The 136350-nt window shown below is 60.8% G+C and overlaps 4 protein-coding genes across 6 annotated transcripts; 2 read left to right on the forward strand and 2 right to left on the reverse strand.

Annotated features, from left to right (window-relative positions):
* The first annotated feature begins 11984 nt into the window (after nucleotides 1-11984).
* TOLLIP (toll interacting protein) lies at nucleotides 11985-27747 on the forward strand. Of its 2 annotated transcripts, none has more exons than XM_061407452.1 (6): nucleotides 11985-12167; nucleotides 20131-20280; nucleotides 21970-22152; nucleotides 22824-22976; nucleotides 23555-23645; nucleotides 25734-27747. In XM_061407452.1, exons 1-6 carry the CDS (start codon nucleotides 12135-12137, stop codon nucleotides 25943-25945), a joined length of 822 nt encoding a protein of 273 aa, XP_061263436.1. In that variant the 5' UTR covers nucleotides 11985-12134; the 3' UTR covers nucleotides 25946-27747. The 2 variants fall into 2 exon arrangements, with proteins under 2 accessions (XP_061263436.1, XP_061263435.1); XM_061407451.1 differs by having other exon boundaries at nucleotides 12017-12167; nucleotides 23488-23645.
* A 624-nt stretch (nucleotides 27748-28371) lies between these two features.
* Nucleotides 28372-32968, forward strand: LOC133241636 (uncharacterized). Its single transcript, XM_061407453.1, has 2 exons — nucleotides 28372-30210; nucleotides 30354-32968. Exon 1 carries the CDS (start codon nucleotides 28527-28529, stop codon nucleotides 29442-29444), a length of 918 nt encoding a protein of 305 aa, XP_061263437.1. The 5' UTR covers nucleotides 28372-28526; the 3' UTR covers nucleotides 29445-30210; nucleotides 30354-32968.
* LOC133241637 (mucin-5B-like) lies at nucleotides 32949-74203 on the reverse strand. The gene is made up of 56 exons (XM_061407454.1): nucleotides 74098-74203; nucleotides 70873-70926; nucleotides 70380-70430; nucleotides 69817-70078; nucleotides 69599-69713; nucleotides 69420-69510; nucleotides 69085-69194; nucleotides 67003-67077; nucleotides 66642-66752; nucleotides 66461-66530; nucleotides 66038-66175; nucleotides 65568-65732; nucleotides 65130-65224; nucleotides 64085-64211; nucleotides 63614-63869; nucleotides 63145-63197; nucleotides 62937-63037; nucleotides 62680-62831; nucleotides 62229-62367; nucleotides 62038-62151; nucleotides 61035-61214; nucleotides 60410-60649; nucleotides 59387-59543; nucleotides 58968-59096; nucleotides 58633-58780; nucleotides 58501-58544; nucleotides 58228-58425; nucleotides 49263-57999; nucleotides 47084-48686; nucleotides 43829-46279; nucleotides 43322-43451; nucleotides 43073-43266; nucleotides 42227-42371; nucleotides 41633-41754; nucleotides 41432-41507; nucleotides 40843-41322; nucleotides 40549-40730; nucleotides 40113-40284; nucleotides 39120-39367; nucleotides 38598-38784; nucleotides 38152-38380; nucleotides 37880-38061; nucleotides 37740-37809; nucleotides 37412-37512; nucleotides 37102-37133; nucleotides 36664-36844; nucleotides 36197-36301; nucleotides 36079-36116; nucleotides 35591-35707; nucleotides 35151-35237; nucleotides 34912-35034; nucleotides 34669-34714; nucleotides 34408-34516; nucleotides 33607-33758; nucleotides 33402-33519; nucleotides 32949-33261 (listed from the first exon to the last, which is right to left on the reverse strand). The coding sequence occupies exons 1-56, from the start codon at nucleotides 74165-74167 to the stop codon at nucleotides 33135-33137; spliced, it is 19989 nt and encodes a 6662-aa protein (XP_061263438.1). The 5' UTR covers nucleotides 74168-74203; the 3' UTR covers nucleotides 32949-33134.
* A 24145-nt stretch (nucleotides 74204-98348) lies between these two features.
* Nucleotides 98349-127071, reverse strand: MUC5AC (mucin 5AC, oligomeric mucus/gel-forming). 2 transcript variants are annotated; one of them, XM_061407457.1, is made up of 48 exons: nucleotides 126969-127071; nucleotides 125870-125944; nucleotides 125337-125396; nucleotides 124899-125160; nucleotides 124513-124627; nucleotides 123930-124020; nucleotides 123123-123232; nucleotides 122804-123017; nucleotides 122587-122712; nucleotides 122289-122406; nucleotides 121884-122022; nucleotides 121642-121746; nucleotides 118781-118850; nucleotides 118564-118701; nucleotides 118319-118483; nucleotides 118062-118156; nucleotides 117409-117535; nucleotides 116995-117250; nucleotides 116874-116926; nucleotides 116659-116759; nucleotides 116430-116581; nucleotides 116182-116320; nucleotides 115979-116092; nucleotides 115666-115839; nucleotides 114702-114941; nucleotides 114361-114517; nucleotides 113865-113993; nucleotides 113485-113647; nucleotides 112985-113028; nucleotides 112708-112896; nucleotides 105825-109296; nucleotides 105667-105776; nucleotides 105236-105417; nucleotides 104559-104733; nucleotides 103952-104202; nucleotides 103652-103835; nucleotides 103004-103205; nucleotides 102376-102554; nucleotides 101978-102065; nucleotides 101771-101871; nucleotides 101156-101257; nucleotides 100983-101020; nucleotides 100529-100651; nucleotides 100351-100449; nucleotides 99949-100068; nucleotides 99732-99789; nucleotides 99528-99642; nucleotides 98349-99010 (listed from the first exon to the last, which is right to left on the reverse strand). In XM_061407457.1, exons 1-48 carry the CDS (start codon nucleotides 127039-127041, stop codon nucleotides 98746-98748), a joined length of 9858 nt encoding a protein of 3285 aa, XP_061263441.1. In that variant the 5' UTR covers nucleotides 127042-127071; the 3' UTR covers nucleotides 98349-98745. The 2 variants fall into 2 exon arrangements, with proteins under 2 accessions (XP_061263441.1, XP_061263440.1); XM_061407456.1 differs by having other exon boundaries at nucleotides 105667-109296.
* Between the last annotated feature and the right edge of the window lie 9279 nt (nucleotides 127072-136350).

Raw genomic sequence — 136350 nt, forward strand, 5'->3', positions numbered from 1 at the left:
GGCTCAGAGAGTAAAGAATCTATCTGTAGCGTGGGAGACCCTGGGTTCGATCCCTGGGTTGGGTAGATCCAGGTTGGGTATGGCAGCCCACTCCAGTATTCTTGCCTGGAGAATCCCATAGACAGACGAGCCTGGCAGCTACAGTCCATGGGGTCGCAGAGAGTTGAACACGACTAGGCAATCGCACCCCACTCCAGTACTCTTGCCTGGAAAATCCCATGGACGGAGGAGCCTGGTAGGCTCCAGTCCATGGGGTTGCTAAGAGTCGGGAACGACTAAGCGACTTCACTTTGACTTTTCACTTTCATGCATTGGAGAAGGAAATGGCAACCTGCTCCCGTGTTCTTGCCTGGAGAATCCCAGGGACGGTGGAGCCTGATGGGCTGCCGTCTATGGGGTCGAACAGAGTCGGACATGACTGAAGCGACTTAGCAGCAAGCAACTAACACATCCACTCCAGTGTTCTTGCCTAGAGAATACCCTGGACAGAGGAGTGAGGTGGACTACAGTCCTTGGGATCGCCAAGAGTCAGACAGGACTGAGCGACTTTCATGAAACATCTCATAACTCAAAGTTAGTTCTAAATCAAAAAACATCATTTAGAATTTGAGTTTGCAAAAAAAAAAAAAAAAAACCAGAAGTATTTTTTTTTTAAATAACACTTGGTCAAATAGGATCATAGGTCACTGTGAAGCAATGCTTAGTTATTCATTTAACCAAAGTAACAAAGACTTCATAGCCAAATAAGAAAAAGGTTATATATGTTGTAAAAATCCTTAGTTACACAATATAAAATCTTTGTTTTTGTAAACATAGTACATTAGAAAGAAGGTAAAGAAAAACTTTACATTATAAAGTTTATAAAGAAAAATTATAAAATTATAAAGAAAATCCCTGTTGACAATTTCTCATTAAGATCAGCCCAATAATCTGCCGCATGTACTGAAGCCTGCACGCCCGAGACACCGCTCAGCCACGAGAGAGGCCCCCACGAAGAGAAACCCACACACCTCAGCGAGGGGCAGCCGCTACTCAGCGAAGCCAGAGAGAAGCCCTGGGGAGAGAGGACCCAGTGCGGCCAGAAGAAATAAACAGACAGTTTAGAAAGCTCCCATTAAAAAAAAAAGGATCAGACCAATAATCTAGGGAAACTTTTCCTTTCAACAGAGAAAGTTTGTTTTTATGATATTAAAGATGACTGACTTAGAAGTGTTGAATTCATTCTGATCTTAGCCAGTTCTGACCACACATAAAGTTCCTTTCTAAAGATTCCTTTTTGGTTTTGTTTTGCTTACAAACCTTCTACAATTTCCTGGGTCCGTACTGTTTGTCCCTTGTTTTATTTCCCATTTAGAGATATTTTCCTTATTAATCTCAGTAGTTTTAATTATATATATTAATTAGAATTTTAACCCTTAAAAACTTTTGTTTCTAGTAAGGAGTAAGAAATTATGGGCTGTCTTTTGCGTTAGCATTCTGTAGACTGCCGGACTGAACACTTTTATAATTTCTAGGAACATGCACTTTCTCACAGATAATTACGCAGGGTAGTATCACATTTATTTACTAATAGTAGTCCTGAATATTTTCAGTTTCTCTGTAAAAGGAAGTCTACGTACAGTAATTGTACTTCTCCCGTAATTGGGCTTCCCTGGCGGCTCAGCTGGTAAAGAACCCGCCTGCAATGCAGGAGACCTGGGTTCGATCCTTGGGCTGGGAAGATCCCCTGGAGAAGGGAAAGGCTGCCCACTCCAGGATTGTGGCCTGGAGGATTCCAGGGACGGTCCACGGGGCCGCAAAGAGTCGGGCGCAACTGAGCGACTTCACTTTCATTTTCATATGCAGTCGTTAAAGTTTCAGCATCTTATTCCCATCTTATATAAGATGGGAATGATCTAGATACTTAATAAACTTCCATCATTTAACAAAACTCCGAAGTTTCCAGTTACCAAAAAGTTTGGAGAAGCTATTTTTAAGTATCATAAAACATAATTATTCTTAAATAATTCACCTAACAACTCTTATTTACATTAAATTCACTTATGAAAATATCATCATGTCAACTATTTTTTGACAAATTTTATAACAAAGATAAAATGAATTTTTTGATTTTAGTAAACTTAGGTACAATAAAAGTAATCATACTTACTGTTGATGACTCTGAAGAAATGTCTGTATTAATTAAACCAACAAACTCGTTTTAATATCAGATATTAATTTAATGTTGAAAATTCCCAGGTCACATGAACTTGAGATTCATACGGGTTTGTTCTTATTCTATTTCTGAAAACCTATATAAGCACTTGGTTTTCTTTAAGCCAGTTACATAGAGCTCTCTTACAAGTTAATTTTGGCAGTACCGTCCAGAGGTAGAAACATGCCGTATCGATGAGTACACTGATAGGGAAACACGCAGTCACCCAGACAGATGGAGACAGAGGCCTCAGTTTCCATTTCCACACTTGCCTCATGAACCATGCGCACTACAAAACTCACTAGGCTGTAAGTAACAGTTGGGATAAGTTAAGCCTGGCACTCAGAGAGCTAAAGTCTTTTTTTTTTTTTTTTTAATATTCCTGCATTCCTAATCCTTGACTCCTTTTTTTTATTTTAAAAATGTTATTTATTTGGCTGTGCTGGGCCCTGGTCTCGGCGTGTGGGATCTAGTTCTCTGACCAGGGATCCAGCCTGGAACCCTGCATTGGAAGAGCAGAGTCTTAGCCACTGGTTCACCAGGGAAGCCCCAGCTCAGCCTTTTATTATTTGTAGAGAAGAGTTTTCAGATTTGTATCTGCCCTGGACAAAATGCTGGCCACTAGGGAACAGTCACACAGTTAGAGGGTCGTCTCTCCCATCCCCCCAGACAGTCCAGGTCAATCACCGGTGGCCAGTGATCTGATCGATCAGGTCACGAAGCCTCCAGAACAGGGTAAGGACTGGCACTGTCAGCTGTGCCCCTGGAGCCGCCAGGAGCGCCCCCGTCTCCACACCCTGCCCCGAGTTTCCTCCACCCGAATTACTCCTTTTGTGATAAACTGGTCATCTAGTGAGTAAGACGTTTCTCTGGGTTCTGAGCGCCACTCTGGGAAATTAATCAAACCCAACGAGGAAGGAAGTCTTAGGAACTGCAACCTACACCCAGTCGGTCAGAGGCACAGGCAACAACCTGGACCTGTGACTGGCATCTTAAGGTGCAGGCAGGGACAGTCCTGGGGTCTGAGCCTGTTACCTGTGGGGCTGACGCTGTCCAGGAAGACAGTGCTGGAACCAGATCAAATGTGTGGGACGCCCAGCTGGTGTCAGAGAACCACTGCGGGGCGTGGGAAAAAACCACACAAGCGAATACCCAAGAGTAATGAAACGCATCCACGTAAAGCTCGCAGCGGTCACAGCGATGTCACAGCAGCAACAAGCGGAAACAGCCCAAAGGCCCAGCGAGTGACGGATCCACAGCAAGACGCTGTATCCACACAATGGACTGCGGTTTGGCCAAAAGGAGGAACGAAGCAGAGATGGAAGCACGGTCTCAGAGAGGAGCCTGCACGCCGGTGCTCACAGAAGCTTCGTTCACCACAGCCACGAGTGGAGACCAGCCAGGTATCCGCCACTAGACGGACAGACAGCAAACGGTGCTCTGTATGTAATACTGCGCTGTGCTTAGTCGCGTCAGTTGCGTCTGACTCTTTGCGACCCCATGGACTTCAGCCCATCAGGCTCCTCTGTCCACGGGATTCTCTAGACAAAATACTGGAGCGGGTTGCCATGCCCTCCTCCAGGGGCTCTTCCTGACCCAGCGGTCAAACCCTCATCTCCTGCATCTCTGGCATTGCAGGCGGATTCTTTACTGCTGAGTCACTGAGGAAAGTGACTCATCCTATGTACTATTATTAATCCTTAATGTAACATTATTCATCCTTAAAAAGGAAGGACATTCTGACACAGGCTATCGTGTGGAGGAACCTTGAGGACATGATGCTCAGTGAAGACAAAGACAAAAGATCACAAACCACATGGTTCCGTTTATGTGAAATATCCAGAATAGACAAATGCACGAGAGGGGCTGGTGGCGGGGGTGGGGGTGATAACTGCCGAGGGTGCAAGGCTTCTCTGGGGGGAGGGGTGTGCTCTGAAATTGATAGTGGCGGGGACTTCCCTGGCGGGCCAGTGATTGAGACTCCACACCTGCAGTGCAGGAGGCACGGGGGCCATCCCTGATCCGGGAACCAAGGTCCCACATGCTGCACAGCCAAAAGGAAATCAATAGCTCTCAAGCACCTCATGCTGGCTCTGAGGCTCTTTAAAAACAAAAGATTTAAAAAAAATAAAATTGATCGTGGTGATGGATGCACCGCTTTGCGGTTACACTGAAAGCCACTGAATAGGTGGATTACACCTCACCAAAGCTGGGGGAGGGAAGGGAAGCAGGGGTCAGAGGGCCTGGGGGGCTGGGGTGGCCCAGTGCAGGTAAGGTGGGCGGAGGCAGGGCACATGGTGGGGGACGGGCTGGGGTCCTGAAGAAGCATTGCTACCTGCCTGCCAGAATCTCTCCTTCCCTCTTCCTTTAATTCACTGACCAGGAAAGACCTTCCCCAGGAGCTCTGTTCTCTGGATAAAGACAGTGGTGATACCTACATACTTATCTCTATATTTTAGTGCAAAAACATTTTATAAACTTTAAAATACAACCTATTTTTATTTTCCTTAAAAATGAAATTCCCTTGTAATGATATGTTCCTAACATAACTCAATGATGTGTAATATTTGTGTATATTGAATTAAAATTCTCGTCATGCTCAAAAAAAAAAAAAAAAACCAGAGAGTGTGTGGTGAGCCAATGAACGAGTAGCTTCCAGCCTGGATAGGATAAGTGTCTGGTGGCTTCTTTTTCCTCCCCAGCCTGGTAGGACTGACCTGGGGGTGAGCAGCCACCCCCCCCCCACACACACTGCTCCACCCTGCGGGGCCCGCACCCTGGGTTGGCAGGGCCACGGGAAGACCCCCAAGTCTGCAGAGACACACAGGCTCCCTGGGTTTGGTGGCGGTTACAGCAGAAAATCTGGATTGTGCGCATCTTAAAGGTCATGTTTGTAATTTCTTACCTGGCCTGAATTTAGGTGACTAATGCCTGAGGCATGCCCTCGCGGAGGCTACAAGCAGGTGTGTGCAAGTGGCTTCTTTTGTGAAACCTCAGCCTGCAGATGCTGCGAGCTGGGTGGCTAGGCCCCCTGGGCATCCATTCAGGACACGGCCCTCCAGGCGCAGCCAGGGGCCCGAGGGCTTCCCGAGGACAGCCGCCCTGTGTCCTGTTCCTGACATGGCCGGGCTCAGTCCTTTTCCGTATAGAAGACGCAGGTGCTGGCACACAGTAGGGGCACAGAGACGAGCCTCGGACCACGAGGGAGGTGAGGGACCCTCTCTGTGCGTCTGGACCCTGGGGAGGTCCCGACATTGGGAGCAGGATGAGACCCTGAAGAGCGGGGTCGTCCTCCCCACAGACCCCGCCCCAGGCAGCCTCGGCTGGGCTGCCAGACAGAGTTTGCGTTGAATTCCACAGGGCCGGAGCGAGGGGGCGAAGTGGGTGATTAAATGGTAAATTCCACTAGAGGACTGTAAATAGAGACAATATAGGAGCCCCTCCAAGTTAATGATCAGTCAAGAAAACAGGTTTGCTTAGCCACAAAACCTGCGACAGAACCGCCCCCCGCCGCCCTGAAACAAGGAAACAGTGGCGGCATGACACTCACAGCTTGCTTAGCGAGCTCGCCAAGTTAACGATCCTGAGGACATACTCTTGGCACACACACACACACACAAAACAGTCATTGTGGGTCTAGCTGGACCATATGTTGTTGTCGTTCAGTCGCTAAGACACGTTGGACTCTTTGCGACCCCATAGACTGCACCAGACCACGACTCCCTGTCCTTCACCATCTCCCGGAGCTTGCTCAAACTCATGTCCATTGAGTCGGTGATGCCATCCAACCATCTCATCCTCTGTCCTCCCCTTCTCCTCCCGCCTTCAGTCTTTCCCAGCATCAGGGTCTTTTCCAATGAGTTGGCTCTTCCCACCAGGTGGCCAAAGTATTGGAGCTTCAGCTTCAGCATCAGTCCCTCCAGTGGCTATTCAGGGTTGATTTCCTTCAGGACTGACTGGTTTCTTAAGTAGGTGTTCTTTTATTTTCCCCAGGTGATGCTGCCAGTGATGCGGAGCCCAGGTCAGAACCTACCTGTCTCTCCCTTTTAGTGAAATGGCAGCCCTGGTGACCAGGGCCAACACCCACTGTAGATCTTTGTATGTCTCGGTCAGAGAATACACTTTGCATGATCTGAGTCATTTCAGACTGTTTTCTGGCCCAGAATGTGGTCTATCTTCGAAACTGTTCAGTGTGAAAGTGAAAGTGTTAGTCACTCAGTCATGTCCAGCTCTCTGCGACCCCATGGACTGTAGTCCGCCAGGCTCCTCTGTCCATGGGATTCTCCAGGCAAGAGTACTGGAGTGGGCTGCCGTGCCCTCATCCAGGGGATCCTCCTGCCCCAGGGGTGGAACCCTGCAGGGGCCGCCAGGGAAGCCCTGTTCAGTGCACACTTATTGATAAAGATTTGTGTTCCGCTGTTCTTGGATGGAGTTTTCTAGAGATGTCAGTCAGATCCAGCTGTCTGGAGCATCCAGCTGTCTGGATGTCGTCTCATCACTCATCCCTTTACCGGGCTTCCCTCTGTCCCACTGGATGTGGAGCAGAGAGTGTTGAAATCCCCTTAGGCGGTTGTGGGTTTGTCTCTGTCCCCACAGGTCTCTCTGGATTTGCTTCAAGATTCTGAAGCTCTACAACTAGGTATATAAACGTCCAGGATTTCTATGTCCTCTTGATAAGTGCATCCCTTTACCTGCTGAAAACAACCCAGATTGTCCCTGGCGATCTCAAGGCAGAACCTTTCGCGTACTCTGCTCAGTGTTCCGTAGGTTATGTGACTTCTTACTCTGACTTGTGGCAACAGGAACCGTGCCTGGCCCTGCGCGGTGAACGGTGCGATTTCTGTAGTTCTTTCAGCAATGCCCTTTTCCTCCTTGGCAGTTCATCCCGTGCCTGCTCTGGTCTGAACTCAGTTGAAGGCTCCGGGGGAGCCTCTGAAGACAGCAGTCCCTTCTCTGCAGGATCTCCGCTCTGCAAATGCCAGCCTGCCCCACTTCCTCGGACCCTGGCCAAGTCCCCTCAACCCAGGGAGACCCTGCCCTGCCCCCTGGTCACCCTCCTGGTGTGGCAGCCTGCGTTGTCTCTCCGGGCAGTGAGCAGAGCCATCCTAGGGTCCTCATCCCACACAGACCACTGACCTAGGTTGCCTGATGTCCTGTATCTTGAAAACTGCTGCTTAATTATTTTGTGTGGATTTTAAACATTCATACGAGCTGTTCTACAGACATCTACCTTATCGTTTATCCCTGTTGTGCTGCACCCAGAGCGTGCGTGCATCAGATTCCCCCAACGACGGGCAATTAGGCTGCCAGCTCCGCTGCACAAACAACTACACAGCAAAGAGCCTTGAGTGCATCCCTTGTGGGTTAGCGTGAGAAGGTTCCAGAACACAAGCTCAGGTGAGCACTCCTGGGCGTGACTAGTTTGTGAAGCCCCAGAGTGCCTCTGCCAGGCTGACTCCTACCTGAGGCCCCGGCTCAGTTTTCAGCAGCCCTTGGTCTCCCTCCCCACTAAAGGCTACTCTTCTGATGGATATAAGGTGGTGTCTCATTACTGGTTTATTTCTCTTACTCGCTGCGAGTCTGAGAGCCCTTTCCCATACCTGTCAAGCCTTTGGGCTTCCCCTCTTTGAATTCACAACATCTGTCTGTTTATCATCTTGTTGTTGTCCAGTCGCTCAGTCGTGTCCAGCTCTTTGCAACCCCATGGACTCAGAGTCCCAGGCTTCTCTGTCCTTCACTATCTCCCAGAGTTTGCTCACACTCACATTCACTGAGTCAGGGATGTCATCCAACCATCTCGTCCTCTGTCACCTTTCTCCTCCTGCCCTCAATCGTTCTCAGCATCAGGGTCTTTTCGAATGAATCAGCTCTTCGCATCAGGTGGCCAAAGTATTGGAGCTTGGGCATCATCATCAGTCCTTCTAATGACTATTCAGGGTTGATTTCCTTTAGGATGATCTGGTTGGATCTCCTTGCAGTCCAAGGGACTCTCAAGAGTCTTCTCTGGCACCAGAGTTTGCAGGCATCATTTCTTTGGTGCCAATGGCAACCCACTCCAGTACTCTTGCCTGGAAAATCCCATGGATGGAGGAGCCTGGTAGGCTGCAGTCCATGGGGTCGCTAAGAGTCGGACACGACTGAGCGACTGCACTTTGACTTTTCACTTTCACGCATTGGAGAAGGAAATGGCAACCCACTCTAGTATTCTTGCTTAGAGAATTGAGAATTGCAGGGATGGGGCAGCCTGGTAGCCTGCCATCTATGGGGTCGCACAGAGTCGGACACGACTGAAGCGACTTAGCAGCAGCCTTCTTCATGGTCCAACTCTCACATCCATGACTACTGGAAAAATCATAGCTCTGACTATAGGGACCTTTGTTGGCAAAGTGATGTCTCTTGCTTCTTAATACGCTGTCTAGGTTTGTCATCTAGTCTCTTTGCCATTTATGGGAGGTGTTTCTATATTGTGGATATTAATTATTTGTTGGTGTTAGACAACGGTAAACATTTTCATCCTTCACTTGCCTGTTATCCTTTGTCAGACAGATAATAAATGCATGTGCCCCATGGGACTGTATTGTAGACTCGATAGATAAAAGATGCTGAGCACTTAGATCAATACCTGGTGCCTATGAAGCATGCAAAGGTGCCATTTACCTTCAGTCTTACTCAAGAATCCACCCAAAGGTGTACGAAGCACCATGTGGGGCTCTTGGTGCATCGGGACGCCCCATGAATACTGGGCCCGTGGGTGCCATTATGAGGTGAAACTGGACACAGAAGCCACGGAGGGCTTGCCTGCCGTGACAAGTGGATGGACTGGGCACAGCGGGGACTCCACAGGCTGATGTCATCACTCGGGTGACAGACAGCGTCTCGGCCCTGGACGTTAAGTGCTGGGTTTCTGAGCAAATGTAGGCAGTTAGGCGGAACAGCTGGTATTTAGAATTCCCTTCACAGTCGACACTTTCTACAGAAATACACTTGGCAGGACCCTGCCCTCCAGCTCTGCCCCCTCTTCAGTTCTCCTGCCAGAGACGTCTTCTCTGCCCAGCTCTACAGCCCGCAACTTCACTCTGTAAAGCTCCATGATGACAACTTACTATTAATAATACCCTGCTTTGGTTCTCATGCCCACTCTAGGGTTGAAACCCCCTTTTCTGGCCCACCTCTCATTTTTTCTGCCCATTAGCTCCCTCTGCCTTTCTCAGGCATATGAGGTCAGTGCCCTGGTGGCCAGGTGGTGCTGGTGTGATGCACACCTCCTCTCCGTGTTTGTCTTACCGAGTGTCCCTCCTTTCATCCTGTGCATTCTCTCCCGATACCCAAATCCTGTTCAAACCTTCCCACGTCTATCAGAGGCAAAGTGGCAGCCTTTTCTGATTTTATCCTTTACAAACATAGCACAGATACTTGAATTCACCCAATATTCACTGCATCAATTTCATCAGAAATTGCTTTTTTGTTCAGCATAAGGTAGGGGTCGAATGTCAAGTTTTTTCCCCAAGTACAGCCAACTGTTTTAGCACATGTACTACAAGATACTGCTCAGCAGGACCAACACCTTCATAAATCAAGTTTTTGTATTTTATCCCATTGGTGAACTTGTCTATCCCCATATCTATGTCATAGGCTCAATTACTATAGTTTTAGAATACATTTGACATCTCCTGGAACAGTCTCCTCCTGTCTCCGGCTTCTCTTCCTTCTCCTAGAATGTTTTGGCTAACATCCAGCCTTTGTTCTTCTATACAGATTCTAGAATCAGCTTGCTAAACAGTCTTTAAAAAAGAAACAAAACCCTTTACGGATTTTAATGACAATTTCTTTCGTAGGGCAATTTGGGGGACGATCGACATATTTCTGACATTAAGCCTTTCTATCCATGGATATGGTATATAGCTTCCCAACTTATTCCGGTCTTAATGTGCTTTAATAAAATTTTATTATTTTTCCTTAACACTCATAAAAGTTGTAGTTTCGTCTCATCCATTCTGTTGTTGCTCTTTTCAATGATGTTTTACAAAACTGTGTCCCCTGATTATTGACAATATTTATTTTTAATTGAAGGGTAATTGCAATATTGTGTTGGTATACCTATTTTCCCTCCTTGAGCCTCCCTCCCACCTCCCACCCCTCTAGGTGATCACATATCCCCAGGTGGAGTTCCTCAATTTGAGTCATACATCAAATTCCCACTGGCTGTCTATTTTGCATATGTTAGTGTACAGTTTTCCAAGCTACTCTCTCCATTCCTCCCACTTCCTCCTTCCCACCCACCATTTAGGATATTTAGACACATGTGTAGATTAGTCTCCTCCGAGATCCTCTCCACCTTTCTCTCTCTTTGTGTGTTTGTCTACAGAATGGATCTCCTGGTTAGCTTGATGGCAGACACTGCACAGATCAGAGATGCAAGGGCAGAGGTCAGGGGTTCACGTCCCCAGGCCCCTCCCACAGCCCTGTGGTTGGCAGTGACTTCACCGTCCGCTGAGGAAGCCTCTTCCCCTGACCTCTGCTCCCTCCCTCTCTTCCAGGCCAGGAGTAGTGGTAGCTCCATGAGACTAAAAGTCCCTCACGCTTTGCTTTTTCACTTCGCTCTGCCCTTTCTTGGTAAACAGGACATTTGCTGAAGTCTCTCCAGTGTTCTTCCTGAGAACACTGACTGTTTCTTGCTGGGACCCTGACTGATACGATAATTGCCAGCAGAAGTGACCACACAAAACAGGCTCTAAATGGGACGCTGGCCTTGGTGCACGTCTGTTTGATGGGTGTGTGGATAAAATCCTTGCCCAGGGAAATCGAGTACCAGGAGCCTGTGTCATCCAGGGACATCCCAATTCCTAAAATTATCACCAGCGGTGGCATGGGACGCTGTGCGAGTGGGTATCTAGTCGCTTGGGCAAATGCGGGATTGCAAAGACCTTGCAGTGGGCTGGCTACTTCTGAAGGTTCGGGAAGCTACACACCAGGGAAAGGACGGTTCAAGCCTCGGGTGTGACAGTGCCCTCAAGGCAAGCCACCGGGAACCCCTGCAACTCGACAAGCTGGGATTCGTACTGGTTTGGAGACCAGTAAGACCACACACCCTGGGGACACACAGGGGGACCCCATGTAGGACTGGGGCTTTTGTAGGTGATTCGGGGTAAGGTGTAAGGACGCGGGGTCTCGCTGTGGATTGGGTGCCATCTGGAAGCTTCTTAATACTTCCCATCTGGAAGGAGAGGCGACTGGCGGGCGGCTGAGGCTGTGACGCGAGGGGGGAAGCGGCGTTCCAGCTCGGGTGGGAGAGGGTGGCCACTGGCGGGGGCAGTCCACGCGACTGACTGGAGTGGCCAGCGGCTGTCTCCTGCTGCTGCCTGGAAACCGCCTGTGTCGACAGCAGAACACCAGGCCCGGGGAAGCCGCCTCGGATGGAAAAGCGCAAAGCTGCGTGGAGACTCCAGAGACTGCCCGTCCAGCAGCGTCGGGCAGACCGTGCCGAGGGGCCGGCGGGCAGCAGGGGCATCGGGCGGCCTCACTGCCGGAACACTCGGAAGGCCGCGGCCGAACCGGGTCACGCCGGCCACTCGCTGGGCGCAGCCGGGCCACGAGACCGCCGCATCCGCGGCGGCTCCTATCACAAACCGCACGGGCCAGCCGCGCCCAACTGCCAGCCGCGCCCAACTGCCCGCCGCGCCCCAGGGCGCATGCGCACACTGCCGGCTCGGGAGCCATTTCGCGGGGCCGCGGCGCAGGGGGTGCAACTGCGCAGGCGCCCAGCGGGAGCGCGCGCGCCTGCGCGAGAAGCCGGAAGCGGCGGGGCGCACTGCGCCTGCGTCGGGGCCGGGCGGGGGCGGGGCCGCCGTCAGCTGACTGAGGCGGCTGCGGCCTCGCGGGACCGCCGTCTGGTCGCGTCTCTGTCAGCTGTCGGTGGGCTAGGCGCGGGGCCGGCCGGACCATGGCGACCACCGTCAGCACGCAGCGCGGGCCGGTAGGCTCCGGCGGGGGCGAGCTCCGCGGCCTTCGGGCACAGGGAGGGCCCGACGCCGGGCTCCGTGCGAGCGGAAGGGAGTCCCCGGGAGGGAGAGGCCGCGCACTGTGCGGGTCCCGGGGAGGAGGAGGCCTCACGCTCGCTGGGTCCCCGAGGCGGGGGGTGGTCGGCGCCCGGTGGTTCCCCGGGAGGAGGAGGGTCGGCGCCCGGGTGGGGGAAGGTCGGCACCCGCTGGGTCCCCGGGAGGAGGAGGTCGGCGCCCGTTGCGTCCCCAGGATGGGGGCGGGTCGGCGCCCGCTGGTTCCCCGGGAAGAGGAGGTCCCGTCCCCACCGGCGAGCCCCCGGGATGGGGGCGGGTCGGCGCCCGCTGGGTCCCCGGGGCGGGGGAGCGTCGGCGCCCGTTGCGTCCTCGGGAGGAGGCGGCCCCGCCCCCACCGGCGGGCCCCCCAGGTGGGGGAGGGTCGGCCACCGCTGGGTCCCCGGAAGGAGGCGGCACCCTGTGCCTCGAGTGTTCCTCCGTAGAGGAGCACCGGACAGCGCTTGAATGAAGGAGGGTCCAGGCCCCGCTGTGTCCGTCGGTTTCTTCGGTAACGCATGAGGGGTCCTGAGCTGGGAGTCCTCTTCCGCCCCCGGCCCTGGAGCCCTGTCTCCTGCGCCGCTACTGTGTCCTGGTCCGAGAGCAAGGCTCGGGCTCCTGGGGAGTCGCCTCCAGCCCCCATTCAGACTGGGTTGGGGTGCCTGACCATGAGCAGTGACGTTTGTTTATTTAAATCACAGTCAGAGTCTTGAGTTGGGACAAGGTTGTGGTTGATGCTTTGATGTGGGTTCAGCAGGGAAGTCCCCGCAGCCCTGGCCTCTTCACCCTCCCGTCAGGGTGGACAGATCTTGTCTGTGTCTCTCCCAGCCGAGACGAATCTATCTACACGACATCTTTCTGAGTTTGAGGAAAGCAGGTCTTGGTGGAAGCCTTTTGGGCACAGGTGCTCTTTCTGAGCGTTTGAATGGACTTCGTGACAGACATGGGTGTGGAAAGGTCCCGGAGTCCATCGGGTGGATTCTGGCCCCTGACTCCACGTCTCCATCTTCACTGCACACGGGGGCTTGGAGCAGGCTGAGCGTCGGCGCTTCCTCCATTCTACATGGCGGCTCCTCAGAGAAGCTCGGGGCGCAGATGATCCGCTCCCCTGGGGCAGGGCTGGTGTCCGTTCTGTCCCGGCTCAGACCTGCTGGGAGCTCAGGGCCTTCATCAGGCAGGATCCACAGGCAGACATACGCAGGCCTGCTGGGACCCAGGGGAGGGGAGCGCGTGGTGAAGGCGGGCCTCTTCTCGTCCAGAGGGATGTTGGCCCTGCGCTGACGTAGGGCTGTGACGGGGCCCAGGCGGCAGGGGGTGTCCGGATATGAGGCCTGTGCTGTTGAGGTCCCAGTGACCCAGACGACCTGCATGTTCTCTTGTCAGGGTCGTGGGCCCCACACGTGGACTGGCAGGTGTTTGAGGGGTGCTCCTCAGGAGCCGAGCTCATGCCGTGAGGTTCGGTCTGGGCCAGAGCAGCTGGGGGCTCCGGCCCTTGGGCGCGCTGGCCTCGGTGCAGGGGCTCTCATGTCTTGTGCAGCATGGCTCACTGATGCCGCCGCCAGGCTCACAGAGGAGCCAGGCCTGGGCCTGGAGGTCTGACCTGGAATCGTGGTGAGCAGTGGCCTCCCTGGGCCAGGGCGTGGGGTGAGTAGGGTTGTGGAGGAAGCACGTCTGACCGAGACTTGAGGGAGGGGGAGCATGGAAAGCAGAGCCTGAGAGAGCGGGGAGAGCCGCTGCTTCGAGGCTGGGGGGTCCTGGGCGGGGTGCCTGTGCTGGGGGCGGGGGGGTCACTAGAGTGTGCTTCCTGTTTTTTCTGGAGCTTTTGCCTGGTACCTTCCCTCTGGTTCACGTGTCCCCGCCAGCCTACCCCCCGTGGGTGAACTGCACTTGTAGAGGCTTCCTTTGCTGTCGGCGTTGGGGGCCCTTCCTTGTGCGGTTACTAGAGTCTGGCGGAGACCTCCTCCCTTGCCAGGATATGTGGACTCGGCGTTGCCTGCCCCCCGCCTACTGTCCATACAGACTGTATTTAAGGACAAGTAGACCACACTCATCTATACCAACAGGCCCCCCAAAACCAAGCAATAAAACTCAAACACAACTCTCTGCCACCCCTGGTGAGTCACAGGTTCAGCAACAGTGATCACTTCGTGCAAGGCTGACGAGGACCCGGCCATCACAGGCCAAGTGGCGTCACCCGACAGCTCGCCCTCAGGCCTCACGAGGCAAATGACAGAAAGGGGCTGTGCTGACCAGCCCGCATCTCCAAAAGCTGGACAAGTGGCCCTCATTGCTCCCGTCGGCCTAGAGTCTGTCCTGTGCGTGCCTGGCGCAGTGGGGCCCGCGGACGGCGCGGCGTGTGGCAGAGCTGCGAGACCAGCCGGGGCCTGCAGCAGGGGCTTCCTGTGCCGGGTCCCGGCCGGGTGGCACGCCCAAGGGCCAGCCCTCTGCTGGGGATCCCAGCCCGGCCCACACAGGACAGGCAGCGTTCAGCCTCAGCCCAGGGTCACTGACCAGGGGACCCGGGCCGACTCTGAAGCCTGATGTCTCCTCCTGTGCCTGGGGAAGGACGGATGGGCAGGGCCCCCGGGCACGAGAAGGCAGAAGTGGCCCGCCCACTTGGAGATTCTCTCTGTCCCCTAGTAGGGCGCCTGAGGGCCTGGGGACTGACTGAAACTCCAGAAGATGTGGCATTTGTGTCTTCAGAATAGTTTTCCCTGAGTGGCCACTGAGGGTTGCCCGCCCTGTGCTGTCTGCCCACTTTCAGCGGTGCTGGCATTTCCCTTCTGACTACCTTCTCCACCCTGTGCTTCTGTCTGGTCCACAGAGGGTGAAGAAGCACGACTGGGCACCCACGGGAGCGACTGTGTGGGGGTCGGAGGAGGTTTGTGGCACGTGTCGCTGCAGACCCTGTGCCATGCTGTGTGCCCGCAGACTCTAGGCCGACGGGAGCAATGAGGGCCACTGGTCCAGCTTTTGGAGATGCGGGCTGGTCAGCACAGCCCCTTTCTGTCATTTGCCTCGTGAGGCCTGAGGGCGAGCTGTCGGGTGACGCCACTTGGCCTGTGATGGCCGGGTCCTCATCAGCCTTGCACGAAGTGATCACTGTTGCTGAACCTGTGACTCACCAGGGGTGGCAGAGAGTTGTGTTTGAGTTTTATTGCTTGGTTTTGGGGGGCCTGTTGGTATAGATGAGTGTGGTCTACTTGTCCTTAATTACAGTCTGTATGGAAGGCAAGACGCAGGCTCAGGTCTTGCTCTGTCTTTGCAGTATTCAAAGGAAGGAGCGGTTCATCTCTTCGGGCTGGTGCGTGGCTTTGTCTCTCTCTTGGTTGGAGTCTGGCCCGAGCTCCCTTCTTGCTCAAGTGGCCCGCTCTCGCCAGGTGAGTCCGTCCCTCTGGCCCAAGTCCGGGGCGAGGGGTGGCTTCTCCGCCCAGCTGGCCCATGTCCTGATTCCCCAGGCTCCGTGAGCTCTGCTCTGGATTCTCTGTGGCTGAGCTAGGAGCGCTTCCGGGCTGAGAAGGCCCCGTCTTCCTGTGAGTCAGACCTTGTTGCGTGTGGTGGCCCTGCTGGCCTGTGCAGGCCTTTCTTGTTTGGTTTGTTGCGATGAGGGATGCCAGCTTGCTTTCAGGGAGCGTCTGCCTGGTGGATTTCCGTTCTCAGACTCACTCTTTTGAGTGCGAGTGTCGGGTGGGTCTGCCGTCAGCAGCACGCACTCGACCATCAGGTCTTCACCCTTTGACGGGAATGTGTTATTGTTACGTGCACGGTTACACACACGCTGTTTGTTCCCAGTACTTCCTTTTGTGCTTTTATTTGCCTGCTTTTCTTCTTTTTCTCTCCTGCCTTCTGTTGGAGTCATTGACCCAGGTACGTTCCATTTTCGTTCTCTGCTGGTTTGGAAACACGTCATTCTTCTCTCTTGTTGCAGTCCTCCTGGGGACATCACCGTGTGGCCCAGGGGGCTCTCAGGTCCGTCCCTGTAACGGCCCTCCTGGGCAGCAGGCGGCCTTGGTGACCTCTGCTTTCCTCCCAGAAGTGGTGTTATTTTGATGAGCTTGTGTTTGTTCAGATGGATTGTTCGTCCTGCTTTCTCTGATTCCTGAAAAGTCTGTGTGATATCTGGGACTCTGAGCTCACGGTCCCCTCCTCTCCGGATGTGAAGGTTGCCCGTGTGGCCTCTGCAGCAGACCCCCTCTGCTCAGGCGCCCGCGTCTCCGCGTCCTTCGCCCCGCCCCCGCCGATGCTGCTGCCCCGGCCAGCACGGGAGGGGCCGCTGCCTGTCACAGTGGAAAGGCCCCGGGGCAGAACCTGCCTGCATTCTGTGGGGCGCAGGAGTGAGCAGGTGGGGAGCGGGACTCAGGTGGTGACTTGTCTGGGGTTTGTTCTGGGGCCTCTGAAAATGGCTGCAGCTGTGGACACAGGTGTGATGTCCCTTCCTGCTGGGGGTCTTCATCTTCATGGGGATTTCCTTCATTCCCTGGGACCCTCGCTGAAGTTCCCGTTGCCTCAGGCGGCAGCCCCAGCCCCTTTGCAGCTCCCACCAGAAACTCGCGCACACCCACAGGTTCTCTTGTGGCTCTGCCTTCTGAGCAGACCCAGAGTCCGTTCCTTCTCAGCCTGGGCACCTCCACACCTGCCTCCCCTGCCCAGCTGGTCCCCGCTGTCACCCCTGGGGCCAGGCCCCAGGCAGAGCCCGCTGTGCATGCAGCCCCTCGCCCACCCCCACCCCGGCCCCTCCTCGTCTCCGAGTCAGAGCCCGGCGCTCCTGGAGCCCGTCCGCCTGCCATGCTCCTGCCCTCCCTGGCTTGCCCGGCTCTGGCCACCTCCCCGCCGTCCCTGGAGCAGCCCCCCGGGCTCCTGGCCAGGCCTGTGCCCCACTTCTCCCCAGACCCTGCTTGCCGCCCCTTCCTGCCTTCAGGTCCCTGCGGAGGCGGCGTCTTCTCCCAAGGCCGCCTCAGCCGGCCACGCCGTCTCCCCTCAGGCAGCAGTGGGACCTTGTGCGGTTGCCTGTCTTCTGCTGTGACCCGAGCCCCGCGGGCGCTGCGATTGCCCAGCGTCTGGCTGTGAAGACGCGCACGTGCGGTGAAGCTAAGGCCTTGCCGTGCCGCGCCCGTCCACCCCGCCCTGCTGCCCCACAGCCTGCCGGTGGGGCCGGTATAGTGCAGTGTGGACGGGGCGCTCCCGGTCAGTTGACTGCAGTGTGGACGGGGTTGTTGCGTCTGAGTCAGTTGCGCCAGGCCCTGAGCAGCATGAGAGGCGCAGGCGCTCCTGGCCGGGCCCCCAGGGGCCGCTCACTGTCTGTCCGCGGCGTGGTCTGGTGCGCGTGTGGCTGGTGGTGCCCTCTCTGCTCTTGCCCTCTGGCATCCTTGTGCCCACTTAACGCCTCCTCTTGGCCCCCGTCCGGGGCTCACGTGGACTGTCCGCAGGGCTGGGACAGCCAGACGCTTGGGCTTCAGTGGCCTGTCTGAGTCTGGGCCATTTAGGAAGTTGGGGCAGCCTGCAGGATAGGAACTGGAGGAGAGCTGGTCTCCGGGAAGGACGGGGCTGTTTGCAGTGACACCTGGCAGAGGACAGGGCTGGGGGCTCCATGGAGTCCTTCAGGAGCCGACCCCTCCTCGGCTGGCTTCGGAGGCGCTGGTGGTACCCGCCTTCCCTCTGGTGGCTTCCAGATTTTTCCTTCTCGTTCCTTGAGGCAGGAGGAGGATGGGGTGGGCAGGGAGGGTGACGGCGCAGAGACCCACTCCATGGCTGCAGTGGCCCGCGTGGTGATGGTGGGAGTTGCGGGCCTCAGCGGGCACGTCCTGTGACCTCCCGGGTGTGGGGTGTGTGTGGCTTGCTCCTCCCAACAGGCCACTGAGGCTGCTGTCCGGCTGGTGGGGCTGTTGTCAACCACCCCCGGGCAGGGAGCCCCCAGGGCCTGCTCTGGCCCACTGCTGACTCAGGCCTCCGCCCCCCGCGGCGCCTGCAGGCGGGCAGCTGCCTGGACCGGGAGTCTCTGGGTTCTGTGCTGCTGCACCAGCTCTTGGCTGTGATGACCCCCCGCCCTCCACCCAGGCCTGAGCCTGGCCCACTGTCCAGTGGCTCCCATGTGACCTGTGCTGACCCAGAGCCAGCGTGAGGATGCTGAAGTGGGGGCACAGCCCCGGGAGTCGACTCACGGCAGGGGACACGGACTGTGCAGGAGCGGAGCGGCCGTTCCTGACCGTCCCCGCAGGGTCCTCAGGGCTGGCAGGCGGCCGCTCCGAAGGACAGCGGGCGGGGGTGGGTTGTGCTCGACCCCGGGGGCGTGGTCACCAGGAGTCAGGGTTAAAGCGCCAGGCAGGCTGGGGCGGGGCTGTGGGCACGTGGCAGCAAGCAGCCCGAGGGCTCTGGGCGGGTGCATTGTGGGCACACGGGCTCTGGTCTTGGCACTGGGGACTGGTGTGTCCTGGGTGCCTCAGCCCTTCCTGAGGGGTGCGGCCACAGGGTGTCATGAGCGGCCTGCCTCCCGAGGCCCGTGCTGGGACCCGCTCTGCTGCGCCACCACCCAGGAGACGCGCCCCACAGCGCCTTGGGGAGCGAAGGAAGGTGCTGAGCCTTTCCTGGCAACGCGGGCTCCAGGGTGCCTGGGCCCCGCCCTGCGCTGGGCCTCGAGGCAGCGGAGCTGGGGGACGTGGAGTGGATCCCGGTGTCCCCAGGGAACAGGCCACGGGGGACAGTGGCGAGGGTGCCCGTCGGAAAGGCCTCTCTGCCCCTCCATGGTTCCCGGCTGTCCCGGCGTTGGCATCAGACTCGCGGGGGCCCTCTCCATTGTACCGGTGCTGGTTCTGGGGCGAGAGCCAGCACGCTGCTCGAGCAGCAGGGCACCAGGCTGAGGGTGCAGTGGGGGCAGTTCAGAGCTGGCAGGAGCGCTCTCCCAGGGGCGCCGTGAGCGGGGCAGGCGGCTGCCGTTTGGATGCCCACCGCAAGCCGTCTGGTCAGCCCTGTGGGAGCCTTGGCGTCTGGCAGCGTCTGGTGGTCCCTGGCGGTCACTGTCCATAAACGTGATTGCCAGAGCTCACCGTGACATGCAGGGTCTTCTCTCCCGTGTTCCCTGAAGCCGCCGTGTCCTTCAGGGCCCTGCACAGGGGTCTGTGGGCCCTGCGCTCTGGGCACCAAGGGGGGCTGTGGCCTTGGTTCCCCCCAGTAGCCAGGCCTCTGTCGTGGGTCCTGGGCCCTGGCTGTACTGTGCCGCCCGGTCCTGCACCGCCCCCACCCGGCAGAGCGCAGAGGCGGGTGGTCCAGGTCCCCAAGCACACAGGGCCGCCTGCCCTGGGGGCCATCTCTCCATACTCAGCGCCCCTGCGGAGCCCAGCTGGCCCGAGCTGGGTCTCCTGTGGTCTCCGTGGAGTCGTCACCGTCTTGCCGTCAGACCGCACGTGCTCCACTAGCGGGCATGTGCCCAGGAGCCGGCGCTCTCCCGTCACTTTCCCTGTCCAGGGCCAGGTCCCGGGGCTTCTGCTGGTCAGTCTGTTGGCTTCTTGGTCTCCAGGGTGCTTCTGTGTGTGAGCTGTTCTCCTGAGGCGTCCGCACAGAGGCTGTTCCGAGTCTGCGGGCATCCGGGCCTCAGGCTTCACCCAGTGAACAGCTCGTGGTGGGGAGGCCGTGTTTGCCATGGTCCTGGTCTGCGGCGGGGACCGCCAGCATGTGGACAAGCGCATCTGAGGCCTGAGAGTGGCTCGCAGCCCCGGCAAGGGTGCGAGACCTGCTTTCAGGCAGGGACGTGCTCGGGCCTCCACGGAGCCCCTTGTGCTGGGCGCCCTGCCCCCGGGAGCACAGGCCCTGCAGGCTGGAGCCCCAGACCCGCGTGGTGCAGGCAGGGGGCCGGCCTGGGGCGGGTGTCCCCGCACTGACGCCGCGGTCCTGCAGGTATACATCGGGGAGCTGCCCCAGGACTTCCTGCGCATAACGCCCACGCAGCAACAGCAGCAGATCCAGCTGGACGCACAGGCCGCGCAGCAGCTGCAGTACGGAGGGGCGCTGGGCACCGTGGGCCGCCTCAGCGTCACCGTGGTGCAGGTGGGTGCAGCCCCCAGAGCCCACAGGGCCGAGCGCAGGCGCTGGGGCTGGGGCAGCGGTGGGCGGCCCCGGGCTACTGTGGAGAGCATAGCTCGCACTGGAGTCCCCACCCCTGGGGTCGGGGCAAGGGTGGGGTTTGGGGGGCAGTGAGCAGCGTGGAGCAAGTAAGTGGGAAGCAGGTAGTTCGTCTTGAGCTGGGTCCAGGGCTCCCTTGGGCTCTGTGTCAGGAAGATCGTGGGCAAGGCTGGAAGGCCCCGCATTTGGCCTCCTGGGGGTATCCAGCCCAGTTCGAGAGCCCTCAAGTGGGGGTGGGAGGAGGGTGTGTGACCCCACGGCCTGTTGCCGGCACCGGGGGTGGTGGGCAGTGACCAGAACGGGGAGACTGCAGGAGGAGCAGGCGGGGAGGAGAGCCACGCTTCAATGTTGGGAGACATTCAGTCAAGGGTGCTTAAAAGGAGGTGCCTGAGGCTGAGAGACGAGGACTTGAGGGGGGAGGTCCCGCGGCGACATGAGGCGCGTGTCCAGAGGTGGGCCAGCCGGTCCTCCGTGGAGGGGCGGCTCTGGGGCACGATCGTGGGCAGGTGCGCCAGAGCTCGGGGTGTTGGCCCGAGAGGGGTGCAAGGAGGCTCCCAATGGGCAGGGCTTCCTCCAAGCCTTCAGAGGGAAGAGATGGTGTCACACGGGCAGCAGGCTCTAGGGGTTTTTTAAAAAAATCAGCCTGTTGAATATGATTTGCGTGTCAGGATGCACTGGTTTGAATTTGTTTCTGTGACCTCTTGACACATGTGTCCACCCCTGTGATAAGAGCATTTCTCCAGCACCGTGGAAAGTTCCCTTCCCTCTGCCTGTCGTGGGCTTGCCCTCAGGCCCCAGGACGCTTCCTGGAGTCTGTCCATTGCTCAGCAGGAAGCAGGGTGCCAGCCCTGGTCACCGTGAGGCTTGGGCTCCAGGGGATCAGGCCCCTCAGAGCGGATTCCCAGCCCCCCCGGGCACTGGGCAGGATCAGTCACCGCTAAGAGTCCTGCCCGGTCAGAGAGCCAGCACGGTCGCTGTCTGAGAACGCAGAGAAGGCCTTGGCCAGGCCTCGCCTCTCAGGAGGGTCCCGACCCCTGCTTCTCTGGGGCTCAGACCGTGTCCCAGGACGGCCTGCCCTTTCCACCCTCCTCCCCGGGAGTGGTGGTGGGGCCCAGCCCTGCTCAGCAGCAGGTGTGTCCTGAGACGCTGGGCCCAGCCCAGATTGCCTCCTTGTTCCTGGGCCCCAGAGCACGGTTGTCCTCAGAACGGGCTCTGGGACCCCATGGACAGCAGAGTCTGAGGCCGCTCGAGGCCATTACCTAAAACAGTGCAGGTTTGCACGTGACCACAGATCCCATGTACTCAGAGCCATCCCTGGGTTACTTGTGACACCTAACACGCCGAACATGCCACAGGAGCACAGTTGTCATACGGAACAAGGCTGTAAACGCAGTTGCTGGTGTGGCAGATTCAGGTTTTGCTTTTGGAAGTTTCTGGAACGTTGTTTCCTGGTACAGTGCCTTTCACTTTGGACCTGTGGTTGTGGAGGGCCCACAGCACAGTGGTGGCCGTGTCCAGTGGGTCAGCACCCAGAGCAGCCCGGAAGCTGTGGGTGGTGGGGAGGCCCCCAGGCGGACGGCTGCCGCCCCGCCTCATGCGGCGGCTTTGTTTCAGGCCAAGCTGGCCAAGAACTACGGCATGACCCGCATGGACCCCTACTGCCGCCTGCGCCTGGGCTACGCCGTGTACGAGACGCCCACGGCCCACAACGGCGCCAAGAACCCGCGCTGGAACAAGGTCATCCAGTGCACCGTGCCCCCGGGCGTGGACGCCTTCTACCTGGAGATCTTCGACGAGGTGGGCACGCGGGCCACTGCGGTTCAGGCTCCTGGCTGCTCCAGAACGTCGGGCATGTGTGCATGCGGGGTGCTGTGGTGTGACAGGCGCTCTGTGCCCCCAGAGTCTCTGGAACCTACACTCAGACACGTCACCACCGTGTTCAGAGTGTGGGCATCGCCTGACCAGGCAGGCCAGGCACTGCTGTCCGCACATGGCTCAGGGCTGACGCAGTCAGGCCCTTGGCAGGGTGGGCACTGGCCTCTCTGTGGGTGAGTGGCAGGAGCCTCCTGAGTGTCCCCGGGGTGTCGGGCGCCCCGGGCCCTTCTCAGCCTGGCCCTCCACGTGCCCCAGCCCTCCTAAAGCCGGCTCAGGGTGGGGTGGGCGGCAGGGCTGGGAGAGGCTGCGGCCCTCGGGGCTCGGCCCCCTCCCTTGTGTTTCCTCCCGCCCCGCAGCCTCATCTCTGGGGCCTGGGGTGGAGGGGGAGGGGAAGGCGTGGTTCAGGGGAGCGCGTGTCTGCGGGGGTTTGGCCCCGCGGGTTGGTGCAGGCGATGGTGGTGGCTCCCTGGAGCCCCCTCCCTCCGTGTGGACCCACAGGAGGGGAGCGAGGCGGGTGCTCCGTGCTGGGCACACCCTGCGGGGGGAGGGCCCTGGGAGCTCTGGGGTCACGTGCCTTCTTCCGTCTCCCCCAGCGGGCCTTCTCCATGGACGACCGCATCGCCTGGACGCACGTAACGATCCCTGAGGCGCTGAAGCAGGGCAAGGTCGTGGACGAGTGGTACAGCCTGAGCGGGCGGCAGGGCGACGACAAGGAGGGCATGATCAACCTGGTGCTGTCCTACACGGTGAGGCCGCCGCCCCGCCCTGGTGCCCCCAGCGCGGGGTCAGGCAGGGGGCCCGGGCCGGCTGACCCCCAGCCTCGGGGCTGCCGCGCTGGTACCTGCTCACCCCTTCCTGGCACTGGACCAGGTTACTGCGGGTTCCCATGTCAGCACGTTGACTCCTGGGTACATCCTGCCTGTTGAGCAGATGCTTCCACATGGCTGGGACGCTGCTACTGTACTTAACTAACTGCAGCCAGAGAGAGGCCGTCCCGAGGCGTCAGGAGTCTGAGCCTGAAGTTCACACTTCGGTTTACGTTCTTGAGCAGCGTCCTCTGTTGATGTTCGGCTCAGGGGTCATCTCTTCTCAGTCGGGGTTCCGCAGGTCTGACGACAGACGCTCCACCCAAGTCGTCGTCCTCTGCCCGCAGAGGAGCCTGTGGGGAGTCGGTGTGAACGGGAGTCTGACGGTGCGGACAGGGCGCGTCCCTGCCTCGACCCGTGGGGCTCCAGGCCCGGTGCTGTCCCCGTGCAGGGTGCTCCTGTTGAGGCTGGGTGTGCGTGTTCTGCCGTGACCCTGGGCCATCTTGGGTGTGTTTCAGTCGCTGCCGGCCGCCGTGATGATGCCGCCTCAGCCCGTGGTCCTGATGCCCACCGTGTACCAGCAGGGTGTGGGCTACGTGCCCATCACAGGTGCGTCTGCCCTCCCCGCAGCACGTCTGCTGGGATGGCATCAGAGCAGGAGGGAGGTGCGTGGGGTGTCAGACTAGAGGCTGGGCCTGCTCTGCAAGTGGTGCCTGGAGAGCCTCCCTAACCGGGGGTCTGCTGCTGTGTGTGGGCTTCTGCACGTGTAGGGAATAGTTTTTTTTTCTCTGTCGGTGCAAAGGTGAGTTGAAACGTATGGAGACGGGGAAGCGTGATTTCTGAGTGTTCTGAGTCACCATAGCGCGAGGCACGTCCTGTCGGGTGGGTGGACGGGCTGCGTGCCTGAGCCCTCCTGCGTGCGTTCCCCGTACGCAGCCGTTGACCTCACAGCGTTTACCTTTATGACCCGGTGGTTTGCGTCTTGCAGCAGAGTCAGGTTGGGTTTGGCTTTTCTCTTGGATTTCTGTGCTTTCACGTCAGCCTGTGGTCAGTTCCCACCCTGGCTCTGGTTGGAAGTGACTCAGCTCCCCTGCCTGTGAACGTCTGTAGGACGGGGTGGGATGCAAGCGTGGGAGGCTCAGCGCCCGGGAGATGGGCAAGGACGCGCGGATGCCGTGCACACGGTGGTGGCCACATCCTGAGAAACCTCTGAGCTCTTGAGCAGAGCGCATGGGAGAGTGAGGGCTGGAGTTACAGCCCTGGACCCGGGCAGGGGCCTCAGGAGAGGCGGGGTGTCTGCTAAAGGGTGAGTGTCCCAGAGCCGGAAATGCAGGCCGTAGCAGGGTGGGGGCTGCAGACGGCGGGAGCTGGCGGGTGAAGCCGTCAACACCCCTGTCTCAGGTCCCCTTCCTGCTCCCCGCAGGTTCAGGGTGGCGAGCGGGCGCCTGCCCAGCTCCGGAACGCCTGGGCCCTTGGCCTCATGAGGCTCAAGGGCCCGTGTGGGACCCGGCAACCTCTCGCCTCTCAGGATGGTCAGGACTAAGGGGCGGCGGGCGCAGGCAGCTGGGTGCTCAGCGGGGCCGGGCCAGGAGGAGGCTGGGGGCTGGGGGCTGGGGGGCGGTGGGAGGAAGGGGCCGGGCCCCGCTCCTGCCTCGGGTGCATGTCCGGCCCTGCAGGCGGCTGTGTCCATCACATGCTTGGTCCCACCCCTGCGGCTGGCACCCCTTCGCCTCAGCGCTTGTCGGCTCTTCTGCTGGTTTTGGTTTGGATGGTTTTGAGCTGCCTTTAAGCTGAGCTCAGACAGGAAAGGAGACCATGTGAGCTGTCGGGCCTGGTTGGGTGACTGTGCTTTTGAGTTTCTAAAGACAAATGATTTTAAATCCTTTTCTGCTCTTCAGAGTGGTGTTTGACCAGGTTCTGTCTCTGTTAGCCGTAGGGTCTCAGTAGCACCGTCTTTCCTTGTGCTGGTCTGTTTTCCTCACGAGATGGTCGGAGCTTTGACTTGGGGTCTGGTGGCTCCAGGTCTGAATCTTCAGCAGCTGAGATGCCTTGAGGTTCTCAGTGTCCACAAGGGATTGAGGGGGTGAGGCTGGCGTGGCGAGCTGACACTGGAGCCCCACGTGTTGCCCATGTGGAGTGGGGGGTCTGCTGTTCCCAGGACGCTGGCCCTGGTGGGGTCTCCTTCCTTGTCAGGGTCTGACTGGGACTGGGTGCCCAACTGGGAAGGCCTGTCCTGGAGCGCTGGCAGAGAGGGCGGCGGGGGAGTCTCAGTGCTTGGGGTGGGGAGGGTGGCAGCTGGGGGTGGCCACGGTGGGAGGGGCTGACCCCCATGGTGTAAATGGCCGAGGTCTGCTCACCCCCGTTTCTCCTGAGTGTCTGGCCTATCTGAGAGGTAATGTCGGGGGCCGAGATCTCTGGGGTTATGTTGGGGTGGGGAGACCTCTGGGGTCATGTTGAGAGGGGAGACCCCTGGGGTCATGTTGGAGTGGGGAGATCTCTGGGGTCATGTCGTGGTGGGGAGACCCCTGGGGTCATGTTGGGGTGGGGAGACCCTTGGAGTCGTGTTGGGTGGGGGAGACCCCTGGGGTCATGTCATGGGTTGGGGGAGATCTCTGGGGTCGTGTTGGGGGGGAGACCTCAGGTGAGACCTGGCCCCACGGTGGAAGTGCTGCCCGCTGAGCCCACCTCTGCTTGCAGGAATGCCCACTGTGTGCAGCCCCGGTGTGGTGCCCGTGGCGCTGCCCCCAGCTGTGAGCGCCCAGCCCCGCTGCAGCGAGGAGGACCTGAAGGCCATCCAGGACATGTTCCCCAACATGGACCGAGAGGTGATCCGCTCCGTGCTGGAGGCCCAGCGGGGCAGCAGGGACGCGGCCATCAACTCCCTGCTCCAGATGGGCGAGGAGTCCTAGACACGCCCGCCGTCTTGCCGCCTGCCCGCCCACCCAGCTCCCCCGAGCACTGTCCCCAGCAGATCCCCGTGAACGCGCCCCACGCAGCCCCTTCCTCGGACGTCCGTGTCGCCACCCTCGCCCTCGTCTGGGATGCATGTGGTTTTGGTTCTTGCAGCCGTTCTCCACGTGGTCGGGTTGGGTGGGGTGGCTCTCTTCCCGCTTCCTCTCGGAGGGTAGAGGTGGCAGGTCCCGTGCACACGCCCACTTTCTGCCGGCCGTCCTCCCAGGAGGCTCTCCTGGGAGCAGCTCCCCCCACAGGGCTTCGGTTCTGGGCCCCTTCTGGGTGGACAGGTGGTCTCTGGTGATGCCACCTGACTGGGTAGACACACTAACGTGAGGCACAGAGGATCCACCGACAGCTGCTGTGGGTCTTGTTAGGACTTCAGGACGAGAAACTTCTCTCCTCCCCGTGGTGGTCTTCGTGGGCCTCTCGCTGGGGCCGGGCAGACCTCGTCTCGGGGCCCAGCCTGTGCGCGGAGTCCTGGGCCCAGCCTGGCATCTGCAGCCACGTCCTGAGCCTGCGGCCCCGTAGTCTTTCCTGCTGCCTCGCCCTCCATGCCATGTTGTCCCAAGGGGTCGCCGCCCCCAGACACGCTCTGACCACAGAGCTCAGTGAGGCGGGTGTTGGGGGCAGGCCCAGTCCTTGGCCTTGTCTGTCAGAGGGTCTCTAGGACTCTCAGCTCACCGCCGACCTCGTGTAGGAAGCTGGGCCCCAGGCTGGGTCAGCGTGACCGCCGGCACCAGGAGGTCTTCTCAAGAGGCAAGAGGCGCCCCGCGGCGTGGGTGGCACCCTGCTGCCTCTGGCTGTGTACACTGAGGATGGGGCCAGGCTGGGTGGTGCCCCGTGGAAATGGGAACACAGTGCGCTCTGACGTGGTTGCTGCTGTTGGCGGTCAGCCGTGGTCGCCGCTGTCTGGAGGCCTTACCCAGCCTCTGGACATGGAGACAGACCCCACCCGGTGACGTCGGGCAGTCACCTGAGGCGGCGAGGACTCAGAGCCCAGTCCTGTCCTCCACGTAGGCTTAATGGGATGCCGGCCAGAGGTCAAGCTGACCAGACTCCTCCCGTGGTGACCCGGGGGCGGGGAGGCCTGTGAGGGGGGTTCAGACCACCGGTGCCTTTGCCGCAGGCTCTCTGTAGATGCGTGAGACCGACTGGGCAGCCGCAGCCTGGCTGCAGCATTGTGACCACAGTCGGCGCAGCTCTGACAGGCCGACCCAGCCTGTGCACCCCGCCCAGTGGTCCCCGGCCCAGGCGGCCCCACGCCGCCTCCCCACCGCCGCCTCCCCCTGCCTGGGCCTCCGAAGACAGGAGTCTTGGCTTCAGGGCAGCTGCAGGCCTGCCAGCTTGGGGTCCTTTGTCATGGACGCCTGCTGCTTCACTGGGTCAGAGGAGGGTGCATCTGTGGGGCCTCAAGACGTCCGATAGCCCTGCTGTCCCCGCGCTCTGCTCACGTCCATGCGCGTGTCCCGGATGCCCCTCGGGGGTCCTCAGCGCGGCGCCCGTGGCTGCCAGGCCCAGGACAGGGCGCCTTGCAGGTCGTCGTTGCTTGGTGTCGGAGAGGAGAGGCGTGTACAGCGGGCTCCCCACCCCACTCCCGTTTCAGGAGCCCTGCCGGTGTTTGCAGAAATGGTCCTTGGAGCTTTGAGTTTCAGGTCATTCTGTTGGGGTCCAGGGTCCAGGTTCCTCTTCGATTGTAAGATATGTTTGTACCTTTCAGCCTTCTAACTTAATAAACGGTCTATGGAAAAACAGAGAATCCAGTCCTTCAGAGAGAGTTTACTGTTTTTGTTCCACTTTAATCTGGCTTGTAATAAGCCAGTTGATGAAACGGTTTACCAGCAGACTAGTGAGTAAAAGCACAGGGCAGAGGTTGGACTCTGCCCAGGAGCCTGGAGTGTGAGCGTGGAGCTCAGAGTGTGTGCACGGAGCTCAGAGTGTATCCATTGAGCCTGGCGTGTGAGCATGGAGCCTGGTATGTGAGCATGGAGCCTGGCGTGCGAGCACGGAGCCTGCATGGAGCCTGGCGTGTGAGTGCGGAGCCTGGCGTGCGAGCATGGAGCCTGCGTGGAGCCTGGCGTGTGAGCATGGAGCCTGGCCTGTGAGCGCGGAGCCTGGTGTGAGAGCACGGATCCTGCATGGGCCTGGTGTGCGAGCACAGAGCCTGCATGGAGCCTTCATGGAGCCTGGCGTGCGAGCGCGGAGCCCGCATGGAGCCTGGCGTGCGAGCGCGGAGCCCGCATGGAGCCTGGTGTGCAAGCGTGGAGCCTGCATGGAGCCTGGCGTGTGAGCGCGGAGCCTGCATGGAACCTGGCGTGCGAGCACAGAGCCTGGCGTGCGAGCACAGAGCCTGCATGGAGCCTGGCGTGTGAGCACAGAGCCTGGAGTGCGAGTGCGGAACCTGCATGGAGCCTGGCGTGCGAGCGTGGAGCCTGCATGGAGCCTGGCATGTGAGCACAGAGCCTGGCGTGCAAGCACAGAGCCTGCACGGAGCCTGGCATGTGAGCACAGAGCGTGCGTGGAGCCTGGCGTGTGAGCATGGAGCCTGCATGGAGCCTGGCGTGTGAGCGCGGAGCCTGGCGTGCGAGCACGGAGCCTGCATGGAGCCTGGCGTGTGAGCACAGAGTGTGCATGGAGCCTGGTGTGCGAGCACGGAGCCTGCATGGAGCCTGGCGTGCGAGCGCGGAGCCTGCATGGAGCCTGGCGTGTGAGCGTGGAGCCTGGCGTGCGAGCACGGAGCCTGCATGGAGCCTGGCGTGTGAGCACAGAGCGTGCATGGAGCCTGGTGTGCGAGCGCGGAGCCTGCATGGAGCCTGGCGTGTGAGCGCGGAGCCTGGCGTGCAAGCACGGAGCCTGCATGGAGCCTGGCGTGTGAGCACAGAGTGTGCATGGAGCCTGGCGTGTGAGCACGGAGCCTGTATGGAGCCTGGCGTGAGCACGGAGCCTGCATGGAGCCTGGCGTGCGAGCGCGGAGCCTGTATGGAGCCTGGCGTGCGAGCGCAGAGCCTGCATGGAGCCTGGTGTGCGAGCGCGGAGCCTGCATGGAGCCTGGTGTGCAAGCGTGGAGCCTGCATGGAGCCTGGTGTGCGAGCGCGGAGCCTGGGTCTGTTGTCTGGTTGGGCTTCCAGAGGACAAAGCCCGGGCACTGGCCCCAGCCCACAGGCACTGGCTGCCCGGTCCAGTTGCCCCATGTGTGGCTCTTCTCCAGGGTGCTCTGACCCGGGAGTAGGCCGCGGGATGTCCCCTCAGCTAGCCGAGCCCCACTGGTCTCGGGGGCGTGCCCCCGCCCCTGGAGGCACCTGCCGGTCCAATGCTCTGGGTCTTCATGGGCCCGCGCATCCCCAGGCCCCGCCACGGAAAGCCAAGCCTCACAGATCTCCTTGCCCCGAGGGCCCTTCTGGGCTCGTCACTCACACAGCCTGGGATGGGCTCCCAAATTCCAAAAGCTGGGTCTGACCCGGGCACTGCTCTGGGTCCTCGGCCTGTCCCCTACCCCGCAGCCGGTCCCCTGACAAGGCTCAGGGTTTGTCAGGCCCCCGAGATGCCTCCCCAGCCCTCCGTCACCCATGCCTCAGCCCCTGCAGCCTGCACGCTGACCCCCCTCAGTTACGGGCAGAGGGGCGGGCTGGCCCCGCCACTGTGGCGGCTCCGAGGGTGCCCGTCGCGGTGCCCGGCTCCCCTGCGGAGCTCCCTGGGCTGCAGTGCTGCCGCCCTTATGTTGAGGCTCAGACCCACTGCCTTCGTCTGCAGACCAGCCCTGTCCTGTGGGGACACCTCCATTCCCACCAAGAAAGAGCCCTGGAGACTCGTGGGTGGGCCAGGTGCCCCAGCAGCGGCTCTGGTCCTCCATCTAGGTTTCCCCACGTCCCATCTGACGCTGCAGGAAGACACCGGCATACAGGAGCAGGGTCGCTGGGGCTCGGGAGGCCCGCTCCGGGTGTGCCACCCACTGTGGGCTCCTGACCCCTCCTGGTCCCCACAGCTGCCCAGCCCACCCCAGGGCCCCATGCAGCTGCCCGGCCCCCTCCCAACACCCACCCTCCCCGCACCCAGCCCCTCTCTTGTGGGTCATCTGGATGCACCCTTTTTCTGCTTCCAGCTGGGTTGCTGGACAGGCTGGGGAGGAGGCACAAGCTTTTGCCCGCATGGCAGGACTTTGTCAGCATTTGTGGGACGAACGACAGCAGGAGGGGTTTAGAGCTCAGCTGGGCCCCTGCCCACGGTGGGCCTGAGGGTGGGGCACCTGCCTGAGCGGGCCCTTGGTGCAGGGGGGCTCCCAGAGCACAGAGCTGGGCCTTCAGGGCTGTCTTCCCTGTGCTGATGAGAGTAATTTATCCTCATTAGCACTTCCATTTTTATTTTCAGACGTAATCTTCAAGGACTTCCTGGTGGGCCAGTGGTTAAGTCTCTGCACTTCCCCTGCAGAGGGCGTGGGTTTGATCTTGATCCCTGGTTGAGGATCTAAAATTCCATATGCCACACAGAAGACCTAAAATAAAGTTCTCATGAAAGAAAAAGGTCTATCACGAATCACACGGGAGCCTCCCGAATCTCTCCAGGCTCCTGGCCCTGCCCCGGTGAGCCTGGAGGCAGAGCTGGGTCCACCTGAGCTGCCGAAGTTCACGGCGGTCCAGGGGGGCCCGTGACACCAGGCAGATGATGAGGGTGCCCGGGACCCAGCTGATGGGTCAGGGAGACACAAGGCCTGGGGAGGCGGGGAGTGCCCAACGGGGTCCCAGTCAGGGCCCTGAGTCAGAACTGGACCTGACCGGTCAGCCGTGGGGCTTGCCTGGAGCAAGTGCAGAGTGGCCGCGGGCTGAGGGGCAGCACCTGGCAGTCCCAGGGCCCTGTGGGCAGGACCCAGCGGCGGATGCTGTATCTCAGCACTGTCCCAGTGACTCTGGGTTTACAGTTTCTGAAGAGAGATGGAGCCAGCTTGCCCAGCGACTCTAATCATAGCTGGTTATTTCGCCAGCAAAAGTGAGTTTCTTCAGCGACTGCAGCCCGGGATATACGAGCAGTGGTGGCCCACACGCAAATCCAGAGGTCACGGAAGGGGACTTGCTACTCGAGGGAGAAGGGGGAGCTGGGAGGGGCTGTGATAACCAGAGTCCATTGGAGGAGCCGGGTCCAAAGTAGGGAGGCTTCCGGGGGCTGGGCCTGTGCGGTCTCTGATTGGCTGGGCTGTGGGAAGCAGAGGGAGGCTTCCTTCCTCCTGCGGGATGGGAAGGGGCAAGGCCTTCCTGTTGGGGGTGGAGGGGGTGTGTTCCCACTTGGGGTGACCAACACCGCCCTGAGGGTGGGAGAGCTGAGCCTGGAGGCCCGTCCCAACTCCAGCTTGAGCTGTTTCCTTCACTCTACCCAGGCAGGGAGCAAGCCTACAGAGGACGTCAGCACCCTCGTTTCCAAGGTGAGCTCCGACCTGCGGAGCGTGAAGACAGGTCACACACGTGAGCTCCAGTCTCTGGAGAGAAGACATTTCACACACGTGAGCTCTGGTCTGCGATGAGTGAACACAATTCACACACGTGAGCTCCAGTCTGTGATAAAAACAGTTCACATGCGTGAGCTCTGGTCTGTGGCAAATGACACTCCTCAGGTGCCTCGAAAACATGCTTAGTTCTGGAAGAGGCCCGTGGTGTAAGAAGACGCTGTGCCTTGAGAATGACTGAAGTATAGGAAATGCTGCTGTTTCACACGTGAATTAGGAGACTAAGGCCAGGGCACGGAGAAGGCAATGGCACCCCACTCCAGTACTCTTGCCTGGAAAATCCCATGGACGGACGAGCCTGGTAGGCTGCAGTCCATGGGGTCGCTAGGAGTCGGACACGACTGAGCGACTTCACTTTCACTTTCATGCATTGGAGAAGGAAATGGCAACCCACTCCAGTGTTCTTGCCTGGAGAATCCCAGGGACGGGGAGCCTGGTGGGCTGCCGTCTATGGGGTCACACAGAGTCAGACAGGACTGAAGCAACTTAGCAGCAAGGCCAGGGCAGGACCCGGCCACGGTCGCCCAGGAAATCAGACTGAGATGGGGGAGTGCGCAGACCCCAGTGGCGGCTGGGGGAGGGGCCGCCAGCCCCCCGCAGTCTGTCCGTAAGCTTGTCAGCCCTGCTGGACAGTTTCCAGCCCAGTCCCAGAGGGGTCCTGCCCTGACTAGACCTTGGTGATCTGAGTAGGAAAGGCCACGAAGAGACCCCAGCCCCCACCTTCCCTGGGAGCTGAGGACCGCAGCCCCTGGGGGACAGCATGAGTCACTGGTTCCCAGGTGGGCACCCTGGGTGGGCCCCAGCGCTCAGATAGCGGAGGCGGGCCCTGTGGTGTGCAGGGCCTGGAAGACCCTCCTCTCACCCACCGGGCTTGCTTGGCTGCAGCCAGCGCTGCCTTGCCCTCCGCGGGCAGCCTCCCCTGTCTCACAGGGAGGTGCCCGTGCCATGCGGGTAGGTCAGGCCAGGCCTGCCACCCGCTCCTCGCACCCAGCTCGTCCTGCCCCACCCGGTGCAGACCACTTTCTCCACTCAGGATGAAACAGCGGAAAAGAAAGGCAGCAACCCCTGCCCTCGGTGGAGAGGAGACATGAGGGTCAGAGACGGGGCAGGCTGGCCCGTGACAAGCGCCTGCAGGAGGTGCGGACAGCATGGGGAGGGTTTCCTGCGTGGACACACTGACCCCCCAGAGGCTCATCTGGTCTTTGCGCCTGTGAACAACTTCCTTCTAAACCCTTCATGTTCGCAATCACGGTGATAGTGTTTCCGAGCCCTCGGGCCACCCTGACTCCGCCTGATACTCCCAAAGCCTGAGATGGACCCTGGGGGCCTCCTTGCCACCTGCTCTGCCCGCCCTTCCTGGAGGTTCCAGCAAAAGCCTGAGGCGTGGGGTTCAGGGACAGCCCAGCCCCCCGGATGGCAGGGGAGCCCAGGGATGCAGCTGATGGGAAGAGACACCAGGACCAGGAAGCGTGTGTGATGCTCGGCCTTTATTTGCAAGACTGGGGCTGCGTAAGCACAGGGCGTGCCGTGGGGGCCACCCCGTCCCTGGCCTGCCCCTTGGCCCTTGTAGCCTCAGCCCAGGGTCCAGACACCGGCAGGCAGCCAGCCTGCCTGACGCAGCTCCCTGGAGGCAGCCGGCCTTGCCTGCCCCGGCCTCAGTCTGTGGTTCGCTGCAGGAGGTAGCCAGTGGGGGTCTGTGCCCTGGGGGCTTCGAGGAGCACAGAGGCCGCGGTGGGACCCGAGCGCAGTGGGGTACGGTTTTTTGCACAGCATCGCCGCCTCCTGACACCGGCGAGGGTCGAGCCTGGGTGTGCCCATGTTTCAGATGACGGTCATCTGACCCTGATGGCCAGGGAGGTGGCCAAACAGGCGCGAGGGGCTCTGAGGGCAGGACCTCGGGTCCTCCTCAAGCCGACCCCCACTGTGCTGTCACCCTGTAGGGCCCAGGTTTCACCAGGGCAAGTGCAAAGAGGGCGGGGGCAGTGGTACCCATGGAAGGCATGCCTGGGCACCCGTGGTTTCCATGGTGGGGGGGGGTGCCTGGGGGTGCGGAACGTCATACAGTGGTGAACCCCAAGACTGGGAACGTGGATGAGCTATCCTCGAGAGTCTGGGGCGAGGATGCGCAGGCCGGGACGCAGCTGCACTCGTCCACGTGGGTGTAGGTGTGCTGGAAGGCCGTCCCATCGGGGCACTGCATGGTCACCACCTCCTGGTGGGTCCTGGTCTCCTGGCAGCAGGAGCAGCTGCACTGCCTGGCCTGTGCCTCCATGGAGTACCTGCAGACGCACAGCCTCAGGACCTCCCCTCTTGCCCGGATCACCCGGCTCCTAGTCTCTTGGGGGTCCGGAGACAGTGGCTGGCTCCCTGAGCGCACAGCGCTGCTGGTACTGGCCTGGACAGCGCTCTGGGTCGCTGAGAACCCCAGCTTTCCCCAGCCAGGCCCTGCTCTTTCCCAAACCAGCTCCTCAAACTTGCCGACCGTGGCAGATCTCTCCTCTGGGAACCTGCCCTGGGCCGTCCAGCCAGGTCCAGACCCTTCCTCCTGCCTCTTCTGCCAGGGCTCACAGCTGGCCGTGGCCTGGGTTTCTGGGGGGTGGACTCTGCCACCAGCTCTGCCCTGACAGTCCGGCTCAGGGAAGGTGCTTATTCTGCCTGGCCCCAACAACGGGCAGACCTTCCACTGGTAGCCCTGGTGCTCTGACCCCCGTGGCCCCTCCCAGCTGCCCCAGGCCTGGCTCAGGGGGTTGGGGAGGCTCAGGGTTTCTGCAGCCCTGCTGGGGGGCCCTTCCCTCTTCCCTGTAGCAAGCTGGGCCCTCCGGCCTCAGCCCCAGCGCAGGGGGTCCCTCTAAAGACAGGGTCACGTGGGGCACCGGCTGGTGACCACGCATGTGTCTGGGGCGTGGGTGGAGGGCACGGGCGGCTCACCGGGACACTTTTGGGCAAGAGCCCTCGCAGAAAGAGACCTTGACGGCGGCCTGGGTGACGCAGCCCCGGTGTCGCAGGACCGTCATGTTGGTGTGGACCTGGCAGGCGTCTGCGCAGAGGAAAGGCAGTGGGGGCAGGTCTCCAAGGACCCACGTAACCTCCCGCTCAGGGTGGGGGTTCTGGCTGGGGAGGGCAACTTCGGGAGGAGTCAGTGGGCGGGGCTGACAGCGCTGAGAGGCAGGAAGGGGAGCCTTGACTTACCCGTTTGCACACAATAGTAGCAGCAGCCGATTTTCTTGAGGATGCCCTGCAGGGGGAGGGGCAGAGGCGGGGCTTGAGTGGGCGGGGCTTCGTGGTGGGTGGGCGGGGCCTACTGGGGATGGACTCTGGGAATGAGTGGGTGTGGGCTGTGGTGTGGGCGGGGCTCCTTTGTGGGTAGGCGGGGCCTCTGGTGATGGAATGGGTAGGTGTGATGTGGGCGGGGCTTCTGTGCCAGACACACACCTTGCAGGTGGACACGTCAGGGCAGACCACAGGCATTGGGGTCAGCATAGGGGGTCCGTCCCTGGCCTGGCAGTGGTACTCCGTGCAGTTGTCCACGAGGCTGTTGACCCAGGTCTCGTTGAGCTGGAATGAAAGGGGGAAAATGGTTGGGGGCCGGGCTGGGGATTACCTGGTGGATGAAGAGGAGCTGGTCAGGAGGGTCTCTGCAGGGCAAGGGTCGAGACTGAGTGTCCCCTTACCTGGACCAGCTGACCGTCCGGTGCGAGGCAGGCGGTCTGCACGCACTCCCCGCAGCACTGCCCGGCCACCGTGGAGTACTCAAAGCCCTGGGGCAGAGGGTGGTCACGTCCCACACCTAGCCCTCCTGCTCTCCCACCCACCCTGGGGCCCAGGGCTAGCCTCCTTGGAACCCCCTTTCCTCTGTGAGGCATGCCCCTGCCCAGCCCCCGGGTCCTCTCTTAGCTTCAGCCCTGCTCCCAGCACCTTCTCCACTTCGGCCCTCCAGAACCCTATCCCAGCAGCCTACAGGTCCGCCTCCAGCCCACAGCCCCATACCCCACACTCCTGCTTCACTCCCTCCTTTTGGGACGGAAAAACCTCCATGAAGGCTGAGCTGGAGGCCCTCCCGGGGGCCCAGGGTCCGGTGATGGGCCTCCCCAGGGGCCTAGCCTGGCCTCACCTGGAGGCAGGTGGTATTACAGGCCTCCTCCTCACACCGCACAGTCGGGTCCTCACTGTCCGTGGACAAACAGGTGCACGTGTGGCACGGAGTAACCCCTGGGATGGTTGCACCAACCTGCAGTGGACAGGGTGAGGGGAGGTGACCCTGAGGGGGCACCAGGGCCAGGCCCCCTCCCTGTGCCCGTGAGACCCACAGAGCGGTCTCCTTCCTCTTCACACAGGATCAGAGACATGACCCTGGATGAGTGCAGACTGGGGCAGCCGGGACCCCAGGCCGGTGGGAGGGGCAGTCCTGCCCTGAAACTCTTGCTGGGAGAGCCTGAAGCTAAGCTCCCAGTGGCTCTCAACAGCAGCTGCCTCTGAAGGGCCTGGAGCCTCGACCCATCCGCTGTCGTGGCAAGAGGGGCACAGGGGTCCTCGGAGGACGTGCTGAGTCTGGAGCCCACCCCCTGCCCTTTCCCGACTGCCTGGACACGGAGCCCTTACCCCATAGAATGTGCCATTGAAGGTGCACAGCAGAGGCCCTGGAAGGAAAGGGGTTGCTGAGCGCCTGCCGGAAGGCACCCAGCCCCAGCCCCACCGTCCCCCGAACCCTGAGACTCACGGCAGCTGAAGGTGGGGCAACAGTCATCCTCCACCTGGGTGCGGACCAGCTTCTCTCCCAGCCGACATGCAGGGGGGCTCTGGGGGCACGTGCTTGCATTGCAGACTGCGGGAGAGTCAGGGAGCTGCCTGGGTGCCCCTGCCCCCCTCCTCCCGCTACTGTGGTTCCCAGGGTAACACTGCCCCACGCTGGACCAGAGAAGTCCTTTCCACAGGAGTCAGTGGCTCTCTGTGGCCCTTCTGGGCCATGCTGTGTCACCTCCCTGGTCTTCCCCAAGACCCTGCCTGGCACCAGGGACGCCAGAGGCCACCAGCTTCATTTTAGGTGGAGGAGCGAAGAACTGAGAGGCCCCACCTCGGGTCCAGCCTCAGCCCGGCCACGGGACCCCGAGGCACGCCTGCCCTGCCGGCCAGGTGGCCGGAGCCAGACACCGTGCCACCGACCGCCCACTGGGGTGCAGGCCTCACCACACAGATTCTCCATGCAGCATGGGTTGTCCGCCAGAGGCCTGCTCACGGCCACAAAGCCGGCCCGGCCACACTGCTGTGGCTGGTCTGGGGCCAGGCACTCCACGGGCGTGCACTGCACTGACACAGTGCCGTTGTCACACACGCAGTCCTGGCAGTTGCTGACCCACCGCTCTCCAGGCTGCAACAGACCAGGTCAGGGTCCCCCAGGGCTCCTGGGTGGTGCCCTGGCCTCTGGGGTCGCGTCCAGCAGCAGGTCGGGCCCCGGCCTCCCTGTCCCGGGAGCAGCCTTGAGGCTGACATGGCTCACACCTGGGTGTGCCATACCCACACCCGCCCCACCGCCCGACCCCGGGCAGAGCCGGGGCCCTGGGAGGGGGACCCCTGCCCTCCTTCCGCTCAAGCGAGGAGTCAGGTTGCTGAAGGTGGAGCACTCACGAATTTGGGAAGCCCATCCGGTCCCACACAGGCTGCGAGGCAAGAATGGGGAGAAGGGGGTTAGTGGGAGCACTGGGGTCGGGGCCCAGCCGGCCTGGCCACCCCTCCCCCAATGGAGGCCTCTTCTCCCTGCTTGGGGCAGAAGCCCCTGGAGAGCTTGAGGGGGATCACTTAGGAGGGGACTCAGAAAGGCTCCAGGCCATGCTGCGCTGCTGGCAGGACTGGGCAGGACTGGCCCCAGCTGGGGTCTGCCCGCCCCGGGGCCCCTTCCGCTCTCTGGGGCTGGGTGGGCCTGGCGCAGGGTGCTTACGGCACTCGGGCACACAGATGTCCCTGTGAGAATTGAAGAGGATGTGGCCGTCGGGACAGAAGCAGCCCTCTGCCAGCCCAACGCTCAGCGGGCTCTGGCTCCTGCAAGGCGACAAAGGCAGACCGAGGGGGAGGGCAGTGGGCAGGGTGCAGGCCCGGGGGCAACCTCGGGTCCGGGGTCGGAGGTCGGGTGGGGGAAGGGCACCCCCGAGATTTGGGGTCGGGGTCCTGGAGCCTCGTGGGTCTCCTCCTGGCTCCCCACCAGGTCCTCCAGGCCAGCCTGGGAGGCCCGCTGTCCCCACCATGCTCTCCCTGTCGGCTGGGCTCACCTGGAGTCGCAGGACTCCGGCTGCACAGGGCCACAAGACTTGTACACCTTGGCGGACGGGCAGGTGAGGTCTGGGGGCACACGGACAGGTGTCAGGCAGGCCAAGGAGGCCAGGGCCCCCAGTGGCCACGCCCGACTCACCGCACAGCCCGTGAGTGGCATTGCGCCAGTCAGGGCAGACGCCCCGGGAGCGGCAGAGTTCTGCGTAGGCCTCCAGGCTCTGGCAGAGCACCTTGCGGCCACGGCCGGGCCAGCAGCTGTCACTGACACAGGCGTTGAAGTACGGGCCAGGTGGGATGAGGCTGTGGCACGCGGCGAAGACCCTGCAGGCAGGGCCCATCAGAGGCTGCAGCGGAGGCCCCTCAGGGTGATGGCACCCCACCACCACCACCCAACCCAGGTGGAGAACTCACGAGCTCAGCATCAGCTCGCAGAGGGGCTCTGGGGGGCACGACGGGTGGATGGCGGGCGTGCTGGTTTCCGGCAAGAGGGGGCTGGTGGTTGGGGGCAGGCGGGTGGGCACCCCGCAGCCCTCCACGCTGCTGTTGGAGACCAGCCAGGACCGGGCCATGTCCCGGCAGGTGCGGGCCGTGGTGCCGTCCGGCCGGCGACATTCATCCCGGCGGTTGTTGGTGCAGGTGCCTGGGGAGGGCGGGGTTCAGGGGGACACACTGGACCGTCGTCGCCGTCCCCCTTCGTCTCCCAACCTCCCCAGCAACTGCTCAGCTATCAAAGAGGGCCTCCCGCCTGGGGCAGGTGCAGGGGCCGGCTGTGCGTCTGGGGTCCCCGGGGGGGGTGCGCCCGTTGCGGTGGTGCCGGCCCCTCGCCACCCCTGCAGGCGTCCTGCAGCCCCGCTCACCGCACTGGCCCTCGGTGTTGTGACTGAAACGGCTGTAGGAGAGCCGGGCCTGGAAGACCCGCCCGTTGAAGGTGATGCCGACACCGACGGCGGGAATATCGACGCGCATCCCGGTGGCCCCGGTCAGGGTCACGATCACGCCGTTCTTGCTGAAGCTCTGCCTCACCCGAGTTTGGTCCAGCAGGATCTGGGGGTGTGACCGGGGGACCATGACACCTGGGCTGTGCTCCCAGGTGCTGGGCCCCCTCCTGGGCACCCGTGCCCCAAAGAGCAGACACCCACCTCAGGCTGGGGTCACGGTCAGTGTGTTGGGTCCCAGGGGCTCTTGGCCTCGGGCACCCCCATGCTCCTTCCCTGCCCTCTCTGGAGTCACCACACTCGGGACCCCAGGTCCTGGTGTGCCCTCTGTCTTCCCCAAGGCCCCTGAGGCTCTCTGGCAGGGGGACAACGTGATCTCTGTGCACCAGGGTCCCCCTAAACCAGGCCGGGACCGGCCACCGCTGCTCTGCCGCCCGCGCTCACCAGGCTTTCCTCCTGCCCAGTGGCGCTGCTGGTGGTGGAGAGGACGATGTCCATGGACTGGTAGTGGATGCTTAGGGCACGGGGGCAGTGGGCGGTGGCCTCACAGAAGCGGTTGTGCAGCAGGATGCGGAGGTTGCCATGGCGTGGCTGGATCTCGCGCATGAGGACATAGGTGCAGTTGTCCCAGAAGGAGTAGGAGGTGCCATCAAAGGTTTCGTAGTGGGTGTCCCCCCAGCCGCTGCAGACACCTGCAGGCATGGACAGGTCTTACCCAGTGCCACCCGGAGCTACTACTTTGGGGGTCGCTCAGCCCCGGGGGCCTCCGTCCCTCCTTCGGGACACAAGTGGACCCAGTTGGATGGGGGAGCCCCCCAGATGTGTCCACCCAGAGCCTGTGGATGTGACCTCCTTTGGGGGAAGGAGGGTCTCTGCAGCTGTAAGTGAAGGTTCATGGGGGGAGGTCATCCTGGATGACCAGGGTAGCCCTCAATCCAATGACAAGGGTCCTTCTAAGAGACAGGGAAGAAGCTGCGTAATGACTGGGTAGAGGCGGGGCCACAGCCCAGGTGCACCCGGGGCCCCAAGTCTGGAGGGCCAGGCAGGACCCCCCACTTTCAAAGCTTTGGGGATAGCTCGGTCCCTCTGACTCCTTGATCTCTGTCTTCTGGCCTCCAGGACCATGCTGTTTTAAGATGCCTGGCTGGGGGTCATTTGTTTCGGCCGCCCCAGGAGCCCGAGGCCTGTAAGACCACCCACTTCCTCCTGCATGCCGTTCTGCCATGAAAGCTGCTCAGGACCCTCAGGATGCGACCCCCTCAGAGCTCCTCAGCTTCACCCCTACTCTCCCTGCTCTCAGAAACCCCCAGGTTCCCTTCAGACCGTCAAGCCTGATGGGGATGGGCCCAGTGACCCCAGGCCCAGGGCATGGGGGGCGTGTGCACGTCTCAAACCCCACCAGCCCTCCCCCGACCCGAAACCAAGGGCGGCGCTCACACTCGCACTCGTAGTGGTAGTCACAGCGATGGCTCTGGTTCTGCACCTTCACGGGCAGATGCCCATTCACGCACGTGATGCTGCCAATCGGCCGGGGCCCCAGCAGGGTGACACGGTTGTCACCTTCACAGCGGGCCACCGTACAGTCCTCCAGGAACCAGGACTCGTTCACCTGTGAGACAGCACAGCACCCACAGGGTGGGATGGCAGGACCCCTTCCCACCGCCCCCACCTCAGCCACAGGAACCACCCCCTGCCTGGGGCAGGGCGGCCGCTGCCTCCTGGCTGGGCTTGGACCCTGCGTGCTTTCCTCTAGCCAGAGCAACCCGTGGAGTGGCCACTGAGGGCTGGGGGTGTGCCATCAACCTTGATGGATGCCCCGGGCCCCATGCACACAGAAGGGCCTGGCAGGTCATGGTGGAGGTGGAAGGCACACCTTTCGAGGAGGGATTGTACGATCACAGTCGCTAAGTGGAGTGGTTGGGGGCACAGAGGCTGAGGTCCCTGGGGGTGAGGAGGTGGTGCAGGCGCCCTGGAAGCGGTCAAGGTCACAGCGCTGGTTGCAGATGGCTAAGAAGGGGCAGCCCGCCCCATCTGTCTTGTTGTAGACAATGTCCCCTACAAGGTCAGAGACAACAGGTCAGCCAGGGCAGGGCCAAGGGCATGAGGACACAACCAAGGCAACCAAATGCCAGGGAGGATTCTGCAGGAGGGGTGATACTTCACGTGCCTGGTAGGAAGAACTTCCCAAAGGCGTGGCAAAGGCAGGGTGTGGTGGGGCCAGGCGAGGTTGTGGGAACAATGGAGGGCATCAGGCTGCCGGAGGTCTCTGAGGACCAGGAGGGAGTAGTGGGTGGAGAACCAGGAGTAGTCGATACGGGAGAGGTCAACAGGTGACCTGTGGGTGAGTAACTGGACAAGTCTGGCTTGGTGGTCATGGGTGAGGACCCCGAGAAGGCAGAGGGACTAGAGATGGACACCCTCTCGGTGGTCGCCATGGAGGAGGGTCCAGTCACACTCGTGGGGGTGGAGGTCCTCTCGGTGGTCGCCATGGAGGAGGGTCCAGTCACACTCGTGGGGGTGGAGAACCCCTCTGTGGTCACTGTGGAGGAAGGTCCTGTCACACTGCTGGGGGTGAAGGTCCTCTCAGTGGTCGCTGTGGAAGAGGGTCCAGTCACACTCGTTGGGGTGGAGACCCCCTCTGTAGTCACTGTGGAGGAAGGTCCTGTCACACTGCTGGGGGTGAAGGTCCTCTCAGTGGTCGCTGTGGAAGAGGGTCTAGTCACACTCGTGGGGGTGGAGACCCCCTCTGTAGTCACTGTGGAGGAGAGTCCTGTCACACTGGTGGGGGTGGAGACCTTCTCCATGGTCACTGTGGAAGAGGGTCCAGTCACACTCATGGGGGTGGAGACCCCCTCTGTGGTCACTGTGGAGGAAGGTCCTGTCACACTGCTGGGGGTGAAGGTCCTCTCAGTGGTCGCTGTGGAAGAGGGTCCAGTCACACTCGTGGGGGTGGAGACACCCTCTGTGGTCACTGTGGAGGAAGGTCCTGTCACACTGGTGGGGGTGGAGGTCCTCTCAGTGGTCCCTGTGGAAGAGGGTCCAGTCACACTCGTGGGGGTGGAGACACCCTCTGTGGTCACTGTGGAGGAAGGTCCTGTCACACTGCTGGGGGTGGAGGTCCTCTCAGTGGTCGCTGTGGAAGAGGGTCCAGTCACACTCGTGGGGGTGGAGATACCCTCTGTGGTCACTGTGGAGGAAGGTCCTGTCACACTGCTGGGGGTAGAGGTCCTCTCAGTGGTCGCTGTGGAAGAGGGTCCAGTCACACTCGTGGGGGTGGAGACCCCCTCTGTAGTCACTGTGGAGGAGAGTCCTGTCACACTGGTGGGGGTGGAGACCTTCTCCATGGTCGCTGTGGAGGAGGGTCCAGTCACACTGGTGGGGGTGGAGACCCCCTCTGTGGTCACTGTGGAGGAAGGTCCTGTCACACTGCTGGGGGTGAAGGTCCTCTCAGTGGTCGCTGTGGGAGAGGGTCCAGTCACACTCGTGGGGGTGGAGACACCCTCTGTGGTCACTGTGGAGGAAGGTCCTGTCACACTGGTGGGGGTGGAGACCTTCTCCATGGTCGCTGTGGAGGAGGGACCTGTCACACTGGTGGGGCTGGAGGTCCTCTCCATGGTCACCGGGGAAGAGGGTCCTGTGACACTGGTCTGGGTGGAGGTTCTCTCCGTGGTTGCGGTAGAGGAGGATCCTGGCACACTGGTGGGAGTGGAGACCCTCTCAGTGGTCGCTGTGGAAGAGGGTCCAGTCACACTCGTGGGGGTGGAGACCCCCTCTGTGGTCACTGTGGAGGAAGGTCCTGTCACACTCGTGGGGGTGGAGGTCCTCTCAGTGGTCACCATGGAGGAGGGTCCTGTCACACTGGTGGAAGTGGAGACTGCTGCTGAGGTCACTGTGGAGGAGGATCCTGGCACGCTTGTTGGGGTGGAGACCCTCTCAGTGGTCGCTGTGGAGGAGGGTCCAGTCACACTCGTGGGGGTGGAGGTCCTCTCGGTGGTCGCTGTGGAGGAAGGTCCTGTCACACTGGTGGGGGTGGATGTCCTCTCCGTGGTCACGGTGGAGGAGGGTCCTGTCACACTCGTGGGGGTAGAGACCCTCTCCGTGGTTGCTGTGGAGGACGGACCTGTCACACTGGTGGGGGTGGAGGTCCTCTCAGTGGTCGCTGTGGAAGAGGGTCCAGTCACACTCGTGGGGGTGGAGACCCCCTCTGTGGTCACTGTGGAGGAAGGTCCTGTCACACTCGTGGGGGTGGAGGTCCTCTCAGTGGTCGCTGTGGAAGAGGGTCCAGTCACACTCGTGGGGGTGGAGACCCTCTCAGTGGTCGCTGTGGAGGAAGGTCCTGTCACACTGGTGGGGGTGGAGGTCCTCTCAGTGGTCGCTGTGGAAGAGGGTCCAGTCACACTCGTGGGGGTGGAGACCCCCTCTGTGGTCACTGTGGAGGAAGGTCCTGTCACACTCATGGGGGTTGAGGTCCTCTCAGTGGTCACCATGGAGGAGGGTCCTGTCACACTGGTGGAGGTGGAGACTGCTGCTGAGGTCACTGTGGAGGAGGATCCTGGCACGCTTGTTGGGGTGTAGACCCTCTCGGTGGTCGCTATGGAGGAGGGACTCGTCACACTGGTGGGGGTGGAGACCCTCTCAGTGATCACTGTGGAGGAGGGTCCTGGCACACTCGTGGGGGTGGACACCCTCTCGGTGGTCACCGTGGAGGAGGGTCCTGGCACACTTGTGGGGGTGGAGACCCTCTTGGTGGTCACCGTGGAGGAGGGTCCCATCACACTTGTGGGGGTGGAGACCCTCTCAGTGGTCGCTGTGGAGGAAGGTCCTGTCACACTGGTGGGGGTGGAGGTTCTCTCAGTGGTCGCTGTGGAAGAGGGTCCAGTCACACTCGTGGGGGTGGAGACACCCTCTGTTCTCACTCTGGAGGAAGGTCCTGTCACACTGGTGGGGGTGGAGGTCCTCTCAGTGGTCGCTGTGGAAGAGGGTCCAGTCACACTCGTGGGGGTGGAGACCCCCTCTGTGGTCACTGTGGAGGAAGGTCCTGTCACATTGGTGGGGGTGGAGGTCCTCTCAGTGGTCGCTGTGGAAGAGGGTCCAGTCACACTCGTGGGGGTGGAGACCCCCTCTGAGGTCACCGTGGAGGAAGGTCCTGTCACACTGGTGGGGGTGGAGGTCCTCTCAGTGGTCACCATGGAGGAGGGTCCTGTCACACTGGTGGAGGTGGAGACTACTGCTGAGGTCACTGTGGAGGAGGATCCTGGCACGCTTGTTGGGGTGTAGACCCTCTCGGTGGTCGCTATGGAGGAGGGACCCGTCACACTGGTGGGGGTGGAGACCCTCTCAGTGATCACTGTGGAGGAGGGACCTGGCACACTCGTGGGGGTGGACACCCTCTCAGTGGTCACGGTGGAGGAGGGTCCTGGCACACTCATGGGGGTGGAGACCCTCTCGGTGGTCACCATGGAGGAGGGTCCCATCACACTTGTGGGGGTGGAGACCCTCTCAGTGGTCGCTGTGGAGGAAGGTCCTGTCACACTGGTGGCGGTGGAGGTCCTCTCAGTAATCGCTGTGGAAGAGGGTCCAGTCACACTCGTGGGGGTGGAGACCCCCTCTGTTCTCACTGTGGAGGAAGGTCCTGTCACACTGGTGGGGGTGGAGGTCCTCTCAGTGGTCGCTGTGGAAGAGGGTCCAGTCACACTCGTGGGGGTGGAGACCCTCTCAGTGGTCGCTGTGGAGGAAGGTCCTGTCACACTGGTGGGGGTGGAGGTCCTCTCAGTGGTCGCTGTGGAAGAGGGTCCAGTCACACTCGTGGGGGTGGAGACCTCCTCTGTGGTCACTGTGGAGGAAGGTCCTGTCACACTCGTGGGGATGGAGGTCCTCTCAGTGGTCACCATGGAGGAGGGTCCTGTCACACTGGTGGAAGTGGAGACTGCTGCTGAGGTCACTGTGGAGGAGGATCCTGGCACGCTTGTTGGGGTGGAGACCCTCTCAGTGGTCGCTGTGGAGGAGGGTCCAGTCACACTCGTGGGGGTGGAGGTCCTCTCGGTGGTCGCTGTGGAGGAAGGTCCTGTCACACTGGTGGGGGTGGATGTCCTCTCCGTGGTCACGGTGGAGGAGGGTCCTGTCACACTCGTGGGGGTAGAGACCCTCTCCGTGGTTGCTGTGGAGGACGGACCTGTCACACTGGTGGGGGTGGAGGTCCTCTCAGTGGTCGCTGTGGAAGAGGGTCCAGTCACACTCGTGGGGGTGGAGACCCCCTCTGTGGTCACTGTGGAGGAAGGCCCTGTCACACTCGTGGGGGTGGAGGTCCTCTCAGTGGTCGCTGTGGAAGAGGGTCCAGTCACACTCGTGGGGGTGGAGACCCCCTCAGTGGTCGCTGTGGAGGAAGGTCCTGTCACACTGGTGGGGGTGGAGGTCCTCTCAGTGGTCGCTGTGGAAGAGGGTCCAGTCACACTCGTGGGGGTGGAGACCCCCTCTGTGGTCACTGTGGAGGAAGGTCCTGTCACACTCATGGGGGTTGAGGTCCTCTCAGTGGTCACCATGGAGGAGGGTCCTGTCACACTGGTGGAGGTGGAGACTGCTGCTGAGGTCACTGTGGAGGAGGATCCTGGCACGCTTGTTGGGGTGTAGACCCTCTCGGTGGTCGCTATGGAGGAGGGACTCGTCACACTGGTGGGGGTGGAGACCCTCTCAGTGATCACTGTGGAGGAGGGTCCTGGCACACTCGTGGGGGTGGACACCCTCTCGGTGGTCACCGTGGAGGAGGGTCCTGGCACACTTGTGGGGGTGGAGACCCTCTTGGTGGTCACCGTGGAGGAGGGTCCCATCACACTTGTGGGGGTGGAGACCCTCTCAGTGGTCGCTGTGGAGGAAGGTCCTGTCACACTGGTGGGGGTGGAGGTTCTCTCAGTGGTCGCTGTGGAAGAGGGTCCAGTCACACTCGTGGGGGTGGAGACACCCTCTGTTCTCACTCTGGAGGAAGGTCCTGTCACACTGGTGGGGGTGGAGGTCCTCTCAGTGGTCGCTGTGGAAGAGGGTCCAGTCACACTCGTGGGGGTGGAGACCCCCTCTGTGGTCACTGTGGAGGAAGGTCCTGTCACATTGGTGGGGGTGGAGGTCCTCTCAGTGGTCGCTGTGGAAGAGGGTCCAGTCACACTCGTGGGGGTGGAGACCCCCTCTGAGGTCGCTGTGGAGGAAGGTCCTGTCACACTGGTGGGGGTGGAGGTCCTCTCAGTGGTCACCATGGAGGAGGGTCCTGTCACACTGGTGGAGGTGGAGACTACTGCTGAGGTCACTGTGGAGGAGGATCCTGGCACGCTTGTTGGGGTGTAGACCCTCTCGGTGGTCGCTATGGAGGAGGGACCCATCACACTGGTGGGGGTGGAGACCCTCTCAGTGATCACTGTGGAGGAGGGTCCTGGCACACTCGTGGGGGTGGACACCCTCTCAGTGGTCACGGTGGAGGAGGGTCCTGGCACACTCATGGGGGTGGAGACCCTCTCGGTGGTCACCATGGAGGAGGGTCCCATCACACTTGTGGGGGTGGAGACCCTCTCAGTGGTCGCTGTGGAGGAAGGTCCTGTCACACTGGTGGGGGTGGAGGTCCTCTCAGTGATCGCTGTGGAAGAGGGTCCAGTCACACTCGTGGGGGTGGAGACCCCCTCTGTTCTCACTGTGGAGGAAGGTCCTGTCACACTGGTGGGGGTGGAGGTCCTCTCAGTGGTCGCTGTGGAAGAGGGTCCAGTCACACTCGTGGCGGTGGAGACCCCCTCTGTGGTCACTGTGGAGGAAGGTCCTGTCACACTCGTGGGGGTGGAGGTCCTCTCAGTGGTCGCTGTGGAAGAGGGTCCAGTCACACTCGTGGCGGTGGAGGCCCCCTCTGTGGTCACTGTGGAGGAAGGTCCTGTCACACTCGTGGGGGTGGAGACCTTCTCCGTGGTTGCTGTGGAGGAGGGACCTGTCACACTGGTGGGGGTGGAGGTCCTCTCAGTGGTCGCTGTGGAAGAGGGTCCAGTCACACTCGTGGGGGTGGAGACCCCCTCTGTAGTCACTGTGGAGGAGAGTCCTGTCACACTGGTGGGGGTGGAGACCTTCTCCGTGGTTGCTGTGGAGGAGGGACCTGTCACACTGGTGGGGGTGGAGGTCCTCTCTGTGGTCACCGTGGAAGATGGTCCTGTGACACTGGTGTGGGTGGAGGTTCTCTCCGTGGTCGCGGTAGAGGAGGATCCTGGCACACTGGTGGGGGTGGAGACCCTCTCAGTGGTCGCTGTGGAGGAGGGTCCAATCACACTCGTGGGGGTGGAGGTCCTCTCGGTGGTCGCTGTGGAGGAAGGTGTCACACTGGTGGGGGTGGATGTCCTCTCCGTGGTCACTGTGGAGGAGGGTCCTGTCACACTCATGGGGGTAGAGACCCTCTCCGTGGTTGCTGTGGAGGACGGACCTGTCACACTGGTGGGGGTGGAGGTCCTCTCAGTGGTCGCTGTGGAAGAGGGTCCAGTCACACTCGTGGGGGTGGAGACCCCCTCTGTGGTCACTGTGGAGGAAGGTCCTGTCACACTCGTGGGGGTGGAGGTCCTCTCAGTGGTCGCTGTGGAAGAGGGTCCAGTCACACTCGTGGGGGTGGAGACCCTCTCAGTGGTCGCTGTGGAGGAAGGTCCTGTCACACTGGTGGGGGTGGAGGTCCTCTCAGTGGTCGCTGTGGAAGAGGGTCCAGTCACACTCGTGGGGGTGGAGACCCCCTCTGTGGTCACTGTGGAGGAAGGTCCTGTCACACTCGTGGGGGTGGAGGTCCTCTCAGTGGTCACCATGGAGGAGGGTCCTGTCACACTGGTGGAGGTGGAGACTGCTGCTGAGGTCACTGTGGAGGAGGATCCTGGCACGCTTGTTGGGGTGTAGACCCTCTCGGTGGTCGCTATGGAGGAGGGACTCGTCACACTGGTGGGGGTGGAGACCCTCTCAGTGATCACTGTGGAGGAGGGTCCTGGCACACTCGTGGGGGTGGACACCCTCTCGGTGGTCACCGTGGAGGAGGGTCCTGGCACACTTGTGGGGGTGGAGACCCTCTCGGTGGTCACCGTGGAGGAGGGTCCCATCACACTTGTGGGGGTGGAGACCCTCTCAGTGGTCGCTGTGGAGGAAGGTCCTGTCACACTGGTGGGGGTGGAGGTCCTCTCAGTGGTCGCTGTGGAAGAGGGTCCAGTCACACTCGTGGGGGTGGAGACCCCCTCTGTGGTCACTGTGGAGGAAGGTCCTGTCACACTGGTGGGGGTGGAGGTCCTCTCAGTAGTCGCTGTGGAAGAGGGTCCAGTCACACTCGTGGGGGTGGAGACACCCTCTGTGGTCACTGTGGAGGAAGGTCCTGTCACACTGGTGGGGGTGGAGACCTTCTCCGTGGTCACTGTGGAAGAGGGTCCTGTGACACTGGTGGAGGTGGAGGTCCTCTCCATGGTCACCGTGGAAGAGGGTCCTGTGACACTGGTGTGGGTGGAGGTTCTCTCCGTGGTCGCGGTAGAGGAGGATCCTGGCACACTGGTGGGGGTGGAGACCCTCTCAGTGGTCGCTGTGGAGGAGGGTCCAGTCACACTTGTGGGGGTGGAGGTCCTCTCGGTGGTTGCTGTGGAGGAGGGTCCTGGGACACTCGTGGGGGTGGAGGTCCTCTCAGTGGTCACCATGGAGGAGGGTCCTGTTACACTCGTGGGGGTAGAGACCCTCTCCGTGGTTGCTGTGTAGGAGGGACCTGTCACACTGGTGCGGGTGGAGGTCCTCTCGGTGGTCACCATGGAGGAGGGTCCTGTCACACTGGTGGAGGTGGAGACTGCTGCTGAGGTCACCGTGGAGGAGGGTCCTGGCATGCTTGTTGGGGTGTAGACCCTCTCGGTGGTCGCTATGGAGGAGGGACCCGTCACACTGGTGGGGGTGGAGACCCTCTCAGTGGTCACTGTGGAGGAGGGTCCTGGCACACTCGTTGGGGTGGACACCCTCTCAGTGGTCACGGTGGAGGAGGGTCCTGGCACACTCATGGGGGTGGAGACCCTCTCGGTGGTCACCATGGAGGAGGGTCCCATCACACTTGTGGGGGTGGAGACCCTCTCAGTGGTCGCTGTGGAGGAAGGTCCTGTCACACTGGTGGGGGTGGAGGTCCTCTCAGTGGTCGCTGTGGAAGAGGGTCCAGTCACACTCGTGGCGGTGGAGACCCCCTCTGTGGTCACTGTGGAGGAAGGTCCTGTCACACTCGTGGGGGTGGAGGTCCTCTCAGTGGTCGCTGTGGAAGAGGGTCCAGTCACACTCGTGGCGGTGGAGGCCCCCTCTGTGGTCACTGTGGAGGAAGGTCCTGTCACACTCGTGGGGGTGGAGGTCCTCTCAGTGGTCGCTGTGGAAGAGGGTCCTGTCACACTGGTGGAGGTGGAGACTACTGCTGAGGTCACTGTGGAGGAGGATCCTGGCACGCTTGTTGGGGTGTAGACCCTCTCGGTGGTCGCTATGGAGGAGGGACCCGTCACACTGGTGGGGGTGGAGACCCTCTCAGTGATCACTGTGGAGGAGGGTCCTGGCACGCTCGTGGGGGTGGTCACCGTGGAGGAGGGTCCTGGCACACTTGTTGGGGTGGACACCCTCTCGGTGGTCACTGTGGAGGAGGGTCCTGGCACCCTCGTGGGGGTGGAGACCCTCTCTGTGGTCGCTGTGGAGGAGGGTCCTGTCACACTGGTGGAAGTGGAGGTCCTCTTGGTGGTCACCATGGAGGAGGGCCCAGTCACACTGGTGCGGGTGGAGACCCTCTTCGTGGTCGCCTTGGAGGAGGGTCCCGTCACACTTGTGGTTGTGGAGACCACCCCTGAGGTCACCATGGAGGAGGGTCCTGGCAAACTCATCGGGGTGGAAACCCTCTCAGTGGTCACCGTGGAGGAAGGTCCTGTCACACTCGTGGGGATGGAGACCCTCCCTGTGGTCACTGTGGAGGACAGTCCTGTCTCACTGGTGGGGGTGGAGGTGGTGATGGCCGTGCTGGGGCAGTAGCTCTTGTCACAGCAGAGCAAGCGGATCTGGTAGTTCAAGCACATCTGGCCACTCTGGTCCTGGTTCCGGCACACCAGGCCCACCTCTAGCTGGCACAGTACTACCTGGCCCAGGTCCGGCAGGGGGATGTCCGGCAGCTCCTCAGCCCGACACTCCAGCTTCAGAGGCTGCTCACAGATAGCCCCACCAGCTGCCTGGATGTTAGCATAGGTCTCATAGTCCCCCCCATAAGCCCCTGGCATTGGGTAGCTCTTGTCCATCCAGTCTGTCCAGGCACACCGACGTTCACAGGTGGTGGACTCAGTCCCTGGGGACGTGGGGACCAAGGTGGTCCCAGAGGTGTGGGTCTTTGGGGAGGACAAAGTGGCCATAGAGGTGGTGGTGGTGGTGGGGCCCAGGGTAGTGCCCAGTGAGGAGGTGCTGGGCTCAGGCCCCGGAGGGGATAGGGAGGTTCTGGTGCCCACCCCTGTGTGGGAGGTAGCCTGGCCTGTGCTGAGTGTGGTGACTGGGGGTCTGGTCGTGGTCTCAGAGGGCCTGGTGGGGAGCTCTGTGATTTGTGTCATGCCCTTGGAGGTTGTGGGTGGCAGGAATTGGGTGTGGGTGGTGGCCCTGGTAGTGGGCATCACTGGGCTGGGGGGCAGGTTGGTCACAGAGGTGGACTCAAGAATGTGGGAAGTCACCACAGGGACTGTGGAGGTGGCACCAGTCAAAGTTGGCTTCGGGGTCATGGGCAGGACCTTGGAGGAAGAGAATGGGGGCCAGGTCATGGTGGAGGTTGGGGGCCATGGCCCTGTTGCTGTGGAGCTGCCAGGGGGCAGGGAAGTGGACCGGAGGCCTGGGGTGGCTGTGGTGGGGCAGTGTCGGACATCATCACAGCAGTAAACACGGATGTTGTAGTTGAAGCACATGGTGAAAGGCCCTCTCTGGTCCTCGTTCCTGCACACCAACCCTGTCTCCAGGCTGCAGTTGAGCACCTGCCCGATCTGGTCGATGCTGACTTCAGGGTAGTTCTCTGCCCGGCATTCAATCTTCTCTGGGTCCTGGCACATTTTGCCACCTGCAGCTCGGATATTGTCGTAGGTCTCTATGTCTCCACCCATAACCCCTGAGGTGGGGAAGTCCACGTCGAACCACTCTGTCCATTTGCACTTGGGTTGACAGCTGGTCGTGCCCTGGCTGGTGGTGGCCCCAGTGGTGGCCGTAGCAGGGGCTGGGGTGCTGGTCTCGGGGTGCTGGGTGGATCGGGTGTATGTTGTGCTCAGTGCTATTTCTGTCGGCGGCCGAGCTGTGGAGGTTTGAGTTGTTGCCGACACCGAGGTGGGCCCCTGGGAGGTTTTCTGAGTCGGGAGGACCGACGTGGCTGTCCCCGGGGAGGTGGACCCTGTGGATCCTGGCGGAGATGTGGGGTGTGTGCCTGTGTGGCCTGGACTGGAGGCTGTCACTTGGGTTGTGAGTCGCGTGGAAAGGGCAGGCACTGGTGTGGCACTGCTGGCAGGGGACCCGGTAACCACTGTGCTCCCCGTCTGTGTTCTGGTCTGTGTGGGTGTTGGCACAGCAGTGGAGGTGGTGCTGGAGGCAGCAGAGGCAGTGGGGACTGTGCCAGTGGAGATGGCGGCAGTGGGCACTGTAGCAGTGACAACCGCAGCAGTGGGAGCTGTGGCATTGGAGGTGGCAGCTGTAGAGATGGTGGCAGTAGAGGTGGTGGCCGAGGGCACTGACGCTGTGGTGGCCGTGGGCACTGTAGCAGTGGTGGCTGTGGGCACTGTAGCTGTGCTGGTGGTGGCTGTGGTGGCTGTGGGCACTGTAGCTATGGTGGTGGTGGCTGTGGGCACTGTAGCTATGATGGCAGTGGTTGCTGTGGGCACTGTAGCTGAGGTGCTGGTGGCTGTGGTGGCCGTGGGCACTGTAGCCGTGGTTGCTGTGGGCACTGTAGCTGAGGTGGTGGTGGCCGGGGTGGCCGTGGGCACCGTAGCTGTGGCAGCAGTGGCTGTGGAGGCGGTGGCCGTGGCTGTGGGGGACGTGGTGGCCGTGGGCAGCGTGCAGTGGTTGTACTCACAGCACAGCACACGCATCCTGTAGTTGTAGCACATCTTGAACAGGCCCAGTTGCTCGTCGTTCCTGCAGACCAGGCCGAAGCGGACGTCGCAGTGCACTCGCTGGCCCACCTGCTCCAGTGTCAGGCCAGGGTAGTTCTCAGCCTCACACTCTATCTCCTGGGGCTGCTTGCACACAGCCCCACCTGCACCCCTGATCTTCTCATAGGTCTCTAAGTCCCCGCCGCCCTCCTCGTACTTGGGGTAGTCCACGTCGAACCACTCTGTCCATTTGCACTTGGGTTGACAGCTGGTCGTGCCCTGGCTGGTGGTGGCCCCAGTGGTGGCCGTAGTGGGGGCTGGGGTGCTGATCTCGGGGTGCTGTGTGGATGGGGTGCGTGTTGTGCTCACTGCTGTTTCTGTCGGTGGCCGAGCTGTGGAGGTTTGAGTTGTTGCCGACACCGAGGTGGGCCCTTGGGAGGTTTTCTGAGTTCGGAGGACCGACGTGGCTGTCCCCGGGGAGGTGGGCCCTGTGGATCCTGGCGGAGATGTGGGGTGTGTGCCTGTGTGGCCTGGACTCGAGGCCGTCACTAGGGTCGTGAGTCGCGTGGAAAGGGCAGGCACTGGTGTGGCACTGCTGGCAGGGGACCCGGTAACCACTGTGCTCCCCGTCTGTGTTCTGGTCTGTGTGGGTGTTGGCACAGCAGTGGAGGTGGTGCTGGAGGCAGCAGAGGCAGTGGGGACTGTGCCAGTGGAGATGGCGGCAGTGGGCACTGTAGCAGTGACAACCGCGGCAGTGGGGGCTGTGGCATTGGAGGTGGCAGCTGTAGAGATGGTGGCAGTAGAGGTGGTGGCCGAGGGCACTGTTGCTGTGGTGGCCATGGGCACTGATGCTGTGGTGGCCGTGGGCACTGTAGCAGTGGTGGCTGTGGGCACTGTAGCTGTGCTGGTGGTGGCTGTGGTGGCTGTGGGCACTGTAGCTATGGTGGTGGTGGCTGTGGGCACTGTGGCAGTGGTGGCCATGGGCACTGTGGCAGTGGTGGCCGTGGGCACTATAGCTGTGGTGGTGGTGGCCATGGGCACTTCAGCAGTGGTAGCAGTGGCAGCAGTGGCTGTGGAGGAGGTGGCCGTGGGCACTGTAGCCGTGGTTGCTGTGGGCACTGTAGCTGTGGTGGTGGTGGCTGTGGGCACTGTAGCAGTGGTGGCTGTGGGCACTGTAGCTGTGCTGGTGGCAGCTGTGGGCACTGTGGCAGTGGTGGTGGTAGCCGTGGGCACTGTGGCAGTGGTGGCCGTGGGCACTATAGCTGTGGTGGTGGTGGCCATGGGCACTTCAGCAGTGGTAGCAGTGCCAGCAGTGGCTGTGTAAGTGGTGGCCATGGGAACTGTAGTAGTGGCTGTGGAGGAGGTGGCCGTGGGCACTGTGGCAGTGGTGGCCGTGGGCACTGTAGCTGTGGTGGTGGTGGCTGTGGTGGCCGTGGGCACTGTGGCAGTGGTGGCTGTGGGCACTGTAGCCGTGGTGGCTGTGGGCACTGTAGCAGTGGTGGCTGTGGCCACTGTAGCTGTGGTGGTGGTGACTGTGGTGGCCGTGGGCACTGTGGCAGTGGTGGCTGTGGGCACTGTAGCTGTGGTGGCCGTGGGCACTGTAGTTGTGGTAGCCGTGGGCACTGTAGCTATGGTGGCAGTGGTTGCTGTGGGCACTATAGCTGAGGTGGTGGTGGCTGGGGTGGCTGTGGGCACTGTGGCAGTGGTGGCCGTGGGCACTGTAGCTGAGGTGGTGGTGGCTGTGGTGGCCGTGGGCACTGTAGCTGTGGCAGCAGTGGCTGTGGAGGCGGTGGCCGTGGCCGTGGGGGACGTGGTGGCCGTGGGCAGCGTGCAGTGGTTGTACTCACAGCACAGCACACGCATCCTGTAGTTGTAGCACATCTTGAACAGGCCCAGTTGCTCGTCGTTCCTGCAGACCAGGCCGAAGCGGACGTCGCAGTGCACTCGCTGGCCCACCTGCTCCAGTGTCAGGCCAGGGTAGTTCTCAGCCTCACACTCTATCTCCTGGGGCTGCTTGCACACAGCCCCACCCGCACCCCTGATCTTCTCATAGGTCTCGAAGTCTCCTCCGCCCTCCTCGTACTTGGGGTAGTCCACGTCGAACCACTCTGTCCATTTGCACTTGGGTTGACAGCTGGTCGTGCCCTGGCTGGTGGTGGCCCCAGTGGTGGCCGTAGTGGGGGCTGGGGTGCTGATCTCGGGGTGCTGTGTGGATGGGGTGCGTGTTGTGCTCACTGCTGTTTCTGTCGGTGGCCGAGCTGTGGAGGTTTGAGTTGTTGCCGACACCGAGGTGGGCCCTTGGGAGGTTTTCTGAGTTCGGAGGACCGACGTGGCTGTCCCCGGGGAGGTGGGCCCTGTGGATCCTGGCGGAGATGTGGGGTGTGTGCCTGTGTGGCCTGGACTCGAGGCCGTCACTAGGGTCGTGAGTCGCGTGGAAAGGGCAGGCACTGGTGTGGCACTGCTGGCAGGGGACCCGGTAACCACTGTGCTCCCCGTCTGTGTTCTGGTCTGTGTGGGTGTTGGCACAGCAGTGGAGGTGGTGCTGGAGGCAGCAGAGGCAGTGGGGACTGTGCCAGTGGAGATGGCGGCAGTGGGCACTGTAGCAGTGACAACCGTGGCAGTGGGAGCTGTGGCATTGGAGGTGGCAGCTGTAGAGATGGTGGCAATGGCGGTGGTGGCCATGGGCACTGTGGCAGTGGCTGTAGAGATGGTGGCCATGGGCACTGTAGCTGTGGTGGCAGTGGCCATGGTCACTGTGGCAGTGGTGGGCGTGCGTACTGTGGCTGTGGTGGTGGTGGTGGCCGTGGGCACTGTAGCTGTGGTGGCTGTGGGTACTGTGGCAGTGGTGGCTGTGGGCACTGAAGCAGTGGTGGTGGTGGTGGCCATGGACACTGTAGCTGTGGTGGCCGTGGGTACTGTTGCAGTGGTGGCCGTGGGCATGGTGGCAGTTGTAGCAGTAACAGCAGTGGCTGTGGAGGTGGTTGCTGTGGGCACTGTAGATGTGGGGGCAGTGACAGTGGTGGCAGTGACTATGGAGGTGGTGGTTGTGGGCACTGTAGATGTGGGGGCAGTGACAGTGGTGGCAGTGGCTATGGAGGCGGTGGTTGTGGGCACTGTGGCAGTGGTGGCACTGGGCACTGTAGCACTCGTGGCAGTGGCGGTGGCCACTGTGGCAGTAGTAGCTGTGGGCACTGCGGCAGTGGTGGTGGTTGCCGTGGGCACTGTAGCAGTGGGGGCGGTGGTAGTGGTGCCAGGGGCTGTGGAGGGGGTGGCAATGGACACTGTCACAGTGGTGGCATTCTCAGTGGGCAGTGTGGCAGTGGTCACTGTGGGCACTGTAGCAGTGGTGGTGGTGGCTATGGGCACTGTAGTAGTGGCTGTGGAGGTGGTGGGCACTGTAGCAGTGCTTGTGGAAGTGGTGGCCGTGGGCACTGTAGCCATGGTGGCTGTGGGCATTGTGGCAGTGGAGGTGGTGGCCGTGGGCACTGTAACCATGGTTGCTGTGGGCGCTGTAGCTGTTGTGGTGGTGGCCATGGTGGCCGTGGGCACCGTAGCTGTGGCAGCAGTGGCTGTGGGGGACGTGGTGGCCGTGGGCAGCGTGCAGTGGTTGTACTCACAGCACAGCACACGCATCCTGTAGTTGTAGCACATCTTGAACAGGCCCAGTTGCTCGTCGTTCCTGCAGACCAGGCCGAAGCGGACGTCGCAGTGCACTCGCTGGCCCACCTGCTCTGGTGTCAGGCCAGGGTAGTTCTCAGCCTCACACTCTATCTCCTGGGGCTGCTTGCACACAGCCCCACCCGCACCCCTGATCTTCTCATAGGTCTCGAAGTCTCCTCCGCCCTCCTCGTACTTGGGGTAGTCCACATCAAACCACTCTGTCCATTTGCACTTGGGTTGACAGCTGGTCACACCCTGGCTGGTGGTGGCCCCAGTGGTGGCCGTAGGGGGGGCTGGGGTGCTGGTCTCGGGGTGCTGGGTGGATCGGGTGTATGTTGTGCTCACTGCTGTTTTTGTTGGCGGCCGAGCTGTGGAGGTTTGAGTTGTTGCCGACACCGAGGTGGGCCCCTGGGAGGTTTTCTGAGTCGGGAGGACCGACGTGGCTGTCCCCGGGGAGGTGGACCCTGTGGATCCTGGCGGAGATGTGGGGTGTGTGCCTGTGTGGCCTGGACTCGAGGCCGTCACTTGGGTCGTGAGTCGCGTGGAAAGGGCAGGCACTGGTGTGGCACTGCTGGCAGGGGACCCGGTAACCACTGTGCTCCCCGTCTGTGTTCTGGTCTGTGTGGGTGTTGGCACAGCAGTGGAGGTGGTGCTGGAGGCAGCAGAGGCAGTGGGGACTGTGCCAGTGGAGATGGCGGCAGTGGGCACTGTAGCAGTGACAACCACGGCAGTGGGAGCTGTGGCATTGGAGGTGGCAGCTGTAGAGATGGTGGCGGTGGTGCTGGTGGCCGTGGGCACTGTGGCAGTTGTAGCAGTAACAGCAGTGGCTGTGGAGGTGGTGGCCGTGGGCACTGTAGTTGTGGTGGCAGTGGCCGTAGTGGCTCTGGGCACTATGGCTGTGGTGGTGGCAGCCATGGGCACTGTAGCAGTGGTGGCCGTGGGCACTGTAGCTGTGGTGGCAGTGCCAGTAGTGGTAGCAGTGGCAGCAGTGGCTGTGGAGGCGGTGGCCGTGGACACTGTCTCAGTGGTGGCAGTCAGAGTAGGCACTATCGCAGTGGTTGCTGTGGGCACTGTAGATGTGGGGGCAGTGACAGTGGTGGCAGTGGCTATGGAGGCGGTGGTTGTGGGCACTGCGGCAGTGGTGGCACTGGGCACTGTAGCACTCATGGCAGTGGCAGTGGGCACTGTGGCAGTAGTAGCTGTGGGCACTGTAGCAGTGGTGGCCGTGGGCGCTGTAGCAGTGGTAGCAGTGGTAGCAGTGGCTGTGGAGGTGGTGGCCCTGGGCACTGTAGCTGTGGTGGTGGTGGCCGTGGTGGCTGTGGGCACTGTGGCTGTGGTGGTGGTTTCCGTGGGCACTGTGGCAGTAGTAGCTGTGGGCACTGTAGCAGTGGTGGCCGTGGGCACTGTAGCAGTGGGGGCGGTGGTAGTGGTGCCAGGGGCTGTGGAGGGGGTGGCAATGGACACTGTCACAGTGGTGGCATTCTCAGTGGGCACTGTGGCAGTGGTCACTGTGGGCACTGTAGCAGTGGTGGTGGTGGCTATCGGCACTGTAGTAGTGGCTGTGGAGGTGGTGGCCGTGGGCACTGTAGCTATGATGGCAGTGGTTGCTGTGGGCACTGTAGCTGTTGTGGTGGTGGCCGTGGTGGCCGTGGGCACCGTAGCTGTGGCAGCAGTGGCTGTGGAGGCGGTGGCCGTGGCTGTGGGGGACGTGGTGGCCGTGGGCACTGTAGCTGTGGCAGCAGTGGCTGTGGAGGTGGTGGCCGTGGCCGTGGGGGACGTGGTGGCCGTGGGCAGCGTGCAGTGGTTGTACTCACAGCACAGCACACGCATCCTGTAGTTGTAGCACATCTTGAACAGGCCCAGTTGCTCGTCGTTCCTGCAGACCAGGCCGAAGCGGACGTCGCAGTGCACTCGCTGGCCCACCTGCTCTGGTGTCAGGCCAGGGTAGTTCTCAGCCTCACACTCTATCTCCTGGGGCTGTTTGCACACAGCCCCACCTGCGCCCCTGATCTTCTCATAGGTCTCGAAGTCCCCACCGCCCTCCTCGTACTTGGGGTAGTCCATGTCGAACCACTCTGTCCAGTGACAGTGAGGCTCACAGGTGGTGGTGGCCGGGAACACAGAGCTGCTGCCCTCTGGGGTCGTGTTTGTGGTCAGCTTGGTGGATGGGGACTGCGAGGTGGTCACTGCCGTGGTTGGGTGGGTGGTTCCTGTGGTGGGCGTGGTCTGGGAGGATGGAGGCTGGCTGGTGCCACAGGGCACATAGTCGCAGCAGAGGACCCTCAGCTTGTAGTTGAGACAGAGTGGGGGGCTCTGCTCACTGTTGAAGCAAGTCAAGCCCTTGTCCCGGCTGCACTCCACCTTCTGGCCCAGCTTCTCCAGGGGTATGCCTGGGAGTAGCTGCGCCCGGCACTCAATGTCCACGGGGGCCAGGCAGACCTGGTAGCCCCTCTGCCTCAAGTTCTCGAATGTTTCAAAATCTCCCCCGCTCATGCCTGGCTCTGGATGGCCTCCGTCATACCAGTCGGACCAGTGGCAGACCTTCCACACACACACAGTGGACGGGGTGGGGACCAAGCCTGTGGGCAGAGGGCAGGGGTCCCCATCAGCCTCCTCTGCATCCTTGCCAGCCACACCCAGAGGAGGGGTGACTCATGTCCCCTGGCCCCAGGGTGGCCCGGACCATCCTTTGCACCCAGGACACCTGTGCCAGGGGCTTCCTGGGCCCTCCCTCAGAACCCAGACTGCTGGCAGGGCCCAGGGCCCCAGCGGTAAGGCAGACCCAGTGGTGTGCCCGCCAGGCTCACCCGTGGTGGAGGGCGGAGCTGCGGTGCTGGTGAAGGTGAAGGGCGTTGTAGACAGGGTTCCGGGGCACTCCACGGCCCTCCGGACGATGGTTCCATTGTCTCTGCAGATGGCGATCAGGCAGGCGCCCAGCCCATCGGTCGTGTTGTAGATGACATCCCCATAGGCATAGGTCCTGCCCTCGTAGGTGCACGTACAGGCTAAAGATGGACAAGTACAGGGCTCAGTCTGAGCCCCCAGCTCCTAGGCCCCCAAACCAACCGGGTCCCCCTTACCCTCGGGGCTGTGAGTGCACTGGAGGCCGCTGGAGGTGCAGTCACTGGGGGAGGGAGAGAGAAGAGCTAAGCCAGCAGGGCACAGGCCTCAGTGTGCCCACCTGGCCCCGCCCAGCACCCGCACTGGCTCACCAGCTCTGACAGTTCTCCGTGCTGGGAACCCTCGTGCCAGCATCGTAGTAGTTCCCATCTCTGTCGTAGCAGCCACTGCACTGGGCCACACACTCCATCTGGTCCTCGTTGAAGAATGGCTTGCTGGACGGGCACTTTGGGTAGCAGCCTGGGGTGGACGCAGGGCGGGGAGAAGACTCATGTCTCGAGCCAGGCGTCGTGTGCGGTTGCTGCACCGCCGTCTCTGCCTCCCTGTCCCAGGGGCGGACATGGGGCGGCAGGAGCCCCTGGCCCCCTCGCCTGTGTGCTGTCCTGGGGTGACGAGGTGTGGCCTCCCCATAGAAGCCTGTCCTCACCTTCCAGGCCTGGCAGGTCCATCAGGCAAAGCCCACTGGGGTTCCGGCAGGTCTTCAGACAGGGTGCGCCGCAGGGCTGGTAGTGCCACTCACACTCCCCGTGTGGGTTGTAGTAGTCGCAGAACAGAGCTGAGCGAGGGGGAGAGAGGCTGCAGGTGCCTGCCAGCTCACCCTCCCACAAAGGAGGCACCTCAGGCTGCACCCACTGGGTTCCAGGCTTCCTTCTCATCCCTGCCCTCAAAACTGGCCCCCAGGGAGCCTTCCCCTTTGGGGGCAATGTGTCTGTCTGGTTTTTACACACAAGAGCACGCACACACACATGTAGTACACGCATGTCCTTGTGTGTGCACACATGCCCGCCAGGCCCCCGAGCGGCTGAAGCTGCACCTCCTCTCACCCCCAGGGACAGCCCAACTCACGGCAGACGTCCGGGGTCCGCCAGGACACGCACACGCCCGCTTCGTGGCAGGCCTGGGCGTAGGCGGCCACGGCCGTGCAGAAACACTCGCAGTCGCCCCCCGAGTCGCAGGCGCAGGCGTCGCTCACGCAGGCCTCGTAGTACCTGGTGGGGTCGACCTGGGGCGGGGCGGGGGCTGCTCAGCGAGAGGTGCCAACCGCAGCCCCTGGATGGCCGGTTGCCCACGAGCAAGCCCCACTGCCGTCTCGGGCCTCCTGTTGCCTCTCTGGCCTCACCCCGCCACCCTTCCCTTGCCTCTGCTCGGTGCCTCACTTAGCTGCAGGCCAGCCCCCCCGTGACCCTGCTGTGACCTGTCCTGTCTCCGCAGGGCCAGGGGGTGCCCTGCCCCAGTCTTCCCTCCCAGGCAGCAGAACCCAGGGAGCCCGAGTCTTGCATTTGCCACCATGGACAGTGCCATCTGAGTCACAGCCTGCTGTGTCACTTCACAAAGGCTTTTCTGATCGAATGGGCAGGGCACTGGTGGGGGTGGGGGGGTGCGGGGTGGCTGTGATCCAGGAGGACCTCAGGGCCTCACACAGGCCAGCCAGCCTCAGGGCAGACCAGTCCCACCGGCTGCCTGCTCATCACCGTGCACAGTCCGGGTCCCGACATCCACGTCAGCGACTGTGCCCTGCGGTCCCTAAGTGGCAGGAAGGGCTGTGGGGAAGGGCCTGAGGCCATCACGATTCTCTGCTCTCAGGGGACCGGGCTGGACTGGAGGCGCCCTGAGGTTTGTCCGCGTTGGGGCTGGCAGCTCGGGGAATGTGCAGGAGGACAGGAGATGACCCTTGGGGCCCGGGAAGCCTGCAGCCCCGCTTCCAGGGGGTGAGGCTGAGTGTGGTCAGGGAACGTGGGGCAGGGCTGGGGATGCCGGCAGTGCCCCGGGGGAGGGCCACACAGTGTGCCCTGCACAACGGTCGGGGTCAAGGCCGTCCTCAGAGGGCCAGCTCGGGCCAGACGCAGGTCCCACCCCGACCCTGCTCACCTGAGAACGGCAGGCGCTGAAGGTGGCGCTGTTGATGATGCTGCACTGCTTCTGGGCCCACGACCTGCGGTACGGGTTGGCGGTGCAGGGGTCCCTGGGGGCCAGAGCGTCCGGGCACGACGGGGAGAATTTCCAGCTGTTGCCAAACTCCAGCACGTCGCTCGCCACAGACTGGCTCCGCGTGGTGAAGTCGTTGAGGGCGTTGTCGTCAAAGTTCCCGCACAGCCCGCAGACCCTCCCCTGCAGGGACAGCACAGGGCATGTGGGGCAGCGCCGGGGGAGACACAGAGCCTGGCCCGGCGGTACGGCTACAGGGCACCTGCTCCTCAGGCAGCACTCAGCAACCTTTCGGGAAGGCGGGGGCACTCGGGGTCCTGCAGTGGGCAGGTGCCTGCCTCGCCCACAGAGCCTTAGCCCAGTGGGCATGGAGCCGCTGCGTGCAGGGACCAGGGAGCCAAGAGCACCTTCCCCCCAGGACTGACACAGCCCCTTGGGAACTGGGAGTGTGCCTGGCCCCCGCCCCCAGCCCCCAGCAGTCCGTCAGCTGCCAGACCACACTGCTGGGCCTGCTCTAGGAGGGAGAGCTCTGCGCCCGCCCGGGGGTCCTGCAGACTGCAGCCCCCACCTTGTATTCATGGCGCAGCCGGATGATCACACTAGTCTTCCGGTCCCAGGACACGACCACGCCGCCATGGGTCTCCACGGTCAGGTAGACGCCCATGTACCGGACCCTGTAGGGCAGGTCTCCGCCCGGCCCCCTCTGCAGCACCCTGTGGGTGCCCTCGTGCAGGATCAGCTCATAGCTCTGCAGAGAGGCACGGGGAGGCGCTGCCTGCAGGGAACTGAGGGCCCGGCTCTGGGCCAGAGCCCCCTCCCCAACGTGGCCCAGGCGGGCACCAGGGTGCTTGGGGTCATGAGGCATGGGGCTCGCATTAGGAGTGAGCCAGCCTCCCGGCATTATCCTCAAGCTTGAGGTGAGAGGCTGAGGGGCAGCAGAGGCCGAGGGGGAGCTTAGGGGCCGTCAGTGGTGGGGGGAGCACAGAGCACAGGGGGCAGCAGGAGAGCATGTGGCCCCCTCTCAGCCCCCTCGGACCCCTGCTTCCTCACACCCCTTCCCACCTCGGAGCAGGTGGGAACTGCCCCCAGCCAGCAGCTGCACTCTGTGCTGTGAACCCCGACCTCCCTCTGCTAGAAGGGGTCATCCCCAGGTGTGGTGGGCTGAATGGAGGCCCCCCAAAAGACGCGTCGAGTTCTAAGCCCCGGAATCCACAAGTGTGCCCTGATTTGGGCAAAGGGTCTTAGATGGGATGAAGTGAAGGGTCTGCAGATGAGACCATCCTGGATTTAGGGAGGGCCCAGACCCAGGGACAGGATGGGGGAAGGACACAGAGAACAGGCCACGTGAGCTCAGGGCAGAGACTGGGGGGACACAGCCACAGGCTAGGAGCCCCAGAAACTAGACGAGGCAGGAAGGACCCTCCCCTGGAGCCTCTGGAGGGAGGCCCAGACCCAGGAGAGAGCGACTCTCCTGGGTGTCAGGACCCTGGGCTGTTGTCTGGAGGCCCGAGGCCCCTGCGGGGGCTCGGACAGGACTGCAGAGGGAGGGGGCGGCGCCCAGGCTCCCTCACCCCCAGGAAGATCTTGATGGCCTTGGAGCAGGTGACGCCCGTGGTCCCGCAGGGCACGTTCTCGGTGACGATGCGGAAGGTCCCGTTGGCGGTGTCACTGCCCACACAGTAGTCCTGGGGCGGGGAGAAGAGGGTTGTGGTCACGGCCCCAGCGCCGGCATCACGGCCCTGGGCAGGGAGGGGCTGCGTACCTGGGCCAGCGTGTACTCGCAGCTCCCCTCGAAGCCATAGCGCTCACCGTCGAAGGTGAGGAAGTGACCGTCCCCATAGGCCACACAGGTGCCCAGGCAGGGCCGGTCGCTGCACTCCCACCTGCGGCCCCTGCAGGTGCTGCGGGCAAGGAGAGGCGGTGCCGTGACAAGGACGTGGATCCAGCCCCTCTTCCGTAAAGCGGGAGGCGGTGCTGCACCCCCAGGGCTCCAGGGGTTCACAAAGCAGGGAGTCCCACACCCCACACCCTGGCCCACCCTCAACGCTCAGTGCCGGGGTGCAGGCAGTCATGGGGGCGGCTTTAACTGGCCCTGCCATCTGCTGGGCAGAGGAGGCCAGGCCCTGGGCTTGGTCCAGGGAAGAGCAGACCGCCCGGGGCCAGCTCTCCCTGTGCTGTCGGCCCGCACCGCCCTCCGTGGCCCCTCCACACACCAGGTGTTACAGTCGACCTTGATGACCTCCCCGGGCTTGTAGGCGGCCTCGTTGTGCATACAAGGGCAGTCCTCCTCGGCCACGCAGCCTCCGCTCCCGTCGGACAGCAGCCCCACGGGGCAGACACAGCCCGATACACAGTGAGTGCTGAACTGCAGACAGGCGGGTGTCCGTCAGTGGTTCCTCTGCCCCCGGCTCAGGGACGCCGCCCACCCGGGCCCCCGGGCAGCACAGCCACGCCCTTCCAGCCGACTCACACAGTCCACGTCCAGGGTGTGGCAGCTTCGCACGCACTCGGCCCCCGGCGCGTCCACAGAGGCGTTGCTGCAGTCGAGGAACACCATAGGGGCCACGCACCCTGTGGAGACAGCCACGCTGGGAGGGCCTCCCGGCCAGCCGCAGCCCTCCCCTCGGTCATGGGGGGAGCACGGGGCCCCAGGGGCAGAGGTCCAGGGGAGGCCGCACCTGTGCTCTGCTCCGTGGCCCCCAGACAGCTCAGCCTCCCGCTCACACACGAGCTACGAGAGACGGGGGTGGGGGCAGTCTGGGCTGCTGCCCCACTGCCCCTACCCAGACCCCGGCCGGGCCCCAGGCCTTGTCATGAGGGGGGGCGGGCACCTTCTACGGGGCTGTGATGAGGACCCCACCCCCCACCCGAAGGCACTGGGTGAGCGAGTGGAGGCTCCAGGAAGGGCCCTGGACGCGGGCGAGGGTAGGGGTGGGGTGCGGCAGGGAAGCGGGTAGGCCGGGGCAGGGCTGCACCCAGGCCGGCCCTCCGCGGGCTCCAGACCCGCAGAACACGTCCCCGGGCCAGAGGAGCGGTCCCTCTCAGAAGGGCTGAGGGGCGGGCAGGGTGAAGGCCCCTCCGCGGGGAGCCCCTGTGTTTCCGTGTGAAGCAGGTGGGATAGAGTGGCAGTGGGGAGAGGCCCCTCACCACACCACGCCGTTGTCGTGAACGACCTCCCCTGGAGCCAGCACCGTGCCACGCAAGTAGCAGGGACAGGCCTCGGCAGGGACGCAGTCACCCGCGTCGTCCAGGAAGGTGCCCCGGGGGCAGACGCAGCCGTCCACGGGCACGAAGGCCACGTCGCAGGAGACGTCAGGCTGGCTCAGGGAGCGGCAGGTGGGCTGGCAGCTGTCCACCACGTGGGCGTAGCTCTGGGTCTTCGGGCAGCTGCTCGCGTACTTGGCTGGGGGGTGGGTGAGCAACACGCAGGTCAGCGGCCGGGTGGCCTGTCCCCGCTCACCTTGGGCACGTCCAAACTGGGACTGGAGTGGCCCAAGGCTCGGCTTCCCCTCTGGGGGTAGGGAGGAGCCCTGAGCTCTCGCTGAGGACACGTGGCAGGGGGTGTCCTGGGGTGCCCAGTCCCCCCAATGCCCGTCTAGCCAGCTGGCAGACACTCACTGCACACGCCGTCCCGCCAACCGCTGAGCAGCACGCCCCGGGCAGCGCAGGCCCGGACGTAGGAGGACAGGGCCGCACACATGCAGTCCTCACTCTTCTCACAGTTACAGGTGTCGAACAGGCAGTTCTGGGGGGCGTACCGGGACGTCAGGGACCCCAGCCCACCAGAGAGCCTTCTCTCCCTGTCCATCCTTCCTGGGACCCCCATCTGGGCTAGAGACACGGGGCAGCCCCGAGCTAGGCGTAAGGCCACGGGGTTCGGGGGGAGTGGATGCGCTGCCCTGAGGGACGGGAGAGGCCGGGCTGCACAGGGACAGGGTTGATGGATGGCTCTGCATGGGGCCATGACAGCGTCTAGCTGGGATTCTGGATCCGTCACAGGTTGGGTGCCTATGAGGGGCGTGGGTTGCAGGGGGGAGACTAAAGGCAGAAGCTGGAGGTTGTGGGGGGGAGGGTGCTGGCAGGCCCAAAGCACCCCCAAAGTGGGCCTGGGTCTTCCAGCTGTGGACACGCACGTCTGGGGGCCAGAGCCATGTGCGCGTAAGGGTTTTGGCTTCCAAAACGGTGGCCTGTGAGCCAACTGTCATGGGTGGAGTTGTGTCCCCAAGAAGACTGTGTCCCCGTCAGGCCCCTGTGAACGGCCCTGTTGGAAATGGGCTCCTTGCAGGTGTGTGGAAGCTCAGATGAGGTCATTAGGGTGGGTCTGAACCAACACGCCTGGTGTCCCCACGAGGAGAGCTTTGGGCACAGACACACAGGTCTGGGTCCTCCTGGAGACGAGCAGAGGGTGGTGCCACCTCACGGCCCCCAGAGGTTAGAGAGGCAGGAAGGCCCTGGGGTCCTGCCAGCTTTGTGATCCAGGACTGGGGTGCTGTCACCCCCCACCCCGCACCCAGTCTGCGGTCCTTTGTCACGGCCACCCCAGGCAACAAACACACCAGCCGTGGCCGTGTCCCTCGAGCGGGCCTGACCCATGGCCATGGAGGTGTGGACCGTCCTGCTCCCGACACCCCGCCCCACCCTGGGTGCTGGCCGGGGGTCTCACCGAGTGGAAGGGCCCAGGGCTGATGACGGAGTGGCAGGGCGAGAAGGGCCCGGCAGGGCGGGTCAGCAGGGAACACCAGTGTTGGGCGTAGTTCTCTGGGCGGGCGGGGGGGGGGCGCATGGCGGACGGTCATGGGCACGGCTCAGCGCTCACCAGCCTTCCTCCCACACTGCCTCCCCTGCACCTGTCCACCCGCCCAGCCCCGCTTGGCGCCCCCAGGCTCTGTGGCCAGTGACTCCCCCAGGGACACTGATTACAGGCTCACTGGCTATGCTAAGTGGGCACTGCTTACAGGGCAGCAGGCGCCTTCCCGGGGATGAGCCCCCAGCCTGCCAAGGACCCTGCATCCCCCTACCTGGTCACCCCCAGCCCCAGCCTCACAGCTCCCAGGCCCAGACCCGGGGTAATCCAAGGGCCCCGGGGCTGCTGGACACACACCGTTCTCCACACTGAGTGAGCACGGGTCCTCGAAGCTGTTCTTGACGTTGGGGCAGGCGGCCTGGGTCTTCCAGGTGTTGGCGAAGGCCGCAGCCGTGGCCTCCACCACGCCACTGACGGTCCGGAAGTCGTCGGCCTGGTTCTGGTTGAAGTTCCCACACAGGCCTGGGGGCAGGGGTGGGGGGGTGTGAGCATCAGGGGGCTGCCCAGTCCGGCCCAGGCTCCCCACACCTGCAGGGCCCACCACAAGGTGACTCCACCCAACCAGAGTCCTGGGAGGTAGGCTCCAGAACTATCTGCAGATGACCTCTGGTGGGAGGGGGAGGTCAGCCCCAGCGTGAAGCCTGCCATGAGGGCAGCGTGCCCTGTGCTTCACCCTCCCAGCCACTGTCCCAGGCCAGGGTCCCCGCCTCCCAGGCTGCGTCCCCGCCCTGGCTGCCCATCTGCTTCCAGCACCCCCCCAGCCTCACCGCACATCTGGCCGCGGTAGGCGGGGTCCAGCCGGAGGAAGACCTGCATGAGGGGCACCAGCTGCACCTGCAGCTGCAGCCAGGGGCCCGTCTGCACCAGGATGAAGAAGGACGACGGCCTGAAGACCGTGACGTCCGCTGCAGGGGGTGGGGGGCGGTCAGAGGCCTGCGGTGCTGACCAGCCTGTCTTGGGTCTCATTTCCGCCCCTCAGGGGCCCAGGAGCCGGGCAGGAGCCGCAAGTGCATGCGCCTGCGACCGCCGACCCCCCCCCCCCCCGCCCCGCGAGGCCGGTCCTCAGAGCCGCCGTGAGCCCCGCCCCCCATGCAGGCGAGAACCGCAGAGACCTGCGAGAGGCCGGGCTGGCTCTGCGCCGCCACCTGGAGGCCCCGCCTGGCCTCACAGGGCTCCCCAGGGCCACGTACCTACAGACACGGGCAGCTGGGAGTAGATGGAGTTCACGAACACCCCGCCGTTGGCCTGGATCTGGACGGTCTGGCGAGAGGAGGCGGGGCTGCGGTCAGCGAGGGGAGGGGCCAGCCTGACGCCCCAGCGGGGGACCGCCTGCCCCAACCCCTCCCAGCCCCCGGCCGGGGCCTCACTCACCGTGTCCCCTCCATTCAAGCTCAGTGTCACTGTTTTGAGGCAGTTCTCGTTGTCGGTCAGGCCGCACTTCCGCAGCTCGGCCAGCACAGTGAGCGCGCTGTCTGCACATACCTGATGGGGCAGGACACCCCACGTGCTGGGTGGTCAGCCCCCCACCGGGCAGGGAGCCCCATGCCCTGGAGGCCCCTGCGGGGGTGGGGAACTCGCACGCAGTCACCTCGGGACCGCCGGGCCCCACGAGTGTGAGCTTCTTCTGGGAATGGAACCCCGGGGGCTTCACCGCTCTGATGGCCATCGGGGTACCCTCCCTGGGGCAGAGGCGGGGCCAAGGGCCCCGGGAGGCCCAGCAGGCGGGGCTCACCTTGGTGAGGACGTAACTGCAGTCCCCGTGTACGTCGTAGAGTTTCTCGTCGTAGGTGGAGATGTGGGACCCGCCCTGGACGGAGCAGGTGCCTGGGCACGGGAGGTCCTGGCACTGCCAAAGTCCCCCGGAGCAGGTGCTGGGGGGAGGGGGAGCAGAGGGGATGTGGGGAGGGGTGGTGAGCCCCATCCCGGCAGGGCGGGGCCTGGGGCGGGGCCTGGGGCGGGGCCTGAGGTGGGGCGGGACTGGGCGGGACCAGGGCGAGGTGAGGCGGGGCAGTGGGCGGGGCTGGGGCGGGGCATGGGGTGGGGCGGGGTCTGGGGTGGGGCCTGGGGTGAGGCGGGACCGGGCGGGGCCGGGGCAGGGGGTGGGTCCGGGGCGGGACCGGGGCGGGGGCGGGGCGGAGCAGGGGCGGGACCAGGGCGAGGCGAAGGGTGGGGCGGGGCGGGGCGGGGCGGGGCGGGGCGGGGCGGGGCGGGGCCGGGCCGGGCCAGGACCTACCAGGAGGTGCAGCTGGTGTTGAAGGAGGCCCCGGGGGCGTAGGTGCGGCCGCCGTGGGTGCAGGGGCACTGCCGCAGGGGCAGGCAGCCCGTGTGGGTGACGTCGTCCAGCACCGTGTCTGCGGGGCAGCAGGGGTGGGGCACGAGCTCTCAGGGGGGGCTGGGGGCAGGTGTGGGAGACACTGATGGGAGGCAGACACGAGGAGGGGCAGAGGCCGTCGGGGCGCCATCCCCGAGGGCCCGGAGCACCTGCCTGGGGGGCAGAAGCAGCCGTCCACACAGTGGTCCTCGCACAGCTGGGAGCGCTCGGGGTTGGAGCAGGTGTCCACACAGGGCGAGCCGCACTCCTGGTGCTGAGTGTTCAGGGGGCATGTCTGGGCTGCGGGGGGGAGGCAGCGTTTGGCCCAGGAAGCCACGCCTGCCCCCGCCCGCCATGTGCCACCAAGGGTCCGGGAAATGAGGGCCTCTTGCCCTGTCTAGCTGTCTTCTGGGTGAGGCAGGAGGAGAGGGGACCATGGGTCCCATGCCCCTGAGGACAGCCTCCAGACCCCACCTGGGTTCAGGGGGAACCCTGCTCAATGTGCCAGGACCACCCTCTGGGCCCCCAGATGCCCAGGCCTTGCACCACCCCATGCTCTCCTGCCATCCTCTCACTGTGGGCCCCCAAGGGGCTCTGCCTGCCAGGGGTCCCCAGCCAGGGGCCAGGCGTCATGCTTGGGGCCACCTCCCCCCACTCTCCCCGGGGCACTCACGGCAGAGGTCAGGGCCCCTCCAGTTCTGCGGCTGCCCCCCCGCGTGGGCGCACTGGCGGGAGTACTCAGCGAAGGTGGCACAGGGGCAGGTGGGGCAGCGGCACAGGTCCTGGGTGCAGGCGGCCACGTACACCTCGGTATCCACCAGCCCGTGGCACGGAGCGAAGGCGGGGCCCAGCAGGGTGCGGCGGCAGACGCCCTCCTGGGGGACAGGACGGAGGCTGTGTCCTCCCTGGGGCTCATGCGGGGACCCCACCCTGCAGCCTCTCCCAGGCCAGGGAGCCCCCTCCCCTGTGGCCCCTTCATCCCTCACTGTCCGTCCTCTCATCCGTACCTCCACCCACCTCTCCTTCCACTGCTCTGTCTGTCTATCCATCCAGGCCTCCACCCAGTTGGCCAGCTGTCCACCTACCCCCACCCCCCACATCCTTCTCAACCCCTGACACCTTGCCATGCTCGGTGTGGAGTCGGCTTGGTGACCTATGACCCTGGACCCCCCACTCCCACTGGGCTGCAGGACACACCTGCCTAGGAGGGGCGCAGACCCCACCCTGCAGAGAAGGGGCGGCAGGAGGACCTGCCCCCCGGCCCCCTTGGCAGCCCCAGCGGGGTCAGCGCCGATCTGCTGATGGCTGCCCTCCTTCAGCCCCCACCCCTGACCAGTTCCAGGGCCTCATTTACAGCTGCTGGTTCCGCTGATTTCGGGGATCCTGGAGCCTCTAGATTCCGGAGGTGGGATCTGCCCAGCTCATCAGAAGGGCTTTTCCCTGACTCCCCAAGTGCCCCTCTTGGTGGTTCTATGTCTGGGGCCGCCACAGGCAGGCGCTTACCTCGTCTGTGCAGTTGTCAGCAGCGGGAGAGGGCAGGGGGTCCTGACACTGCTCCGTGGGCCCGTCCAGCTTCTGCAGGTTCCCAAACTGTAGTGGGCTCAGCCTGGCGTCTGCAAAAGCAGGCCCTACTTGCAGACCCTGGGGGGCTCTGGGGGCAGAGCTCCCGCCTGTGCTCAGGACCTCCGAAGCACCCCCTCTGGGGCATCACTGGAACTGTTGACACCCCTGACTTGACCCCTGCCCAGCGCCCCAGTGAGACCCACCCCTGCACCTCCAGCTTCCCAGGGACTGTGCTGGGGTCGGCCACCCACCACGCCTGGCCCCGGGGCACTCACTGTGGGCGTAGAACTCGCTGACAGCCCGGAGCCCGTTGAAGTCGCCACACAGGCCACAGGTCTGGTTGGCGTACTTGGGGTCCAGCTCCAGCTGGGGGCGGGGGAGAGGCAACTTCAGTCTCTGCCGGCCCCCCCCAGCCCCTGGGGCCCCCCCGGTGGGAGGCGTGGGGCACCCTCACCAGGGCGCTGTCTTCTCCGTTCCACATGAAGGTCAGCATCAGCCGGATGTTGATCTTGACGTAGGCGCTGCTCCGCTCCACCAGGAGCCCCGCGCGGCTGTAGGGCAGCTCCTCCCTGGACAAGAGTCCAGTGCTCCCACGCGTCCAGCCCCCTCCCCGCCTGCTCCGACCCCCGCCCACCTTGGAGCCGGGCCCCTCCACGCCCCGGCTGTGCTCACCGCCACCCGTTGATGAGGACCGAGCCGTTGGAGACCTCCAGCACGAGCCCCTGTGATCTGAGGACGATGTGGGTGATGGTAGGCCTGGAGCCCAGCAGGCCGCGGCGGAGCTGCAGGTTGAAGTCCTCGTAGGCGGAGCCGCAGTGCGCGGAGAAGATGTAGTTGCACAGCCCGGGGAAGCGGAAGACGTCGCCGTCGAAGGTCTTGTAGTGGAAGTCGCCCCACGTGCTGCACACCCGCCCGCCGTGGGCCGCGTTCAGGGCTGTGGGGGGCGCGCGGTGGTGGGGTGCGGCCTTCCCTGGGGCCAGGCCCCCGTGTGGGATGGGGACCCGCTGCTCCCTTCCTCTCTCCCCTCTGCCCCAGATTCTCGCCCCTGCCCAACCCTGAGGGCCTCACCCCAGCACCTGGGCCGGCCCCCAAGAGAACCATCCACAGGGCAGGCACCCAAGGCCATCTAGCTGCTCAGCTGCACACACGGTCCCGGCTTTATCCCCAGGTCTGTGACCACCCCAGAGGCTGGCAAACACCCCCAACCCTGTGGGCCATGGGCAGCGTCCACTTACGGCTCATGGTGGGGAAGACAGTGATGGGCGGGATGAAGGTCAGGTGCCGGGCTGTGAAGGGAGCCAGGTCACACACCGAACATGGCCAGACGGGGACCGGCCGCCATCCCCACCCCCAGGACCCCTCACTGGCCACCCTGGGGCAGCAGGGGGCCGCAGGCCAGCCTGACCCAGCCCAGGGAGCCCAGGACAAATGCTGTCCCTGTAGGACGCTCCCCGTCCGCCCACGACACGCTCCTGCCCAGGTCTGAGTGTGTCCCTGCTTGTGTGTGTGTGTGTGTGAGCATGTGAGTGCGGGTGGGCAGTCGTATGCACCACACGTGTGTGAGCGTGTCTGAGCCTCTCTGCTCAGTGTCTGTTTCCTCAGGGCCCTCTGCTGCCCCCTCCTGTGGGCAGACGGGTCCAGGGGCGTCTCTGTGGCAGGAAGCCGATGTGGAAAGGGGACCCCTGCCGGCTCCATGCCGGGCCCTCCCCGCCATGCCCGCCCTCTGACCAGTCATCTCAGGCTGCTGACTTGTCCAGCTCTGCTGCTCGCCGTCCTGGGTGTCTGCAGGGAAGGGGAGCAGGAGTCCATGAGAAGCTGGCCGTCAGGACCCCGCCCCGGGGCGGCGGGGTCTCCGAGGCTGCACGCTGGCGGCCCCGGGAACCGCGCCCTGTGCCCAGAGCTGACCGCCCCCCATCTGCATGGTGTGCACCTCACTGTGGCTGGGGTAGAAGGAATCAGGAAAGGGTGTCGGCTCGCTGACCCCAGGCCACCCCAGGGAGAGCGTCTGGCCCCCTCCACACACCCCTCGGAGAAGGACAAAGCTTGGCTTTGTGGGGAGAAGGACACACAGGTTGGAGAGGCTCCCGGGCGTGACTTAGCAGAAACCCAAGACTGCAGCCAGCTCCGCCTTCGAGCCCCAGCCCTGGGCAGGCGGGAGGCCCTGGGGGCCCAAGGCCACCTTGTGTCCCCCACCACTGGGGGCGCCCCTCCCGGGTCTAGGTGCCCCCGCCACCTCGGTGAGCAAGACTGAGCCCCCTCCAGGCCCCTCTCTGTGAGGCTTGGCCTGGGGCACCCCGCACACATGGCCCCAGAATTCCTTCCTCACGTCGGTAGGGCTCTCCCCGCTCCGCCCAGCCTGTGCCATGTGGGGAGACGGAGGTGAGGCCCGGAGGTCCCTGTGTCCCTGGAGGGGTGCTGCCCGGCAAGGGGTGCTGGGCTGGCTCTGCAGCCGCTGCACCGGGCTCGGCTCCCTACACTACCTTCCGGCCAGGACGCTGGCCCGGAGGCCGTGGGCACTGGCCCGGCGTTTCTCTCTCCTCGTCAGGGCCCTGTTGGCCACGCTTCTCCCTGCCCACCCTGACCCCCGGCCCCGACCCCAGGCCTGCAGCCTCTCCTGCACGTGCCGGTCATTTTATCCACCTCCGCTTTGAGAAACCAGGGGCTTCACATGGACAGGCTCACACGGCACCCCTTCTGGGGCCAGGTGACCACCTGTGAACCTGGCTGGTCCAGAGCTCGGCCAGGGAGATGCCCACCGCCAACCACCCCATCTACTGCCGTCCAGGCACACATCCCCTGACGGGAAGCCCCTCCACTCAGGGCCAGCCTCACCCCCTCACCCCACGGGGGCTCAGCCCAGGGGACACCAGTGTGAGACGGTGGATACACGGGATCCAGGCTGACGTTTCTGTCGGCCTCCTGTCTGCGCTCAGAGATGGATTAACAACAGGAGCAGCTTTGTGTCCTGAGAACACTGCAACGGTCATCGCTGGGACGGAGGGGCCAAGCCCCGTCTGAGCAAGATTAGGGCCACGTATTTCCTACCCTTGGGGCAAGGGAGACACATGTGCAGAAAGGCTCCTTGAGGGTGAAAGAGGAGGGGTGCCCCCACCAGAGGGGCGCCCCCACCAGAGGGGCACCCGCGTCAGAGGGGCGCCCCCACCAGAGGGGCACCCGTGTCAGAGGGGCACCCCCACCAGAGGGGCACCCGCGTCAGAGGGGCACCCCCCGTCAGAGGGGCACCCCCACCAGAGGGGCGGCCCCACCAGAGGGGCACCCGCATCAGAGGGGCTTCCCCACCAGAGGGGCGCCCCCACCAGAGGGGCACCCGCGTCAGAGGAGCACGCCCCACCAGAGAGGCGCCCCCCACCATGGGTGATGCCACGCTCTCCGTAGGCCTCGACTCAAATCTGTCTTGGAGGAAAGTTGTGCACGCGTGTCAGGGAGGGTCCTGGGGCAGTTAAGCGTGTGGAGAAAGAAGTCAGATAACTGGCCAAAGGTGAGCAAAGGCCTGGAAGAACTGACCTCCGTAAATGACTTAGCTGCCTCTTTCCTGGTGGCTCAGACGGTAAAGAACCTGCCTGCAATGCAGGAGACCCGGGTTTGATCCCTGGGTCAGGAAGATGCCCTGGAGAAGGGAGTGGCAACCCACTCTAGCCTTCTTGCCTGGAGAACCCCATGGACAGAGGGGAGCCTGGCGGGCTCCAGTCCACGGGGCCGCAGAGTCGGACATGTGACCGGCATGCCCCACTGTGGGGATGCCCGCGCCCTTTCTGGGGAGGGGGTGGGTTGTGTGGAACTGCTGCATGGTCTCTCAGGACTGAACAAAGCACTTCTCTGTGCAGTTCCCACGTGTGCTGTGGCTCTAAGAACAGGCTCTGCACCTTCATCTACAGCTTTTGCCCCCTTGAGAGATGCACTTTTCACTGGAGGCCGAGGGGAGTTTGCGTCCTGCCTTGAGGCCCCGGTGGGCGCGTGGCCAGGATTCCTACTCCTCATCCAGGCCGCCCGGATCCAGGTCCTCAGGGAACTGAGGTCTCCCTGCGGCCTCTCCCACATCACAGTCACCACGGTGAGCATCTCCTTCTGGCAGGAAGGAGCCCCATTCGAGGGACTTGCCCTCAACAAGAGAAGGGGAGTAGGCTCACTGCAGGCCCGCTGCCCCGGGGCTGAGTAGGGCCACGGCTGGCCAGACAGGCTGGCCGGGCACCTGAACTGCACAGCAGATGCCAGGCGGCATCTGGTACCCTCACCAGGAGTTGCCACGGTTCAGCCCCCACCCCAAGCCTGCCTGCCCTCCAAGAAAGGCGGCCTGGGGCAGAGGCTCTACAGACTGTCTGCCCACCCCTTCACCACCTCCTTTCCATTGGTGGAGAGGGCCTCAGGCGGTGCCCAGCTGCCAAGACTCCTGAGCATGGGGGGCCTGAAGGAGTGACTGTGGGGCCCGGGCCCAGGCCAGCCCCGCTGGGCACCGCTGCCCGCTCGTGCACAGTGAGTGTTAGGGCTCTTGGTGCTTCCCCGGCTGTGGGGCCAGACGGGCGGCTGCAGGTGAGGAGAGCGAGAAAGGCCACAGGGCGGGTGTGGCTCCGGGAACAGCCAAGAGTCTGATGGGGCTGCCTGGAGGCTACTGCCTGGGCCAGCCCTGAGGGCAGAGTGGGAAATGCAGCTCCCCGTGGGCACCTTTTGTGCTGACTCTGCCCGCTTGGCTCCGTGGCAGTGGGGGGTGGCCTCACAGAGACCAGAGAGACCCCCCAGCCCAGGCCCCTCACCCAGCGCCAGCCCCTCCCATCCCCGAAGCCAAGACCCTCAGTTTCCCCTGAGGTTCTAACTTCTCCCAGCTCAGGCTGCCCAGGAGTCCAGGACACGCAGAGCCCCGTGGAAGACACGCTGTCCACTATGGGCCTGCGGGGGCCGCCCCTGCTGTGCGGGGAGAGTGAGGGGCTGCATCCTTACCTGCTGTGCCCGCTGAGAGTAGGGCCACGAGGGCCCACAGCAGCGCCGGGCACCCGCTCAGGGCACCCATCCTGGGGCTGGCGCAGCGGTGGGCGGGCGGCCAGAGGGAGTGGGGCGCGATGCTCACTCCCCTGGGGGCCCTGGGGCTTATGTAGCAGGAGGCCTTGGCCCCGAGCCCAGCTCCCGGGCCACGCAGGGCATGATCCTCCCCCATGACAGCCGCGTGTGTTTGCTCTTGGGGAGGGCTGAGGCACGCAGGAACCCGGAGGAGGAGGGATTTGTGGTTCTGGGCCCCAGAGACGTGGGACCCCCCCCACTTTTCCCCGCCCCACCTCCCAGCAGCGTCTGAGAGTCAGAAGGGAGGAGGCGGGTGGCAGGGCTGGCAGAGCCCCCCTGGAACAGGGTTGCTGTGACCACCCAGGCCCGCTGCTGCCATGCCCGCTCCCAATAGGGTAGCGATGGGCCAGGTGAGGGCAGACCCTGGGCCCGGGCAGCGCCCCCGTGCAGAGGAGGAGGCTGTGGGGGTGCCGTTCCCGAGGAGTGAGGAGGGCCGGACATCTGCTCCCCGCAGGAGTGTGGAGGCTGTGGGCGGGGGAGAGCCTGCCCCCAGGCTCACAGGGGTCCCAGAGACCCCAGCCGTGCCAGCAGGACCCAACCAGGTCTCTGGGCTCCTCTCCGTCACTAAGTTCAAATTCAAGGGAAAACTGGCCTTGGGAGTGAGGTGAGGGTCAAACAGAACGCAGGCCAGGAGCCAATCCCCACGTGCGGGCCGGGGCGTCCATCCTCAAGGCCTTGCCACCCTCTCCCCACTCGGGGTCCCCCACCAACAACAGGCTGAGCAGGGACCCACGTACAAAGGGATGTACTCCTGGCCCCCAGCAGGGCTGACGGGGCACGCTGGGGCTGGGGCTCTCCAGACCCCAGCGCCCGGCCCAAATGAGAACCCTGAAGGCTCAGCTCCCCGGCCGGCGTGGCTGGTGGTGGAAGTTCGATGGTGACCCTCGCCCCACAGTGCCCTTCTTCCAGCCCACAGTTCTCCCCGGAACTCCTCCTCTGGCTCTTCCCGCCACTGGGCTCCTGACCCCAAACCTGACGTGTCTGAGCACAGAAGGCCCTGGGGTGCCTGACCTGCCCCCCGGTGGGGGGCGGTTTCCAGGCTTGCGTGGTGAACACTCAGCACCTGGACCCACTCCCCTCAGCCACCCCGCCTTCATCTCCCTGATGAGTCCATAGACGTGGAATTTCTGGGGCAAAGGGAAAACCCACCTTAAAGCTGTGGGCGTCTTTGACCGCCATCACCCCGCCGCCCTCAGCTTGGCCGAGGGCCCCGCAGGCCCTGTTTCTCCTCCTGGCTCCTGGTGTTTCTGGAGCACCTCCGGCACCAGCGAGAGTTGGGTGGAGCGGCCCTCCTGCCGACCTGGGTCCTGGGTCTCAGCAGGAGCTCAGGCTGCCCTCCCGCCCCACGCTCACTGTCACCCCCTGGGCTGGGGCTGCGTGGCCTCCAAAGTTCTCTCTCAGGGACCCAGGGGTCCCAGTGGCAGAGAGCACAGCTGGAGGGGCTTCTGGGGGAGGGGTCTCCGGGGGAGGGCTGGGCAGGGGCCCCACAGGACCGGCCTGGGGGTGCGCTGGGCCCCTGCCACCCCCGTGCCCTCAGGCTGTGGCTGTGCCTGGCCTCCCTGCAAACACGGGGCTCTGCACCTGGTCCTCGTGTGTGTGGGGGGCACACTGAGACCCCTGGAAGGAAGGAAGGAAGGAAGGAAGCGGGAATCTGGCCCCCGAGCTGTGCCCCTGTGCCCAGCCTTCTCCCGCCTCCCCGAAGCCCCGGCTCTCGGTCTGTGCCCCCAGCCTGACCCCAGTTGGACACCGTCAGAGCTAGCACATCCCTCCAGCCGTCCTGCGTGGCCAGAATCCTGCAGCCACTCGGGGCAGCCCTGGCCCCCACCGCCACCATGTGGGAGCAGCTGGGCACCTGGGCACTTAGGGCAGTCTCTTCAAGCTTTGCGGTTGTCCTCTGCACCCCTCACCTCACCCCCCACCCCCAGAAGGAGTGCTCCATGTAGCCGGGCTCTGGCCCATCTGCTCATGGCCGGCACACAGTAGGCACTCAATAAATGCACCGGAAGAGTGAGCCCTCGCTGCCCTGTGCCCCCGCCCCCCATGCCATCAGCATCCCTGGGCAGGGTCACCGTGGGCGGGGTCGCGGGATTGAGACATCCCGGATGTAGGCCACAGAGCCCAGCCTGTTTGCTCAGCGAGTTTGCCCCTTCACAGTTGAGAGAGCCGAGAACAGAAGAACAAGGAAGCGGCGTGCAGCTCTGCCGGGAAGGGGGCCGGGGCCAGGCCTCCCGGGGCTCGGGGAGGCTGCGGGACGTGCCAGAGTCCTGCCCTGCCTGGGGCACACCCTGCCCCGTGCTCAGCCCGCGGGCCTCAGGCAGCCCAGATCCCACCTGCAGAAGAGACCCCCACAGACAGAGCCCAGAGCCGGGCTGCCCCGGCCAGTCCCCGGCCTTGCCGGAAGCCCCGGGAACGGGTCATCACCAAGGCTGGGGCCCTTCTCCGCTCATCCCTCCCTGCCCACCTGCCTCCCACCACAGCAGCGCCAGGTCAGGGCCGCAGGCGCTGGGAGGCATCAAGCCTCAGGCATTTGCTGAGTGCTGGCGGTTTGCCCTGCTCTGCACTGCACTCCTTGGAGGGTCTCGGACGGTGTGGCACAGCCTGGGGGCTCAAAGGCCTGGCTGACTCTAGGCCTGCCCAGGGCCTGGCTGGCTGTCTGGGGCTACAGACTTCTGCTCCCCAGAGCGCCAGGCATCTGGGGAATGGAAACCCACCCTTCTCAGACCAGACGGGGTCCAGACATCCCAGGTCTATGCTGGGGGAGGCGGGGGAGGGGCCGATCAGTCCCCCTGGGAGACCCAGTCCCCAGAGCGTCCCCCTCCCAAGAAGGGCTGTGCCCACTGCCCTAGCCCTGCCCAGGGCTGCAGGAGATGAGGGTGCCCCCCCAGGGGGCCCCTGCCCATCTTCCGCTTTTCCCATCCTCACTCAAACCCCTCTCCTTGCCCAATTCCTCTCCCCTCCCACCCTCCTTCCCGCCTTCCTTTCTGCCTTCTAGTAAATTCTGATGCACCCCGAGGGATACCTCCCAGGGCCCTGGGGATCTGACGCCACCAAGGAAGAGCAAGTTCCCCTTGGAGCTCACAGCACAGAGCTCTGTGTGGGGTGGGGCAGGGTGCGTTGAGGACGTGGAGGAGCCAGCCTTCCGCTTAGGAAGCGGCAGGTGCAAGGGCCCTGTGGCAGGAATGAACGTGACCCTTGAAGGGTCTGGAGGCACCTGGTATGGCTGGGGCACCTCAAGAGGGGGTGGGACGCGGTGGGCGAGGTTGGAGGAAGGAGGACTCAGGGCTTCCTGTGAATTTGGGGTGCAAGCTACTGGAGCACTTAAAGCGTGGAAGCCATAGGGGATCTGGATTTTGTTTCCCATCTGTCTATGAAATGCCCTTTGTGGTCGCTCAGTCACTAAGTCACGTCCGACTCCTTGCAACTCCTTCCCCTGGAACATGGCAGGGTTCCCTGTCCTTAACTGTCTCCTGGAGTTTACTCAAACTCATACATAACATAAAATTTGCCATTTTAAGTGTACATTAATTGGCATTAAGTACATTCTAGGTGTGTGACTGTCGCCGCTATCATCCCTGGAACACTTTAATCATCCCACAGAGACTCGTACCCGGGAAACAAGTCCCCTCCCCGTCCCCCAGGCCTGGCCTCGCCCTACTTCCTGTCTCTGTGGATTTGACTCTTCTGGGTCCTCTTGGTACTGGATTATTTGCTCTGCACAATGTAAGTTTCATCCACGTGGTAGCTTGTGTCAGAATTTCCCCTTTTAAGGTTGAATAGTACTCTATTGTGTGAATATATGACATTTCACACATTCGTCCCTTGATGGGCATTTGGGTTCTTTTCACCTTTTGCTTGTTGTGAATAAAGCAACTGTCAACAGACAGGCGTAAATATAGGAGCCCCTGCCTTCAATTCCTCTGGGTATGTACCTAGTAATACTAAATCATATTGTCTCTTCTGAGGAATCACCAAACACAGAACCATTTTACATTCCCAGAAACAATGCCCAAAGGTCCCAACTTTTCCACATCCTTGCCAACACTTGCTATTTTTCCTCTTCTTTATTTTTTAAGTGTTTATTTGGCTGCACCAGGCCTGTGTTGCAGCATGGCAGATCTTTTCAGTTGCAAACTCAGTTGCAGCATGTGGGGTCTGTTTCCCTGACCGGGCCCCCTGCATGGGGAGCATAGAGTCTTAGCACCGGGCCACCAGGGAAATCCCTATCCCCTCCTTTTTAATAAACAAGATATACTCACTCGCTGAGTCATGTCTGACTCTTTGCAGCCCTATGGACTATAGTCCACAAGGCTCCTCTGTCCAGGGAATTTTCCAGGCAAGAACACTGGAGCGGGTTGCCGTTTCCTCCTCCAGGGGACCTTCCTGACCCAGGGATCGAACTGAGTCTCTTGAGTCTCCTGCAGCGTCAGGCAGGTTCTTTGCCACTCGAGCCACCTGGGAAGCCCTCCTTTTAATAACAGCCAGCCCGACATGTATGAAGGGGCATCTCACCAAGGTCTTGATGCGCGTTTCTCTAATGGCTGTTGAGGTTGAGCATCTCTTCATGTGCTAATTAGCTATTTGGATATCTTCTTTGGAGAAATGTCTATTCAAGTCTCTGGCTCAGGTTTGTTTGTTTGGTTGGTTTTTTTGAGTTGGGTTGTTTCTTTTTTGTTGTTATTGAGTTTTAGGAGTTCTTAACATTCTGACTCTCCGGTGGACCACGTTTTGTCAGAACTCGGATATGCAAATGATACTACTCTAATGGCAGAATGTGAAGAGGAACTAAAGAGCCTCTTGATGTGGTTGAAAGAGGAGGGTGAAAAAGCTGACTTGAGACTCAGTATTAAAGAATTAAGATCATGGCATCCAGCCCCATCACTTCATGGCAAATAGAAGGGGAAAATGTGGAAACGAGTAACAGGTTTTCTCTTCTTGGATTCTAAAATCACAGCAGATGGCGACTGCAGTCATAAAATTAAAAGATTGTTGCTTCTTGGAAGGAAAGCTATGACAAACCTAGATAGTGTATTAAAAAGCAAGGACATCACTTTGCCGACAAAGATCTGCATAGTCAAAGCTATGGTCTTTCCACTAGTCATGTACAGATGTGAGAGTTGGACCATAAAGAAGGAAGAGCGCAGAAGAATTGATGCTTTCAAACTGTGATGCTGGAGAAGACTCTTGAAAGTTGCTTGGACAGCAAAGAGATCAAACCAGTCAATCCTAAAGGAAATCAATCCTAAATATTCATTGGAAGGACTGATATTGAAGTTGAAGTTCCAATACTTTGGCCACCTGATGCGAACAGCCATCTCATTGGAAAAGACCCTGATGCTGGGAAAGATTGAAGGCAGAGGAGGAGGGCAGCAGAGGATGAGATGGTTGGACGGCATCACTGATTCAGTGAACGTGAGCTAGGGCAAGCTCCAGGAGACAGTGTGGGACAGGGAGGCCTGCCATGCTCAGTCCAGGGCATCACAGAGCCAGACACGACTTAGCAACTCAACAACAGTGTTCTGAATATTGATCCCTAATCAGATATACGATTTGCAAATGTGTTATCCATTTTGTTGGTCTTGTCCTTTGATGCAGAGGTTTTAATTTTGATGTAGTCCAATCTATCAATTTTCTTCTGCTGCCTGTGTTTTTGGCATCACATCCAAAAATCATTGACAAACAGAACATCACAAGAATTTCCCGCTAATTTTCTTCTAAGAGTTTCATTGGTTTAGTTCTTACATTTAAGCCTTTGATCTAATCTTCATATATGGTTTCAGATAAGAGTCTAACTTCACTCTTTTACTTGTGGGTATCAAATTTTTTTTCCCCAGGACCATTTGTTGAAAAGACTGTTCTTTCCCTCAAGGAATGGTCTTGGCATACTGATCAAAAACCGGTCGACACTGACAGGCGTGTCTGCCAGGGCTCATTTCTGGGCTCATTTCTGGGCTCATTTCTGCTCTAGCTGTGCTGTTCTGTTGGTCTACACGTCTGTCTTCATGGCGGTACCACAGCGTTATGCGTACTGTAGCTTTGTAATAAGTTTTGAAATCAGGAATCAGGAAGAATTAGTCCTTTAACTTTGTTCTTTTTCAGGAGTATTTTGTCTATTCCCTTGAGATTCTATATGAATTTCTGGATGGATTTTTGTATCGCTGCAAAAGCACCATTGGGATTTTGATAGGGATTATGTACAATCTGTAGACCTCTTTGGGTAATATTGTTATCAGTATTCAGTCTTCAAATCCATGGATATGAGACGTTCTACTATTTATGTGTTCTTGAATTTCCTTTAGCAAAGTTTCGTAATTTTCATTGTACAAGTCTTTTGCCTCCTTGGTTAACTTAATCCTAAGTATTTTTTTGATGGTATTGTGAATGGAATTACTTTCTTCATTTATTCTTTGGGTTGTTCCTTGCTAGTGTATAGCAGCTTGATGAATTCATTCATTAGCTCTGTTTTAGTCCATTTCAGCTGCTATAAAAAAATACCACAGACTGGGTTGCATACAAATGACAGAAATTTATTTCTCACAGTACTGGAGGCTGGAATTCAGCCAGCATGATAAGGTTCTAGTGAAAGTCCTCTTCCTGATTTCAGACTGTCAACTTCTTGCGAAGCCAGCAGGAGCTATGGATCTCTCTGGAATTGCTTTTATAATGCACAATCCCATTCAGGAGACCTCCATTCTCATGACTTAAGCACTTGCTAATACCATCACTGTTGAGGGTTAGAATATCAACATATGGATTTTGGAGGGAAACATCCACATCATAGCAAGCTTGAATAATTTTTGGTGGAATTTTTAGAAATTTATACATATAAGTTCATGTCATTTGTGAACAGGGATAGTTTCTTTATCTTCCAGTGTGGGTGCCTTTTATTTTTTTTCTTGTTTAATTGCTTTGGCTAGAATATCTAATACTGCATTGAATAGAAGTGGTGAATGTAGGTATCATTGTCTTGTTAGTGATTTTAAAGGAAAGGATTTTATCTTTCAGCACTGAGTATGATGTTAGCTGTGAGGTTTCCATATATGGCCTTTGTTACACTGAGTTTCCTTCTATTCTTAGTTTGTTGAGTTTCCTTTTTTTTAAATCATGAAAAAGTATTGAATTTTGGCAAGTTCTTTCTCTGCATTGAGATGTGGGGTTTTCCCCTTTTCATTCTATTAAGGTGGTGATTGGTTATTTTGTATGTTGGACATCTTGCATTCCAGTAATAAAACTCACTTGGTAGTGGTGTAGAAACCTTTTAATATACTTCTGAATTTTTTTGCTAGTATTTTGTTGAAGATTTTTGCATAACTGCCCATAAGAGATATTGGCCCATACTTTTTTTTGCTTGGACCAAGGTTTTCTTTGTTGACAGGTTTTGACTGCTGATTTGATCTCCTTAATAATTTTGGCCCATACTTTTTTTTGCTTGGACCAAGGTTTTCTTTGTTGACAGGTTTTGACTGCTGATTTGATCTCCTTAATAATTAATTAATGTCAACCTCAGATATGCAGGTGATGCTACGTTAATTGCAGAAAGAAAGTGGAGCTAAGGAGCCTCTTGATGAAGGTGAAAGAGGAGAGTGAAAAAGCTGCTTTAAAATTCAACATTCAAAAAACTAAGATCATGGCATCTCATGCCATCACTTCATGGCAAATAGATGGGGGAAATATGGAAACAATGTCAGATTTCATTTTTCTTGGTCTCCAAAAATCAATGCAGATGGTGACTGTAGCCATGAAATTAGAAGACACTTGCTCCTTGGAAGAATAGCTATGGCAAACATAGACAGTGTATTAAAAAGCAAAGACATCACTTTGTCATCCTACTGACAAAGATCTGTAGAGTCAAAGATATGGTTTGAGTCATGACTTGGACCACAAAGAAGGCTGAACACCAAACAATTGATGCTTTCAAACTGTAGTGCTGGAGAAGACTCTTGAGAATACTTTGGACAGCAAGGAGATCAAACCAGTCAATCGTAAAGGAAATCAACCCTTTCAAATCAACCCAATGAATACTCATTGGAAGGACTGATGCTGAGGCTGAAGCTCCAATACTTTGGCCACCTGATGTGAGGAGCTGACTCATTGGAAAAGACTGATGCTGGGAAAGACTGAAGGCAGGAGGAGAAGGGGGCCACAGAGGGTGAGATGACTGGATGGCATCACTGACTTAATGGAGATGAGTTTAAGCAAACTCAGGGAAAGAGCGATGGACAGAGAAACCTGGCATGCTGCAGTTCATGGTTCACAAAGAAGCGGACATGACTTTGGTGACTGAACAAAAGTCACTAAACTATTTAACAATAGCTATTTAAAGGTCTATTCAGTTTGTCTATTTCTCCATGAGGAAGTTTTGTTAGACTCTTTGTTTCTCGGAGTTTGTCCATTTCTTCTAGGTTATCAAACTTGTTGGCATGTACTTATTCATACTATTCCCTTTAATCACATTTAGGCTAAATTGCATGCAAAACTCTAATCCCATGTAATTCGTCCTCTCCTTATGTTACTGTTGCAACAAATTAAACCTTTATTGGTTGTGTACGAATAACAGACATATTTTTATCTTTTAAAAAAATTTAACCACACTTCTCGGCTTGCAGGATCTTAGTTCCTTGACCAGGGATTGAACCTGGGCCCCAGCAGTGAAAGCGTCAAGTCCTAACCACTGGACGGCCAGGGAATTCCCACATTTATCTTTTAAATCATGAAAAATAAAAGCTGGAGTTACAAGCAAAATTACAATAATACTGATTTTTATATTTGCCCACTTATTTAGCTTTATTGGAGATCTTTACTTTCTTATAGCTTTGATTTACTGTCTAATGTCTTTTCATTTCAACCTGAAGGGTTTCTTTTAGCATTTCTTATAGAATAGGTTTCCTGCAGGCTCAGCTGGAAAAGAATCTGCCTGCAGTGTGGGAGAGCTGGGTTCTATCCCTGGGTTGGAAAGATCCCCTGGAGAAGGGAGCAGCTACCCACTCCAGTATTCTAGTGTTCTGGCTTGGAGAACTCCATGGACTGTGTAGTCCATGGGGTCACAGAGTCAGACACGACTGAGCAACCTTCACTTACTTACAGAATAGGTTTAGTGGTAATGCACTCTCAGATTTTGTTTATCTGGAAACATCTTAATTTCTCTCTCATTACCGAGGAACAGCTTGGCCAGACACAGGATTCTTGGTTGACTGTTTTTTCTTTCACCATTTCAAGTGTATCATTCAGTGCCTTAGTGGCTTCCAAGTTTTCTGATAATAAATGAGCTGATAATCTTACTGAGAATGACTTGCCGGCCTCTTTTCTCTTGATGTTTCTGAGATTTTTCTCTTTAATTTTCAGCAGTTTGATTATAATGTATGTCAATGTGGAGATCTTTGAGCTTATCCTCCCTGGAGCTGGTTAAGCGTATTAGAAGTTTTCATCCATTATTTCTTCACATAGTATCCTCGTCCCTTTTGCTTCTCTGCAGGGACTCTCATGCTTGCTCTGACCCACTTGATGATAATCCAGGAGTCCTCCAAGCTCTATTCTCTTCTCTTCCTTCTTTATTTCCTGCTCCCCGGTTTGAGCATCAGCTGTCCTGTCTTCAAGTTCACTGAACCTTTCTTCTGCTTGATCAAGTCTGCTGCTGAGCCCATTTGGTGAATTTCCCATTTCAGTCACTGTACTTTTCAGCTCCAGAATTTCTGCTTGCTTTTTTAAAAAGTTTCTATCTTCTTGTTAATATTCTCCTTTTGTACATGTATCATTTTCCTGATATCCTTTATTTCTGCCCACGCTTTATTTTCCCTTTTTGAGCATAGTTAAAGCAGTAGTTTTAAAGTCTTTGCCTAGTAAGACTGATACCGTCACCTCCTCATGGATGATTTCTGTAAATTTATTTTGCTCCCTTAAATAGGCCATATTCTCTTGTTTCTTTGTAGGCCTTATGTTTTTTTGTTGTTGAAAATTGGAGAATTGACCATATGGTAACTCTGGAAATCAAATTCTTCCCTTTCCCAGTATTTGATATTCTTTTTCTTTTCCTTCTTTCTTTTTTGTCCTTCTGAAGACTGTACTGGTCCATTTGTTTTGAAACTTTTCCAAACAACTGTTATAAAGACTATTGCTCGTTACATGTGATCATGGACTCTCTGTTCCTACAGCTGCTGTTCGGACAGAGATTCCTTGAGTAGCAGGAGCCTTCCCAGTTTTCGCAGCCTGGGTCTGTCCTTCAGCACTTGGGTAGACTTGCTCTGAGCCTGGGGACAAGCCCAGGGTGAAACCTTGCCAGGCACGAATGCGTCTTTCTAAATTTCTGCATGTGCGTGGCTGCTTTCAAACGTCCTAATTTCTCAAAGAGTCACCCTTCAACTCCTTCAGCCCTGAGATGGTCCTTCACATTTCTCCAACTGCAGTCTCTTGCCGCAGGAGTCTGTGGCTCTAAAGTCACCTCACAGCCTTTATGAGCTGCGCCTGCCACTGTTGCTACTTGGGTTTCAGATTAAGCAGGACAGAAACGGGTGCCTTGCGTCATTCCTTCATGTAGTCGCCAGATGTTCACAGCCATTCGCAAATATGGGTTTCTCTGCTCCTCCTGCACTGGGGCGGGGGAGGGAAATGGAACTGGGTGGCAATTTAAGCCCAAAACTGCCCCTGTACTGGGGACAGGCAAGGGTGAGTAAAAATGCCAGTAAACTTTCCTGCTCTTCTGAAGATGGCTTTTTCTGGGTTGGACATTAGCTTCGTTTTTGTAAAGCACTGCCTGTCTTCTAGAGTTCTGACAAGTTAGTCCTGACAGTCTCCCATCTTTTTCAGTGTTTCTGTGGAGAACAAGATCTTAGAGATTCCAAGCCCATCACAGAGTCATTCTGAAAATACAAGCGTGTGAGACTAACCTGGTACAAATGAATAAATGAGAAATAGATACGAGGGGAAGTAGACGAAGGTCTTCCTGCTGCAGGATGCAGCCAAGAGCGGGAGCAATTAGCAAAGCGTCGTGGGTGCTGACGCCTTACATGGCCCCCAAGCATCTCCCACAAGACCGTATTCATCCCGAGGGTGGGGAGGAATCGCTTTCCAGTGGAAAATCTGACAGCCTCACCTGAGCCGAAGTGAGCTCCCAGTGGTGGGTCCAACTGACACCACATGCCTCCAGATACGGGACACCAGGAAGGACACACCCCCACTCTGCCGAATGTGAACTCCAACCTCAGCACAGAAAGGCCAGGGCGGACCCAGACGTGGGGACGCTTCCCCGGTAAACAGCCCCCACTCCTCAGGAAGGGTGTGGTCGAGAAGCCCAGAGAAAGGCTGGCGGCAGATTTCAGGTTAGAGGTGACCAAGGAGGCTGTGCTCACGCGATACGCGGCCCTCGGTCAGACCCCAGACTGGGAGGAAGGCACGAGAGCAGGGCGAGAGTCGGGTGCAGCAGCGCGGCCCACGGGAGACGGCGGTGCTGCGCCATGGCGGGCCCCGCCTTACTTCTGGGAGACACACACCTGTCTCTTTAGGGTGAAAGAGCAAAGCCTCTCAAACTCCAGTGTTGCAGAAAAAACTGTGTAGACACAGAGAGGAGAGGGCAGGCACAGCACAGCCCAGGAGCAGACAGTTCACCAGAGGGAGCCGAACACAAACACTGGAGGATCTGGGCTAATGACAGCCAGGAGCTCTTCACGCTATTTCTGCAACTTCTCCATAAACTGGAAATCATATCCCAGAGCTCTCCAGAAAGCTCCATGCTGGCAGTGGCTTGGAGAATGGACTATAAGGAGACCACTGGGGGCGTGGCTGCAGCTGGACACGGCGGGGACACGGTGGTGAGGTAGGAGAGGACCAGGGGGAGAGGTGGGAAGCAGGGGGCAGAAACGGGGGAGAGCGAGGGAAGGCCTGGGAAGAGCCGGCCTGTGCGGGGGCCCTGGCGCGCCAGGTCCCCAGGCGAGTGCAGGCGCGGCCCCCCACTCCCCTCTCCCCCACTTCTCCCCAGCCCTGTAAGCCTCCTGGAGAAGCGGCACCCCATACAGGCCAGGGTCTTGGGGAGGGACGTGGGGTCCCCCTGAAGGGCAGAGGCCAGGCAAGGGACCAGATGTGGACGGCAGAAAAGGTCAGGCCCTGGGCCCACGTTTGCTCAGGATTAAGGCAGCGTGAGGGAGAATAAACAGTGGCAGGAAGGGTGTCCTGGACGCCAGCAGAGACGACCAGGTGTCAGTGGGCAACGTGCCTCCTGCCTCCAGGAAGCGCAGTGTTGACTCAGCACCGCAGCCTGGCAGAGGAGCCCCGGCGCAGCCGCACGCTGCCTGGAGTGCCCCCGCCCGCCCGCCAGCGCTGCCAGGGGCGCCTGGCCTCCCCTGAGGCCGCACAGGCCAGCCATCCGCACCCAAGCCCCGCCTGCTGCCCTCTCCCCTGGTCGCAGGGCCCAGCGGGAGGCACACCGCTGTCCTGGGTCTGGGCTTGGCCCCTGGTGCAGGGAGCCGGGCGGCAGGGCACAGTCCTCCTGGGGGCCCCGCCCTCCTGGGGGTCACAGGCCCGGGCCTCATCCATGGCCCCCGGAGGCCCCTGACTTCACTCCGCTGAGCTTTCTTGGGGAGGCTGAAGGGCTCCCTCCCACCTGGATACAGTGTTGGTGTTCTGCCAGGACCCCTCCCTCCCCCATCTGTGATGTGGTCAGTGCAGTAAGTGGGGGCACCCCAGAGATTGGTGAGCTTGAACTCTGTCCTGTAGCAGGACGGGGGCTCACAGCACGGGGGGGTTCTGTGTCCAGGAAAGGCCTGAGGGGTGAGCGGGACTAGCGGGTGTCAGACGGAGGCCTCCCAGACGCCCCAGCTGGACCCCGCTGGACCACCTCCTCACGTCGGCCCCCAGGCCTGCCCAGCAGATCTGCTGAGCACTGCTGGGCCCCCTCGAGCTCAGGGCTGCTCAGGATGGACCTCCCTGGCTGGCAGAATGGTGGGGCCAGCAAGGGGGCAGCAGTGGCCGAGCACCCCCCCCACAGCCCCTGCCGGGACCCCTTCCCTGGGGAGGCTGCCTCGCCTCTGGATGAGGGTCTTCTGCCAAGCGGTGCAGCCTTTGCCCGGGCTCCCAGGGCTCTGGGGTCCCCCCGCCACACCCTGGGCCTGTCGTCCACGTCTGCACATCAGGCCAGAGACTGTGTGAGCGACACTCACATCCGGGCGCGCCGAGCAGAGACACAGGAGCCAGCCCTGCAGCCGTGGCTGGAAACACAGCTTCCCAACGCCCAGAGCTGCCCTGGGCCAGCTGTCTGCAGGGGCCCTGGGAGGCGAGGGGCTGGGTGGGAACCCTGGGGGTAAGAGCCCTGGCAGGAGGGGGCACCGCTGGGAGCTCCTGGGGGCTTCCTGGGCCGGCACAGCCCCATGGAGCATTGCGTCCGCCAGGGCAGCAGCCCTGCGCCCACTGCTTTCAGCAGGACCGGGTCCCTGCCGGCTTCACACACACTGAACAGCCCCCTCCTGGAGCCACAGAGGCTCGGAGGCACGGCGTGCACACAGCCAGCAGGAAGCAGAGACCCCACCCAAGGCAGGGAGCCGGCACCCACTTCCTGGTCCTGGAGGCTAAGGGCCAGGAGGGGGTCCAGGAAAGAGCAGGTCTGGAGACAGGACAGGAAGGCCCTCCACCGAGGGCTCAGCATGGAGTCTGTGAGGCTGAGGCTGAGCCCACGAGGCCCAGGCCACCCCTCTCACCTGGAGAACAGTCTCCAGATGCCCAGGCTGCCGGGGGCTGCCAGCTCTGTGAACACTGGTGCCCCCGGGTTTGGCTTCCCTGGAGAAAGCCGGGAGGGAGGGGTCAGGGTCGGGCAGGGGAGGGGCTGCCTCATATCCCCAGGGGCTTCTAGCCCCTCGCGGCCTCCAGTGGCCAAGAACCCATGCAGAAGGGTTTCCTGAAGCGGGCGGCACCTGCTGATGGCCGTGCCCCCCAAGGGTGCCCCCTGCTCCTCACTGCGTGGGGATGGGGCTGTGGCACTGCAGGACGGGGTGACCCTGAGCCCGCCATGGGTGCTGGGCGCCCTCAGGGCCCGCACCTGGGGAGTGGGGCATCGAGTCCCCGGGCCCTGCAGGGTGTGGGGGCAACACCCAGGCTACCGCAGTCCACGTCTGGCCGGGTCAGCTCTGACCTGCCCTGGGCGCTCTCCCACCTGCCGTGCCTGGGTGGACCCCTGCTGGGCAGCAGGGGCCCTAGGGGTGGGCTCTGGGGGGGTCCTGGATCCCAGGCTGACCGCACAGAGCCCCCAGGCTCCAGGCCAGAACCCTCCAGTCACTCCTGCCGCGTTGCAGTTCTGGGCTGGTCTGCTGGCAGCTTGGGTGGCTCCCACGTCCCTCTGTCCATCCACACACAGTCCTGGGAACCATGCTCCTTGAAACCTCAGCCATGGACACGTTTTCCTCCAGAAGCCAGGACACAGGGGCCCTACAATGGTAACATGCTGACGTCCTGTTTTTATTCTATTCTGCAAAGAAATAAAACCCTGGTGGGCGCCTTGAGGTGAGTTCCCTGAGCCATGAGAAAGCCGCCAAGGCAGACAGTGATCCGGGTCAGTCACTCTCTCCACAGTGAAGGGAGTTGCTGTCGTCAAAGCCCAGGGATGTTGCCAATGTCTGGTGTGTATCTGGTGTTTTACATCCCTTGGAAGACTCACTCCCCACCTCCCGTCTCCCTGTGGCCTCAGGGGCCTCACCTGAGTGATGCTGAGTCTCCTGGAGTCCAGAGTGAAGGGCATCTCTCTCTGCGCCACCCCCACCCATCTTTCAGTTCAGTCACTCAGTCGTGCCAGACTCTTTGCAACCCCATGAATCACAGCACGCCAGGCTTCCCTGTCCATCACCAACTCCCGGAGTTCACCCAGACTCATGTCCACAGAGTCAGTGATGCCATCCAGCCATCTCATCCTCTGCTGTCCCCTTCTCCTCCTGCCTTCAATCCTTCCCAGCATCAGAGTCTTTTCCAATCAGTCACTTTTTCACATCAGGTGGCCAAAGTATTGGAGTTTCAGCTTCAGCACCAGTTCTTCCAAAGAACATCCAGGACTGATCTCCTTTAGGATGGACTGGTTTGACCTCCTTGTAGTCCAAGGGACTCTCAAGAGTCTTCTCCAACACCACAGTTCAAAAGCATCAATTCTTTGGCGCTCAGCTTTCTTTATGGTCCAACTCTCACATCCATACATGACTACTGGAAAAACCATAGCTTTGACTAGACAGACCTTTGTTGGCAAAGTAATGTGTCTGCTTTTTAATATGCTGTCTAGGCTGATCATAGCTTTTCTTCCAAGGAACAAGCATCTTTTAATTTCTTGGCTGCAATCACAATCTGCAGTGATTTTGGAGCCCCAAAAATAAAGTCTGTCACTGTTTCCATTCTTTCCCCATCTATTTGCCATGAAGTGATGGAACCAGATGCCATGATCTTAGTTTTCAGAATATTAAGTTTTAAGCCAACTTTTTCACTCTCCTCTTTCACTTTCATCAAGAGGCTCTTGAGTTCTTCTTCACTTTCTGCCATAAGGGTGGTGTCATCTGCATATCTGAGGTTATTGATATTTCTCCCGGCAATCTTGATTCCAGCTTGTGATTCATCCAGCCCAGCGTTTCTCATGATGTACTCTGCATATAAGTTAAATAAGCAGGGTGACAGTATACAGCCTTGAGGTCCTCCCTTCCCTATTTGGAACCACTCTGTTGTTCCATGTCCAATTCTAATTGTTGCTTCCTGACCTGCAAACAGATTTCTCAAGAGACAGGTCAGGTGGTCTGGTATTCCTGTCTCTTTAAGAATTTTCCACAGTTTTTTGAGATCCACAAAGTCAAATGCCTTGGCATAGTCAATAAAGCAGAAGTAGTTGTTTTTCTGATATTCTCTAGCTTTTTCGATGATCCAACAGATGTTGGCAATTTGCTCTCTTGTTCTTCTGTCTTTTCTAAAGACAGAGAAGACTCTTGGGAGTCCCTTGGACTACAAGGAGATCCAATCAGTCCATCCTAAAGGAAATCAGTCCTGACTATTCATTGGAAGGACTGATGCTGAAGCTGAAACTCCAATACTTTGGCCACTTGATACGAAGAACTGACTCATTTAAAAAGACCCCGATGCTGGGAAAGGTTGAAGGTGGGAGGAGAAGGGGACGACAGAGGATGAGATAATTGGATGGCATCAGCGACTCAATGGATTTGAGTTTGAGTAAACTGCGGGAGTTGGTGACTGACTGGGAGGCCTGGCGTGCTTCAGTCCATGGGGTCGGAAAGAGTCAGACATGACTGAGAGACTGAAATGAACTGAACTGAACTGATTTCGGTGTTGACCATCTGGTGATGCCCATGTTTAGAGTCACCTCTTATGTTGTTGGAAGAGGGTGTTTGCTATGACCAGTGCATGCTCTTGGCAAAACTCTGTTAGCCTTTGCCCTGCTTCATTCTGTACTCCAAGGGCAAGTTTGCCTGTTACTCCAGGTATCTCTTGACCCCCTATTTTTGCATTCCAGTCCCCTATGGTGAAAAGGACATCTTTTGGGGTATTAGTTCTAGAAGGTCTTGTAGGTCTTCATAGAACCGTTCAACTTCCGCTTCTTCAGCATTATTGGTTGGGGCATAGACTTGGATTACTGTGATATTGCATGGTTTTCCTTGGAAATGAACAGAGATCATTCTGTCGTTTTTGAGATTGCATCCAAATACTGCATTTCGAATTCTTTTGTTGACTATGAGGGCTACTCCATTTCTTCTAAGGGATTCTTGCCCACAGTAGTAGATATAATGGTCATCTGAGTTACATTCACGCATTCCAGGCCATTTTAGTTCGCTGATTCCTAAAATGTCGATGTTCACTCTTGCCATCTCCTGTGTGACCACTTCCAATTTCCCTTGATTCGTGGACCTAACATCCCAGGTTCCTGTGCGATATGGCTCTTTACAGCATCGGACTTTACTTCCACCACCAGGCACATCCACAACTGGGTGTTGTTTTTGCTTTGGCTCTGTCTCTTCACTCTTTCTGGAGTTATTTCTCCACTGATTTCCAGTAGCATATTCGGCACCTACTGACGAGGGGAGTTCATCTTTCAGTGTCCTATCTTTTTGCCTTTTCATACTGTTCATGGGGTTCTCAAGGCAAGAATGCTGAAGTGGTTTGCCATTTCCTTCTCCAGTGGGCCATGTTTTGTCAGAACTCTCCACCATGACCCGCCCATCTAGGGTGGCCCCACACGGCATGGCTCATAGAGTTAGACAAGGCTGTGGTCCATGAGGTCAGATTGGTTAGTTTTCTGTGATTGTGGTTTTCATTCTGTTGCCCTCTGATGGAGAAGGATAAGAGGCTCATGGAAGCTTCCTGATGGGAGAGACTGACTGGGGGGGAAACTGGGTCTTGTTCTGATGGGCGGGGCCGTGCTCAGTAAATCTTTAACCCAATTTTCTGTTGATGGGCGGGGCTGTGTTTCCTCCCTGTTGTTTGACCTGAGACCAAACTTTGGTGGGGGTGATGAGGATAATGGCGACCTCCTTCAGAAGGTCCCATGATGCACTGCTGCACTCAGTGCCCCCGGCCCTGCAGCAGGCCCCCGCCGACCCACGCCTCCCCAGAGACCCCTGGGCACTCCCGGGCAAGTCTGGGTCAGTCTCTTGTGGGGTCACTGCTCCTTTCTCCTGGGTCCTGGTGCCCACAAGGCTTTGTCTGTGCCCTTCAAGACTCTGTTTCCTCAGTCTGGTGTAAGTTCTGCTGGCTCTATGGTGGGGTTAATGGCGACCACCTTCAAGAGGGCGTATGCCGTACCCAGATCTGCTGCACCCAGAGCCCTGCCCCTGCAGCAGGCCACTGCTGACGCATACCTCCTCAGGAGACACGCACACACAGTGCTGGCTCAGTCTCTGTGGGGTCTCTGGGTCCTGGTGCACACAAGAATTTTCCACAGTTTGTTGTGATCCTCCCATCTTTAGATCAGATCAGATCAGTCGCTCAGTCGTGTCTGACTCTTTGTGACCCCACGAATCGCAGCACGCCAGGCCTCCCTGTCCATCACCAACTCCCAGAGTTCACTCAGACTCACGTCCATCGAGTCAGTGATGCCATCCAGCCATCTCATCCTCTGTCGTCCTCTTTTCCTCCTGCCCCCAATCCCTCCCAGCATCAGAGTTTTTTCCAATGAGTCAACTCTTCGCATGAGGTGGCCAAAGTACTGGAGTTTCAGCCTCAGCATCATTCCTTCCAAAGAACACCCAGGGTTGATCTCCTTCAGAATGGACTGGTTGGATCTCCTTGCAGTCCAAGGGACTCTCAAGAGTCTTCTCCAACACCACAGTTCAAAAGCATCAATTCTTCGGCGCTCAGCCTTCTTCACAGCCCAACTCTCACATCCATACATGACCACTGGAAAAACCATAGCCTTGACTAGACGGACCTTTGTTGGCAAAGTAATGTCTCTGCTTTTGAATATGCTGTCTAGGTTGGTCATAACTTTCCTTCCAAGGAGTAAGTGACTTTTAATTTCATGGCTGCAGTCACCATCTGCAGTGATTTTGGAGCCCCCCAAAATAAAGTCAGACACTGTTTCCCCATCTATTTCCCATGAAGTGATGGGACCAGATGCCATGATCTTCGTTTTCTGAATGTTGAGCTTTAAGCCAACTTTTTCACTCTCCACTTTCACTTTCATCAAGAGGCTTTTTAGTTCCTCTTCACTTTCTGCCATAAGGGTGGTGTCATCTGCATATCTGAGGTTATTGATATTTCTCCCGCCAATCTTGATTCCAGCTTGTGCTTCTTCCAGCCCAGTGTTTCTCATGATGTACTCTGCATATAAGTTAAATAAACAGGGTGACAATATACAGCCTTGACATACTCCTTTTCCTATTTGGAACCAGTCTGTTGTTCCATGTCCAGTTCTAACTGTTGCTTCCTGACCTGCATACAGATTTCTCAAGAGGCAGGTCAGGTGGTCTGGTATTCCCATCTCTTTCAGAATTTTCCACAGTTTATTGTGATCCACACAGTCAAAGGCTTTGGCATAGTCAATAAAGCAGAAATAGATATTTTTCTGGAACTCTCTTGCTTTTTCCATGATCCAGCGGATGTTGGCAATTTGATCTCTGGTTCCTCTGCCTTTTCTAAAACCAGCTTGCACATCAGGAAGTTCACAGTTCACATATTGCTGAAGCCTGGCTTGGAGAATTTTGAGCATTACTTTACTAGCGTGTGAGATGAGTGCAATTGTGTGGTAGTTTGAGCATTCTTTGGCATTGCCTTTCTTTGGGACTGGAATGAAAACTGACCTTTTCCAGTCCTGTGGCCACTGCTGAGTTTTCCAAATGTGCTGGCATATTGAGTGCAGCACTTTCACAGCATCATCTTTCAGGATTTGGAATAGCTCAACTGGAATTCCATCACCTCCACTAGCTTTGTTCGTAGTGATGCTTTCTAAGGCCCACTTGACTTCACATTCCAGGATGTCTGGCTCTAGGTCAGTGATCACACCATCGTGATTATCTGGGTCCTGAAGATCTTTTTTGTACAGTTCTTCTGTGTATTCTTGCCATCTCTTCTTAATATCTTCTGCTTCTGTTAGATCCATACCATTTCTGTCCTTTATCGAGCTCATCTTTGCATGAAATGCTCCTTTGGTATCTCTGATTTTCTTGAAGAGATCCCTAGTCTTTCCCATTCTGTCGTTTTCCTCTATTTCTTTGCATTGATCGCTGAAGGAGGCTTTCTTATCTCTTCTTGCTATTCTTTGGAACTCTGCATTCAGATGTTTATATCTTTCCTTTTCTCCTTTGCTTTTCGCTTCTCTTCTTTTCACAGCTATTTGTAAGGCCTCCCCAGACAGCCATTTTGCTTTTTTGCATTTCTTTTCTATGGGAATGGTCTTGATCCCTGTCTCCTGTACAATGTCACGAACCTCATTCCATAGTTCATCAGGCACTCTATCTATCAGATCTAGGCCCTTAAATCGATTTCTCACTTCCACCGTATAATCATAAGGGATTTGACTTAGGTCATACCTGAATGGTCTAGTGGTTTTCCCTACTTTCTTCAATTTCAGTCTGAATTTGGCAATAAGGAGTTCATGATCTGAGCCACAGTCAGCTCCTGGTCTTGTTTTTGCTGACTGTATAGAGCTTCTCCATCTTTGGCTGCAAAGAATATAATCAATCTGATTTCGGTGTTGACCATCTGGTGATGTCCATGTATAGAGTCTTCTCTTGTGTTGTTGGGAGAGGGTATTTGCTATGACCAGTGCATTTTCTTGGCAAAACTCTATTAGTCTTTGCCCTGCTTCATTCCGTATTCCAAGGCCAAATTTGCCTGTTACTCCAGGTGTTTCTTGACTTCCTACTTTTGCATTCCAGTCCCCTGTAATGAAAAGGACATCTTTTTTGGGTGTTAGTTCTAAAAGGTCTTGTAGGTCTTCACAGAACCGTTCAACTTCAGCTTCTTCAGTGTTACTGGTTGGGGCATAGACTTGGATTACTGTGATATTGCATGGTTTGCCTTGGAAACGAACAGAGATCATTCTGTCGTTTTTGAGATTGCATCCAAGTACTGCATTTCGGACTCTTTTGTTGACCATGATGGCTACTCCATTTCTTCTGAGGGATTCCTGCCCGCAGTAGTAGATATAATGGTCATCTGAGTTAAATTCACCCATTCCAGTCCATTTCAGTTCTCTGATTCCTAGAATGTCAGCATTCACTCTTGCCATCTCTTGTTTGACCACTTCCAATTTGCCTTGATTCATGGACCTGACATTCTAGGTTCCTATGCAATATTGCTCTTTACAGCATCGGACCTTGCTTCTATCACCAGTCACATCCACAGCTGGGTGGTGTTTTTGCTTTGGCTTCATCCCTTCATTCTTTCTGGAGTTATTTCTCCACTGATCTCCAGTAGCATATTGGGCACCTACTGACCTGGGGAGTTTCTCTTTCAGTATCCTATCATTTTGCCTTTTCATACTGTTCATGGGGTTCTCAAGGCAAGAATACTGAAGTGGTTTGCCATTCCCTTCTCCAGTGGACCACATTCTGTCAGATCTCTCCACCATGACCCGCCCGTCTTGGGTTGCCCCACGGGCATGGCTTAGTTTCATTGAGTTAGACAAGGCTGTGGTCCTAGTGTGATTAGATTAACTAGTTTTCTGTGAGTATGGTTTCAGTGTGTTTGCCCTCTGATGCCCTCTTGCAACACCTACCATCTTACTTGGGTTTCTCTTACCTTGGGCGTGGGGTATGTCCTCACGGCTGCTCCAGCAAAGCGCAGCCATTGCTCCTTACCTTGGACAAGGGGTCCCATCTTTACCATCCATCAAAGGCAGGCTCCTGCTCTGGCCCCTGACACTCATGTCCAGCTGCCTGCCTGACCTCTCCACCAGGCATCTAGTAAGTCAAACAGCGTGACCCAACAGAGCTCCCACACACCCCGACCCCTCCTCAGCCACCCCATCCTCCCCCCACATGGAGGGGTCTGGTCCATTCCGTTCACCCACAGTATACACCCGGCCCACCGCCAACCTGTCACCTTCACCTCTGACCCAATGCCTGTCCCCCAGCTGGCCGCCGGCTTCTTCCTCAGCCCGTGTGTCCATCCTCACCCAGCGGGGGGGTCTGAAGGACAAGGCAGGGCTCCACCACCCCTGCCCGCCCCCCAGTGCCCCTCCCTCAGTGCGGAGGCCTGGTCCTGGATGACCCTGAGGCCCACTCTGCCTGGCCTGGCCGCCCTCCAGCCCCCTCCGCCACCCACAACAGGCACTCCTGTGTCCCCGCAGCTGCGACCTCTGATCCTGCCAAACCCTGCAGGGCCACCTCTGCCCGCCCTCCCTCCCTCCTGTGCTGGTCTCTTAGCGGGATGCCAGCCCAACTTCCCAGCAGACGGGGGGTTTCTGCTTTGCTTCTGTGGCACCAAAACGTGGCCTCATTCTGGGTGATCTGTACACTCTGCCTGCCGTCGCCAGGCTCACACTGGGCATGGCTCCCTGAGAGGCCAGGGCCCTGAGCCTGGCTCGCCCTGGGTGGGTCCTGGCTGCTACGCAGCACAGGTCCGGGGGCAGCTCTGGCTCTGAGGTCACCATGGTCCTTCCCGCGCTGGTGGATAGCACCCCCTGCTCTCTGTCACCGCTGACCCCCGGAGGCCCGAGGACTCTGACGTCCACGCGATCCTGCAGCCAGTTCACTCACTTCCTCTGAAGATGAGGCTGTGCCGCTGTCTGAGCTGCACTCACAGAGACACCTGCAGGGTGTCCCGGGCCCCACATGTCCCACAGGGCCAGCTGTGAAGCACCAACTGCTGCCCAGGGCTCAGGTCTGAAGAGGACAGAGCTGTGGCCCACGCGTCCCCAAGACCAAGCTGGCCGCTGGCACCCTGCCTCTGGCCTCAGACCAAGCAGCCCTCTCCTGAAGGCTGGGGCCAGGGTGGGAGTCCAGGTGTCCCAGAGTTCGGGGGGCATGCTGGGGGCAGAGGTCAGGAGGGGCTGCCAGCATCTTGTGTCTCTGATCACTCCTTCCCTCAGCCCTTCATCTGGGCAGAAGCCGCACCCAGCCTGATCCCCGCGAGAGCGGGGACGCCCCTCCCCCGTCTGACTGGGGCAGAACCCGGAACCACTCCTCGTCCAGCCCCTGAAGCGACGGCCCTGCCAAGGCTGGACTCCAAGGGGGGCCCCAGGAGGTGGGGTGGTGAACTGCCCCAAGCAGTGCGCTCCCTCCCAGCCCCGCAGGGGGCGTGGGGCCGAGCACAGCCTGGAGGAGGCGGAGCTGCGGTGGGTGGGCCCTGCCCAGCCGCTTAGCGCCTCCTCACAACCTGGCTGGGGCCTGGGGTGGGACAGGGGCTGTTATCTGGTTTCTCCTGCTGCTGGGTCAGAGTTCCGGGGGTGGGGGCGGCGTGCACTCCGTGGGGGGTGGGGATTAGTCCCTGAGGTGGCGTCCAGCCCGGCCAAAGAGGAAGAGGCGGCTCCCAACACCTGAGCCCCTCGAGGGGGCAGAGGCGCTGATTAGGGTGCTGCCTGCGGCTGCAGGGTCAGCCGGTCACTGGGGCAGCAGCTCCCAGACCGCCAGGGCCAGGAACTTCCTGCTCCCAAGGGGAGCGTCTCATGGGGGCGGCAGTGAGCTCTCTGCCCCCACCTCCTGGCCACGTCTGTCCACCCCCTACCCGCCCGCCCCCCAGGCCCAAGAGATCATGAGGTCATGGCTGCAGGAGAACCTCAGCCCCTGTCTGGTCTCTGACCGGAGGGGTCAGGCTGCAAGGTTAGCTCCACTGCCCACATGGCTATGGGGCTCAGCACAGGGCAGACGGGGTGGGAGTGGGAAATGCCGGTGTATAACTGTAAAGGGTGGTCCTGGCCCCCACTCAAGGTCCTCCTGACCCCGCTGGCCTTGAGAGGCGGCCCAGACTCAGAGAACAAAAGCCGCCGACCTGGGCCCTGAGACCCCCGACTGCTTCCTGAGCCCCTGGCCTGTCGGAGGCACCAGGACCGCTGTGCTGTCACCTGGTGGCGGCCACAGACACTGCAGCCACGTCCTGCCGCCAGCGCTGGCTCCTACCCCACCCACCTCACTACGGTCCCCAGACCCAGCTCAGCCTGGGCCTGCTTCTTGCAACCAAGGCAGCCTGAGGTGGACGAAGCGGGCCTGATTCGGATGCTGTCAGCTTGTCTGCTCTGGGGGCCCCTCCCAACACTGGGGTCTGGGGGACTCTGGACCCCCCCAGGGGGATTCCTGTGCTGGACGCTGTATCCACCCCACTCTGGTGCCCTGTCTAGGCAGGGGGCCCCTCCGTACATGCAACAGCCCCTGCCCACCCTCCCAGTGCTTCTGTGGGACCAGGCCCAGCGTGAGGCCAGTGGGGGTCAGGGGTTGCAGTGCCGTGGAGAGGGGGGCGGGTGACAGGACCCCTGGGGCAGTGGTTCCCCTTGGGCCTGTGCGCACACCGCACATACACACAGGCACCGCACACCGAGCTAGGCTCTGGCATAATGGCAGAGTCCCGGGGTCTGTGGGAGGAGACGAAGCCCCTCCTGTCTGATGGTCCAACCGGGCGGACACAGGAGACTCCTGCCCTTGTCCGCTTGTTCACGCACTCTGACCATCCAAGCGCAGAGAGGAGCGTCCCCTGCCCCTCCCCTGGGTATTATGGACAAGCTTAAAAAATCACACGGAGTCCAGGAATTGCAAAATGCGCCAAGTGTATTCACAAACCCGCTGGCCCTTTCCTGAGGCCCAGGGCCAGGAAAGGGGGGTGAGGCTCGCCTCCCAGCGGCCAGCCGAGCAGCCCCAGTCGCCACATTGAGGGACCGGCGTGATGCTGAGGCCTGGGGCCAGGAGGCTGGACCCACGGCCAGAGGAGCCTCCCCACCCCCCGCCCGCGGGGCTGGTCCTGAGCAGGCCCCTGGGGCCATTGCACACCGGGGCAGCTGGACCCTGGGAGGGACGAAAGCGGTGGGGGTGCTTCCCTAGCCCGGGGCTCAGGTTCCACCGGCCTCGGAGGCCGCTGGCAGCAAATAGGAGCGTTCCTGTGGGCTTGTTGAGGAGCGCGGCCGCCAGGCCCAGGCCGGGGCTGTGGCCTCTACGGCAGGGGCCGGGCCCGCGGGGCCCTTCTCACGCGGCGCCTGAGCCCGCTCTCCGGGCTTGGCTCCAGCGCCACCGCCGAGAGGCCGAGGCCGCCGGGAGAGTCGCACTGCAGGCCCTCGCAGCCGCACTCCTCCACCTCCGTGTAGGTGAGGGCGCGGCTGGAGCCGTCCTTGCAGTGCAGGGTCACGTTCCTCAGAGAGAAGCGCAGCTCGCGGCAGCAGCTACACCGGTGCTCCACCGCGTTCGCCTCCGGGGAGAACCTGTGGGCGGGGCCCGCTCAGCACTGCCCCGTGAGACCCCGCCCAGGCCCCGCCCCCAGAGGCCCCGCCCCAGAGGCCCCGCCCCAGAGGCCCCGCCCCAGAGGCCCCGCCCCAGAGGCCCCGCCCCAGAGGCCCCGCCCCCAGAGGCCCCGCCTCCGCAGGGAGGAGCCCGCCAGGCTCCGGACCACCAGCACCGCGACCCAAGCGGGGTTTTTAGTAAAGAGAAGAGCGTGATTCCAAAGAGGCTAAGAGCCACCGTCCCTGGACCCCAGCCCAGCCCCCTGCTGGCCCGTGGTCCCTCCAGTCCCTTCCCGGGGTGGGGTACTTCCCGCGGCTCCCCGCGGGCGGGCCCCGTTGCACCTTCCCGAGCACTGCCCCGCAGGAGCCTTCTATCCGGGGTGGGGGGTGGGGGCGGGGCTCACGCCCACAGGGGTGGTGTCCCCGCGGGGTGGGGGGTCGGGGCTCACGCCCAGGGAGGTGGTGGCCCCGCGGGGTGGGGTGGGGCGGGCTCACGTACGCGGAGGTGGTGTCCCCGCAGTTGCCCCGGCAGTAGGCGAGGCGCACGGGCCCGGGGGAGCTGCAGCCCTGCTGCCGGAGGACCTGAAGCTGGTGGTGCACCGCACAGGTCGACCCTGGGGAGGGTCAGGGGGTGTGCAGAGGTCAGCCGTGGCCGGGGCAGGCGGGAATCCGCGCCCCCTCCCCGGCAGAGCCGCTCACTCACGGTTGCTGTGTGGGGGGCAGAAGAGGCAGCAGCCGTCCTCGCTTGGCAGAGCCTTGTCCTGCGTGGACCACGGTGCCATTAGCGGGGAGCGGGTACCAGGAGGGCGCAGCCATGCCCCTCCACCTGCTGATCGTGGCCGCCCGCTCCTGTCCAGGGACTGATCCTCCACGGCCACTGTGGGCCCCCCAGGAAGGGCGGGTGGGCTGCTGGGACTCACCGCAGGACAGTTAAGCGGGGGACACGCCTTCTTCGTGGTCACGACCACGAGCCCATCCCGGTGCTGCTCACACTCGTGCGTCACGCAGTGGTCTCCAGGGTCTGACCAGGACTCGCCCGGCTGCAGGGAGTCCCGCCGGCAGGTAAGCGGCCCTCCCCCGGGCCCCCTCCAGCTGGGGCGGGTGCTGTGTCTGTCCGTGAGCCCCCAGCCCACAGGCTTCCAGAGCTCCCGTGGTTCTGCCCAGAGGCCGCCTAGCTCTGACAGCTCCCCAGGGTCCCTGGTGCACCAGGATGCCACGCACCCTGCACCCCCACCGTCGCCGTGCGCTCTGCCCTCTGTACAGGGCTGGGGCTGCCCCCCCCCCCCCAGAACACACCCCAAGGCTTTGCGGCCACTACTCACGTAGAAGAGGTGGGCAGAGCTGTTGCTGGTGTTCATGACGCAGGCCACCTGCACGCACTCACCACAGCACTGCCTGGCCCGAGCCTGGTACTTGAAGCCCTGAGGGAGGCAGGACGTGGCCTGAGCCCCTCTGGACGCTGCGGAGGTGGGTGTGGAGGCCAGGTGCAGGGGCACTCACCACGGGGCAGGAGGTGCTGCAGATCTGGGTCTCACAGTTGATCAAAAAGGTGTCTGACAGGGCTCCCCCAGGCAGCTCACACCAGCATTTTTCACACAGGCTGGAGGAGACCACGGCACCGGGCTGCGGCAGTCAGGGGCAGTGTCAGCAGGACAGGCCTGGCCCTGCCAAATGGACTCCTCCCCCCGGGCCACCCTTGGGAGTGCCTCCTGCCAGTCTTGGGGAGAGTCCCAAGGCTGCGTCACATGCTCTGGAGGACCTGGCCAGGGGAAAGCTTGTCTGGGGACCTTGTCAAGTTCCGGACAAGAGCTGTGGTCCCAGGAGAGCCCACTGCTGATCCAAAGTGCCCCTTCCCCAGGCCCTGCAGGGATGCAGCCTCGGCCATGGAGAAGCTTGCAGGACGGGGACTCTGGTCCCTGCGAACCAGGGGGGCCTGACCTTCACCGGTTCCCACCTGGTACAGGGTGCCGTTGATGCTGCAGGCGGTCCAGCCTGCTCGGGGAAGAAAGCAAAGCTGCAGACCCACCCTTGGCCCCTAGAGCAGCTGCCACGCCCCTCGGCACAGCGTCAGGTCCCAGGTGACAGCCCCGCTCCCCCGCCTGGCTGCCGCTGAGCCAGGGCACTCACTGCAGTTGTAGGTCGGGCAGCAGGCCGCCTCCCTGTGGGTCTGGATGGCATGCGAGCCTTTTGGGCAGGCCTCCGGTTCAGGGCAGTATCTGGTGTCACAGGCTACAGTGGACAGAGCAGGCGTCAGGGCCTTCCACCCCGCCCTGAGCGCCACCCCTATGGGGGGGTTTCCAGGAATCCTGAATGGGGGAGGACTCTGGTAGGGGGTAGGCTCTCTGAGGGGTGCCTGCTGCCCGAGGGACAAGGCTTCTGGTCAGCTCTGACCTCACAGTAGCCCACACTTCGGAGCCTTTCTGCCGGCCAGCCCTAAGCCCCCCGCCCCCACCCCACCCGGGGCTCACCGCAGCGGTACTGGGGACAGCACTGGCCGGTCTGCATGGCCTCGGGCACAGGCACTTGGCCGGACTCGGGGCAGGCGGGGGCCGTGGGGCAGGCCTGGGGCTGGCAGCTCATGGTCTGCGTGCTGCCCTCACAGGTGCACTCAAGGCAGGGCCAGACAGTCTGGGGCCGGGGGACCCCAGGTCATGGCGGAAAGCCCTGGGGTCCGACTGAAAAGCCAGGGGCAGTGCCTGGAAGCCCGGAGCCCAGCCCGGGGACCCCAGCCCAGGAACCTACTGTTGCAGTCGAGCACGCAGACCTCCTTGCTCGAGCTGTACAGCATTGTGCCCTGCGGGCAGAAGCAGCCTTCCGTGATGGGACTGGCTTCTAGGAGGGCCCTGCGGGAGGTGGGAGCAGAGGGTGAGCAGGCCGTGCCCTCCAGGGCAGGAACACAGGCTGGGCCAGGGAGGGGGGGGGTCTCCAAGGCAGAGGGCAGGTGCTTACAGGGGGCTGGCGCTGTTGTTCGTGTAGCAGTAGGAAGGGATGGGCGGGCCGCAGGGCCAGTACTCCATGCCCACAGGGCAGGTGAAGGCTGTGTGGAGGGCAAGGACGTGCCTGAGGCTGCACGGCACCAGCCTGGGGCCCTGGCCTGGGCCTCACTGGCAGGCAGGGCTGGGAGCTCTCGGGCCAGGCCCTGCTGGTAGAGCCCTGACCCCTGCACCCTAGGCCCAGGCGCGCTCACCTAGATGCCCCTCTTGTCTCTCAGGAAACAAATGCCCTCCATCCTGGGCCCAGCCCTCCTCCTCCTCCCAGAAGCCCCCCCCCGCCCCCACTGATTGCACACTGTGCCCATTCCCTTGAATGCCACTGCCCAGAGGGAGGGGGAGGGGGCGGACACGCACGGCACGCGGAGTTGGTATGGCCCCGCCAGTCGACGCAGACGCCAAGGGACGCACAGAGGGCGGCATAGAGCTCCAGGGCAGTGCACACCATGTCCGTGCCGGGCATGTGGCACTGGTCAAACGTGCAGCCTTGGTAGTACGGCCAGGGAGGGATCAGCACGTGGCACTGCTCGAAGGGCCTGTGGCACAAACACGGGGGTCATGGGTGGCACCAGGGAGGGGCTGCCTGGCTGCAGGCTTTCCCCGAAAGGGCCCTGAGGGAGAGAAGTCACTGGGCCAACCCCCATGCCCAGGGACCCCAGCCCCTGGGGCCATCTGTATGCGGCAGGGTGGGAGTCTGGCTGAACCGTTTTTCTTTCTGCAGATTCTCCACTGAGTTCCCCAGGGCCTGCCCACCCAGCGCCCTGCTGGCTAAGGACTTGCACCCGGACCCCCCATGAGCTGCTGCAGAGCCTGAGGCCGCCCGCAGCCAGCCTCCACGGGGCTCTATGCCCGGCGTCCCAGCAGCTGTGACCCCCTCTCCCTCCAGCCCCTTGTAGGCCCACCTCTTCCCGCCAGCCCGGTAGCGTGGGGTCAGCAGGGCTACTCACACCCCTGCCTTTGCCCCAGCCCTGCCCCAGAATCTCACTTGCTCAGAATGAGCTGGCAGATCGGCGAAGGTGGGCACGGGGTGGGCGAGGTGCCGGGCTCCCCTGGCGTTGGGGGAGGCCCGTGGCAGGACGGCTGGCCGGGGTATGTCACCTTCCAATGGCCAGACATGTCGGAGCAGGAGGCCACCACCGTGCCCCCGGGCAGGCGGCACTCGTCCTTCTGGTCGTTCGTGCAGGTGCCTGCAGCGTGGGGGCAGCGGTCAGGGGGCCTCCCGCACGCCGCCACCAGGGGCTCAGTGTCCCCGAGCCGAGGGTCGGGCCCAGCATCTCCGGGCGGCCCTTGATGGAGTGTGCAAACCTGCCGCTCCGCCTCCATGTGCTTCCTTTTCCCTCCAAGAAACCAGACCCTGGGGCCGTTCCCAGGGAGGACGACAGGGGTGGGCCTCGGGTGTGGGCCGCGTGGCCGGGCCCTGGGCCCTGTGGTCGCACATTCTTGGCGCAGCCAGAAAGCAGAAGTGCCTGTAGGCTCAGCACCACGCAGTGGCCTCAGCCCGGGGCCAAGAGTGCGGCTCCAGGGGGACACACCCAAGGCCAACCCTTCTCACACCGGACACACTCAGCCACGTTGAATGACCACAGATGTAGCCCGGAGCCAGGAGGGTGGGGAGTGGGGGCCGGGCACTCACCACACTGCCCTTCCGTGTTGTTGGCGAACTTGCTGAAGGGCACTTCCACGGAAAAGATGAGGCCGCTGAACATGACCTGGACACCGAGCTTGGGAATGCTCACGTACATCTTGATGCCAACTTGGGAGACAGCAATGCCACCTTTCTGGAAGCCGGGCCTTACCACCTCGCCATTAAAGATGATCTGGACGTGACCCGTGAGGAACAGATGGAGAGGGGAAGGGGACGGTGGTGATCAGCCAGCGCCTGGCGCCCTCAGCCTGCCTGGCACTTGTGGGGGCTGCCCTGCCGCGTGCCTACCTCATTGGTCATCACCCCGTGGACGGGCTTGCGGGTCAGCATGACGCGGTTCTCATGGTACTCAACGATGATGGACTGTGGGCAGGACAGCCCATCCTCTGCATCGCAGAAGTAGTTCTCGACCAGCACGCGGAAGTGGCCAAACACCGGCACGATCTGCTGCACCAGCACGTATGTGCAGTTGTCCAGGAACGTGTAGTAGGTGCCGTCGAACGTGATGTAGTGTGGGTCCCCCCAGCCGCTGCACACGCCTGCACGGGGCAGCGAGCACCTTACGGGCCGCACCGCCGCCCCCCGCCCCAGGGACGCGTGGTCCCACACCAAGGGGAGCAGGTGACCGCCTTGCCGCCAGGGCCCATGCACTGGCACCGCACACAACTCTGTCCAGCAGGCGCCTGAAGTGGACCAGACTCCCTCCGCCTCCTCGCCCCTGCGTGGCCTGGGGACTCCAGGCCCGGGCAGGGCGCCGCGTGGCACCCCGGTTGAGGCTGAGCCTTGATCTTGGGGTGTCCTTCCTGGGTCCAGCCCAATTCCGTTCTGCCTTCTCTGCCCCTGCCCTGCCCAGCCCAGTCCCGTGCAACCACTGTGCCCCGCCCCGCGCACTCACACGGGCACTGGTAGTGTGAGCAGCAGCCGTCATGGTCAGTCACCTGCACGGCGGGGTAGCCGTTGGCACAGGTGGGCTTCTGCACCCTCGGACAGTGGCGTGGGCTCACCGTGATGACCCCATTGCCCTGGCAGGTGGCCTCGGAGCAGTTGGGCATGGGCCAGGTTTCACCTTTCTGTGGAAGCAGAGAAAGCTACAGGGCCTTGTCGCCACCTGGCACCCACTTCGCAGGGCAGCGCTCGCCTGGGTCTCCCCAGAGAGAAGAGCCATCCTTCTGGGACTAGGGGCCAGCCCTGTCCCAGGCCTCTCCTCCCCCTGCCCCACCCAGAGGGCACAGGGCTGAGTAGGGGGAGCTCTGGCTGGTGAAGGTGGCCCCCTTTCCACCCTGTCCCCTGCCTCCAACTCTTTGGTCTCCAGTCCTTGGCTGTTCCACCCACCCCCGAGAAACAACAGCCTGCTCCAGCCCCCTTTACAGGCCAACCTTGGGCCCCATGCTCCTGGAACCCCCATCCAGAAGAGCTGAAGACCAGATGGCCACTTGTCATGGCCAGCCTGCATCAGCCCAGGAGTCACTGACCTTCACCCAGGCTTCATGCCACACTCTCTGGTTGGAAACCACTGAGGGTCCCTTCCCAGGCCCCCTGAGTCCCTGAGAAGGGCAGGAGAGGCGAGGTTACCGTTCTTGGGGGGACTGCATTTGGGCACCATGGTAGAGGGACCGATGTGGTGGCAGGAGGTGTGGGAGGTGGCATGCTGGTGGGACAGGTGGGGGCCGTCCCCTTGACCACGTGGCAGTCCGGGTTGCAAAAGGCATAATAGCAGTGGCCCGATAGGTCAGTTGCTTGATAGATGAAGGATCCTGCAGGACAAAGAGAGAGGCAGGCACTGTAGGCCAGGACGTAACTCCAGAGAAGAGCTGGCGTGGTTGCGGCCCTCCCGCCCAGGTCTAGACTGCATCTTCATGGAGAGCTTACTGCGATCCTGGACACAGACCCAGCCCGTCACGGAGACAAGACACACCTGCGTCTCCTGCACACGGAGGCTTTGTGCACAGGGCACCAGGGATCAGAGGCGGCACACGGCACATGCCCAGGGAGACTCTACGTACCTGCAGGGTGCAACTGGCCAGAGACGCTGCAGGAGCAGGGCACGGTCGAACGTGGGGACGGGGTAGTCTCAGATGTAGGAACAGAGGTTGGACTGGTTGTAGGAGCTGAGGTGGTGCTGCTTGTCTGCACAGGGGTTGGACTGGTTGTAGGAGCCGAGGTTGTGCTGCTTGTCTGCACAGAGGTTGAGCTCGTTGTAGGAACTGAGGTGGTGCTGCTTGTCTGCACAGGGGTTGGACTGGTTGTTGGAGCCGAGGTTGTGCTGCTTGTCTGCACAGGGGTTACACTGGTAGTAGGAGTCGAGGTGGTGCTGCTTGTCTGCACAGAGGTTGAGCTCGTTGTAGGAGCTGAGGTTGTGCTGCTTGTCTGCACAGGGGTTGGACTGGTTGTAGGAGCCGAGGTGGTGCTGCTTGTCTGCACAGAGATTGTACTGGTTGTAGGAGCTGAGGTTGTACTGCTTGTGTGCACAGGGATTACACTGGTTGTTGGAGCTGAGGTGGTGCTGCTTCTCTGCACAGAGGTTGAGCTCGTTGTAGGAACTGAGGTGGTGCTGCTTGTCTGCACAGAGTTTGAGCTTATTGTAGGAGCCAAGGTTGTGCTGCTTGTGTGCACAGGGGTTACACTGGTTGTAGGAGCTGAGGTTGTGCTGCTTCTCTGCACAGAGGTTGGACTGGTTGTTGGAGCCGAGGTTGCACTGCTTGTCTGCACAGAGATTGTACTGGTTGTAGGAGCTGAGGTGGTGCTGCTTCTCTGCACAGAGGTTGGACTGGTTGTCGGAGCTGAGGTTGTGCTGCTTGTCTGCACAGAGGTTGAGCTCGTTGTAGGAGCTGAGGTGGTGCTGCTTCTCTGCACAGGGGTTGTACTGGTTGTAGGAGCCGAGGTGGTGCTGCTTGTGTGCACAGAGGTTGCACTGGATGTGGCCTCATGGAAGGTGGTCCCTGTGTGCACAGTGACACTCACACTGGAGGTGCTGGTTACTGTAACAGTCGGGGGAGGGCAGTGTTCTCGGGGCTCGCAGCATAGCACTCTGATCTGGTAGTTGAGGCACAGCCTGGTCTTGCCCTTCTGGTCCTGGTTCCGACACAGCAGGCCCACGTCCTGGTGGCACTGTACCAGCTGGCCCAGCTCGTGGATGCTGACCCCGGGGTGGTTCTCGGCTCGGCACTCCACTTTGCTGATGGATTCAGGTCGGTGGCAGATGCTGTCTCCATTCCTCATGATGTTGCCGAAGGTTTCATTGTCTCCCCCGAGGGGCCCGGGCACTGGGAAGTCCACGTCGAGCCATTTGGTCCACCTGCACTTTGGCTTGCAGGGGGTGGTCCCTGGAGAGGACTGCTCGTGCGTGCTGGGCGTGCCCCATCTTGATGGGGTCACGTGAGGTGAGCTAGCAGTGCTGAGTTTTGTGGAAGTGGAGAGGGTTCCAGTGGCCCAGGTAGTGCTGGCTTCAGCTGTGGGTGTCTGTGTGGTCGCAGGTGTGGCAGGGGAAGTGGTGTTTGTCCTGCAAGTGTCCACCAGCTCACAGCACAGGAAGCGGATGTTGTAGTTGTAGCAGATGGGGGGCAGCTGGTCCTTGTTCCGGCAAATCAGGCCCACGGATTTGTTACAGATCACGTCCTGGCCCAGCTCCTGCAGTGGGGTGTCAGGGAAGCTCTCTGCCCGGCACTGCACATCCTTGGGCTCTGCACAGAATTTATAACCTTTGGCTCTGAGATTCGAAATAGTGTCAAAATCTCCACTGTTTCTCCCTGAGCCAGGGTAGCTGCCGTCTATCCACTCAGTCCAGTTGCATAAAACTTGTAAACAGGTGACCGTGCTGGGCTCAGGTGAGGACGGCTCTGAGAGCCTTAGAGCTGTGGACAACACAGAAGTTGAGCTTGAAATTGTTGTTGAATTGTTGGTGCTGCTTGTGTGCACAGAGGTTGAGCTCGTTGTAGGAGCTGAGGTTGTGCTGCTTCTCTGCACAGGGGTTGGACTGGTTGTAGGAGCCGAGGTTGTGCTGCTTGTCTGCACAGAGATTGTACTGGTTGTAGGAGCTGAGGCTGTGCTGCTTGTCTGCACAGGGGTTGGACTGGTTGTAGGAGCTGAGGCTGTGCTGCTTGTGTGCACAGGGGTTGAGCTCGTTGTAGGAGCTGAGGTGGTGCTGCTTCTCTGCACAGAGGTTGGACTGGTTGTCGGAGCTGAGGTTGTGCTGCTTCTCTGCACAGAGGTTGGACTGGTTGTCGGAGCTGAGGTTGTGCTGCTTCTCTGCACAGAGGTTGGACTGGTTGTAGGAGCCGAGGTTGTGCTGCTTGTCTGCACAGAGATTGTACTGGTTGTAGGAGCCGAGGTGGTGCTGCTTGTCTGCACAGAGGTTGGACTGGTTGTTGGAGCCGAGGTTGCACTGCTTGTCTGCACAGAGATTATACTGGTTGTAGGAGCTGAGGTTGCACTGCTTGTGTGCACAGGGGTTGCACTGGTTGTAGGAGTCGAGGTGGTGCTGCTTGTCTGCACAGAGGTTGAGCTCGTTGTAGGAACTGAGGTGGTGCTGCTTGTGTGCACAGGGGTTGCACTGGTTGTTGGAGCTGAGGTTGTGCTGCTTGTCTGCACAGAGGTTGAGCTCGTTGTAGGAACTGAGGTGGTGCTGCTTGTCTGCACAGGGGTTGGACTGGTTGTAGGAGCCGAGGTGGTGCTGCTTGTGTGCACAGGGGTTGCACTGGATGTGGCCTCATGGAAGGTGGTCCCTGTGTGCACAGTGACACTCACACTGGAGGTGCTGGTTACTGTGACAGTAGGGGGAGGGCAGTGTTCTCGGGGCTCACAGCACAGCACTCTGATCTGGTAGTTGAGGCACAGCCTGGTCTTGCCCTTCTGGTCCTGGTTCCGACACAGCAGGCCCACGTCCTGGTGGCACTGTACCAGCTGGCCCAGCTCGTGGATGCTGACCCCGGGGTGGTTCTCGGCTCGGCACTCCACTTTGCTGATGGATTCAGGTCGGTGGCAGATGCTGTCTCCATTCCTCATGATGTTGCCGAAGGTTTCATTGTCTCCCCCGTGGGGCCCGGGCACTGGGAAGTCCACGTCAAGCCATTTGGTCCACCTGCACTTTGGCTTGCAGGGGGTGGTCCCTGGAGAGGACTGCTCGTGCGTGCTGGGCGTGCCCCATCTTGATGGGGTCACGTGAGGTGAGCTAGCAGTGCTGAGTTTTGTGGAAGTGGAGAGGGTTCCAGTGGCCCAGGTAGTGCTGGCTTCAGCTGTGGGTGTCTGTGTGGTCGCAGGTGTGGCAGGGGAAGTGGTGTTTGTCCTGCAAGTGTCCACCAGCTCACAGCACAGGAAGCGGATGTTGTAGTTGTAGCAGATGGGGGGCAGCTGGTCCTTGTTCCGGCAAATCAGGCCCACGGATTTGTTACAGATCACGTCCTGGCCCAGCTCCTGCAGTGGGGTGTCAGGGAAGCTCTCTGCCCGGCACTGCACATCCTTGGGCTCTGCACAGAATTTATAACCTTTGGCTCTGAGATTCGAAATAGTGTCAAAATCTCCACTGTTTCTCCCTGAGCCAGGGTAGCTGCCGTCTATCCACTCAGTCCAGTTGCATAAAACTTGTAAACAGGTGACCGTGGTGGGCTCAGGTGAGGATGGCTCTGAGGACCTTGGAGCTGTGGACAACACAGAAGTTGAGCTTGAAATTGTTTTTGAAACTGGCACTGGGCTGGGAGTCAAGAGGGTTGTTTTCCCAGGAATCAAGTTATCTGGGACAGGTGTTGAGGTGCCTGGGACAGGTGTTGAGATTCCTGGGACAGGTGTAGAGGGTCCAGGGACGGGTGTAGTGGTTCCTGGGATGGGTGTTGAGGTTCTTGGGACAGGTGTAGAGGGTCCTGGGACAGGTGTAGAGGGTCCTGGGACAGGTGTTGAGGTCACTGGGACAGGTGTACAGGTGCCTGGGACAGGTGTTGAGGTTCCTGGGACAGGTGTAGAGGGTCCTGGGACAGGTGTAGAGGGTCCTGGGACAGGTGTTGAGGTCACTGGGACAGGTGTACAGGTGCCTGGGACAGGTGTTGAGGTTCCTGGGACAGGTGTAGTGGTTCCTGGGATGGGTGTAGAGGTTCCTGGGATGGGTGTAGTGGTTCCTGGAACAGATGTAGAGGTGCCTGGGACAGGTGTTGAGGTGCCTGGGATGGGTGTAGTGGTTCCTGGGACAGGTGTAGAGGGTGCTGGGATGGGTGTAGAGGGTCCTGGGACAGGTGAAGAGGGTCCTGGAACAGGTGTAGAGTGTCCTGGGACAGGTGTAGAGGGTCCTGGGACGGGTGTAGACATGCCTGGGACGGGTGTTGAGGTGCCTAGGACAGGTGTTGAGGTGCCTAGGATGGGTGTAATGGTTCCTGGGATAGGTGTAGAGGGTCCTGGGATAGGTGTAGAGCTTCCTGGGATAGGTGTAGTGGTTCCTGGGACAGGTGTAGAGGGTACTGGGACAGGTGTAGAGGGTACTGGGACAGGTGTAGAGGATTCTGGGACAGGTGTAGAGGTTCCTGGGAAAGGTATTGAGGTTCTTGGGATAGGTGTAGAGGATCCTGGGATGGGTGTTGAGGGACAGGTGTAGTGGTTCCTGGGACAGGTGTAGAGGATCCTGGGATGGGTGTTGAGGGTCAGGTGTAGTGGTTCCTGGGATGGGTGTTGAGGTTCTGGGACAGGTGTAGAGGGTCCTGGGATGGGTGTAGAGGGTCCTGGGATGGGTGTAGAGGGTCCTGGGATGGGTGTAGTGGTTCCTGGGATGGGTGTAGAGGGTCCTGGGACAGGTGTAGTGGTTCCTGGGACAGGTGTAGTGGTTCCTGGGACGGGTGTTGAGGTTCCTGGGATGGGTGTAGAGGGTCCTGGGACAGGTGTAGAGGGTCCTGGGACAGATGTAGAGGATTCTGGGACAGGTGTAGAGGTTCCTGGGAAAGGTGTAGAGGATTCTGGGACAGGTGTAGAGGTTCCTGGGAAAGGTGTTGAGGTTCTTGGGATAGGTGTAGAGGATCCTGGGATGGGTGTTGAGGGACAGGTGTAGTGGTTCCTGGGACGGGTGTAGAGGATCCTGGGATGGGTGTTGAGGGACAGGTGTAGTGGTTCCTGGGACGGGTGTAGAGGATCCTGGGATGGGTGTTGAGGGACAGGTGTAGTGGTTCCTGGGACGGGTGTTGAGGTTCTGGGACAGGTGTAGAGGTTCCTGGGACAGGTGTAGAGGGTCCTGGGACAGGTGTAGAGGATCCTGTGACAGGTGTTGAGGTTCCTGGGACAGGTGTAGTGGTTCCTGGGTCTGGTGTAGAGGGTCCTGGGACAGTTGTAGTGGTTCCTAGGATGGATGTAGTGGTTCCTGGGATGGGTGTTGAGGTTCCTGGGACGGGTGTAGTGGTTCCTTGGATGAGAGGTTCCTGGGACAGGTGTAGAGGGTCCTGGGACAGTTGTAGTGGTTCCTGGGACGGGTGTAGAGGTTCCTGGGACGGGTGTAGAGGTTCCTGGGACGGGTGTAGAGGGTCCTGGGACAGTTGTAGTGGTTCCTGGGACGGGTGTAGAGGTTCCTGGGACGGGTGTAGAGGTTCCTGGGACGGGTGTAGAGGTTCCTGGGACAGGTGTAGAGGGTCCTGGGACAGTTGTAGTGGTTCCTGGGACGGGTGTAGAGGTTCCTGGGACGGGTGTAGAGGTTCCTGGGACGGGTGTAGAGGGTCCTGGGACAGGTGTAGAGGGTCCTGGGACAGGTGTAGTGGTTCCTGGGACGGGTGTAGAGGTTCCTGGGACAGGTGTAGAGGGTCCTGGGACAGGTGTAGAGGGCCCTGGGGCCAGTGTAGAGGGTCCTGGGACGGATGTAGAGGGTCCTGGGGCAGGTGTAGAGGGTCCTGGGACAGATGTTTTGCGGTCATAGAGACAGTGGTGTGACCACTTGTAGTGACCAGGGTTGAGGAAGCTGTGCTTTCTGTCAGCACCCATGTGCTCCTGCTGGTTCCTGACGTGGGCCCAGTTCCAACTGTGCTGAAGGTTGTTGGAGAGCTGGTCTCTGTTCCGCTAGTGGGGCAGGCCGGGGGGACACAGCACAGGACCCTGATCTGGTAGTTGTCACAGTGCCCAGAGGCCTGGTCCCTGTTGTAGCAGATCAGCCCCACTGTCGGGCTACACTCCACATGCTGCCCCAGGGTGGCAAGTGGCACCCCGGGGGCACCCTCAGCCTGGCATTCTACTGCCCTCGGCTCTCGGCAGACCTGGTAGCCGTGGGCATGGAGGTTCTCCAGCGTGTCAAAATCTCCACTGTCCATGCCCTGTTCTGGACGGCTGACATCCAGCCATGGCGACCAGTGGCAGTCCTGCCCGCAGCAGGGTGAGGGCAAGGCACAGGCCATGCCTGGGGTGGAGGCCGGGGCCGTGCTTGGGGTGTGTGCTGTGCTCTCGGAAGGGCTGGGGTGTGTGCCAGGTGGAAGTGTCGAGCTCACGCCTGAGGGTGGGAGAGCGAGGATGGGCATCGGGCTGGGGCTCCCCACGGCCCTCGAGGACACCCCACCCCGCAGCTCTGTTGGCATCAGCTGCCGGGGCATTCCACCGCATCTGTCTGCCCCAACGGGAGCTTGGGGGGCAGGCACCCACACCTGCCAGGTGTGGGGCTCACCGCTCCTGAGTCAAGAGGTGAGTCAAGCTTGTGAAAGGAAGCCTGCTTCCTGGAACCTAAGGCCAGAGTTCCAGGGGCTCGCCACCCTTTGGGCAAGCTTTAATAAGGCCCTGAGGTGCCCCTGGAAGAGTGAGGACTCAGAGGGGCCTCGAGGACAGCAGGTCGGGGCAGGGGTGCTCTAGCTGGGCTTCCCGTGGTCCTCTTCCCGGGGACCGGCCTGGGACATCTCTGCTCACAGTGCCTACCCCTCGCTGGGAGCCTCAGCCCTGAAAGCACGAGAGGGGCATCAGTCCTGCCAGGGGCCTCGAGAAGGCTGGCCCTTCCTGGCTGCAGGGTGACCGGCCAAGGGACATGCGCTCTGCTGGGTCCCGGCTCCTTCCTGACTCAGGGCGGGGGTGGGGCACAGCCCTGAGTGGTACCCCCATGTCTGCCTTACCGGGCAGGGATGTCGAGAAGGAGAACGTGGTCTGAGGGGTGGGCGTGGTGGGGCTGCAGGTGTGGACCCCTCTCTCGATGGTGCCGTTGGCCCCACAGCGGGCCGAGATGCAGCCGCCCAGGCCATCCGTTGTGTAGTAGATGACGTCCCCCAAATGGAAGCGCCTCCCATTGTAGGTGCAGACGCAGGCTGTGGGGAGCAGAGCGCCAGCGTTACGGGGCGGGACATGGGCAGGAGCCCCAGGCCCCGGGCGCGAGGAGGGCTGTCCGCTGCTCACCGTTCGCGTCGTAGGCACACTGCACGCCACCCTCGGTGCAGACGCTGGTGACAGAAGAAAGGTGAGTCTGGGGGTGCCAGGCGTCCCCTGGCCTGTGCCGGGGGCAGGCAGGAACCACCCGGCTGGGTCCCTGCGGCCAGGCCTCCGCCGGAGGTCACGCCCTCTCAGGGAGCCTTTCAGCCAATGAGCAGAGGAGGCAGTTCCAGCACAGCCTCTGGACAGTCTCTGGACCCAGGGACCTTCTGGAGGCCCCTTCCTCCCCAGGGCCTCTTCCTGGGGAGGGCTCCTCGGGTGGTGTCATGACCCAGGTTCCCTTCTGCCCCCTTCCTTCACCCCCAGGCCCCCCACCCTCATCCAGCAGTGAGGAGGCTCCCCATGGACCCCCACGGGAGACCCAGAATGGGGCACCCCTCTGGCCCTGAAGGGAGGAGACCCTGCTGGGAGGTGGCCAGGCGAATCCCCCATGTGCTCCGGGACCTCGCAGCTCCAGCCAGACTCACCAGGAGTAGCAGTCCCTGTCCGAGGGCACCGTGGAGTTTGGCCAGAAGGACTGGCCTCCAACGTGGCAGGGGGCTTGTAGGGATGGGGGCGGGCATGAAGCCACACATCGCATCTGGTCCTCGTCGAAGATGGGGGCTTCTGCTGGGCACTCGGGGTAGCAGCCTGCGAGCCAGAGGGACATGAGTCCCAGCCGGGCCGGTCACCCATGACCTCGCTCCCACCTCAGGCCCCAGCCCTGGACCTCACCCCCCAGGCAGCGGGGAGCTCGAGGCAACAGCCACAAAGGCACCTCGAGGGGCCCAGGGGAGTCCAGCCTGGTCAACGGTCCCAGGATCGCCAGGACAGGCCCCACCCCGACCCAGACCAGCAGGGCGCCCACCTTCCAAGCCTCGGGTGTCATGCCAGCACTGGCCGCTGGGGTTCCGGCAGGTCTTTAGGCAGGGCGCCCCGCAGGGCCGGTAGTGCCACTGACACCAGCCCTGGGGGTTGTAGTAGTCGCAGAACAGAGCTGTGGGCGAGGGGTCACTCAGGGCCAGGCATCCAGTCAGGGGGCCCCAGGCGGAGGACTGCCCTGGAAGGACAGCCCAGGGCCAGCCCCACACCCTGATCCTTGACCGAGTCCTGAGAGCTGCTCTAAAGCCACGGCTGTCCTCTGTGCCTCCCAGACTTGGCCTCGGAGGGTGTGGGCCTACAAGGCCCGTCGGCGACAGCGGGCAGGCAGCCGGCTTCTTGGGGATGCCCGTCCCCTGCGCCCAGGCCCCGGGGCGAGGGAAGGGGGCCCTGCTGATTCCCTGCCTCCCCTCCCACTCTCAGCCCCACTCTCGTGACCCCCTGCACCCCCACGCCACCCGGGAGGCAGGTCCCAGAACACTCACGGCAGATGTCCGGGGTCCGCCAGGACACGCACACACCCGCTTCGTGGCAGGCCTGGGCATAGGCGGCCACGGCCGTGCAGAAACACTCACAGTCGCCCCCCGAGTCGCAGGCGCAGGCGTCGCTCACGCAGGCCTCGTAGTACCTGCCCGGCTCCACCTGTGGGAGAGAGAGGCTTCAGACACTGGGGGGCTCCTGGGCACCCACGAGGCTTGGCGTCCACCTGGGCCGGTTTCCCCTGGAGCACGGAGTCCTGTGCGGCCACCGCTGGCCTCAGAGGGTGGTGGGAGCCCAGACCACTTCCGTCGCTCCCGCCCCAGGTGCCGGGAGGAGCCCCGCGTACGTGGGTGTGGCAGGCGCTGAAGGTGGCGCTGTTGATGATGCTGCACTGCTTCTGGGCCCACGACCTGCGGGACGGGTTGGCGGTGCAGGGGTCCCTGGGGGCCAGAGCGTCCGGGCACGACGGGGAGAATTTCCAGCTGTTGCCAAACTCTAGCACGTCGCCCACCACAGACTGGCTCCGCGTGGTGAAGTCGTTGAGGGCGTTGTCGTCAAAGTTCCCGCACAGCCCGCAGACCCTCCCCTGCAGGCAGATGGACATGGAGATGGCAGCAGCTCCGGGCGGGCGCAGGAGGGGCCCACTCACTCCCTCGAGCCCGCGCCTCCTCCAGGACAGCCCCCGGAGCAGCCCCAGTGAGTGTGAGGGCGGCCCTGGGTGCGGCCCGCTGGGCGCTGGCGTCTCCTGGAGCAGAGGGTACAGGTGACGCGGCTTAGCAGCTACGGGGTGCCCCCAAAGACAGGCTCGGGTCCTCATCCCGGACGCCCCCACAGCCCAGAGTGGGAGTGAGGTCTCTGCAGGACAAGGGCTCCCTGGCGTGAGGTGGCTGATCTGGTGGCTGCATCCTTATGGAACGAGGGTCCATGCAATGAAGACAGTGCGGGGACATGGGGACCAGGGTCTGGGGTGAAGGGGCGCCTGGGGCCATGGAGCCTGGAGGAGGGAGGGAGGCCCACAGCCCTGGGGCACCTCGGTGGCTCGGCGTCCAGCCTTGGAGAGGATGGCCCCCTGTCTGGGGCCCTGCTTCCAGCAGCTGCGGGACCCAGACGTGGCTGAGGGCCTCGTGCTGGCAGCTCCTCCCTCTCTCTCTGTCTCTCCATCTCTCGGTGCCTCTCTCCTGTGTTTCTTGTCTCTCTCTGTCTCTCCCTGTTTCCCTCTGCTTGTCTCTCGGTCTCTGTTTCGGGGTCTCTGTCTCTCCCCTGCCTGCACTTCCATCACCAGCTGCCCCTGGTCTGGGGCGAGGCCTCACCTTGAACTCGGGGCTGAGTCTGAGGAGGATGCTGGTGCCCCTGTCCCACAGCAGCACAAGGCCCACTTCCGTGTCCACCACCAGGTAGATGCCCATCTGGCGGATGGAGTAGGGCGGCCGCGGGCCCGTCTCTATCACCTCCAGTCTCCCATCACTCAGCTTCAGCTCGTAGCTCTGCAGGGACATGAGGGTCTGGCTGAGGACACTGGCCATCGCTTGGGTGGGTCCACGGCTCGGCAACCCCAGTCCTGGCTTAATTATGGGAACACAGCCTTCTTGGGGGGCTCCTGCCTGGACCCCCTCCCCTGCTCACCCCCAGGAAGATCTTGATGGCCTTGGAGCAGGTGGTCCCTGTGGTGCCACAGGGCACATTCTCGGTGACGACGCGGAAGCTGTCCTGGGCACTGCCGTTCCCGCCGCAGTGGTCCTGTGGGCAGAGGAGCGGCCCGCTGGGGTGAGCATGCGCCGGGGCAGCGAGCAGGCCCGGGGTGGGGGGGTAGCTCGGTGGCCGTGTACCTGGAGCAGCGTGTACTCGCAGTCCCCGCTGAAGCTGTAGCGCCGCCCGTCGAAGGTGAGGTAGTGGCCGTCCCCGTACACCGCGCAGGTGGCCAGGCAGGGCCGGTTGGTGCATTGCCACGCCCGACCCTGACAGGTGCTGGGGGACAGTGCCCGTCAGCCCTCACCTCCCTGCCCGAGGCCCCAGCTGCCCGCCCCACGCTGGCCGGGCCGGGCCTCGCCCGCTGCCGGAGCCGCCCCCTCCGTACCAGGTATTGCAGCCCACGCGGATGGTCTGGCCTGGCTGGTAGCTGGCCTCGTTGTGCACACAGGGGCAGGCGGACACGGGGACGCAGCCGCCGTCGCCGCTGGCCACCAGCCCGTCGGGACACACACAGCCGGGCTCGCACTTGGTGCTATACTGTGGGGGGGACAGACCCCGCTTAGCAGATGACCCGGGCCTGCAGAGGGACCCCGGGGATGGCGGGGGACACTTACGCAGTCCATGTCCAGGGTGTGGCAGCTCTTCTGACAGCCGGCCCCACTGGCCCCGGGCGTGGCATTGCGACAGTCGACGTAGACCATGGGCGGGAGGCAGACTGGGGAGGGAGGGGGCGCTCAGGGGGGCCTCGCGGGCATGTCACCCCGCAGGTACTCGAGAAGCTTCGTGCAGAGATCACCAGGCTCCCCCTCACCCCCCACTCCCAGCTCACCTGGGTCTGGGGTGTGGCCTCCAATGCAGGTCAGCGTGCCCTGGGTGCAGGAGCTGCCGGGAGAGCACGGTCAGAGAGCCCCCAGCCTCCCCCGCCCCGCCCACTCAGCAGGGGCTCCTACCAGACGATGCCCTGCTCGTGCAGCGACTCCCCGTTGGGGACCACGGAGCCCTGGAAGTAGCAGGGGCAGCTGGTGGCCGGCACACAGGCGCCTGCGTCGTCCAGGAAGGTGCCGTCGGGGCAGGTGCAGCCGTCCACGGGGACGAAGCCGATGCTGCAGGTGACGTCCTTGTCGCTCCGGGCCCGGCAGGTGGGCAGGCATGTGCTGATGTTGTAGCGGTAGGTGAGTGACTTGGGGCAGGTGGCCATGGGCTTTGCTGTGGGTGCAGGGAGGGCGGCACTCAGGCCAGAGCTGGCGGGCACCCCCGGCCCCCACAGACCCCAACAGGGTCCCGGGGCCGTGGGCACGGTGCTCCCCGACCCCCGCGCCCGGCTGGGGGGTGGGGCCTGTGGCGCGTCTACCGCAGACACTCACTGCACACGCCATCCCGCCAGCCGCTGAGCAGCACGCCCCGGGCGGCGCAGGCCCGGACGTAGGAGGACAGGGCCGCACACATGCAGTCCTCACTCTTCTCACAGTTGCAGGTGTCGAACAGGCAGTTCTGGGGGGCGCACCGGGATGTCGGGGACCTCAGGTCACACACGGCAATCACGCCTCATGCCGCGGCCGGAGCCCCTGCCTCCCCAGGACCCCTCCCCAGGCTCACGGGGGCTCCCCCTCCCTCAGCAGAACGTGTACAGACCATCTTGCAGTCACGTCCTTGGGCTGGTGGGGGGCCGCCGGAAGGATCACAGTCCCTCATCTCTGTGACCCAGCGGTCCAGCCTCGTGTGGTCAGTCCCAGACACCAGTTTCTCACTGACCCCAGGGCCAGAAGGCTACTCACTCACTGCATGTAGCAGCCCCTGCCCTAGTGCCTGGGTGTAGGGCAGGAGGACATGATGGATTCAGAATCTCACAGTGGGTGGGTGCGCGAATGAACGACTGAGTGATTAATGACTGAGTGAGTGAGTGAGCGGGCAAGGGGACAGAGCCAGGGAGACCGGCCGGGCCCAGACGCTGTTGCCCTGGCCCTTGGGACCCTGAGGGTGGCCCGGACCCAAGGGCAGAGCCAGGAGGCGGCATTACCGAGTAGTGGGTGCTGGGGTCCACGGCGGAGTGGCACTGGGCGAAGGGGCCATGGGGGTCGGTCAGCCGAGAGCACCAGTGCTGAGCGTACTTCTCTGTGGACAGAGGAGGGGCGGTCAGTGGGGCTGGACGTCACGTCAAGCGGGAGCCCCCTCGAGGTGAGCGGCTTTCCTTCACCCCGAGTTCCTCTGTATGGAGCAGTGCCGGGTATGAGCGGCCGAGGCACCAGGCGGGCCCCAGGGCTGCTGGACACATACCGTTCTCCACGCTGAGGGAACAGGGGTCCTCGAAGCTGTTCTTGACGTTGGGGCAGGCGGCCTGGGTCTTCCAGGTGTTGGCGAAGGCGGCGGCTGAGCCCTCCACCACGCCGCTGATGGTGAGGAAGTCGTCGGCCTGGTTCTGGTTGAAGTTCCCACACAGGCCTGGGGCGGAGGGCAGTGTGAGGCCCCTGAGTGCCCAGCCACGGGGGCTGGGCTTGGGTGCCGGGCGGTGACCCTCTTACCGCAGCTCTGCCCTCGGGTCTGCGGCCCCAGCCTCACAAACACCTGCATGATGGGCACCAGCTGGATGTCCAGCTGCAGGCCCAGCTGGGTCTGGGCAATGATGAAGAAGGTGGAGGGTCTGAAGAGCGTGACGTTGGCTGTGGACACAGGGGACCGTGTCTCAGTGGGTGCGAGAGGCGGGACCGTCAGAAGCGGGGACGGGGCGGGCACCCTCACCTGCTGAGACGGGCAGCTGGGTGTAGATCTGGTTCACAAACACCTCCCCACTAGCCTTGACCACGAAGACCTGGAGAAGCACACGGCAGGGGTCGTGACAGTCCCCACAGGGCGGAGAAGGGCTGATGACCACCCCCTGCCCAACTCAGGCTCAGCCTGCTTTGCTAAGCTTTCCACAAGGATAGGACTTTTTTTTTTGATGACATGAAAGTTGTTCAAGACGGCGGAGTAGAAGGATCTGTGCTCATCTTCTCCTGTGAGCACTCCAAAACTGCAACTAGCCGCAGAACAGCCATCGACAGGAGAATGTTGGATCCCACCAAACAAAGACACCCCACGTCCAGGGGCAAACGAGAGGCCCCCACAAGAGAGTAGGAGGGGCGGAATCACATTAAGAATCAAACTCCTCACCTGCCAGAGATGCTCGGGGAGCTCAAACAAAACCTTGTGCACCAGGACCCAGGGACCCCTCAGAGACCCCAGTGCCTTTGTTTGGCCTCGGAGTACAGAATGAAGCAGGGCAAAGGCTAACAGAGTTTTATCAAGAGAGTGCACTGGTCCTAGCAAACACCCTCTCCCAACAACACAGAGAAGACTCCACACGTGGACATCACCAGATGGTCAACACCGAAATCAGACTGATTATATTCCTTGCAGCCAAAGATGGAGAAGCTCTATACAGTCAGCAAAAACAAGACCAGGAGCTGACTGTGGCTCAGACCATGAACTCCTTATTGCCAAATTCAGACTTAAATTGAAGAAAGTAGGGAAAACCACTAGGCCATTCAGGTATGACCTAAATCAAATCCCTTATGATTATACAGTGGAAGTGAGAAATAGATTTAAGGGCCTAGATCTGATGGACAGAGCTCCTGATGATCTATGGACGGAGGTTCATGACATTGTACAGGAGACAGGGATCAAGACCATCCCCATGGAAAAGAAATGCAAAAAGGCAAATCGGTAGTCTAAGGAGGCCTTACAAATAGCTGAGAAAAGAAGAGAAGTGAAAGGCAAAGGAGAAAAGGAAAGATATAAGCATCTGAATGCAGAGTTCCAGAGAATAGCAAGGAGAGGTAAGAAAGCCTTCTTCAGTGATCAATGCAAAGAAATAGAGGAAAACAACAGAATGGGAAAGATTAGAGATCTCTTCAAGAAAATTAGAGATATCAAGGGAACAATTTCATGCAAAGATGGGCTCAATAAAGGACAGAAATGGTATGGACCTAACAGAAGCAGAAGATATTAAGGAGAGGTGGCAAGAATACACAGAAGAACTGTACAAAAAAGATCTTCATGACCCAGATAATCACGATGGTGTGATCACTGACCTAGAGCCAGACATCCTGGAGTTCGAAGTCAAGTGGGCCTTAGGAAGCATCGCTATAAACAAAGTTAGTGGAGGTGATGGAATTTCAGCTGAGCTATTTCAAATCCTAAAATATGATGCTATGAAAGTGCTGCACTTAATATGCCAGCAAATTTTGGAAAACCCCTTACATGCATCATGCGAAATGCCAGACTGGATGAAGCACAAGCTGGAATCAAGATTGAAGAGAGAAATATCAATAGCCTCAGATACGCAGATGACACCACCCTTATGGCAGAAAGCGAAAAGGAACTAAAGAGCCTCTTGATGAAAGTGAAAGAGGAGAGTGAAAAAGTTGGCTTAAAACTCAGCATTCAAAAAACTAATACCATGGCATCTGGTCCCATCACTTCAGGGCAAATAGATAGGGAAATAATGGAAACAGTGAGAGACTATTTTCTTGGGCTCCAAAATCACTGCAGATGGTGACTGCAGCCATGAAATGAAAAGACGCTTGCTCCTTAGAAGAAAAACTATGATCAACCTAGACAGCATATTAAAAAGCAGAGACGTTACTTTGCCAACAAAGGTCCATCTAGTCAAAGCTATGTTTTTTCCATGTATGGAAATGTATGGCTGTGAAATTTTGACCATAAAGAAAGCTGAGGGCCAAAGCATTGATGCTTTTGAACTGTGGAGTTGGAGAAGAGTCTTGAGAGTCCCTTGGACTGCAAGGAGATCCAGCCCGTCCATCCTAGAGGAGACCAGTCCTGGGTGTTCTTTGGAGGGACTGATGCTGAAGCTGAAACTCCAGTACTTTGGCCACCTGATGGGAAGAGCTGAGTCGTTTGAAAAGACCCTGATGCTGGAAAAGATTGAGGGCAGGAGGAGAAGGGGGTGACATAGGATGTGATGGCTGGATGGCATCACTGACTCAATGGACATGAGTTTGGGTGAACTCCGGGAGTTGGTGATGGACAGGGAAGCCTGGTGTGCTGCAATCCATGGGGTCACAAAGAGTCAGACACAACTGAGCGACTGAACTGAACTGAGCAAAGAGATTTACTGAAGTAAAAAAGTCGACATCAAGGACTTCCGTGGCGGTCCGGTGGTTAGGAATCTACCTTGCAAAGAAGGTGATGTGGTTTTGATCCCTGGTCGGGAAACTAAGACCCCACACGCCACAGGACCACTAAGCTTGTGGGTCACAGCCACTGAAGCGGCACTCAGAGCCCGCTCGCCGCAGCGAGGCAGCGCGTGTCACGAGAAGACCCCACAGGCCGCAGCCAAGGCCTGGGGAAGCCTAAGTTTTTTTAAATGTACTTTTTTTTTTTTTTAAGTCAATTTCAGCAGAGAAGCTTCCTGGGCTGCTCTGGACAGGTGAGGGGCCCCTAGGGTCCGCCTCAGAGCTGGTCTTTTGGGGCCCGTTGCTCAGAAGACCCACAAGCGGTGCGGGTGGGACGCAGTGGGGGTGTCCACAGGCTGCCTCTGAGGGTCACGGCCCGCGCAGGGGGCGTTTGCCAGGAGGGACGCCCGCCCGGCCCGCGCTCACCGTGTGGCCCAGGCTCAGCGTCAGGCTCTTCAGGCAGGTCTCGCTGTCGGTCAGCCCGCACCTGCGCAGCTCGGCCAGCACGGCGTAGGCGCCGCTGTCACAAGGCTGGAAACACAGGCCCCCACGCAGAGCTCGTCGGCCCCAGCCCGCCTCGGCCTCCCCGCTCCGCCCGCCCAAAGCCGGGCTGGTCTCCCAGAGGTCCGGCGCCGGGAGCCCGCGGGCCCGCCCGGGGAGGCCCGCACCTTGGCCAGCACATAGCTGCAGTCCCCATGCACTCTGTACTGCTTCTCGTCGAACGTGGAGATGTGGGCGCCGCCCAGCACCGAGCAGGTCCCCGGACACGGCGCCTCCTGGCAGGTCCAGCGGCCTCCAGAGCAGGTGCTGAGAGCAGGGAGGCCCCGCGTGCGTGCTGGGCCCCAGGCACAGCCCCCACCCAGTCGGCAGGCTGACAGCCGTCTCGCCCAGGCCCGCCTGCCTCCCCACATGGACTGGAGCCCCTTGGCGCCTGCTCAGAGAGCTGCTGGCCTCTGCCCCGGGCCCCAGGTGGAAGCAGACCCGTGGCACCTGGCCACGGCCCCCAGGGGGCCGCCCAGGAGCATCCGGCCCAGACGGGTCCGGGGAGCAGAGGGCAGGGCCCGGGGTCCTACCAGTTCGTGCAGCCTGTGGAGTAGCCGGTCCCTGGAGCGTAGGTGGCCCCGTTGTACACGCAGGAGCACCCGGACACGGGGACGCAGCCCGCGTGGCTGATGTCGTCCAGAACCATTCCTGCAGAGGCAAGCTGGTCGTGGGGCACGTGCCGCACGGTCTGCTGGGAGGGCGTGGGGAGGGGCGCGGCCCCCACCCACCACGGGCCTGCCCCAGAGGGCTCCTCAGACCCAGGGACTCTGTCCGAGATCCATGATGCCTCCGTGTGATTCGGGGGGCCGGGGAGGGGCTCCTCCTCACCCTCGGGGCAGAAGCAGCCGGCGACACAGTGGTCCTCGCACAGCTGGGAGCGCCCAGGGTTGGAGCAGGTGTCCGCACAGGGTGAGCCGCACTCGTGGTACCGCATGTTCAGGGGGCACGTCTGGGCTGCGGGGGGGGGGATGGGCCGTGTCACACCCCGCCCTGCCCCCGCCCTGGGGGGACAGCAGGGCAGGGCCCGGGCCACTCGGGCACTCACGGCAGAGCTGGGGGCCCCGCCAGTCCAGGGGCAGCCCCCCGGCATGGGCACACTGGCGGGAGTACTCGGCGAGGGTGTGGCAGAGGCAGCTGGTGAGGTTGACCCGGCTGCAGTGGCAGAGGTCATGCCGGCAGGCCTCCAGGTAGCTGCTGGTGTTCACCAGGCGGGCACAGCCCAAGAACGGCTCGCTGCTCAGCATCTCCTCACAGATGCCCTGGGGCAGAGCCCGGAGCCCTCGCTTAGTCGGGTCTGGAGTGTCCCCGGCTCAGCCCCAGGGCTGTGGGAGCAAGACCCCCACCCCGTCCACTCTGGGCCTTACAGAGTCGTTCGAGCAGGTCCCAGCATCCTCGGGGACAGGGTCCTGACACTGCTCCATGGGGCCGTCCATCTTCTGCAGGTTCCCAAACTCGGTGGGGGTCAGTTTGACATCTGCCGGAAGCACAAGGACCCCCCGCATCCCTCGCTCAGGGTGCTCTGGCCATGCCTATCTCCCGTGCCCACACTGCCCGGTTAAGTGTCAGCTCTGCAGGACATTCAGGGCATCTGGAGATGAAGTGAGGGACCCCTGGGTATTCGAGGCTGCAGAGCCGTGAGCTCGGCCCTTTACCTGATGCTCCGTGGGCCTGGGGCCGGCTCGCAGCCCAGGGGGCTGGAAAGTGAGCCCGAGCCCCTGCCAGCCGCCCCCGGGCCCCCAGGCTGGCCTCTGGTAAGCAGCCCTCATGGACGGGCTTTGCGTGGGGCTCCACAGGCCTGGCAGAGGGGACCCCAAGCTCGGGGCCGCAGCAAGCGTGGGTCACATGAAAGGCCACGGCTTGGTGGCAAAGTGTCAGGACTAAGACACAGAGACAGGGTCTGGACAGAGGCGGGTCTTCAGCTTCACAGGAGGGCATGGCGGGGGCTGCCTGCTCTGCGGTGGGGGGCGGTGGAGGGCGGTGCGGGGCCGTGCCGGGATCTGCACACACGTGTGACACATGCGAGTGCACGGGTCTGTGTGCACGTGTGGGCAGTGCACACATGTTTGGACTGAGGTCTCTGACTTGGGATTCTGGAGGCAGGCTTCAGGGAGCACTGAGGAGCCGGAAGCGGGCGGGGGTGGGGGGATGGGGAGGCGCCCGAGAGAACTCACTGTGCGAGAAGAACTCGTTGTAGACGGGGACACCGTTGAAGTCTCCGCAAAGTCCGCAAGTCTGGTTGGTGTATTTGGCATCCAGCTCGAGCTGCAAGGAGGGGACACATCAGACTCCAGCCACGCCAGGGACGCCCCAGGACCAGAATGATGGACCAGGCTCCCGAGGAGGTCAGGGCTGCAGCTCCTCACAGAAGACCCCCCCAACTCATTCCTCCAAGCTGGGACCCCGAGCAGGAGTGTGTCCTGGAGGAGATGCCTCCCCCACACATGGCGTCTGCATTGGGGTGTGGGTCCTGGGCCCCCAGCGGGGTGGGGTCTGCCGTCCCACCCTCCTTCACCCAGAACACATTCTTCCCTCCCTGGGGGAGCTGTCGGCTGGAGGAACCTGCTGGGCCCCCACCCTTAGCCCCCACCCCCGTCCCCCACTCCCGGCCCCCTGGCCCCAGCCTCACCAGGAGGCTCTTGGGCTGGAGGTATGTGCCAGGACCCCCGCCCCCAGCCCCTCACCCCCAGCCCCCCACTCCCAGCTCCCCACCCCCGCCCCCAGCCCCCACTCCCGGCCCCCAGCCCCTGGCCTCACCAGGAGGCTGTCGTCCTGGTTCCACATGAAGACCAGGCCCAGCTTGGCCACCACCTTCAGATTGCTGTTGCTCTGCTCAATGAGGACCCCAGACTGGCTGAAGGGCAGCTGAATTCTGCAGGGAGAGGGCCTGGCTGAGGCACGTGGGGTCCAAGGGCCCGGACAGCAGAGGTCAGGACAGGTGGGGAGGCCCCTCAGGTCACATCCCAACGAGGTCACCAAGACCCAAGAGCACGGAGCTCGAGCGTCAGCAGCACAAGGGAGGGGCCGCGTCTGGGGGCAGAGCCAGAGCCTGAGCCCCCAGGAGAGACGGGGGCAGAGCGTGGGGGCCTGGAGCCACCCTGCGTGGTCCCGGGAGCACACGCGCCACCGGGCCTCAGACTCACGGGCGGCCGTTGACCAGGACGGAGCCCTTGGTCAGCCTGACGACCAGGCCATCCAGCTTCATGGTCACCCTGCTGGGCGCAACGCCGTTGGGCCCGGGGCCGCGGCGGAGCTGCAGGTTGAAGTCCTCGTAGGCGGAGCCGCAGTGTGCGGAGAAGACATAGTTGCACAGCCCGGGGAAGCGGAAGACGTCGCCGTCGAAGGTCTTGTAGTGGAAGTCGCCCCACGTGCTGCACGCCCGCCCGCCGTGGGCCGCGTTCAGGGCTGCCGTCAAACAGAGCAGGGCGTTTCCGAGGGACACCGACGACACGGCCCGGACCTCCCAGAGCCGGGCCCTCATCCCGGCAAGGAGCCGCGCACCCTCCTGCCGCCTCCGGCTCCGGAGAGACAGGTCTCCAGGGACACAGCCGCCCGCCCCCGACCTGGCCTCGGGGTCTCACCTCGCACCACGGGGGCGGTCCTCAGAGGCGGGTGGATGGTCACTCCACGGAGGGCGGTGCCTGAGGGAATGGGGAGGTGGCTCAGAGCCCTCACCCCCACTGCCCACCGCCAGCTTGACCCCCAGGAGGGCTTCCGCAGCTGCAGGGCTGCCCGCTCCCGAGCTCTGGACCTGCCGTGTGTGGGACCTCCCTGCTGCGTGAGCAGAGATTCCCACAGCCGAGCAGCAGAGGTCAGCTCTCATGCCCACGTGGCCCTGATGTTGTTTGCACCTGGGAGTTCCTGGCTCCGGAATCTCAAAAATGCCTGAATCAACACCCGTGGCTGCGAACCACGCTTCCATGCTGAGCTCAGACCAGGTGTGCCTCCCAGGGAGCCCGTCAGGGGACAAGCAGACGGAGGCAGCAAGCCTGTCCCCGAGCCCGCCCTTGCTCTGTGGCCGATGGCCTCGCCGGGAGACCGGGAGACGGCGAGCAGCCTGAGCGGAGCTTCCGGAGCAGGGCGGGGGCTCCGACAGGTGGGGGGATCCACTCACCGCCAGGCCCCTGAGGGGCAGGAGGGAGGTCTGGGTGCTCGAAGCTGAGCTCTGCAGCGCTGTTCCGGGCCTGGCCTGAAGGAAGGGGAGTGGGCGCTGGGCTGGAGCTGGCCCCGAAGGACGCACAGACGGAAGGGGCCGGGCCTGGAGGGTGGGGTTCTCCACGCGGACTGGGGGCCTGGGAGGGCCTCTTCTGAGTCACCCCAGGCCCTCCGCTGGGCCACGGCTCCTTCAACCATGCTCTCCGGTGAGCCCCCCGGCCCTGAGCCAGCTTCTCCAGGGGCCCTTCCTTCATGCACGGTGCATTCATGCCCACCAAGCATCCACCAGGTATCAGGCCCTGGTTCCCTGCTCAGGACGCAGGGGAACAGGCGGGAGTACCCGCCAGGCAGCAGCCCATCCGAGGGGCAGACCCTGAGGCCGTGGGCTGGCTCAGCCCCTCCAGAGCCAGCTGGGGATCTGGGACCCAGAGCTCAGACAGAGCTGCACCCGAAACGAGGTGCTCAGTGCCGCCGCACAGCTCAGCGCCCGGGGACCAGCGGGGTCGGCCCAGAGGCCGCCCCGAGAACCTGGCCTTGCCTCTGAGTCATGTCCAGGGAGCCCCCAGTGGGGCAGCCTCTGCCTCAGCACTGCAGGCGGCTGGCCGCAGGAGGCTGGGCACCAGGCGTGCGAGACGCCTGGGGCAGGGGCATCTCAGCTGCACGGCCCCGAGCTGCCAAGCGCTGGGGGCCGAGCAGCCCCTACACAAGTCTGGGCCCGGCCGCGCCCTGGGAAGCAGGCAGGAGACGCCAGCCCCGGTGGGAGAGGCCTCTGAGGACAGCACCCTGCAGCCAGGGGCTCACAGATGCCTGGCTGACCCCTCCCCAACCCCCACCTGGACCCTACAGCCCCAAAATCCCCTCCCTGACCCCACAATCTCCTGGAGTGGGACCGAGCAGGAAGAGTGGCCCACAGACACCCTCAACTTCTCAGGGCCCCGGGCAAGGCCTCTGAGCTGCTTGCTGCGCACCTGGCACCAGGGCCACTCTAGGACTTGAGGAGTGGCAGGGGCTCCAGGCTCCGGTCATGGCCGGCCTGGGGATGCCAGTGGGTACCTTACCTGTGTGCTGGGCACAGGCCAGAGTGAGGGCCAGGGCCCAGAGCAGGGCCAGCCTCCTTCGGCCAACACCCATGGCGTGTGGGAGAAAGTCCCAGGGCAGCCTCTGAGGACGGCTGTGAGCCAGCAGGAGCCTTTTGTAGTCCTGGAGCTGACTGCAGCCCCACCAGCCTCACGTGGGAGGGCGGGGCCAGGCCTGCGAGTCCCCTCGCCCAGGTAAACAGTGGCCACCGGCTTTGGGATGGCCCGCGGCTGAAGACAGCAGACATGGGTGTGTCTGCAGCTGGGACGTGGTTCCTGGGGTCCCTCAGCACTGGCTCAGGCATCGTCTCGCTCTGAACCTTGGCTGGGCAGGCTTCTGTGAGGCCGACCCTGGAGCTCCTATGCCTGGAGGCCACCACCACCCTTCCTGCTGCCAGGGCTGCTGGGCTGGCCCCACCCTTGCTGCAGAGGGCTCAAGGGCGGCATTCCCGGCGTCAGGACCCCCACCCCGGACCAGCGCTGCCTGGGAGGCTGGCTGTGCTCCCGGCGGCGGTGAGCAGCCCCAGGCTAGCTCCTCCCACGTGCCCTTCCTTGAGGGGCAGGGGCAATGCCGAGTGAACCAGCCCAGAAACTGGCCTGGTGGTCTTGGCCATGATGGACTCTGCCTGAGGAAGCACGCTAGTGGTGGCCACCCACTCCGGTCATGGGTGTGTGAGCTCCGGGCCCGTCAGGGTGCTGGGCACTGGGGCCCAGTCCCAGGCGGCCACTCGCAGCAGCCGCCGCAGCTGGTGGCTCCACTGCCGCAGGGGGCCGGCCAGGAGGCTCTCCCTGGGGCGGGGCAGCAGGCCGGGTCCCTGATGCTGAGGCAGGCTTGGCTCAGGGGCCCCATGGAGCTCACCGGAGCTTTGGGCCTGTCCTGAGTTCCTTCTGGGCACCTAGCTTTCCATCCCAGAGCCTTTCCCCTCTTTATGCCCCCGATTTACCCTGGTATCTGGTAGAAAGAACACCCCACACTGAACAGGAGTGTGAGGGTGGGGCATGGTGAGTGAGTCAGTGAGTGAGTGAGTGAGTGAGTGAGTGTGTGAATTAGTGAATGAGTCAGTGAATGAATGAGTGTGTGAATGAATGAATGAGTGAGTGTGTGAATGAGTGAGTGAGTGTGAGTGTGTGAATGAGTGTGTGAATTAGTGAATGAGTAAGTGAATGAATGAGTGTGTGAATGAATGAATGAGTGAGTGTGTGAATGAGTGAGTGAGTGTGAGTGTGTGAATGAGTGTGTGAATTAGTGAATGAGTCAGTGAATGAATGAGTGTGTGAATGAGTGAGTGAGGGAATGAGTGAGTGTGTGAGTGAATGAATGAGTCTGTGAATTAGTGAATGAGTCAGTGAATGAACGAGTGTGTGAATGAATGAGTGAGTGTGAGTGAGTGAATGAATGAGTGTGTGAATTAGTGAATGAGTCAGTGAATGAATGAGTGTGTGGATGAAAGAATGAGTGAGTGTGTGAATGAGTGAGTGAGTGTGAGTGAGTGATGAGCGCTGGTGGCCGCTCGCCCAGGCCCGGCTGAGGGGTGCCGTGGGAGCGGGCCCGCGCACTGGCTGCCGCCTCGCGCCCCCACTGTCCCCGCGCGGCTGCCCGCTCTACAGCTGGACCACAGGCAGCCTGGTGCTGCGCAGGGGAGGTCCCTAGAGGACGGGCCAAGAGACACGTCTGGCTCCAAAGCGCTGCGGCTTTTGTGGTTGGGATATCAGATGTGGGCAACTCGTGCCTTGGGGGAGGTTTGAGGGTCGGCCTCGGGGGCCGGAGCTTGGCTCAGTGGGAGGGAGGAGGCTGGAGGCTGCGGTGACGTGAGCCCACCCTCCTCGTGACCGCAGGCAGGCAGGGAGGCAGCAAGGCAACGACGTCCACGCCGCTGGCAGGGTGACAAGCCTGGGCCCCCCACGCCCCTGCCCCGTCTGGGCCACCAGCGTATGCCCCCACCCAGGGTTGGCCTGCCTTGCAGGGGAACCCTGTAAGAAGCACCCCGCGGGGAGAGGGCCTGGCGTTGGGGCTGGAGTGGCCCAGTGACCCAGCCCGGGAACCGGGGGCCTTATTCCCTGGGACCTCCCCCCGCGCCCAGTGGAGGCCCTGGAAGGGTCAGGGCTGGAGAGGGACCCCTTAAACTCCAGCGTCCTCCTCTCGGGGCCTGCACGCTCAGCGAGGGGCCGCACAGGGGAAGGGGCCCAGCTGGGATGTGTTGGCCGCCTCAGTTTCCCCCTCTAAACGGAGTCCACGGCTCACGTAGGCTGCTACGCACGGGGATGGGGCTGGCGCAGGGCGGTGGTCCCAGAGGCCTTGCTTCCTCAGGGTCAGCTGCCCCTGGGCTGTTGCCAGCCCCAACCTGGACCTGATGAACTGTGGATTGACGGGTCCAGCAGGGCAGTGGCTGTGTGGACAGGGGACTGGGATCTGGCCCTGACCAGAGCCCCCATGGGTTGCCATGGTGACAAGAGGACCGTGGCGGGACGTGGGCAGGATGCAGGCCAGGGCAGACTTGCTCTGGCAGCTCCGATTCGGGACAGGAGGCGAGCGTCAGAAGGCCCCTGTGCGTATGAGTGACTGACCAGATGATGGGGAAATGCCTGCCAGCCGGGATCCGCTGAGAACCGGGCCCCACGGTGGGCAGGGAGCCGGCCCAGCACTTTCCTCCCGGGGTAGGCGGCACCCCGGGCACCTGGGGGAGCGCGGTCCTCACAGCTCTCTCCTCAGACACGCAGCCCGCCCATCCGCCCCTCTGGCCCCGGGGCTGCCTGACCTGACCCTGATCTCGACCCTGGCCTGGCCCAGCCCGGCCCAGCTGTTCCTGACCAAAGTGACCAAGGCAGGGGACACCGGGTTCAGCACTACCTGCCCAGCGCTGGGACCCCTCCCAGATTTGGGGGGGTTTGCTCTGCAGTAGCTGTGGGACCTGGGGCGCCAAGCAGTCCTGTCACTGCCCTCAGGCCCGACGCTCCCTACTCCCTGCCAAAGTGGGTGTTCTGTCTGGGGGCTCAGGTACAGCTTCGGGGAAGCAAAAGAGGGCCGTTCATGGCCCTTCCCGTGTGGGACTCGGGGCTTGGCCTCCGCCCCTCCAAGCCAAAGAGGTGAACACAGTGGAGTGGCCAGATGGCTGGGAGCCAGGCCACCCTCTGCAAGCCTGGTGCCCTCAAGGGGCCGCAGTGGGGAGACCTGACTTCCATCCTCACATCTGGGGCGCACCTCCGACCTGGAGGTGGGCACCCGCACCCAAATGCCAGGTCACTCCAACCCTGTCCCTTGGGGAAAAGGACAGGCCTGGACCAGCCACAGGTGGTAAAGCAGACAGTCCGCTTGGGCTCCTGTTTTCTGCCCAGACGGTGGAGTGGACGGCTGTCTCCCCAGCGGACACTCTGCCAACCCCATCTCGGACGCTCTGAGCACAGGGCCGGCTGCTCCGACAGTCTCGGGGGCCCTGGTGGGCCAGGTGGGCTTCTTGGAGGCTTCACCGTGTAATTCAGTCCATAGAACACCAACAACTCCTGAGAAGTAGGGTCTGTGGGTGTCCCCACTTCTGGGTGACACAGGTGGGAAGCACCTGACCTCAGAGGGGCTGGCTAGGATCTGAACCCAGGGCCAGGGGCTCCAGACCCTGGGAGGAGGTGGTGTCCTGGCCCCGACACCCATCACCTGTGTGTCCCCGGCAAGCACATCACCCTCTCTGTGCCTCGTCTGGAAATCAGTGATCACAGGATGGGCTGCCCCCAGGACAGAACGGACTTCAGGGGAGTGTCTCCCGAGCTGCATCTGGTCCCCAGAAGAGCCCCCACCACCGTCATGGGGCCCCCCCAGGAGACTTCCTGACGCTGCACGGTGTCTCTAATCTAACACGTCTGGGGTCACAGAGCGTCGCGGGCCTGATTGCACTGTGACAGTCAGAAGGGCGACGCCTTCCTTGCCTGGCGGCATCTGAACTCATGACCCAGATTCTCAGCATCCGGGACCCGTGGCTGCGTCTGACTCAGGGGACCCTGTGGGGCCAAGGGTGCGGCCCCCCAGCCAGGCACCAGACGGGCCGCTCTGGGCCCTGATGTCACAGGTGGGGAACCAGCAGTCTGGGGAAAGGTTGCCGCTTCTCCCGTGTGGCAGGGGACGACTCCAGGACAAAGACAGACGGAAGCCCTCAAGCCTGCGAAGAGGAAGTGGGCACCACCTTGGCAGGAGGCTCTGGGAACGTCCACTAGCTTACAGGAATTATTGCAGTGTTGACAGAAAGGGCAGGGTGGCCCCAAGTTTCTCCCAGCCCAGGGACTTCCTTGATAAGGAGGAAGGTGCCCTCACCCTCCTGCCCGGCCCTGGGGCCCGGGAGGCAGAGACACCAAGAGATGCCCACGGGGCGGGAGGAGAGTAAATTTGGTTTCGCGGCGGGGCCGCACTGATTGGGACCTTCCTGCACGTGTTTGTTCACCTGAGTCACTGGGCGGGCAGAGTCCCTCCCGAGAGCTGGCCTGGAAGCCGCAGCCTGAGCCCCGGCTGCAGCAGAGTCCCTCCCGAGAGCTGGCCTGGAAGCCGCAGCCTGAGCCCCAGCCGCAGCTCCGGCAGCACTGCCCGTGGTTGCCCCTGCCCATCCGCGCCCCACGGCCGGGCCCCGCTCCGTCCAGGCCTGGTAGGGCAGCGCCGGCCCTGGGGTCACTCACCTCCCCGGGCCCAGCTTCTCAGCCCTGCCGCCTCCTCGCTCCACCTGCCCCAGGAAGCCCAGAGGCCTCAGCCCCCTCCCGACACCTCCCTCTGCAGCGCCCCCGCCCCGCTCAGCAGTCATCTCCCACCTCCCAGGGCCGGGAGGCATGGTCCGCTGAGACCGTTCTGAGGAAGCACATGCCTCCCTCAGCAGCCAGGGGCCAGGGAGCAGCTGACCCTCGAAGAAGCCCCTCCTCTGCCCTCAGAGCTCTGTGCCAGCCCCTCCCCGGGCACCGCCATCCACAGGCAGGGAGCTGCCAGGCCACTTGCCTGCATCAGGACACAGAAGCGTCCCCACGGCCAAGTGCAGGGTTGTCCAAACGGCCCTGAGCGTGACCCCGGGGGCCTGCTGAGGGTCAGCTGTCCAGCTCAGCGGCTGAGCCCAGGACGAAGGGGTCAGCAGTTGGAGCGGGGGGTGGGGGTGAATGCTTCAGCACATTGTCAAGGAGTCTTTCACCGTGTGAACCAGGGCGCCTCTGGACGTGTCCCCAGAAGACGTGAGAGCAGGACTTCAGCGAGATGCGCACACCGCGTGCTCGCGGCGGGTCCTCACAGTCGCCCAGAGGGAGAGGCAGCCCAGGGTCCATGGTCCACGGACGGATGAGGAACGCGGACGGGGCTCCATCCGCACGGTGGGCGTCGTCACTCAGCCTCGGACGGGAAGGGCATTCAGCTCAGGAGGCGCCTGCGGGACACGGTGCTCGGGGAAACAAGCCAGTCACCAAGGGCGGGTGCTGCCTGACCCTCCACGGGAGGTCCTGGAGGGGCGGCCTCCGTAGACACAGGAGGTGGGCCGGGCGCTGGGGCCGCGAGGAGGGGAGTGAGGGCTCAGCAGGAGGTTGAGATTCTGCAGGTGGACGGTGGGCGAGACGCACACGGGCTCTCTGTGCGTCTGAGCTACACACTAGACGCGGTCGACGTGGTAAACACACACGTGCACACGCGTGCTAAGTCGCTTCCGTCATGTCCGGCTCTTACTGACCCATGGACTGTAGCCCACCGGGCTCCTCTGTCCATGGAATTCTCCAGACAAGAACACTGGAGTAGATCGCCATGCCCTCCTCCAGGGGATCTTCCCGACCCGGGGATCAAACTTGCGTCTCTTATGTCTCTTGCATTGGCAGGTGGATTTTTTAGCACCACCTGGGAAGCCCTTTGTCACACGGATAGTGACACAATTTTTTTTTAACAGCTCACAGTTTTATTCCATAAACAAACGATAGGGCACCCGAGTCGTAAGGGCGGCCGACCCCAAGGGAGAGGCCAAGCCGGGAGAGAAAATGGAGCAAAAGTCACCACTCTCACCTTGAGAAAATACTGGTAAATAATTTGGTATCATACCTTTTTGCCTTTTCAAAAATGGGCACAATAAAGGACAGAAATGGTATGGACCTAACAGAAGAGAAGATATTCAGAAGAGGTGGCAAGAATACACAGAAGAACTATATTAAAAAAAAGATCTTAATGACGCAGATAAAGGATGGTGTTCGCATCGCTACGAACAAAGCTAGCGGAGGTGATGGAATTCCAGCTGAGCTGTTCCAAGTCCTGAAAGAAGATTTTGGAGCCCGAGAAAATACAGTCTCTCTAGTTGCAGCAGGAGCTGTTCTCCAGTTGCGGTGAGAGGGCTCCTCCCTGCACTGCTTCTCTCGCTGCAGAGCCCTGGCTCCAGGGTGCACGGGCTTCGGTAGCTGAGGCGTGTGAGCTCAGCAGCTGTGGGTCCTGGACTCCAGAACACGGGCTCAGTGGCTGTGGAGCACCGGCTTAGCTGCTCCACAGCACGTGGGATCTTCCCGGATCCTGTGTTGGCGGGCAGATTCTTTACTGCTGAGCTACCAGGGAAGCCCTGTGGGGTGTTGTTTTTTGTTTTCAACTGAGCTTCTTATTTTGAGATAACTGTAGATTCTCACGAAGCTCTAAGAGATAATCCAGGAAGATTCCAGGCACCGTCCCCAGGCTCCCTGAGGGGTAATGTCTCACAGCACGGATGCGGCCAAGACACACAGCCTCTCCAGCTCCTCCCGGAGCCTGCCACTGCCCTTGCCCTCACGCTTACCACCTGCTTAACCCCTGACAACCACAAATCTGTCCTCTAGTTCTGTAATCCTGTTGTTTCCAGGATGCCACACAGCCTTTGCGGACTGGCTTTTTCCACTCCGCGTAAGTCTCTGGAGATTCACTCAGACTGTTCTGTGCTCCCTGCTTTTCAGTGCCGAGTGAGATTCCGGGGTGTGGCTGGACCACAGCGTGTCCATCCATTCACCTGTTGAAGGACATCTGGGTCGTGGCCAGGTTTTGGCTGTTAGAATGAAGCTGTGGTGAGGACGTGCACACAGGCTTTGATTTGAACATCTGTTCTCATTTCTCTGGGATAATAAATATCTGAGTGTGATTTCTGCATTAAACAGCAGTCACATATTTAGATTTTTAAAAACTTGGCAACAAAGTTTTTTCAGAGTAATTGTATTATTTTTCATTCCCACTAGCAATGAATGAGCGAGCCACTTTCTCTACATCTTCACCAGCATCTGGTGTCATGGTTTTCTTAGCCAGGCTGACAAGTATGGTTTTAATTTGCATTTCCCTCTGGAAGAAAAGCTATGACAAACCTACACAGTGCATTAAAAAGCAGAGACATCACTTTGCCAACAAAGATCCAAATAGTCAAAGCTATGATGTTTCCAGTAGTCACGTATGGATGTGAAATTTTGACCATAAAGAAAGCTGAGCACCAAAGAATTGATGCTTTTGAACTGTGGTGTTGGAGAAGACTCGAGAGTCCCTTGGACTGCAAGGAGATCAAACCAGTCAATCCTAAAGGACATCAGTCCTGAATATTCATTGGAAGGACTGATGCTGAAGCTGTAGCTCCAATACTTTGGCCATTTGATGGGAAGAGCCCATCATTAGAAAAGACCCTGATGCTGGGAAAGACTAAAGGCAGGAGCAGAAGGGGGCAACAGAGGATGAGATGGTTGGACAGCATCACCAACTCAATGGACATGAGTTTGAGGAAACTCTGGGATGTAGTGAAGGACAGGGAAGCCTGGCGTCTGCCGTCCATGGGGTAATAGTCAGACACGACTGAGATGCTGAGCACCAGCAGCCAGGCTAATGATGCTGAGCATCGTCTCATGTGCTTATTTGTCTCTGCTCCTCTTCAGAGAAGTGGTTCTTCAAATCTTTTCCCCATTTTCTAATTGGATTGTTTGGTTTTAAAGTTGAATTTTGAGTGTTTGTTCCATATTCAAGGTACTAATCCTTTGGTGAATATGAGGTTTGCAAATATGCCCTCCCAGTGGATATCTCTTTGTATCTTTGTATAGGATCTTTCTTTGTGCCTTGTCATACTGTTCATGGGGTTCTCAAGGCAAGAATGCTGAAGTGGTTTGCCATTCCCTTCTCCAGGGACCACGTTTTGTCAGAACTGTCCACTGTGACCCGTCTGTCTCTGGTGGCCCCACACGGCATGGCTCATAGTTTCATTGAGTTAGACAAGGCTTTGATCCATGTGATCATTTTGGTTAGCTTCTGTGATCGTAGTTTTCATTCTGTCCGCCCTTTGGTGGCTGAGGATAACAGGCTTGTGCAAGCTTCCTGATGGGAGGGACTGGCTGCTGGGAAGAATGGGTCTTGCTCTGGTGGGCAAGGTCGTGCTCATTAAATCTTTAATCCAATTTTCTTCTGATGGATGGGGCTGTGTTCCCTCCCTGTAGTTTGGCTTGAGGCCAACCTTCTGCAAAAGGACTTAGGCCAGCATGACTGCTGCTGTTAGTGCCCCTGAGCCCACTGCCGGCCACCGCTGACCCACACCTCCACCGGAGACTCCAAAACACTCAAAGGTAAGTTTGGTTCAGTCTTTGTGGGGTTGCTGCTCCTTTCTCCTAAACGATGATGCTGTTAACGTGCAGCACTCAATATGCCAGTAAATTTGGAAAACTCAGCAAAGGCCACAGGACTGGAAAAGGTCAGTTTTTATCCTAATCCCAAAGAAGGGCAATGACAAAGAATGTTCAAACTACCACACAACTGCACTCATTTCAAATGCTAACAAAGTAATGCTCAAAATTCTCCATGCAAGGCTTCAACAGTATGTGAACCAAGAACTTCCAGGTGTTCAAGCTGGATTTAGAAAAAGCAGAAGAACCACAGATCAAATTGCCAATATTCATTGGATCATAGAAAAAGCAAGGGAATTCCAGAAAAACATCTACTTCGGCTTCATTGACTACACCAAAGCTTTTGACTTTTCGGATCACAGCAAACTGTGGAAAATTCTTCAAGAGGTGGGAATACCAGACCACCTTACCTGCCTCCTGAGAAACTTGTATGCAGGTCAAGAAGCAACAGTTAGAACCAGACACGGAACAACGGACTGGTTCAGATTTGGGAAAGGAGTTGGTCAAGGCTGTGTATTGTCACCCTGCTTATTTAACTTCTATGCAGAATATATCACGTGAAATGCTGGGTTGGATGAAGCTCAAGCTTGAATCACCACATTCAAGAACTAAGATCATGGCATCTGGTCCTATCATTTCATGACAAATAGATGTGGAAACCATGCAAACAGTGAGAGATTTTATTTTCTGGGGCTCCAAAATCACTGTGGATGGTGACTGCAGCCATGAAATTAAAAGATGCTTGCTCCTTGGAAGAAAAGCTATGACTAAC

This window comes from Bos javanicus, chromosome 29 (assembly GCF_032452875.1).
Source record: "Bos javanicus breed banteng chromosome 29, ARS-OSU_banteng_1.0, whole genome shotgun sequence".
NCBI lineage: Eukaryota > Metazoa > Chordata > Mammalia > Artiodactyla > Bovidae > Bos > Bos javanicus.

Excerpts from the sequence above, each read along its gene's own strand:
- TOLLIP (XM_061407451.1), top strand. The coding sequence starts at position 12,135 with ATGGCGACCACCGTCAGCACGCAGCGCGGGCCG. Across the intron at positions 12,168-20,130 it reads TCAGCACGCAGCGCGGGCCG|GTATACATCGGGGAGCTGCC; the intron begins GTAGGCTCCGGC and ends GCGGTCCTGCAG. Across the intron at positions 20,281-21,969 it reads TCAGCGTCACCGTGGTGCAG|GCCAAGCTGGCCAAGAACTA; the intron begins GTGGGTGCAGCC and ends GCTTTGTTTCAG.
- LOC133241636 (XM_061407453.1), top strand. The coding sequence starts at position 28,527 with ATGGAGCCTGCATGGAGCCTGGCGTGTGAGCGCGGAGCCTGGCGTGCG.
- LOC133241637 (XM_061407454.1), bottom strand. The coding sequence starts at position 74,167 with ATGGGTGCCCTGAGCGGGTGCCCGGCGCTGCTGTGGGCCCTCGTGGCC. Across the intron at positions 46,280-47,083 it reads CCACAGCAACCACGGAGAGG|AGGACCTCCACCCCCACCAG; the intron begins GTCTCTACCCCC and ends GCGATCACTGAG. Across the intron at positions 38,785-39,119 it reads CTGGGCAGGAGGAAAGCCTG|ATCCTGCTGGACCAAACTCG; the intron begins GTGAGCGCGGGC and ends TCACACCCCCAG.
- MUC5AC (XM_061407456.1), bottom strand. The coding sequence starts at position 127,041 with ATGGGTGTTGGCCGAAGGAGGCTGGCCCTGCTCTGGGCCCTGGCCCTC. Across the intron at positions 117,536-118,061 it reads ACCCCAGCACCCACTACTCG|AACTGCCTGTTCGACACCTG; the intron begins GTAATGCCGCCT and ends TGCGCCCCCCAG. Across the intron at positions 117,251-117,408 it reads CTGGCGGGATGGCGTGTGCA|CAAAGCCCATGGCCACCTGC; the intron begins GTGAGTGTCTGC and ends CTGCACCCACAG.